Source organism: Balaenoptera physalus (assembly GCF_965194825.1).
Source record: "Balaenoptera physalus genome assembly, chromosome: 12".
Lineage (NCBI taxonomy): Eukaryota > Metazoa > Chordata > Mammalia > Artiodactyla > Balaenopteridae > Balaenoptera > Balaenoptera physalus.
This window is the reverse complement of record NC_138897.1, coordinates 23557039-23678704: the sequence shown is the minus strand read 5'-3', so window position 1 is coordinate 23678704 and position 121666 is coordinate 23557039. Positions and strand designations below refer to the sequence as shown.

Genomic DNA, 121666 nt, shown 5'->3' with positions numbered 1-121666 from the left:
ACAACTCTTTCTCCATTGAAGATGGATTTAATTGTTTGAAACCACCAAAATTAATTTAGAGCTAAGTGGGAATGAATAAAGTAGGTGTTCAGACCAGTAAATGTCATTTTTAATCCCAGTAACATGGGTAATAACTGGCTAGTGAGACCAGTTTTCTTATGTGGCTTACACATTGGAGAGTTCCTAAAGAACAATCCCAAACATTTTGAGAAGTAGTATTGCAATATATGAGCCTAACATAGTTTGCTTTGGGGGAACAAACAAAACTTAAATGCCCATTCTAGAATATTAACTACAAAAAATTATTCATAGCTACATATCAGTGTGCACATTATTTGATATTTCCCTCCACAGTCCTTGATATGTTAGATGTGATATTCTGTAGGGAGATAAAAAGGCTTCATTTTTATGTTCCTGTCTCCTTTTACCTATAGGTAGAGATTGATTCACAATAATTTTGAATATAATTCAGTGTTTTTAAGAATGCTTGAAATAGCATTGCCATTTGGAGTATGGGAAAATGCAGTTGGTTAAATCCACTTAACAGATGAGTAAAGTCAGAGGTATGTTATATCCTCAGTCTGTTTTGTAAAAAAAGCAATCAGGTCACAATTTGTTTTTTTCAATTAAGGATGAAAGGTTTATGTTTTTCATATTACCTTTGTCAAAACAAAATCATCCACAAAAATATTTTCTGTGAAATCTTGATTTTAGTTTAACATTACAAGTAAAATAATTACAGACCTGTTTTTCACCTAATGCTTATTGAAGACAGGAAAATGTAGAATTAAAGTAATTTTACTAAGATATTTGCTTATTAAATATGCCTAATACAGTATACATGGAAATTAAAAATATTTTAAGGAAAAAACAAGGCCAAATGGCATATAGCCTGCTTACTTAAATAAGACAGAAATTATATTTATACTTTAGAAGCTACTTATTATGTGTTATTTACAAACCAGTATTTTAAGAAGTAACAATTTTTTAGATATCAATTAAAATGTTTTCGTATATAAGCTAAGAATACAGGCAGGAACTAACTGTCAGCGTGGTGGGAAGGGAGGTGGCATAATGGCAGCAAATTGGAAAAGATATGGACCTTCTCTGGAAACTTACCTAGCGAAAAGGTAATTAATTTGAAAAATAGCAATGGACAGTCATTTTTATTCTTTTGAAAAAAGAAGACATCCTGTAGATTAGTCTGTCAAATTATTTAGTGGGAAAAGTGAGAATACATATTTTTCTAATCTGAGACCACCACCTGTACTGTGAAATAAATTGGATAACTAATGAGGGTAAGGTTTATTGACTATAATGGGAAAAGTGTTAAAAGATTTTGGTTAAAACTTTCTTAAGGGATGGATTCTTAACCACGAAGTTGCCACCAAGTCACTGTGAAGCTTTAAAATGCAGATGCCTCCGCCCCCTCCTTTAAGGCCCCCTGGACCACCTGGAGCAGGGCTGTGGCAGGTGTAGTTTCAGTAGGTCCCCAGGTGATTCTGATGCACACACTTCCCCTCCCCTCCCAATCACTGTCTTAAAGTGGATGTCCAAATCATGTGGAGAGCTAACTAATTCCTCCTGCTGATGCGGTGGGTCTGGGGTGGGGCCTGAGATTCTGCATTTCTGACAAGCTCCCAGGTGATGTCCGTGCTGCTGGTATAGAGAACACACTGAGTGGCACTGCTCCAGAGTACTGAGTGTGGTGTGCGTTTAAGTTTAGTGCTCAGATAGTATATACTTTCTATGAAAAAGAAAGCTGAAATTCTGTTCTTTCATCTATTTTTTTGTTATGTATAACTTACCTAGGATGTTCATAAGAACAAAAATACAGAACTTTTAAACAGCTTATTCTGAAAATATGTAAATAGAACATTGTTCAATTCTAAATTAGATTTTAAATATACTTGTTAGGGAAAACCTAGCAACTAGTTTTCATTTATAAAAGATTATCAAGTGGATATTTGTTCTCTATTATTATTTGTCTTATGATATGACTTACCCTATCCTTTGTCTTTTCTTTCTCTAAATTATCAGCCTCTGGAGAAATGAGATTCTACATTCTCCTTTGGTAAGGAGTTGCTAATGAATTAAGACCAAAGCATAATAATTATCAAGGGGTATGGAGCATTATTATTTACTCTCAGATAACTGAGAAAGCCCAAAGGGGAGAGTAGAGGAGTGGGAGAAGTCTTGCCTTAGAAAAAATACTTCATCCAAACGCTCCTGTTGCTTTTCCCAAGCCCATTCAGTATCCCTCAAAAATAACCTCTTCAAACTTTGAACAGCTCCAAGGTTGAATTCACCAAAATGGGATCAGCTCTGTTGCGTGCACATACTTGAGAACATTAATACAAAGCTCAGAGCTCTCTACTGGGATTCCATTTAAAGGGACTGTCCTAAAGAATGAAGTAACACCAATATCGTATTTCCTCTCCACAGGTGCAGGTACATTGCTGACTTTATAGAAAATGGCAGAGAGATTCATTATTTACTTGGGCTCTCAACTGATTTATGATTTGTACTTTCATGTACATCTAGATGTTAAAATGAAATAAATCCTCCACAGACAAGCTAAATAAAGTAACATACTTAATATTTAAAATATTCAAGACAATTTTACTACAGAAAACTTACCTCTCATCTGAAGTCAAGATGTTTTAATATAAGTGGACAGAAAGCTCAATGCTTTGTTCCAAATTGTATAAATTAATCTGGGCCTGATTAGGACAGGACTCATTGCATAATTCCCTTAATCCTTGCCAGCAGTTTCTCAAATAAACCAGTGATTAGATTTTAAAACAATAATTATTTTCGTTACTTGGATATGGAAAATAGTGCCTCTCAAAGAGAAAAAGTCAGGGTCTGGAAATGTGTACATAGTTCAGTGACGTAAAACACACAAATTACGTCAAATGGCTGGGATGCTTTGTATATTTCTGTAACAGCTTTTTGCCAGTAAACTGACTCTTTGATATGGCTATTTAATCAATCTTGGTTTTCCCAAATAAAAACTTATTTTCCACTTTGCTCTTTGGGAAATTACCCCTACATTCAGCACACTTTTAAAAGTTTTAAGACGAAGGGGAAATTTATGGGTATATACTCCCCAATTTTCAGTATGTCCTTTTATGTTCTAGGAAAACTGTTCCCCTTTATTTTCCTAATTTTAAGTGTACGTCCTAGCAAATCATTGATTCCTACATAGTCACTGAATTATCACCAACACGTTAGGTATGTTCAGTTAGCAAATGATGATAAACTAAATTTTATGGATAGCACCTACTCTGCCGGGCATTGTTCTAAGCATCTCACATGCATCAGCGTATTTAATCCTCACAGCCACCTTCTGTCACTGTGCCTCTTTTACGGAGAAGGACACAGATGCTCAGATAGGTTAAAAGATTTGCCCAAGTTCTCTGCTGGTGAGGCAGAGCTGTGTGTCACCTCAGCCCTTCTCAGGGAAGAAGGGCCTCTGTGACCGGCGATTTTATCTGGATCTTAAATACCTTATCTTCAAGAATTGTTATTTCAGATGAAAATTGTTCACCTATTATGATATTAGTCTTAGGTCCTTTTTAACGTGTTTTACCAGTTCCTGTGATTTTTACTTTTTCCCATTTATAATTCAAATACAACATAAACCTATTTAATTTGTTAGTCTTAAGCATTTTAAGTACTGGATGTAAACAAAAGATTCGGTTTTGAATTTGATAAATTACACCAAAAATTCCAGCTCACTAACATCTTTAGATTTGCTAATCTTCACAAAACCACCAACTGCTATCACTCTGTGCAAATCAGTTTCAATAGTGCTTATACACTTTGTATCTTGACATCTGCCAATGTCGATATGAATTGGAATTGTAAGATATATTTTTAATTATGTCTATTACATCCATATCTATAACTTCTTCCACTAAAAGGTCATAACAGAAAGTAGTAATATAAAAATGTATGTGTGGAATAAGGAATTTCTGAGATCTATTTTAGCTAAATATTTGACAAAGTAAAATTTCTGCCTAATGTTTTATTATACTTTGCCTAATGACCTTTAACTGAAATTAAAACCATATTTTGCAATTGATATTGTGTTTCCTTTGATAGCATCCCAAGCATTCATTATTGACTTGAAGGAAGCCACACGTAGCAAAAGTCATTGCTTACCCTTTCTCACCTTTGTATTTAAGATAAAGAGATGGAATAAGCTGTCTTCTGGTAATAGCTTATGGGAATACCAGTTTAAGGGGAATGCCTTGTGTAGAGTGTATTTTACCAGATTGACTTACTCCAGATGGTTCCAGGAGTCAGTCTGAAAACTTCCTAATGGTGTGAACTGTTTTCTTCTCATTTGTTATAAATTTCTTCTCATAAATTCTACTGAGATGTGTGTATTTTCTTTTTTTAAATCAAAGTATAGTTGATTTACAATGTTGTGTTAGGTGTACAGCACAATGATTCAGTTTTTATATATACACATATTCTTTTTCAGATTCTTTTCCCATATAGGATATTACAAGATATGGAATATAGTTCCCTATGCTACACAGTAGGTCCATGTTGGTTATCTCTTTTAAATATAGTAGTGTGTATCTGTTCATCCAAAACTTCGAGATGTGTGTATTTTCTTAATAAAATTTTATATGCATCAGAAATGTATGACCTTGTTTTTAAAGGCTGCTGTATATAGGGCACTCCTAAAACTTGGTATTATTTTAAACCTTAAAACACATGCACACTCAGAATACTTGATCCCTTGGGACTATGCTGCTAGACTGAAATTCATTGTGGAGCTAGCCGTGCTCCCCATTTTTTCATTTCCTTCTGTTTGGTTCCCTACTCCCTTTCTCTCCTTATTTTGTTTAATCAGAGGAGTAAAGGAATGAGTTCTCACCTCTTCCCCCTACCACATACAGATTCTAAGACCCTAACGTTGGGATACTAAAGCAGGAAAACTATGTTGATTTTGTGATAAAGGGGGAAATGGTATAATAGCTCATACTTACTGAGTACTTCCTTCAAGCCAGGCACTGTTCTAAGTACCTGATACCCATTTACTCATTTAAACTTCACAATAACCTTATGAGGTGTTAGGTACTGATATTTTCCCCATTTTACAGATGTAAGGTCTGAGGTGCAGAACTCTTAGGGTCACATAGCTACTTAAAATGGCAACGCCACTATGCAGAGCTCTTCCGTCCTGTTTTGACAAAACTCTGATCCTGTTTAAACTAGATTCTCCACGTCCTCTGAGCACAGGCTGAGCAGCACAACACGGCTGTAGAACATTCCAGTCGTGCTCAGTCAAAATCACTAATTTCAAGACACCCTCAATGCTCCTGGCACTTGCCCGTCCAGCGACTCCGATACCTTCCCTGCTGTCAGATTCCCTGACATCCTCCCACATCCTTGCTCTCAAGACAGCTTTGCTTCCTATTTCACAGACAAATAAGACGATCAGAAGAGAATGTCCTCGAGCTCCCCTTCTCCCCATCTCCCCAGGAACCTTGAGAAAGTGAAAAGCAGCAGCTCCTAACTTCCAGGAGCTGGCCTGATACTAGGAACTCACAGCTAGGCCTCGGCCGGTGCTCTCCTGTTGAATGGAAACCATCTTACGTCAGACAAGAACATCGACATCAGACAAGGCCACTCTGACCACAACGGATCAAGACCAAAACAAGGCTACTCCACCATCACGTCTACACACGGACAAACCTGAGCATCGTCCAAACCACAGAAATAACCTCCCTAGCGCCCTCCCCCCCGCCCCCGCATCCTGGCTAATATGCTTGACTACAAGACTTTACCAATTACAGTTCTAGCCTCACTCTAGTCTGCATTCCCTATAGAAAAGGTTTATTGAGATAATCATAGGTGTGTCCCCGCTTCCTGACAGCACCCAATCCAGAGTGAACCCCGGCTTCCGTGGGCCCTCTGCAAAACTACCCAACGAAACCCCGAATCCTGTAATAGGTGCTTCCTAACACACTCATACGGACACCCCAGAGTTCCCCATGTGTGCGCTCTCCCCGGCTGCAGTGAGTGAGAAACCCAACTTGGTCACAGTTACAGCTGTGTTCCTGGTGCTCTTTGGCTGGAGGGCAGTGGCAACCTGCATCTGCACCCACATGCTTAGGAACGGGCCACACTCCTGTCAGCCAGGACCAGCCCCCAACTTGGGCATGAGGTACCATCTCCTCTCACCTGCTTAAGGGCCTTGCTCATCAATTCTCCCCTCTCTGCATCATCCATTTTCCCTCTATTGGATCACTGTCATGCTGACTGGGGCCCGAGGACTCTTGACTCTTCTTCCCCTCCAGCTATTGCCCCAAGTCACTATTCTTTAAATCAAAACCCTTCAGTACTTCCTCTATACTTCCTGACTTCCATCCTTCTCCTTCCACTTCCTCTTGAACCTCTGCAATCAGGCCTTCATAGCCAGCATCCACAGAAACCTACACACTGCCAAATTCAAAGGTCACACATTTATTTTAATTTTACTGTATCCGTAAGCATCATTTGTCACAGTTGATCACTCCCTCCTTTCCATTGTTATTATTTTTTAATATAGATATAATTTCAAACTTATAGAAATGTTGCAAGAACAGTGCAAAGAACTCCCAAGCGCCTTTACCGAGATTCACCAATTGTTTATATTTTGCACTATTAGTTTCGTCATTCTCTCTTTCTCTCTCACTATATAAATATTTATTTGCTGAATGATTTAAGAATAAATTGCAGATATGATGCCCCTTTACTCCTAAGTACTTCTGTGTGCATTTCCTAAGACCAAAGGTATTCTCTCACATAATCACAGAATAGGATTATTTATGTATAGTATCATGTCATCTGCAAACAGTGACAGTTTTACTTCTTCTTTTCCAATTTGTATTCCTTTTATTTCTTTTTCTTCTCTGATTGCCATGGCTAGGACTTCCAAAACTATGTTGAATAATAGTGGTGACAGTGGACATCCTTGTCTTGTTCCTGATCTTAGAGGAAATGCTTTCAGTTTTTCACCATTGAGAATGATGTTTTCTGTGGGTTTATCTCTGTGCTTCCTGGACTTGGGCGGCTATTTCCTTTCCCATGTTAGGGAAGTTTTCGACTATAATCTCTTCAAAGATTTTCTTGGGTCCTTTCTCTCTCTCTTCTCCTTCTGGGACCCCTGTAATGCAAATGTTGTTGCATTTAATATTGTCCCAGAGGTCTCTTAGGCTGTCTTCATTTCTTTTCATTCTTTTTTCTTTATTCTGCTCCGTTCTTCTGCCTCAGTTATTCTGCTATAGATTCCTTCTAGTGTATTTTCCATTTCAGTTATTGTATTGTTAATCTGTGTTTGTTTGTTCTTTAATTCTTCTAGGTCTTTGTTAAACATTTCTTGCATCTTCTCGATCTTTGCCTCCATTCTTTTTCCGAGGTCCTGGATCATCTTCACTATCATTATTCTGAATTCTTTTTCTGGAAGGTTGCCTATCTCCACTTCATTTAGTTGTTTTACTGGGGTTTTATCTTGTTCCTTCATCTGGTACATAGCCCTCTGCCTTTTCATCTTGTCTATCTTTCTGTGAATGTGGTTTTTGTTCCACAGGCTGCAGGATTGTAGTTCTTCTTGCTTCTGCTGTCTGCCCTCTGGTGGATGAGGCTATCTAAGAGGCTTGTGCCAGTTTCCTGATGGGAGGGACTGGTGGTGGGTAGAGCTGGCTGTTGCTCTGGTGGGCAGAGCTCAGTAAAACTTTAATCCGCTTGTCTGCTGATGGGTGGGGCTGGGTTCCCTCCCTGTTGGTCGTTTGGCCTGAGGGGACCCAACACTGGAGCCTACCTGGGCTCTTTGGTGGGGCTAATGATAGACTCTGGGAGGGCTCAAGCCAAGGAGTACTTCCCAGAACTTCTGCTGCCAGTGTCCTTGTCCCCACGGTGAGCCACAGCCACCCCCTGCCTCTGCAGGAGACCCTCCAATACTAGCAGGTAGGTCTGGTTCAGTCTCCCCTGGGGTCACTGCTCCTGGCCCTGGGTCCCGATGCACACACTACTTTGTGTGTGTCCTCCAAGAGTGGAGTCTCTGTTTCCCCCAGTCCTGTTGAAGTCCTGCAATCAATTCCCACTGGGCTTCAAAGTCTGATTCTCTAGGAATCCCTCCTCCCGTTGCCGGACCCCCAGGTTGGGAAGCCTGACGTGGGGCTCAGAACCTTCACTCCAGTGGGTGGACTTCTGTGGTATAAGTGTTCTCCAGTCTGTGAGTCACCCACCCAGCAGTTATGGGATTTGATTTTACTGTGATTGCGCCCCTCCTACCGTCTCATTGTGGCTTCTCCTTTGTCTTTGGATGAGGGGTATCTTTTTTGGTGAGTTCCAGTGTCTTCCTGTCGATGATTGTTCAGCAGTTAGTTGTGATTTTGGTGCTCTCGCAAGAGGGAGTGAGAGCACGTCCTTCTACTCCGCCATCTTGAACCAATCTCCCTGTAGCTAAGTTTTTTAAGAGAGCTTTGAATTTCTTTTATTTTATATTTTGACTTTATGACTAGAACAAACGAGCTGCAAAAAGTTATGAGATGATCAGGAAAATTTGAACAGTGACTGTATATTTGATGATGTGAACAATTATTGTCTTTGTATGATAATGATATTATGGTCGCACTTTTTAAAGTCCTTATCTTTATCTTTATATTTATATACTGAACTGTCCACCATCATTATACAGAGATGAGATGTTTTAAAAAAGAAAAGATCCTTAAATGCTTTTAGAAGTGTTTATGGAAAAAATGATACTGTGCCTGGAAATGAAAATAATCCAGGGCTTTCTGTTGCCTTTGGAGGGGCAGGGGTTCTGGGTGAAACAAATTGGATCAGGTGTTACTAACTGTTGAAGATGAGTGACGATTACACATAATGGTTCATTAAACATTTTCTCAACTTTTGTGTATGTTAAAAATTTCCCGTAATGTAAAGTTTTAAAAATGAACAAAAAGTGCTATCCAGTATTCTCTAAAGCTATAAGAACCTCCGAGGAGTTGTAAGAAACCTTGATTGGGGCATGGGTGGTGGGTGGCAGGAACCTCTGGAGTGGGCAGATCTATGGAGGGTACCGCTGTGGGGAAGCCCTAGCTGAGTTGTGATCGAGACCTAGCTGTAGAATGTGTCTTCCTGAGCACTTCTTAGCTAGGCAAGTGTCAGAATAAATAACGTTCAAGGTCCAGTTTTTAATACTTTGCTAAACCAGTCCCCACACAAACAAATCCACCTTATTTTTCCATTTCCAGAACACTAATCCAAGTCTCGACCATCCTACAAGAACCAGTTCAAGTCTAACTGTTTCTTTTTTGGGGGGGTGGAGGGGCACCCAGCGCAGCTTGTGGGACCCCTCGACAGTGAAAGCGCAGGGTCCTAAGCACTGGACGGCCAGGGTTTTCCCTAACCCTTTCTTAACTGAGTGATCTCCCTATTTCTATCGTCTTATCACTCCTTTTGGCTTCTCTTTTGTTCCCTCATATTGTTAGTGGCTTCCTGATACCTCTTTTCCCAACCTCAGTGTATGCTCCTAAAACCAGGGGCCATGACATACTTAAAAAACTCTCTCAGCATCAAAAATAATACTATCCACAAAGTTGCTGCTCAATTAACACTTGAATAAATAAAAGCTTTGAAGAGGCCCAAAAGTAAATGATCTAATGGTTTACTGAGCAAAGCAGTCGGGGTCGGGGGGAGAATGGGATCTTGATCCCCCTATCCAGGTAGTTCTAAAAACCTCACATCCACAGCACTTCTATTCCTGTTATGAAGCTGTTGGATACTTTGACCACTTTGAGCATGTGAGCAAATGCCAGTGCATCTAGCGCTGCATAGGAGCATGAAATTTTTAAATTATTATTATTTTTTTTGCCTGCGTTGGGTCTTCGTTGCGGTGTGCAGGCTTCTCCTTGCGGTGGCTTCTCTTGTTGCAGAGCACAGGCTCTAGCTGCACGGACTTCAGTAGTTGTGGCACGTGGGCTCAGTAGTTGTGGCTCGTAGGCTCTAGAGTGCAGGCTCAGTAGTTGTGGCACATGGGCTTAGCTGCTCTTCAGCATGTGGGATCCTCCCGGACCAGGTCTCGAACCCATGTCCCCTGCATTGGCAGGGGGAATCTTAACCACTGCGCCACCAGGGAAGTCCCAAGCCTGAAATTTTGAAAATTGGGATTTAAATCAATGAGTGTTTTCCCCGTGGTTTGTGGTCACTACATGCAGTTTAGGCCCCGGCTCTACACTCGCGCGTCCAGCAGGCTATGCTGTGCGTTCACTAAGTGAACACACCTGCGACGCTCGTGCGTGCACAGCACAGGCCGCTTCAGATTTTCAGCAAACATTCCCACAGCACAGGCAGCTTCAGATTTTCAGCAAACATTCCGCTGTATCCCTGGAACAGCAAAGTGAAATGGAGCGGAGACTCAGGATCTATAGTAACGCTGCTATGAACTCTGATTCTAAGGCAGCGCAAGCTTACACTTTCAGATTTAGTGATTAAGATAGAACGATTCATCCCCACGAAAGAACAGACTTTACACAAAGATATGCCAGAGCAAAGCATCTGGTAAAACACTCTTGTTTGAAAACATTACACGGAAAACAAAAAGCTGAACAGTAGACGTTTTTCACCTTGGGGGCTCTGGTCCTCACGGGTTACCGCCACCAGCGAACCCAGCGCGCTGGTGCGGGCGAGTGAAGGAGAGGGAGTCCCACTGCAGAACAGAGCAGGTGCCCAGGGCCGTCTGCCCAACCTCTAGGCACGCTTGAGCTCCGGCGGGAACCACCGAGCGCGGACCTCCGGCGCCTCCTAGAGCGGCCTCACGCGGGCACGGCCGGCGGCGCACTTCCGCCCGCGCGCGTCGTCTCCCCGTGGACGGCTGGGCCTCGCTGCGGGCCTGCGCCTCCCTCGGCTCTTGCCGCGGGTCTCGGGGAGTGGGTGAGTGGGGCAGGGCGCGCCGGAGGGGGGCGGGCCAGGGTCTGCGCCGCCGAGGCCTCCCACGCGCCCGCCGAGCGGGCTGAGGGCGCGCTTCCTGCGGACTCGCGGGCCGGGACCGGAGCAGAGGACCCAGGCCCGGGAGCGCCGGGGAGCGAGGACGCGCCTCGTCCACCCTCACCCCCAGACGGGGGCCTCAGTCGCCCGGCGCTCCTGCCGACGCCCACCCCTCCTTTTGCTACACTGATGCTGACTTGGAGGAGAGGCTGGGCTGGCCAACGGTTGGAGACCTGGCCTCTGGCCCTGGCTCGGCCTTGGCCGCTCACTCTATCTCGCGGGCCACGCTTTATTCATCTCTAAAATGGAGGCTGGCAGTATCTGCCGTGCCTGCACCACTGGGTGATTGCAGGGCTGGCACTGCCTGCCTAGAAACTCGTTCTGAACCCGGCAGCCTTTAGAATCTTCTGGGAAGCCTTCCAAGTGCTGAGGCCCCAGAATCACCAGGTGTTTGTGATATGGAGCCGGGACTGAGAACCACTGGCCCAGAGTGTCAAGTGACAGTACTGCGATCGATCGTGTGCTGTGTTCTCGCCCGGAATGTGCACTTCCTCCAAAGTGGATCATAGTCATGAGAAAGCAAGCGGCTGGGTTTGTTTTTTTTTTTGTCCGAAAAGACAGGGTTCAAAATCTGGTTTGGTCACTTATTTTCTAGTGCTTAGAATGGTGCATGTCACAAAACATGCACCACTGATTAAATAAATTAACTTCTTATTACTTCCGACCTAGTGGAAGAGTTGATTATTTGGCTTGTTTTTCAACTTTTTGTTATGGAAACTTTCAAATATATACCAAAATAGAATCGTGTACTGAATGTACCAACTCATGTACCAACTCACAATCAATCAGTTTCATCTGGTACCTTCACCCCCACTGGATTATTTTAAAGTAAATCTAAATGTACCATTTCATCCATTAAATACTTGTTTGTTTACAGAACACAGTAACTCCTTAAATATAAAACCATTATCAGTCTCGTAAGAATTTCATGTTACCATCTATCCAGTGAACGTTTACATATCCCCTATTGTCTCTTTTTTTCCCTCCCATTATCTGGTTGTCCAAATCAGGAGTCAAACAAGCTACACATGCTACACTTGGTTGACGGCTCATATCTCTTCATCTCCTTCCTCTTTATTATTGTTTTTCCTTGTATTTCACTTGTTGAAGAAGCCAAGTCATTTGTCCTGTAATGTTTCTTACATACTGAAATTTGCTTTTTCCATCCCTGTGGTGTCCTTTAATAAACTGGTATTTAGATGACAGCCTTTTCCAGATGCAGGTTATACTTTTTGGCAAGAAAACCTCCTAAATTACTGTGTACTTCATATTACATCGCATCAGGAGTTGGATTAGGTCTTGTCTCTCTTTGTGGTGTCAAGATTGATCACTGGACCTTTTCCGTACAAATTGTATTGCAGGGTGACTAACTAATTGATCAGGGAATTACAGAAGGATGCCAGCTAATAACTACAGAAGGAATGAGAGAATATCACCTTGGCAACCCCTAATGAAATCATTGATCCTGGAAATGATCGTTAGTGGCCGTTAACGTCAGAAAAAGAGAGACAGCCAGACAGCGTGTGCTCCCTGATGGAAGTACCCAATAATACCACTTGTCAAGTGTTCTTAGACGATGGGTGAGGGATACAGATGAAACAGGATTGACCGTGAGTTGATAATTGTTGAAGCTCGGTGATGGGTATGTGACAGTGCATTATACTAATCCGTGTTTGAAATTTTTCATGACAAAAGTTTTTTTTAAAAAAAGATTGACTAGTTGACTAGTGAGCTCACGTCAGCCTGATCCATCCATTATAGTTCTCCATTAGCCTTTCACTAAGTGGTTCTCAAAACTGACTGCATGTTAGAATCACAGGGGAAGAATTTTTTTTTTTAATTCTAAAACACAGGTCTCTTGCAGAATTTCCTGTTTAATTGTTCTGGGATGGAGCCCAATCATTGATATGTTTTAAAAGCTCTCTAGGTGATTCTAATACTCTCATACTCTCCAGGGTTCTGTACCACTGGCTTAGATCTATTATTTGTTACACATGCAAAGTGATTATATTCTATTATACTTTCTGCATTTAATACCTTAAATTTTCAACTTTCTACATTCTGTGTATTCTTCCGCCTCTTGCAAACTGCAATCCAATAAGAAAGCCTCTGCAAATATTATCAGAGGAAGTCTTGATCTTGGAGGTGAAAATGTGGAGTGACACATGGAAAGGACACTAGCAGTAACCTAAAGGCTTGTGTAGGGGGTGGAGAGATGTACCACCCACCTGCTGTGTGAGGTGACTGTATCCCCAAATGGAAAGGGAGATCAGGTGATATGTAGTTAGAAGAGCATGTTCAGCATTATGACACATTTCTTAAAAATCATCAGTATTAAGTAAATTAAATATAAAATATAAATTAAGTAAATTAAATATAAATTAAAAACAAATAAATGAAATGCTGCTTATTGCAACCAAAAACAATTCAAAGATTTAAAAGAAAAGTTAATAATCTCTACCATCACCACCATCATTTTAATCACCCCTGAGATAACCAATATTAGCAATATGGTGTATATCCTCCCTCACCAGACTGTCTTGTATAATGTAGGGGTTTGGGCATTGTTATAAAAATGAGATTATGCCATAGCCATCTGTAACTTTTCTCATTGTCATCCCTTCAGGACAAGAGTTACAGACCTGACTGAACTGTAGAATAAATAGTTCATGATATGAATATACAATAAAATATTCAGTTGTTTCCCTATTGATATATATATATATATATATATATACATATATATGTGTGTATATATATATATATTCAGATGGTTTCCAAATTTTAGCCACCTTAAAAGTAGCACAATAAACATCATCGTACACAGACCTTTATTTCTGTAAGGTCGATTCCCAAAAATGGGATTGCTGGGTTAAAGTATGTTGCTATTAGCAGCATCATTATTATTGGTAATATATATTGCCAGATTACTCTCCCAAAACATAATAGCAATTCATACTAACACCACTAGTAAAATGCAGGTACCCATTTTCCCTTGTCTTGGTCAGCACTGGATAGCATTAATATTTGCCAGCTGATGTGTGGAAAATAATGTATCTTTTTCTTTAATTTGCATTTCTTCTAACTACTGGGTGACTGAGCACTTTTCATGCTTATTGGCCGTTTGGATTTCTACTGTGAATTTCCTGTGTATATTCCTTGCTTATTTTTCTATTTTATCAGTTTTTTTGTTTTTATTAATGCATTTACTTGGACCAATTTTTAGGGGCATTAACCCTTTATCATACAGTACAGTTTTCTCCAGGTGTTTTTTTTGGTCCTTTGACTTTAAGAATCTTGATATATGAAAGTGTAGTAAAAATGTCGTCTTAAAAATTTTCTGGGTTTCATGTCTTGCCAGTAAGGGCTTTCTCATCCCCAAAGTTATATACATATTCTCGTAATTTTTTGAACATATTTTTTTGGACCTTTCACATTTATATTTCTAAACCATGTGGAATGTATTTTTATATACAATGCAAAATAAGAATCTTGCTTTCTTTTTTCTGCAGAAATAGCCAATTACGTCAGTGTTGTTCATTTAAAAAGCCACCCTTTTTACACTTTTGTTGTATATTGATTTCTGTACGTACCTGGGTTTATTTCTGGACTGTCCCTTCTCTGTCACCTCTATTTTTGTGCCAATATTATTCTGTTTTCTTTATGCCTGATTAGTGTAGTATGTGTTAATATCTAGAAAAGTTAAGTCACTACTCAATGCTTTGTGTACTTTTCTTGCCCATTCTCAGACATGTATTTTTTCTTCCATGTGATCTTTGGGTTGCTTTTGTTCCAAGATAAATCCCACTGGAAATCTGATAGAATTTACATTAAATATATATACATTAATTATGAAAAGATAGACATTTCTGTGATAGTAAATCTTCCTATCAGGGAAGCTAATGTGTATCTCTTTTTGGGTCTTTTAAGGTCTATTCCTTTCCTATTAACTTTCTAGTTATTTTATAAGGCTTCTTTTTCTCTTGTGACTGAGGGTTTTTTCCCTTATTTTAATTTTTATCTGGTTATTGCTAGGACTGAGAAAAGTTTTTGATAGATTTTTTTTCCCTATAGATGATATATTTATCCAGCTTGCTGTCCAATTTTCTTGTTTTAGTAGTTTTTCTTAAACTTATATGTTTGTTTTCTTCCCTGTCATCAGTGTGGATGCTCTATAATTGTTTATATTGATATATAAGTTTGAGTTTGTGCTTATTTTATTTGATGCATATCTCCTATCACAGAAGTATATCAGAGATAGATGTGCCCAAAAGTAGTAAAAGGAAAAAGAGATCTCAGGAGTTGGCAGAAATCTACACACTCAACAGGTTATTGCTGATCACTTATAAGAGCAGAAGCCCAGGTGCTAACCCCTCATGGACTCTATTATCAGGGGAGTGAGACATTCACTCAGCATTACTGTGTGGTATTAGCATTACTGTAGAGTGTTGTAGAGCATTGCTGTGGTTTATGATGGTTCAGAGAAAGGGCTGCTCACCACAGGCACCAGAGATATCACTTAGTGAGCATAATTAAATTCCAGCTCTTGCCCAGAATCTCACTAGAGTTGTTTATTTATTAGAAAGACTTTTTTAAAAAATTAATAAGGAGAAAGTACAGAGTTCTTATATACCCACGCCTCCCCCCAATTTCCACTAATATTAACGTCTTACATTAGTGTGGTAGTGATGAGCCAATATTGATACATTCTTTTTTAAAATATTTATTTATTTGGTTGCACTGGGTCTTAGTTGTGGCAGGCAGGCTCCTTAGTTGCAGCTCGTGGGCTCCTTAGTTGTGGCATGTGAACTCTTAGTTGCAGCATGCATGTGAGATCTGGTTCCCTGATATATTATTGTTAACTAAAGTTTACATTAGGGTTCATTCACTCTGTATTGTATATTCTATGGGTTTTGACCAATGTACAATGACGTGTGTCTGTGTTTACTGCATCATATAGAATAGTTTTGCTAAAAAATTCCATGTGCTAAATCCCATGTCCTAAAAATCCCATGTGCTCCACCTATTCATCCCTCCTCCCTTCCCCCAAACCACTGTCTTTTTTTTTTTTTAAACAACAGAAATTTATTCTTGCACAATTCTAGAGGCTAGACATCTGAAATTAAGGTGTCACCTGGACCTTTGTTATGGATAATAAAGCTACAACATAAGGAATGCTTAAGACAGAAGGTGACATGATAGAGTTGCCCTGGAGCTAGTGTCCTGGTGTCTGAATCCCAGCTCTGCCACTTACTAGCCGTGGGACCCTAGGCAAGTCACTACCTCTCTGTGCCTCAGCTTCCCCATCTCTAAAATGGGGATGATGATATAGTACCCACCTTGTAGAGTCAAACCACTGTGTCCATTCCCATAGTTTTGCCTTTTCCAGAATCTCATATAGTTGGAATTCAATTATAGTTATTAATTGACTGGGTTTGGCTTTTTTAAAATTTATTTTTGTTTGTGTGAGCAGTCATACAAAGTTTGGTAATTTGTGGTTTTAACTGATTAAGAGTTACTAAAATCTTTCTTCAGATTTCTGTGGAAAACTATTAGAGAACAGGAATGCAAACTATTCTTAATAACCAAAACATAGGTAATAGTAAAACTCACAAGAACCTGTTTTTGGTGATTTTGAGCAGTGATGTGTAATAATCCCTAAGGGATCTTCTCGTTCCAGGGTGGAAGATGTCTATGGATGTGACATTTCTGGGGACAGGCGCAGCATACCCATCCCCAACCCGGGGTGCCTCTGCTCTGGTCCTTCGGTGTGAAGGCGAGTGCTGGCTCTTTGACTGTGGGGAGGGAACCCAGACACAGCTTATGAAAAGCCAACTTAAAGCAGGTCAGTGTGCATTCAGCTCTCTCATTAAGGCTGTCTCTTGTTCTGCTTCATTTTCTTGGCTTTCCTTGGGCCTTTTGCTTAGAAACAGCCCTGAGAGTTGCACCCCATTTCAGTGCTGGAGCCCTGGCAATACTTGGAAGGTGCTGGGGTATCTGGCCACACCCACTAAACTATCTTTCTTCCTTCTTTCCTTCCTTCCTTCCTTCCTTCCCTCCCCCCTCCCTCCCTTCCTCCCTTCCTTCCTTATTTATGTATTTACTTTTCATTCTTCCTGTAAATGTTGAGAGCAAGGATTTCTATAGGCTTAGGGCATGGAGGATGGAGTGGGTTACATCGGACATATTAAATAGACACTGCCCAAGCAAAGGAACATACTTATGTCCACCAGGAGCTAGGTGTAAGTATCATGAGAGAATACAAAGGGTGGTAGATGTTCTGGGGAGTGAAATGTTCTTTTCCCCTTGGGGTCATTCTCAGAGAAGGTGACCTGTGAGTTGTTAAAGGAGGAGGAAGGGTTCCCTGGGCTGGGGAGAAGAAGGGCATTCCAGCCATAGGGAACAGGGTGAGCTTGGCACCGGCAGACTGAAGAGTACAGTGTCCGCCAGAGCCTTGGCCCAGAGTCAGGCAGACCAAGGTTCCAGTCCCAGCTGTGTCTCGGCTTATTACCTTAGCAGATCAGCCAGCTTAAGCTTTGCTTTCCTCACCTTTAAAATGGGGTTAAAAACTCGACGTAGAAGGGGTGTTGTGAGAATTGTATATAATAATCCCTTCTCTGTGTGGTTGTCTCCTTCTCATCAGTTAAATCTTAGCTCAAATGCTGTCTTCTCAAAGGCTGAACCTCCGGGGTTAAGTAATTCCTCCTCACCCCAGGCACTCTACTGTTTTGTGCTATTTTTATTGACTTCTTAGCATCCTCAATATCTAAAGTTATGCTATTTAAATAGTTGTTTCTGTGGTCACTGTGTATTTCCCTGTACAATAAGGTGAACTCAGTGATCACTTACATACCTAGTAGATGCCTAGTTATATCTGTTCAGTTAATGCATGAATAAGATGTTCAGCACTTAGTACAGTGCCTCTCACTTGTTAGGTCTTGGTAAATGGTAGTTATTGAAATTCCTACGACTCGTCACAGTACCTAGCATTTGATGACTAAAGGAAGTATAGTTCTATCATCCAAGGATTCCTTGGTCTAGTGGTGAAAACTGACATGCAAACAGTCATGGTGTAATTTGATAAGTAAGAATAATGGAGGTGTTCTCTAACTACTTTTGAAGCACTAAGGAGGGGGACACTAACTGTATCTGTGTGTTCAGGGAAAGCAACCTAGAGATGGTAGCAGTGAGCTAGGATGTAGGAGATGAATAGAAGTTTCTCTGGGGAGAGGAGCAGGGATGGACCTTCAAGGAACAGACAACAAAGTGAGCAAGAGTTTCTAGGAGAGAAATGACATGTTTGGGGAATATTAAGCTATCCAGAACTTTGAGTATTTGGCTGGATAGATGAGAGATAAGAATGCTTAAGGAAGTAAGTAAGGGCAGACCGTGAGGACTCCTGTGATATTCTAAGGTATCTGGACCTTATTATTCTATTGGCAACAAGGAATCATTTAAAAATTTTAAGCCGAGCAATGACATGGTCTGATTTGTGTTTTAGGACAGTTTTCCAACGGCAAATATATTGGGAGAGAGAGATTGGCATCAGGAGACCAGTTCCAAGGCAGTGGCATTCACCTGAGAGAGAGAGAGATGAAGATGTTGAAGCAGGAAGTAGGGATAAGGATGAAGATGTTGAAGCAGGAAGTAGGGATAAGGATGAAGATGTTGAAGCAGGAAGTAGGGATAAGGATGAAGATGAGAGACTCAAAGAGATACTTATAGAGCCAACAGAAGGTGGTGACTGAGTAAATGTCTAGTATGTGAAGAAATGAAGAATTATTACAAGTTACAGGTGATGATGTCCCAGACCAAGATTGGGAGTTAGGAAAAGAGCTGTTGGAAGAAGGGACTAATGCATATCACTTGGGACACGTGGCCTTGAGGTGTACACAGTTCAACCCTAATTATTTACTGTCTTATGTTGAAACCCTGAGGTCAGAGCAGGTATTATGCTTTACTTCCCTTGGATCACACAGGGGTTCCTTTCACGAGAACAAGCCTCCACATGCCAGAGTGGAGGCTGTAATATTTAACATTTCAGAGAGTAGGGGTTAAGGTGGCAGGGTGATTAAAATAGAAACAAGTAACTGTTGTGTTAAGAGGTTTGGGTATAGGGTAAGTCTTCACTTTTTATTTAGTACCTGTATCAGTTATCTAATGCTGCATAGCAGATTATCAATTTAGTGGGTTATTTGCATTTATTATCTCATAGTCTCTGTGGGTCAGGGAGTTCAGGCCTGGCTTAGCTGCATTCTCTGCTTCAGGGTCTCACTAGGCTGCAATCCAGGTCTTGGCCAGGGCTGCGCTCTCATCCACTAGGGGAAGAATCTGTTTTTAATGCTCACTCAGGTTGTCGGCAGAATCCTTGTAGTTGTAGGACTGAGGCTGCCCGCAGCAACTAGAGGCCTCCTGTAGTTCCTCGTCATGGGGGTTTCTGCTTCAGGGTAGCTTGGCTTGATTACTGCCAGCAAGGGAGAGAGACTCCAGAGCAAGTCTGCCAGCAAGATGGAGTCCTGTAAATGACATAATCGTATTGCATCCTTGTGCTGTATTTTACTGGTTAGGAGTAAGTCCCCAGTCCCACGCACACTCAAGGGGAAGGGATTATAGAAGGATATGAACAGCAGGAGGCAGGGGCCATGGTGGTACCCATGTACTACCTTAACTCTATCTGCCACAATACCTTTCTCTAGTGTTTTATATTTTACAGCTATTTTATATATTTTTGTAAACAGTTCACAAAGCTCGAGCTTTTTAAAATAAAAGTTTGGCAAAAAATAGTAATAATAATAAAATAAAATCTAAGGGAACCTTTAGTTTACAAAATTTTTGTTGACTTAAGAAAAAATTTCCTGGCCTCAGAGAGGAGGGTGATATGGTAATCCCAGAACATTAGCTGAGACACTCTAGCGCTTCAAAAGCCCCAGTCTCAACCTGGAATGCGGCACCCTCCATACATCTTGGTTTCTCTCAATAACCTAATATGGACCTATCGCTATTGGAGTCATTGAAGCCCTTTTAGCTTATACTACCTCCTGGGGTAATAATGTTTTATGGGTTTCATAAGGAAGTATTTTCTGTTTCTCTAAATATACTTCTTGCAAGTTTCCTTGGTCCTAATATGCAAGCATCTAATTAAAAAGTGTAGGATTGCCATATCTATTTTTTTTCATAATTTTAAAGAGTGAGCTTAAGCCTTTTTTTCCTCAAAAATGATTACAAAAAGTATTATAAAAGTATAATTTTAAAAATGATTATAATAAGTATACATGCTCATTGTAAAAGTTCAAACAAAGCAGAAAAATATAAATAAGAAAAGCCTAAATCCCCCTCTCTTTGGTGAATTTTCTATACATGTAGACATGGTAATGGTGTAGGTGTATTTGTGTGTGTGTTTGTGTATAATTTTGCATAAATGGAATCAAACTATACTTGGTGTGATCTGCTTTTTTTCAACTGAATATTACGTATGAACGATGTATTGCAGACGTTTTCCTACGGCAGTAAATATCACTGCATTATCCCTTAGAGGACGCTTAGTCCTATATGGATGACATTTTCCCTGGTAACTTTCGTGATCTTAAGTGAAAGGGAACTCATGCATGTTTCTTTTTTCATTTGATAGCTTCCTCTTACCTTTGATAATTGTGGTTGCCATTCCTTCTCCCTCTGAAATCAACTTTCTTGAAAAATGAAATGTTTGTCTTCCCTGAAACTGTGATATCTGTGGGAAGTACCTTTTCTTACTTAATTTATCTCACTTGCTTTGAGTTCACAGATTGTTTTGGTGTTCAGTTTTGGCTGTGTTTTGCAGTAGATAGGGAGAGGCCCAGAAAGTCTGATTTGGCAGTTTTGAGGTCAGCGTGAGACTCAACAACTGTTGTAGTTTTTTTGTCTGTTGAGTCCTCAGGTCACACTTGGGGGTGTGTTGGCAGCCCAGACAGCAGGAAGGGGGAAAGGAAAGGGTTCCAGAAGTCAAAAAACGGCAAAAACGAGGACTAAAAAGAGAAAACAAAAAGGAGCATGTTGAGGAAACTTCTAGCGTGCCTCCTGGCGATTTTCAAGGTTCAAGATCAGCCTCTGCCCAGTCTATTCTCTGCCACAGGGGCCTGGCTTGGTGTAGTAACACTGGGAACACTTGCTTGGAGAACACTGTTACCTAGAGGTCACAGGACGAATCCCATCACAGTAAACTATTCCTGTTCTTTTATGGCATCGATAAACTGTTCCTGTTCTTTTATGGTATCAAATGTTTGAAATGGGTGGGCCATGAGCTAGGACTGGAAGCCACTGTTATACTAAAAATGTGTTAATTGTGATTGTTGCTTTTAAAAGGCCTTGTGGTGCATCTGAGAAAAATGTTGATGTGGCATCCTGCCACATACCAGGAGTAAATTCAGTTTACCAATGGCTAAATCAAGTTACAGCCTAAGTCAGTATGCACTGGAAAAGCTGTTGTATTAGTTCAGATTGAGAGAAAGGGAGGGGCCCACATGCCTTTACAAAGCACCATGGGGGATCTACCCTCTAAACTGCACTCTGCGTCTATTGCCCACTTCCTCCCCCTCGGTTCTTCACCCCACTCCCTTTCCACCTCCCTCCTTCTCCCTCCTTCCTTTCCTCTCCCTCCCTCATCCCCCTTCCTTTTTCTCCCTCTTCAGCCTCACCCAGACAAGCAGGCTCTGGCTTGGTTAGTTAATCTCTGTCCAGTGTGGAGTCCTTAAAAGGCAATTTTGAATTCAGGCACTGGTCCAGTCCGTTGGAGCCAGGGGAACATTTTTATGCTGGAAGTACTGTTCATATTTGCTGTTCTCAGAGGGAGCAGTAGGGGGCAGTGTAACTGCCAGATGTTTTTAACACTTGTGGCCTATCTGGTTACTTATGTGAATCATTTTGGTACACTTTTTCCTTTTTTTTTTTTTTCCAGTAAGAGGATGTGTAGGAAAATACTCTTAAAACTGTAACACTGTGTAATTTGAAGATGTTTTATGAAAAAAAGTTATATCTTATTAAAACCATCTAGTGAAATAATAATACCTGTCTTTCTTACTTCTAGAATCATGTAGAAGAATATAAAGAAATAAGTTTATGGTGATAAGTAGAATTTCTAAATTCATTTTATTGCTTTCTATGTAAGTTGTTATGCATGTTTCAAGTAGCTTTGTATGGGTTTTATTTCTGAAAAATTCCCAAATTTATTTCTCTGCCTCAATCAAAAGGGAGAATTACTAAGATCTTCATCACGCATCTTCATGGAGACCATTTCTTTGGCCTTCCTGGCCTCCTCTGCACAATCAGCCTGCAGAGTGGCTCCATGGTCACCAAACAGCCGATCGAAATCTATGGCCCTGCAGGGCTTCGAGACTTTATCTGGCAAACCATGGAACTTTCTCACACGGAGTTGGTCTTCCCTTATGTGGTCCATGAGCTGGTGCCTACAGCGGATCAGTGTCCTACAGAAGAACTGAAAGAATTTGTACACGTGAATAAAGCAGACAACCCTCCCAAAGACGGACAAGGAAGAACTATCCTGTTAGACTCAGAAGAAAACTCATACCTCCTGGTTGATGATGAACAGTTTGTTGTGAAAGCATTTCGCCTCTTTCATCGAATACCCTCCTTTGGATTTTCAGTTGTGGAGAAGAAACGCCCAGGTAAACTCAATGCACAGAAACTGAAAGATCTTGGTAAGTGTTTTTTTTTCCTTTCTCGTCAGTCTAGTTGTTGTTAACCAAAGCAGTTAGAAGTGTCATAGAAACCTTTTCTTGTCTCCCAGGCCTAAAACTGACATTTTCTCTACTTACTTCCTTTGCCCAAAGTTTGTTTATTAAGGGAAATTCTTGGGGCCAAAATATGCTATACAGAGCAAAAACCAAGTATCTATTTGAATTCTCTCTTCAGCTCCCTAAATGCACATTCTTGATCTGTCTTATCTTCAGCTTTTACTATCTTGGTTGGTGGAGTAGACCTGTTGTCTCAGGTCTAGGCTTTTGTTTTTTCATGTCATCTTTTTGAAATATGTTTTCAATGACATCTTTGGCCAGAGACTTTTTGCCATAGTTCTTAACCTTGCAACTCCAACCAACTGCTCTCTGGGTTTTCCTTTTTTATTGACTTTGCCTGGTCAGTCAACCTTGATTAAGTTAATTTGGTGTTTAGAACACTGCCTTAACCAGTTTTATATACCTGGCTTCATCACGCTCGGAAGCAAGCATTCAAAGATTGGCTTGGGGCCCATCAAAGGCTTCGTACCTCCTCCATGCTAGGCCATCATGTGTGAGAGCTCTTCAGCGCCTCTCCCAAAGCAGTGTCCGGGTACATCACTCCTCCAGCATACCACCTTCCTTGGCATGGCTACAACAGAGCCTGTGAAAACATGGTCATGGTGATGGTTTTTTGTGTGTCTCTTCTTTATTTACACAATGTCTTCTTTCTTTCCCAACTAAAACAAAATGCTAAGTAATGAGGAAAAGTGCCTTAGGCCAAAGGTATTTTTATTGTCTAAAAACCTGTGAAAATACTGTTGTATTGGGAAACTTTAAACATGATCTATGTTGGAATTAGTGAACACATTCTGTTTGTTTGTATGTGTTGCCCAGAGTGATGATCAGGTGTTATTCTCGATTAATATGAGATTTAAGCCCAGTTTGGTAAACATGGAACTGCCCCTATCTACAAAGAAGATTGATTATTTATAACTGCCTGAAACTCTGCTTGATCTTGTGACCCAGACAATCCCCTCTAACAGTTTTTTTTTATTATGTTAGTTTGTTGGTACCTTGTCATTTAAATGGGCTCTTTAGTTTTACCCAAAGATGAGCTTATTAAATACAGCACTCTCAAATAATGTTATTCCCATGCACAGCAGAGAATCAAGGCTGTTATCTTGACTGTAATAAGGTTTTAGTGGGACTTAAGAGCTTAAAACTCATCTGACACGTGTGCTTGGAAATGTTTTAAGTACTCGGGCATTGCTTATATCAATAGCCAACAGTGAACTTTTAAAAATGTATAAATTTTCCAGTTTTCCACAAGTAATAAAATATTTATAACAATTATGAAAAGAATTGGATGCCTTTTCCATTTGCTATTTGCTGTGCTGTTGAAACAGACTCTCTTAACAAGTCATAAATGCCATTCCCATGACGTGATGTTATCTGCCTCTGTCATTAGGTGTTCCGCCGGGTCCTGCCTATGGGAAGCTGAAAAATGGAATTTCTGTTGTTCTGGAAAATGGAGTTACAATTTCTCCCCAAGATGTCTTAAAAAAGCCTATTGTTGGAAGAAAAATCTGCATTTTGGGTGACTGTTCTGGGGTTGTGGATGATGGAGGAGTGAAGCTGTGCTTTGAAGCAGACCTGTTGATCCACGAAGCAACCCTGGATGACACCCAGATGGACAAAGCAAAGGAACACGGCCACAGCACGCCACACATGGCAGCAGCATTTGCAAAGCTGTGCCAAGCAAAGAGGCTCGTTCTGACTCACTTCAGTCAGAGGTACAAACCAGTTGCCTTGGCCAGAGAAGGAGAAACAGATGGGATCGTAGAGCTTAAAAAGCAAGCTGAATCAGTGTTAGATCTCCAAGAAGTGACTCTAGCAGAAGATTTTATGGTGATTGGCATTCCAATCAAGAAATGAAGCCAGCGTTCCTGAATGCATCCTGATGTGTCTGTGAATGTGTTACTGAACCAGCAGTCAAGTTTGTTGTTGTCGTCGTCGTCGTCGTTTTGGTCTAAAATTATTTGGGTCCTAACAGTCCTAACGAGGATGGAGCTGCATTGCTGAACTGACTCAGCATTGAGAAGGGAGCAAGCTTTGTGATAATAAATCACTTTAAAAAGAATAAACCAGAATCCTTCTTCAAGTCCACACTTGACAAAATGATAGACTATTCAGGTGTACATGTTTTGTGGCTGCTGCCTCAGAGGGTAGCCAATACGCCATGCAATCCTGGGCTTAGCTTCTGCCCGGCTTTATTGCTGTTGTTGGCAAAGCAGTAGCAGGGCTTGGCCCTCCTGGCTAAAAATGGTATTTTGGCAGTTTGTGTTGAATCTGTTCATGTTATTAACAGAATAGAGAGAAATGTAATGAGACATTGGATATGAAGGATTGAAGCTGGCACGTTAAGGCTTGAATTCTTTGCTTGAATACTGAATGCAGAGTCAGGCGAGGTGTTTATCCTCCAATTAATATCTTATTGAACTTTCCAGTTTGCTTTAAACCTGTGGTTCTCAGTTGGAGGTGATACTCTCCCTTAGATGGAGTTTTGAAATTGTGGGGATGTCTCTTGTCAAAACTAAGGGGGTTACTACTGGTATTTAGTCAGTAGGGGCCAGGATGCTAGATCCTACAAAGTTTGGTCAGTCCTAAACAGTGAAGAATTATCTCATCCCAAAATGCATATTGCAGGCCTGCTGAGATACACAGCAAGTTAAAACTTATACTCCCACTGTGAATATACTTTATAAAAATTAGTGACATCCTGAGTTGAACTACGAGGTAAGTCAAATTCTACAACAAATCCTAAAAAGCTAGCTAAGTGAATATGTTGGAATTGGAACGTCATATCAAATATTATTTGTCAGAAATGAGCTATGAGCTGGAGCTTATGAATCTGGAGGTTAAAAAATGATACCTGTCCAACTTGCGTTTACGCTTTCCAATAAATCATTCTTTGAGCACAATTTTAGTAAATGTTCTTTCTAGAATAGCTTTTCTTCCTGAGTTGCCTTCCACCTCCCTTCTGTCTTTCATGGGGTATCTCTGAGTCATTTGCCCACAATATTTCTCAAAATGTGTTAATGGAAAGGTAGTCTCAAGTACTGATTCAGTCAAAAGGATTCCCTAATCAAATCAGTTTGGGAAACCCAAACTGTATGCTATGTGTCCCTCTGGCAGAGTTCTAGTGCCCACGAATACATTAAAAACAGCACTGCTTCAGGGATCACCAGCCAGTCTTTGGTGCCAGAAAGACCTGATTTCAGAGTCCCATTCTTTACCTCATGATGGTCCCTGTGTGCTCTGGAGCGGATTACTTACTCTCTGAGCTTTAGCTTGCTCATCTCTAAAAATGGGAAAAATAAGAAGAAGACAGTGAACAATTGTCACTGAAAAATAAGACAGGGAAAAAATTAAATAAGACAGTGTATAAAAGGAGCATAGCACATTGCTTCAAGGCATAAAGTCCTAAAGTACAGAGGCCTGTCAACTCTATTGAACCCCTTTCTGAGTCATATTTCACCATATACTATCTATTAACATCTCAAGAACCTAAGAGTTTATTGTACACTTATTCAGAAATACTGTCATGGTGTATACTATTAAATTCCTTTGGGTCCTGGGGCTTTTCTAGTAAAAACTGACTCCTGGATGGGTCTGGAATCCCTAGAGTAGTGATAATCAAGATGGGTCTAGTTACTCAATATCTCAGTCATTCTGAAGCAGTCTCCAGAATGGTCTGATTCAGCCCCACTCCAGGCTCCTGGCCTGCCAAAATACCAAAGTTGACCAGACTTCAAGTGTATCTTGATTTCTGAACTCAATTCAAACAAGCATTTATTAGATACCAACGGTGTGCCCAAACCTGTACAAGAGGGAATGGCTAGTACTAGTACCTCTAATGCCTGGAGCTCTTGTGGGTAAAGATTGTATCTTAGTCACCTTGGCATTCTTGGAAATACCCACCTGTAGTATGCACTCAGAAATATTTATTCAACGAAATGAGGCCTTGATGTCATGAATGCACAAAATTTATGACCTAAAGTTCAGAACCTGTGCCTAGCCCATTTTATTACTGTATTTGTCCAAAAATTTTAGCTGCCTGATTGGTGGTACCCTATTCACTGTGTTGGGAGTACATAAATGAATATAAGACAAAATTTCAGGCTCACTGTCTAAGTGCTAAAGACTGATAGGTAAACCAAAGTAAACATGCAGTTCCTTCAAGTGTTTCTACAGCCTACCACTCAATTTTGCTGTTCCTGAGCGTTTCTTGAGAGCTGACTTGAGCTCAAGCCTTTAGAATCAGGCTCTATTAATATGTGTGGGCTAAGCCCTCAGAGAACATGGGAATGTGGAACAAATTGATATGTTGGACTAAGTGTAGGGTATCAGTTCATGGTGAGAGTTCTTTCTTGGACTCTCTTCTGGCCTAGAATTTGTTCTTAATGGTAGAACACATTCTAAGAATTTGTGGAGCTAGAATTAAGAGTGAATCTTAAATTGGACTTCCTAGAGCTTGTAATTTGTTCATGGTTATGTGACTCCAGATGGGATTAGAATATGTGGTGTTCCCCAAATTTATTTGATCACTGAATCCTCTTTTGCCAAGGAGCACCTTGGAACACTGAGAAATGCTGTTTCTTAATACTTCTGAAAAGTATTATATTTATTACCTGCACAATTTATTGAAGTAATAAGTTCCATATCTACACCGAGTATAGTATTTTCTTTGTCTTAAACTGACTTTCCAATTGTCAGGAATTCATAGGTTCTTGCTTATTTTAAATAAATATGCACTTTCTGTTTCTCAAAAGGTATTTAGACTCGCCCAAATACACCCCAAATCATCTCTGTTTTCAAATACCCATGCCTCATTAATATACTTTTAATAAAACGTTTAAACATAAAAGCAGCATATGCTCAGTAGTTAATTATTTTTAAAGATTCAAGAAAAGAAGATGGTTACTCATAATTCCAGCATCCAGAGAGCTACCGCTTTGGTCCAGTGATCCTCAAACTGAGATGTGAGTCAGTATAACTCAAGGTAGTACATAGGTGGACAAGGGTGCATAGGTAGCCAGAGATCCTTGGGCTCTGATTCCGAAGACTCCAATTCAGTAGGTCTGGGGTGGAACCCAAGAATCTGCATTTTTAAAAAACCACCCCCAGGTGATTCTGAAGTATATGAGTGGTAGAACACATGAGGAGAAAAAGCTGTCTTTTATTTATGCACTTTGAAAAATTGAGGTGCGTATAAATATTTTATATTTAAACATGCTTATAGATCTATGTATATTACACACATGCATATTTTTACATGTAGGTTGACCTCAACTGTTTTTCTCACTTAACATGAACATTTCCTCACAGTATTAACTGTTCTTTGAAAGCATGAATGTAATGATTTTATATTATTCCATTCTATAGAGGTAATATAATTTATCTGTTTTCCTACTTTTGGGGCATTGAGATTGTTTTCCATTATTATGAATAATACTATCATGAATATTCTTGGGCATAAATCTTTGTATCGCTGAGTATTTCCTTAGGATTGATTTCTCTGAAGGTCAAAACATCTGACTTATTGTTTTGGACTCTGGGTAAGAAATCTCCCACTTGTTTTCTAGCTCAAACCGCAGCAGCATGGGAGAGGCCTGTTTCACTACTCCATTGACAGATGATATTGAATATCATCAATTAATGACTTTTCTAACACTTCTCTTCCAAGACATTTGTCTTATACAGATTATTTTTGCCTTCTGGTGAAAGTAACTTTATTATGTCTTTCAACCACCACATATAATTCAACTGTGATTTCCTTGAATATTCTTATGCCACCTTAAAATCTGACCGTTCTTTCTTAAAGGGGTAAAAATCCTTCCTGCTTCAAATATGTTCATGACATGTAACAGTGAAGGTAACTTCTGCTTCACAAAGATATAAATTTATGGTGAAATGTATTGATTCTGTCCTTACTGACCGATGGATTTTTTAGGTACCGAATGAGTCAGTATTTTTTTTTTTTTTTTATATGGGGAGAATAAAAAGGAAACGCTGGTGATGTTCACTCTTTGGCAGGATAAGAATAGAGTTTAAGGGGGGTGCGGTGGGACATGGGGTAAGAGTGAGAAATTCTTTTCTTGCATAGTACGAAGTAAAAAATAAAGAGCGCTTTAACCATATTATGTTTTTTAAAAAGGGGCAGGTGGCAGTAAATACCGGGGGCACAAGAGCGGAGGATTCATAGCGGCAGGTGCAAGGGACGTGGGGCGGGACAGGCAGAGGACTGCTTTCTCTAAGCCTAAGAGCCCTAGTACTGTTTGGTATTTGGAGCTACTTATGCGTGTATGTGTGTGTCACTTAGTTTAAAAATTACACCAAAGCACGTAAACATAGATAAGACCCTGCGCCAAAGAATTCTGTCAGTTGGTGTCTCCGGATGGGTGGTCCAGGCAGTTGACAGTTCCTTTCAAGACTCTTTAACATTCCGATGCATTCTCCATACCACGGAGAGATTTTTTTTCAAAATGCAGATCTGAGCCTAGCGCGCAGATTTTAACGTTCTTGCCTTGCCCTCCCCTCCAAGCTAATCTTACTGCGCGGCGCCACTCGTTTGTGCAGCCCTGGCCACGTGGGCCTTTAGTCCTTTGTCAGAGGCTCGTGTTGGTGCACAGTCTTGGCATGGACTGCTCGCTGGGCCTGGACCCTGCCCCATCAGCCTGGAGCGCTCTTCCTCCTCTCCCCAGGTTAACCCTTCCTTGCTGGCCCTTCTGCTCCCAGCTCTGCAGTCACGTGCTCCTGGAAGCCTTCCCAGACTTCCCCACTAGGGCGCGTGTGACTCTCAACAGTACCGGCACCCCACATCCCAGTTGCCTGTCACTTCAGATTTTCATTTTGTTCCTGTGAATATTCAGTTGATGTTTCTCTTTCCCACTAGCACTGTAAGCTTCACAAGAGCAGAACTGTGTCTGATTTTGTCACCCTTTGTGCCCTAGCGCCTAGCTCAGCCCCTGGAACAAATTAGGCATTCAATAAGGAATGGTGACTGGTTCAATTTTCCTTGCCATCCTGTTATTCTATAAGATGCAATACCTTGTTCTCCTAGGGATTTTTCCTGATTAATGTTAAAAACAAAAAAGCAAAAATCCCTACCCTTAATCTCTGAACTAAAAATAGGAAGAGAATGGTTGCCTATGACCTTAAAATGAGGCAAATCTTTATAAATACTAATTCTAAAGCTTTAGCTTGGTGTCCTAAGATATGCAGACAGATAACCTAGAGTCAGGGAAAGGGCTGGAAAAAGGAGTTTCTCTGCCTGAGAAAGAGGGATGTTGGCCTTCACTATGCATAGGAAACTCAGAACAAAGGTATAAAGAATGAGGGGAGAAGGCCAAGCCCCATGTGGGAGTCTGGAGCCCCATGCAGGGTAGGGAGATGGTGGAAGAACCTTAAGAACACAGAGGTCTGATGTTCAATTTTATCGTGGCTGCGTTGCTTGAAAGTAAGTCCCTCTATTTCCCGCAAACTTTCTTTGAAGTCTGCTGGACACATAGGATTTGGGGATCTCTCCTCAACACTTCACACCACCAAACTAGAACAAGTTCTGAATTCCATGACTGGGTTGACCTGGGTGGGAAAAGAACAGCAGGAGTGAAAGAATGAGACAATCCCAAACTAATACGGTTCAGAAGGAGCAGAGTCAGAGGTGACCACAAGAACCTAAGTCTCCCAGGAATTTTCAGAAGATTGTAAGGAGGGCACTGACCTTTACATAACCCATGGAATGGGGAGGTAATAGAGGGTTGAGCCAATTTCACATATATCTTAAAGGACAGGGTAACTCTAGCTGACACCTGGACACAGATATTTAGGTGCCCTCGACAGACATATTTTTAAGGATTAAAAAGCTGTCACATCGAGGATAAGGAAGTTGAAGGGGGTGCCTAAGTTTATCCAAAGTAAAGAATATTTCTGCTCCTAAATAAAGCTAGCTGAGAAACACTGTTGCTCTGATGTCAGCATGCTAATCATACTCAGCAGACATAGCAGGTACAAAGATTAAATTCGCCCACAAAAAAGTAAAAGGGGAAAGGCGAAGGATCAAGTTTCCCAGCTATATAAATCCCCCTGTAACTGCCAGAAACTATTAGGCAGACTCAGGTAGAGCTAAGCAACACTGAGTTCAGTGTCATGAAATGTAACCAAGGCTATTTTGTCTAGGTTGTTCTCCTCATTGTTGTGGCTTCCAGATCATAGGCTTGTCTGAATGACACCATATCTCCATCAAACATCCTGGACTGGAGTTGACCTTGTAGACATATCCATGTCTGGGGCATCTGGGGCAGCAATCCAAGTGTTGTTCCTAACTGGCTTACAAAGGGTCTTGCGTGGAACACATCTTCACACAGCTAGTAGCTACTGGACAGGGATCGATTTTCTCCCCACACACCTACACTGAAAGGTAGTATCGCCTACCGCAAGTGGTCTTCAAACTAGGGTATCTGTACCCCTGGAGATATGCCAAAACTCTTCTAAGGGTATACAGGCATGCTTTCATATGAAACATTTCCTAAAATCAATCTTTCTGAGGACTAGCATAGGCAAAGTGTCTTACTGGTTCAATTGTACAATGCTCCAGGATACCAAAGAAGGGGATAATTGAATTATTGGTATTGGGGTGAAAACATGAATGACTGGGTAACAAATTCTTTTCAAGTTGGGTAGTTTCCAATGTGTTGCTTTGAATAAAACTGAAGGAGGATCTAACCAAGTTCAGATCAAGGAGTAGCTAATCTGTCCAATGATAGACTTTAATTGCTTTATTGAGATATAATTCACATACCATACAATTCAATGGGTTTTCATATATTCATGAGGTTGTGCAACTATCACCACTATCAATTTTAGAACCTTTCAATTATCCCCAAAAGAAACTCTCTACCCTTTGGTAGTCACTCTCACTTTCTTCCCAAACCCCATGGCCCTAAGCTACTTTCTACCACTAATCTACTTTTACCTACTAATCTACTTTCTGTCTCAATAGATTTGTCTATTCTGGACATTTCATACAAATTGAATCATATAATATGTGGTCCCTTGTGACTGGCTTTTTTCACTTAGCTTAATGTTCTCAAGATGTATCCATGTTGTAGCTTGTATCACTACTTCATCCTTTTTATGGCCAAATAATATTTTATTGTGTAGACATACCACATTTTATTTATCCATTCATCAGTTGACCCAATGATAGATTATTAAAAGTATTTTTTAAAATATACTTATATCAGGAATGCAAAATGAGACATGGATACAGATCTTTTAATAAGTTAAAAGAAGATGATATAAATAACTTTAATTTTAAAGTAAATTACTAAAACACCTTCCTTAAAAAATACAATTTGCTAGAACTGACACAAGAAAAATATAGGACTATTCACATTTTCTATTTATTAAGGAAACTGAATTTGTGATTAAACCCTTCTTATAAAAAAACAAAACTCCAGGCCCAGATGGTTTCGCTAGTGAATCATTCTAAACAATTAAGGAAGAAATATACCTTTCTTCCACAGACACCTGCAGGAAACAGAAAAAGAGGGAACATTTCCTAACTCATTTTCTAAGGTCAGCATAACCTTCATGGCAAAACTTAAGGACATCAAAAGACAGGAAAATTACAGGCTAATTTCTCTCACAAAAACTCTTAAGAAAATAATTAGCTAATTGAATCCAGTGACATGTAAAAAGAATAAGACATTTGACAAAGGGAGTTTATTTAAGAATGGCAGTTTTGTTTAACATTTGAAAATCAATATTATTCACCACATTAACAAAAACTACTGGGCATATACCCAGAGAAAGCCATAATTCAAAAAGACACATGCACCCCAATGTTCATTGCAGCACTATTTACAATAGCCAGAACGTGGAAGCAACCTAAATCCATCGACAGGAATGGATAAAGAAGATGTGGTGCATATATATAATGGAATATTACTCAGACATAAAAAGGAACGAAATTGGGTCATTTGTAGAGGTGTGGATGGACCTAGAGACTGTCATACAGAGTGAAGTAAGTCAGAAAGAGAAAAACAAATATCGTATATTAATGCAGATATGTGGAATCTAGAAAAGTGGTACAGATGAACCTATTTGCAGGGCAGGAATAGAGACGCAGACGTAGAGAACGGACATGTGGACACGGGGGGTGGGGGGAAGGGGAGGTGGGACGAATTGGGAGATTAGGTTTGACATAAATACACTACCATGTGTAAAATAGATAGCTAGTGGGAACCTGCTGTACAGCACAGGGAGCTCAGCTCAGTGGTCTTGGGTGACCCAGGTGGGTGGGATGGGGTAGGGGAGAGGGAGGTCCAAGAGGAAAGGGATATAGATATACATATGGCTGATTCACTTCATTGTACAGAGAAACTAACACAACATTGTAAAGCAACTATACCCCCAATTTTAAAAAATGGGGGAAAGTGGTAAAATAATCTACATAGGTACAAACTTTTCTTCAGTAAAATTTAATACTCATGTATAATAAGAACTCTTAGCATTATTAAGAACAGGAGGGAATGTCTTAATCTGATAAATATTATCTGCAAAAAATACAGTAAATATTACATACGTTTAGTAATAAAATATTGAAAGCTTTTTCCACGGGATGAAAAACAGACTAGGAGGCTCACTTAATACCACCTCTATACAACATTGTTTTGAAGGTCTCACCCAATGTATTAGGGCAAGAAAAAGGAATGAAAGGTCTAACGATTGGGAAGGAAGAAATAAAACTCTTTGTTAGCATATGATATGATTATGTACATAGGAACTCCAAAAGGATGAGCAGATAACTTGTTAGAATTAGCAAGTGAATTTGCAAGGTTGCTGGATACTCAGTCAGTATAAAGAAAATCAATTTTATCTCTATATTCCAACAATAAACAGATTGAAATTTTTTTTAATGACGCCATTTACAGGAACATCAAAACCATCAAGAAGCTAGGAATAAATCTAATGAAAGGTATGTGAAACCCCTCCATTGAAAACTACAAAACATTGATATTTATTAAAGAAGACTCAAAAACGTAGAATGGTATACCATGTTAGTAAATTTGGAAGATTCAGTATTGGAAAGGTGTCATTTATCCCTAAATTTATCTGTAGCAATCCCAATCAAAAGCTCTGCAGCATTTTATGTGGATATACATATGATGAAATTGATAAGCTATTTCTGAAGTTTATATGGACATGCAAAGGATCAAAAATAGCCAGGAAAGTCTTGAAAGAAGAAAAAAATTGGAAGACTTAACACTAGCGGATATTTTACTTAGTGTAAAATTGCAGTGATTAAGACAATGTGATATTATTTTAAGAAGGACAAATCAACCAGTGGAGTAGGATAATGTCCAGAAAAAAAAAACTCCTCTCATATATGGTCACTTTATTGATACAAATTTGGAATTCCTATGCAATGGGGAAAGGATTGTCTTCTCAATAAATGGAGGGCCAGTCAGATATCTATAATGAAAAATAGTTACCTTGATGCCTGCATTAAACGATGGTACACAAAAATCAGTTCCAAATGGCTTTTATGTAAATGTGAAGATAACATAGAATAGCTCCTTGACCTAGGAAAAGCAAAGATTTCTTGAAGAGAATACAACCACTAACAAATAAAGGAAAAGATTGTTAAATTGTATATTAAAATTAGGGACTTCTATTCACTAAAGATATTATCAAAAGAGTGAAAAGGCAAGCCACAGAGTTGTAGAACATATTTGTTGATACCTATAGCTGGTAAAGGATTTGGATCTAGGATTTAATAGCAGTTATGTGTCGCTGCATAACAAATTACCCCAAAACATTGTTATTTATTATCTCACAGTTTGGTAGGTCAGGAATCAGTACAGTTTAGCAAGGTGCTTCTGATTCTAGATCTGTCATTAGGTTGTAGTCAAGCTGCCAGTTAGAGCTGTGGGTTCATCTAAAGACAACCGAGGGGGTCCACAGCTCCTATATAAGGAAGCTTATGTAGTTGTTGGCAGACCTTGGTCCCTTGCCTCATGGGCCTCTCCATGCAGCTGCCTCATAATATGGCAACTGGTTTCCTACAGGGCAAGCAACCCAAGAGAAAGTGAGCACTCAAGACAGAAGCCACAGTCTTTTCACAACTTAACCTTGAAAGTGACATCCTATTACTTCTTCCATATTCTATTCATTGGAAGTAAATCAGTAAGTCCAGCTCACACTCAAGGGAAAGGCATTACACAAGGGCATAAATACCGGGAGGCAGGGGTCATTGTGGGGGACCATCTGAGAGGCTGCCTACCACAATAATACATTAAAAAAAACTCTTAAAAATCTTGACTTAGACGGGGGTTATATGCGTATATTCCTGGTGTGAAAATAATCGAAGCTATTCAGCTGTGATTTGGGCATTTTTCTGTACGTGGGTTATACATCAATGAAAAGTTGACTTAAGAACATTTTTGAGTTATATGTCAACTATATCCAATAAAGCTGGTAAAAAAAGAACATTTTTGATGAAAAATTCAGGCAGAATTCTAAATATTCTTATCTTCTGGCTATTCAGTCAAGCACTGATCTTAGGTGCTGGTTGTAAATGGATTTTGCAAATATAATTAAAGTCCCAAGTCAGTTGACTGCAAGATATGGAAATTATCTTAGTTGACCTGACCCAATCAGGGGTACTGTTTGAGAGCAGTACTGTTCTAGCCTGTTTCTCAGGCTAGAGGGAGAAGGATAAGTTAGAGAGGTTTGAAGCATAAGGATTGGACAGTTTATTGCAGGCTGCAGGGGGGCACATTCAAGGACCTGAGAGTGGCCTCTAGGAGCTGAGAGTGGTGCCCAGCCAACAGCCAGTGAGAAAACAGGACTTCAGTCCTACAGCTGCAAGGAGCTTAATTCTCCCAACAGCAAGAATGAAACAAGCTTCCCCAGAGCCTCCAGATAAGAGCCCAGCCCCTGTTAACACCTTAATTTTGGGATTGTGAGACCCTAAGCAGAAAACTCAGTCAACAACTACAAACCCCCTCCCTCACAACGCACTTCTCATCTACAAAATTGTGAGATAATAAATATATGGTATTTTAAGCTGCTAATTTTGTTGGTATTTTGTTATGCAACAATAGAAAATGAATACAGTCACTATGTAATTTTCAAACACGGTTCTATTGAGATATAATTTACATACCTCACAATTTACTCATTTCAAGTGTACAATTCAATGACTTTCAGTATATTCACAGAGTTGTACAACCATCACCATCATTAATTTTAGAACATTTTCATCACCCAGAAAAGAAACCCCTTACTCTCTAACTATCACCCCTCAGCTTCCCATCCCCCTAGCCCTAGGCAAGCACCAAATTTACTTTGTGTCTCTGTGGATTTGCCTATTCTGGACATTTCATATAAATGGAATCATACGTGATCTTCTGCGCCTGGTTTCTTTCACTTAGCATAATGTTTCAAGGTTCATCCAAGTTTATGTCCATGTATCGGAACTTCATTCCTTTTTATGGCTGAATAATAAATAGTCTGTTGTGTGGATATACCATATTTTGTTTAGCTATTCATCAGTTGGTGGATCAGGCTTGACTCTTTTTTTCTGTAATTGTGGTTAAAAAAACCCACAAAAAACCCGCATAATATAAATTTACCCTAACAATTTTCAAGTGTATATTACAGTATTGTTAACTATATACACATTGTTGTAAAATGGATCTCAAGTACTTTTTCATCTTGCATGACTGAAACTTTATACCCATTGAACAACAACCCCCTGCTTCCCCATCCCCCCAGCCCCTGGCAATCACCAATCGCTACGTAATTTTTTGTACACAATTTGGACATGGTTCAAAAACTTGAGTAACATTATTATTACAAAGTTATTTTCATCCCCATTTACTCACTTATAAAACAAGATTCTCAGGGCTCACATCTATAAAAATGAAAACTAGAGATAGTATGGGTATTGAACCTGGTCATGCTTTAGTGTTAAGTAATATTTATCAATGGTCTTGGGCTGCACCCCACGGGCCTACGAAGCCTGTGCTTGCCCAGCTTCAAGACCGAAGAAAGAGCCCGGAGTCAGCAACAGAGACATCAATGGTTTAATGGATGGTGGAGCTTACACGTCTGAAGCAAGGTCCTGGAGCGACACCCCATCGTGTGTGGCGGCCCGCAGGCAGGACATGGTGGCAGTCTTCGCCTCTGGGGGAAGGGGAGATTACCAGTTATAGGGGAATTAATGTCAGGTGGACTCATTAGTTACCAGGGAAACCAGTAGAGGGGCACGCCCCTCACTGCCTCTTTGATAAGAACAATCACCAGCTGGGGCCTGGACCTAATACATAGGAAGGTCAGTCATGTGCGTAGGGTTTTGGTAAAGCAGGCACTGATCTAGCAGGGGATGTACAACCATCTTAAGTGGCCTGACCATAAAAATGGACACAGAACTGATTGTAAAAAAGAAAAAAAAAAGACTCATTGATTTCACTTAAGAAATGTATTTCCGGGGCTTCCCTGGTGGCACAGTGGTTAGGAATCTGCCTGCCAATGCAGGGGACACGGTTTCGAGCCCTAGTTCAGGAAGATCCCACATGCTGCAGAGCAGCTAGGCCCGTGCGCCACAACTACTGAGCCTGCGTTCTAGAGCTCGCGCACCTAGAGCTGGTGCTCCAAGACGAGAGAGGCCACCGCAATGAGAGACCCGCACACTTCAATGAAGAGTAGCCCCCGCTCATCGCAACTAAAAAGAAAGCCCACGCACAGCAACGAAGACCCAACAAAGCCAAAAATAAATTTAAAAAAAAAGAAATGTATTTCCAATAAAATTTAACTTTTCATATTAGTAACTTGTAATTAGGTTATTTTGATCAATTATAACTACTTATAATTTTAATAAGTCAATCCATGAGAAATTTTTTGGTCACAAGAAATATAAAAAAATTGTTTTCAATATATTCAGATTTTTGTTACAGAAAAATATGATAGAATGATCAATAAAAGTATGCAAAAAAGCATAAGAATACTATTAATAAAGGTAAGTAGAATGGAAAACAAGCAAAAGGAGAACAGGAATGATGAAATATTTTACCGGGAGGACCACTGGTGTAGTAGATGGGAGCACAGACTCTGAAGTATAACTGCACTGTGGTCTTGAATAAATTATTTCATCTCTCTTTTGCCTTAGTTTCTTCATCTGTGAATCTGGAATGGTAATAGGATTGCCATGAATAAACTGTTATGAAGATTAAATGATTTAACATAGATAAACAATTAAAACCAAAAGTACTATATACAACTTAGACATTATCATTGTCAAACCTCAAATTTGAGCCCGGGGTGTTCCCTCATCATTCACTTCACATTTAACTCCCATGGAGTTTGGAAACTGCCCTCAGAGTACTCCACCAGCCCAGAGGGTGGGTAGGGAGTACCTACAACCCCCCAGTTTAGGAAGGTTGGGGCCAGGACACATTGCTTTGAATCTGTTTAGGCAACTAGCCACATGTGCTACTGAACATCTGAAATGTGACTAGTCCAAACCAAGATGTACTATAAGTGGAAAATATTCCCTGGATTTCAGAAAATATGAGAAAAAGAATATAAAATATTTCAATCATTTTTTACATTGATTATGTGTTGAAATGATATTTTGGACATATTAGGTTAAATAAAATGTATTATTAAAATTAATTTCACCTGTCACTTGACTTTTTTAATGTGCCTACTAAACAATTTTAAATGACATATGTGGTTCTCCTTGTATTTCAACTGGACAGTTCTTCTTTACACAGTCCGCCTCAAGGTCAGCAGTCAGAGTGACCCTTTAGAAAGATAATTAAGGTCATGTCACTACTCTGCTCAAAATTCCCCAATAACATTGCATCTCACTCAAGAGTAAAGGTCAAAATCCCAACCAAGTTCTACCAGGTCCTAAGTGATCAGCCCTATCCACTGCCACCTCCAATCTCCCTGGTCTAGGGTGGGACCCAGATTTTGCCAAACCTGAGGCTTACACCATAGGTGAATAGGAGGGAAAGGAAAGAGGGACATGGGTCCTTGCTAAGGAAAAGAATGCAAACTACAAACATAAAATTAGGTACAGAACTGATGTTAATTTAGAATTAGAAAATAAATCTCAACAATTTAATTCAGATCCCTTTCTTCTGATATCTCTTTAGGCAATTTATCAGACGTGCTTACACAGAAATTCTTCCAGAGTGCAGCCTGGCTCCACCACCCCATCTAGAACTCTCCACAACTCCCAAAATTCCCCTCAGGAAGAGAGGTCCAGGCAAGTGTCATTGGCTTCGTGGTAAATCTCACTCTGCTCCAATCTCATCTCCTATCATCCTCCACTCTTACTGTCACCTCGCTGTTCCTCACACCAAGCGTGTGCCCACCTTAGGGCTTTTCTACTTACTGTTTCCTGAGCTTGAAACTTTCCATCCCCAGCTACATTCAGAGCTCGCCCTCTCATTCCCTTCAGGTCTCTGCTCAAATGTCATTTCATCAGAGCAGCCTGACCTAGATAGACACTCAAAAAAATCTGTTGAATGAATGAATGTATATAAACTGAATGACAGGGAGGCCCTATCATTTTTCAATATGAAATCATTTCTTCAAGGAAATAATTCACTCTGCACCTCCAGCCCATATCCTCATAGTAAATATGAAGTAAAGTCATAGGACATTCTGTTCCTTTCTATCTGTGTCTTTCTAGAAGAGCAGTTTAGCATGGTGGCTAAGAGTGCGATGTTTGAAATCCTAGCTCTGTCAGTAGCATGTGACCTTGGGCAAAGTCACTTAGTTTCTATGAGATTCAGTGTCTTCCTCTGTAAACTGGATAATATAACAGTATCTATCTCACAGGGGTGTTGGGAGGATTAAATGGGTTAATATGAATAAAACACTAAGAATAGTGCCTGGCATATAGTAAGTTCTCAGAAAATGTTGGTAAACAATAGCATATGTAAATTATATAGACTATAAACTCCTCAAAAGCAGGAGCCCTGCATTCTTTGTAGCTCAGCTAACATGTAGAGCCCACTTAAGATTTTCCTACTGGTTTGGCTCAGCGGTATTAATTTATTAGCAGATGCAGGCATTGTCTTGCTCGCTGGTTTCTCCATCTGCTCTAAATTTAGTACTAAATAAAGACAGTTGTCGGGTGGAGGAGATTTTAGAGAGCTCTGGTCCAAATCCACTGGGCTTTTGTTTTGTTCAAAAGCTGTAATCTAGACAGAATTTAGAAATATCTGCTGAAGACTGTTTTTAGGCATGTGTTGCAGAAATTTGTAGCATCTATTTACATTGTTATGTGTATCCATACTTTCAATCTTCAACCATTTGCATATGGTAATATTCTGATATTCCAAATTTGATGCTACTCTGTGTATGAGCCCGCATAATTCCTAACTCATTATAATGTATGGATATTAAATAAATTGATTTATGAGAAGCAATCCATTTTTTCAATCTTAGAAATAGTCACAATTCTACAATCCCAGGTTTAAATAAAGATGTCTAGGAGTAGGGTTCCATTATTAAACTTTACATTTGTTTTAGTGCATAATAATACTTATGTCTGTATACCTTGTTTAATGTTTACAATCACTCAGTGAGGTAGGCAGGTAGGGGAGTATCATGAATCTCATTTTACAGATGAAGAAATTAGAACCAAGAGGTGTTAACTGACTTGCCTAAGTTTACTAAGTGGTAATAAATGGCAGAGCCAAGACTATACTCAGTTTTCTGACTATTAGCCAGTGTCCTTTTCCACTCTCCGGGCAGAGGGAAAAGTTAGGAATTCTTCCACCAAGTTTTACAGCCAGACTGTACGAAGGACCTGACAGTACTTGCCAACGGTGGTCTGTGTGTAAAGCTTCCTTTGGTCAGTCCCAGTTTGTAATGCTATAGGCCCATCCCCTTGACAATGAGGATTTATACCAGGAAAATGTTGCAGATAACCGTGTTTAACTGCATCTGCTAGAACTGAGAAACTTTGGAATTGAAAGATCAAAAACAATCATTGAAGAAATAACTTGAATAATGGCGGGGAATCTTCCAGTCAAGTACTCAACCTCTTTGCTCCTCACTTCAAGCTAAAGATGCCTATGAAACCCCACATAATGTGGCAGCAGAAGATATTTTTGTAGACAGAACTTTGAACAAAAGCGATCATAGTTTTGAAGAGTCTGTTTCCACTGGAAGAGAGCCACCACCCCAGAATTTCTTGTCACTAAATAGTTAGGAGGGAGCAGGATCTGAAGTAGAAAGAGAAGTAGCCTGAACATATAGCTGATGGGCACGGACTCTACTTGGTTTATGATGTAAAGGAGTTAGCATGAGTGGTAGAGACAGAATGACTAAAATCTCCATGCAATTAGCATATATATTCTGATCAGATGAGTGTAAACTGGCATAGACAAGTATGAAACATTTGATGTTGGACATAGAAATGGGTGAAGAGAAAGCCAGACAATGTAAAGGATCTATTCCACATAACACCCCAGTATGATAGTTAGGAGCCTTTATATTTCAAAGGACTGAATACCCATTCAATGAGCTTGAACAATAACAGAATTTATCGATTTCTTGTAAGTCCAAAGAACAGGGATGGTACCAGCATCAGATGCAACTGGATCCAGAGCTCAGAGGAATCAGGGTTTTCCCTCTCTCTCCTTCTAACTTTTAACTCTGCTCTCCTCTGTTTGTTATCCCCTTTCCTACTGCAGATGGGCTTCCTCCGTGTAGTCAGAGATGGTTGCCAGCAATGGCAGTCCAATGATCCATCCTAGCATAGCAATCCCAGTACAAAGAAAAAGCATGGCTTCCATGTATAAATTCACAGAGAAGGATTGTGATTGGCCAATGTGAGCCATATGTCCACCCGTGGACCAGTCTCAAGCACTCAAGTGAGTTCCAGGATTCATCAATACTTGGTCACGTCTCCACACGCGAATCAAAGTAGATGGGGTCTGTTACCAGAAAATTGGTGATGAGGAATTTGGCTGGGCTATCACAATCCACTATAGTAGTAGTTCCAAAATTTGCCTGAAGGTAAAAATCACCTGGACCTTTGTTAGAAAACAGATTCCTGGGTTCCCCACTCAGACCAATGGAATCAGAATTTACAGGGGAGAAGAATGGTAATTTGTACGTTTAACAAATAACCCAGGTGTATTAGTTTACTACTGATGCTGTAACTAATTACCAAAATCCTTAGTGACTTAAAACAACATAAATTTATTATCTTATAGCTCTGGAGATGAGAAGTCCAGAATCAGTTTCAATGGACGAATGTCAGAAGATGGAAAGGACTGGTTTCTTCGGTAGACTCTGAGGGGAAAATTAATTTCTTGCCTTTTTCAGCTCCTAGTGGCTTTCTAAAAACAAGGCTTTTTTTTTTTTTTTTTCCTTTTTATCTTTGGCTGCGTTGGGTCTTTGTTGCTGCACGTGGGCTTTCTCTAGCTGCGGCGAGCGGGGGCTACTCTTTGTTGCAGTGCGCGGGCTTCTCATTGTGGTGGCTTCTCTTGTTGCGGAGCATGGGCTCTAGGCGTGCGGACTTCAGTAGTTGTGGCATGTGGGCTCAGTAGTTGTGGCTCACGGGATCTAGAGCGCAGGCTCAGTAGTTGTGGTACACAGGCTTAGTTACTCTGCGGCATGTGGGATCTTCCCAGACCAGGGGTCAAACCTGTGTGCCCTGCATTGGCAGGCGGATTCTTAACTACTGCGCCACCAGGGAAGTCCCTCCTAGTGGCTTTCTAGTGGTATTCCTTGCCTTGTGGCTCCATTTTCCATCTTCAAAGTGCACCACTTCAACTTCTGCTTGCAACATCACATTGCTTTTCCTTTGACTCCAAATCCTCCTGTGTCTCTTTAGTCAGGACCATTATGATTACATGAGGCCCACCCAGATAATCCAGGATAATCTCTCTACCTCAATATCCTTAATTTAATCGCATCCGAAAAGTCCCTTTTGCCATATAAGGTAATATTCATAGGTTCCAGAGATTAGGACATGGACACAGTTGGGCCATCATTCAGCCTATTGCACCAGGTAATTCTTATTATCAGGTAAGGTTGAGAAACACCACAAGGAATGGTTAGTTAACATAAGAACTGCAACATAAATATTCCAAACTATAAATACTGTAGAAGAATAATTAACTATTTAACTGTATATAATATATAGATGCCCAAATTGGGTGTCCCAACCACCATGTTTTGGCATGTATCAATAATTCATGACATTTTATTGTTGCATAGTAGGTCACTGAATGAATTTACCACAATCTGTTTGTACATTCACCTGTGGATGGACATTTGGGTTATTTCCAGTTTTTGGCTATTTTGAATAAAGATGCTATGAACATTTGTGTACAAGTCTTTGTGAAGACATATATTTTCAACTTGGGGCAGGGGGATAAACATCTAAGAGTGGAATTTCTGGGTCATATGGTAAATGTACATTTAATTTTTTAAGATACTGCCAAACTGCTTTCCAAAGTGACTGTCCCATTTTACACACCTACCAGCATTCCAGGTGCTCCACATCCTTGTTAGCTCTTGGCATGGCAAATCATTTTAACTTTATCTATCTTAGTAGGCATAAAGAGGTGTCTCATTGTGGTTTCAATTTGCATTTCACTGATGACTATTACTATTGAGCCTCTTTTCAATAGTATATTTTTGCCATTTGTATATTTTCTTTTGGCATTTTGTTTTCTTTGTCATATTTCTCTCTCATCACTCTCTCCTGATTTTTTTTTTTTTTAAGATCCTACTAATGCAAATGCCCTCGAAGTAGCAGTGGTGGCTTCATCCGTGGTGGTTTCTGCTAAGTGAGGCGTTGGAAGGAAGTGATGATGGTAGATGAGATTGAGGAGGTGGGGTCTGGTGTGTTTAATGCTGAGGGCAGAGTGGGGAGGAGCAGTGAGAGGTTACAGATCAGGAAAAGCTAGGACAAGAGCAGCTGTAGTTTGGCTAGAAATGAAAGCCTTCCCCATCACCTTAGGGCTTTCCTCCCTCAGTTGTTCCTGTCGAAGTTTTATTATTTGCAACCAAAAGAGTAGTAACTACTATAACCTAACAGGTCACTGTGCTCCCTAGCCATCTGATCCAATATAAATCCTGACAATCCTCAGTAGTAGCTATGAGACTTCTTTGGATTTTTATCTTCTGAGCCTCTGTTTTCTTATCTATAAAAAAAAGAGTCAATGGCCATCATCATAAAGTCTACAAATAATAAATGCTGGAGAAGGTGTGGAGAAAAGGGAACCCTCCTACACTGTTGGTGGGAATGTAGATTGGTGCAGCCACTGTGGAGAACAGTACGAAGGTTCCTTAAAAAACTAAAAATAGAACTACCATGTGATCCTGCAATCCCACTCCTGGGCATATATCCGGAAAACAAGAAAGCTCTAATTCGAAAAGATACATGCACCCCAATGTTCATAGAGGCACTATTTACAAGAGCCAACCTAAGTGTCCATTGACAGATGAATGGATAAAGAAGATGTGGTATATACATACAGTGGAATATTACTAAGCCATAGAAAATAATGAAATAATGCCATTTGCAGCAACACAAATGGACCTAGAGATGATCATACTAAGTGAAGTCAGACAGAGAAAGACAAATATTATATGATATCACTTATATGTGGAATATAAAAATTAGTACAAATGAACATATTTATAAAACAGAAACAGACTCACAGACATAGAAAACAAACTTATGGTTACCAAAGGGGAAGGGGCAGGGATAAATTGGGAGTATGGGATTGACAGATGCACACTACCATATATAAAATAGATAAACAACAGTGATTTACTGTATAGCACAGGGACCTATATTCAGTACCTTGTAATAAACTATAATGGAAAAGAATATAGATATATACATACATAAGCATAACCGAATCACTTTGCTGTACACCTGCAACTAACAAAATATTGTAAATCAACTGTATTTCAATTAAAAAAAATTTTTTTTTAATTTAATAAATTAACTTAAAATGTTAATGGCACCTTCCTCACAGAATTATTGAATAGCTGACATGAGATCACACATGCAAAAATGCTTAGGAAATTTTTAAGTGCCCAAAGGGTGTAAAGTGTTGTTGCTCCTATGATTGTTAACCAGGAAGTGACTGACAAGTGCTGGCAATCAGTCATCTTGTGAAAGGGTATTCCCTTTCTAGATCCCTTTTGCCAACTTCATTCCGTACATCCAGGTGAAAAAGTCTGAGAGCCACTTGGAAATAAGAGTTTGCCAAAAAGGGATGGGGCAAGAGAACTAATCTTTGATTCTTGAATGTAGCTCATTTGATTCTCACAACAACCTTAAGTTTCTTTTGAGGATAAGCTCAGGAGTGGAACTGCTGGGGTTTAGGGCTACCCAGCCTTATCCTCACGCAGTAATGCCCAGGGCTCTCCTGAATGACCACGCCAGGAGCAGTCACTTACACTCCCATCGGGAGTACCTTAAGCGTCCTGTTGCCCTACCCACTGCCAGCAGTTAATGGCATCTGATTTTCTTTTCTCCAGTCTGAGAGGTGTAAAATGGTATTTAGTTTTGATTTACATTTCACTGATTACTAATGAGGTTAAACATCTCTTCGTAGACTTATTAGTCATTCAGGTTTCTCCTTCTGTGAATTGCCTCTTTGTATCCTATGCTCATTTAGTTTTCTGTCAGATTCCCTGTCTTTTCCTTAAAGCTATCTTAAAGGAGTTTTTTTGTATATTATAAATATTTATTTTGTGTTGATTTTGAATATTACAAATAACTTTTCCCAATTGACCACTTGTCTGTTAGTTCCATTTATGATGGCCTCCATAGGACAGAAATATTTAATTTTGATTTCATCAAATCTATGGATTTTTTTTTCCCCTTAAAATTTGTGCATTTGGCCTCTTTTTTAAATTTATTTTGTTTATTTATTTTTGGCCGTGTTGGGTCTTCATTACTGTGCGTGTACTGTGCCCCGGCTCGCCACAACTACTCTTTCGTTGTGGTGCACAGGCTTCTCATTGCAGTAATTTGTGATGTCATTGAGAACTGAGATTTTGACATGGCAGAAAGGAGACATACATGTAAGATGGATGAGGTTACACAGTTCTGAACTTGAATTGAAAGTATGTGGGGCTTCCCCGGTGGCACAGTGGTTAAGAATCCGCCTGCCAATGCAGGGGACACAGGTTCAAGCCCTGGTCTGGGAAGATCCCACATGCCGCGGAGCAACTAAGCCTGTGTGCCACAACTACTGAGCCTGCGCTCTAGAGCCCGTGAGCCACAACTACTGAGCCCCCGTGCCACAACTACTGAAGCCCACTCGCCTAGAGTCTGTGCTCCGCAACAAGAGAAGCCACCGCAATGAGAAGCCGACGCACCACAACGAAGACCCAATGCAGCCAAAAATAAATAAATAAAATAAATAAATTTATTTAAAATATATATATTTTTTTATCTTCACTTTTAAAAAACAAACTATTTGATCTATCAGTTTCTAAGGTAATACACACAGTCCCTGACCTATGATGGTTCAACTTAAGATTTTTCAAATATACGATGATGGGAAAGCTATACAGTTTCAGTAGAAACTGTACTTTGAATTTTGAACTTTAATCTTTTCCTGGGCTATCGACATGCAGTACAATACTCTCTCCTAATGCTGGGCAGTGGCAGTGAGTCATAGTTCCCAGTCAGCCACAAGATCACCAGGCTTGTTCATCACCAGATGAACAACTGATACATTTACAACCATTCTGTACCCATACAACCACTTTGTTTTTCACTTTCAGTATGGTATTCAATAAATTACATGAAATATTCAACACTTTATTATAAAATATGCTTTGTGTTAGATAATTTTACCCAACTGTTGGCTAATGTTAAGTGTTCTGAGCATGCTTAAGGTAGGCTAGGCTAAGCTATGATCAATAGGTTAGGTGTATTAAACGTGTTTTCAACTTTTTATCAGGATATAACCCCATAGTAAGTTAAGGAAGATCTCTATATTAAATGTCCAATTATGGTTGTTGATTCTTCTATCAGTTGTTGCTTTCTATTTTTTTGAAGTGATATTGTTAGGTGCATATAGTTTATAATCTTTATAGCTTCTCAGTCTATACTGCATATGAAGTCCTCTTTGTCCCTTATGATGTTTTCTACTTTAAGGTCTATATTGAGTGATATTAAATGGAGTTCTTTTGGTTCATATTTACCCTGTATCTCTTTTTCCATCTCTTAATATTCAAATAATGATTCACTGGGCACTTTCCTAAGCAGTGTTGTATAATAGCATGGCAAGCGTCAGGATGCCCCTGAGTCCAAGTTCAGCTCCTAAGGTTACAATCCTGCACTGCACCCTGCTCATTTTCTTATTATTTTTCTCTCCCACGACTGTCTTGTTCATTATTATATCCCTATCTTGTAGCACTGTAGCTGACACCTAGTAGGCACTCAGTAAATATTTGTTCAATATGAACGCCCTCAAGAGCATACAGCCTTGTTAGGAAAATGAGATCCCTTCAAGAATAATTTATGGAACACTTACTACATGCTAAATCTTTCCCACGCATATTACCTCTTGATCTTATCTCCAACCTTGCTCCTCTCTCTTACCCTGTCCTATCTGCACTGATCCTACTGTTGTTACATTAACACACTAGGCTCATTTCTGCTTCAGGATCTTTATACCTGCTCTCCCCAGATTTTTGCATAGCTCACTCCTTTACACGTCAGGTCTGCTCAGATGTCACCTCTTCAGACAACCTTCCCTAATCACCCTATTTAAAATACTACTCCACCCTCTCTCCAAATTTAGTCATTCTCTATGATCTTTTTGAAAAACAAAAAAATCACTATTTAATATTATATTATTTGTTTGGCTACATGTTTATTGTCTGTAGAATGTAAGAGCTTTAAAGACAAAGAATTTGTCTCATACACCACTACATCCCCATCTAGAGCAGGGCCTGGCAAACAGTAGACACAAATTTTTGTTGGAGAGAATTTTCAGTTAATTCTCAAGGAAAAAACTTTAAAGAAGTATGATGATACCTATTTTTACAGATGAAGTAACTAAAGCTGAGAAGATTCAGTAACTTGCCTAGGAACACAGTGATGGAGAAGGATTTGAACATAGGTCCCTTTGACTCCAAAGCTCATCCATAATGCCCACCGCTATTTCATTGTCTCCTAATGAAGGAGAATGCAAACACACAAGATGGTAGGAAATCAAGTGCCAGTTGCGGGCTTGTGGTTTTTTGGATGAGATCAGCTGAGATGGAGTCACTGGTAGACAGAGGGTTGGGCCCTACAGATGATTGAGAGTTGGGAAAGTGGGGAAGGGAGGGAGGCAAACCCTAGGCCTGGCCTGTGATTGCCCACTGTGGCTTTTTCCTTTGCTGAAGAATCAGTTCTGATTTGCTCCCTGGGGGAGCAGTTAGGATGGAGGGCAGGCTGTAGGGGAGGAGGGCATGAGCCTGCCTTCCAGGGCCTTTGGGTCAAACCGTCCAACAAAGAACCCTATCCCAGGGGACTTTGTGGACTGCGGTTAGGATAGGATTTAGGACCTGCGTTCTAACTAACCGGCGTAGCCTCAGGCAAGTTCAGACCAGAAAGCTCCCCTGCAAAGCCATTTATCTCTGTGCTGGGGAGGGCAGATGGGGCATCCAGACTGGAGGGGGCTCCTGAGCCAGGGCATCTTTTTTAGAGAGGATAGGTGTTATTGTTGAACCAGGTAGGAGCTGACCTGATAACCAGCATCCCTGAAAAGGAGAGAGAGGAAACAGCTCTGACCACCAGTGGCCTCCAGGGCCTTCTCATTTCCTTGGCGATTAAAGATGTGTACATGGATATGCAGGTACCCAGCAATGGAGGAGAGTCTTGCTCGAACTCAGAAAGGGCTGTGGCCCCCTCGCAACTTAGGAGCAGACCCTGGATCCTGCAGTGCTTCTCCACCAGGTTCACCTTGCAGGCCAGGCTCCGGCAAGCTCTGGGTAGCCATAGGCAGGGAGGGAGCGGAGGGCAGGAAGTGTAGGGACAGTTAAAAGGTAGCAGCTGAGCTGCATGAGCTGCTTGTATATTTTCGAGAAAACCATAATTCAAAAAGAGTCATGTACCACAATGTTCATTGCAGCTCTACTTACAATAGCCAGGACATGGAAGCAACCTAAGTGTCCATCGACAGATGAATGGATAAAGAAGATGTGGCACATATATACAATGGAATATTACTCAGCCATAAAAGGAAACAAAATTGAGTTATTTGTAATGAGGTAGATGGACCTAGAGACTGTCATACAGAGTGAACTAAGTCAGAAAGAGAAAAACAAATACCGTATGCTAACACATATATATGGAATCTAAAAAAAAAAAGTTCTGAAGAACCTAGGGGCAGGACAGGAAAAAAGATACAGACGTAGAGAATGGACTTGAGGACACGGGGAGGGGGAAGGGTAAGCTGGGACGAAGTGAAAGAGTGGCATGGACATATGTACACTACCAAACGTAAAATAGATAGCTAGTGGGAAGCAGCTGCACAGCACAGGGAGATCAGCTCGGTGCTTTGTGACCACCTAGAGGGGTGGGATAGGGAGGGTGGGAGGAAGCCGCAAGAGCGCGGGGATACGGGGATATATGTATATGTATAGCTGATTCACTTTGTGATACAGCAGAAACTAACACACCATTGTAAAGCAATTATACTCCAATAAAGATGTTAAAAAGGGCTTCCCTGGTGGCGCAGTGGTTGAGAATCTGCCTGCCAATGCAGGGGACACGGGTTCGAGCCCTGGTCTGGGAGGATCCCACATGCCGCGGAGCAACTAGGCCCGTGAGCCACAATTGCTGAGCCTGCACGCCTGGAGCCTGTGCTCCGCAACAAGAGAGGCCGCGACAGTGAGAGGCCCGCGCACCGCGATGAAGAGTGGCCCCTGCTTGCCACAACTAGAGAAAGCCCTCGCACAGAAACGAAGACCCAACACAGCCAAAAATAAATAAATAAATAAATAAAAATTAAAAAAAAAAAAAGGCAGCAGCTGGGTGCAGCTTATCAGAAGTGCCAGGGAAGTGAAAGTCAGCCAGGCAAAGGAAAGGGGAAGAAGCAAAAGCAGAGAGGCAGCAGCTGCCACTGGGAAAAAGGGAAAGAAAACGCTCAGAGCAGTGGCAAGTGTTCTGGGAGCCTCAGAGAGGTGAGGGCTCTGCCGGCCTCCTCCTCTTGGAAGAGGGGGACTGAAAGGCTGAGTCTTGGAACCAGGTATCCTCACCCTTCACACGGCTCCTTCCTGAGGGTTAGATGTGGGGTATGTGCTGCTGAGATGCTCACAGCATCCTTCTTCTCCTTCAAGTACCTCCCCTCTAAAAGGGGGCACTTGATTATCCTCAAATCTCTAGGAAAATCGTAACTGTAATTTTGGTTCAAGGTAGAGCTAATGATTTTCCTCAAGGTTGTCTCCCAGGAAAAATGCTTCAAAAATAAAAGACGTTGGTGATGTTAAGGTATGATAGTTTCCCCCTTAGAGCTGAAAGCTACAAACCCTTTGTACAAATATTCATTATAAAATTCTTACATCCCTAAAATGATACCATAGCACAGATGCCCACTCTTTTTTTTGTTTGTTTTTGCTTTTGATGATATCATCATTTATAGCACTCCCTGCCTGCAATGTTCCCTCTTGTGCCTGTGACCTGAGGACATGGGGAGGAGGAAGGGTAAGCTGGGACGAAGTGAGAGAGTGGCATGGACATGTATACACTACCAAATGTAAAATAGATAGCTAGTGGGAAGCAGCTGCACAGCACAGGGAGATCAGCTCGGTGCTTTGTGAGACTGTTAGATGCCAATTTCACTTGTTGGACTAAAAACTGTCTAGATTTAAGGCTGATTTGGAGTCTCCTAGGGAAGGGGAAAGACTGGATAAATTATAACCCTTTCAGTTAATGTTCATCACCATTCAATTCCTTACTCTAAAGTATGGCATCCAGTAGGCTCACTCTGCATGTACATTGAATGAAAGGATGTTTGAAAAAAGAAAGCTGACCTTATGATTGAAAACCATTTGAAGTGCATAGAATCACAACTGTGGACTGTCTCCTAAATGTTCCTTACCATTATTGCCCTCCCCAATAAAATTTGCATTTTAGACCCTATAGTTCTGGGCCCTAGAGTCTAGGGCCTTGCCTCCAGAACTCTGATCTAGGGAGCAGCAGTACCAACCTCATCTGGGAACTTGTTAGAAATGCAGACACTCCAGCCCCACCTGGGATCCACTGAATCAGAATCTGCATTTTTTTTTTAAATTTTTTTTTTTATTTTTATCTATTTATTTATTTATTTATGGCTGTGTTGGGTCTTCATTTCTGTGCGAGGGCTTTCTCTAGTTGTGGCAAGTGGGGGCCACTCTTCATCACGGTGCGCGGGCCTCTCATTATCGCGGCCTCTCTTGTTGCGGAGCACAGGCTCCAGACGCGCAGGCTCAGTAGTTGTGGCTCACGGGCCCAGTTGCTCCGCGGCATGTGGGATCTTCCCAGACCAGGGCTCGAACCCGTGTCCCCTGCATTGGCAGGCAGATTCTCAACCACTGCGCCACCAGGGAAGCCCCAGAATCTGCATTTTTAACAAGATCCCCAAGAGATTTGTGTGCATGTTAAAAGTTGGAGAAACACTGCTCTGTGGCACCTGGGCCACCTCCTTCCTGAGGCACCTGGTCAGGAGGCCCTCCGAGGCCCTGGCTTCAGCTTATAACTATAAGGGTCACCGGGCAGCTCCACACGGTACAGTGTGCGGCGGGCTGGAGGCTACAGAGGGTTCAAGTTCCAGCTCTGCTGCTACAGGAACTTTATCACATGGGCAAGTGACTTAAAAAATTCAACTTACAGAAAACTTGCAAGAATAGTACAAAGAACTTCTGTATACCTTTATCCCTAATCACCAATTATAATATTAACATTTTGCCACATATGCTTTAATATTTTCTCTCTCTACCGATATAAATATTATTAATATTTCTGAACTCTTGGAGGGTTAGTTGCATACATTGGTATGCCTTTCCCCTTAATACTTCAGTGTGTACTTCCTAAGAACAAGGACATTCTCTTACATCATCACAACACCAGGGCCAGATCTAGGGGGAGGCAAGCAAGGCCTGGGAGTGAGTGATCCCAAGGGGGGGCTTCCTTAAATTTTGCACCCTAGGAGCCTTGCTTGCCACACCTAGTCCTGGCCCCACACACTACAGTCATCAGAATCAGGAAATCTAATATTGATTCTGTTGTCCATATTACAATTTTGTCAATTGTCCCAATAATGTCCTCGATAGCAATTTTTTCCCCATACCCAATTCAGAATCACGTGTAGAGTTTAGTTGTCATGTCTATTGAGTCTCCTTCAATCTAGAACCGTTCTTTAGTCTGTCATGACATTGACATTTGTGAAAAATAAAGATCAGTTCTCTTATAGAATGTCCCTCAACATGGGGACAATATTGAGATATAATTGATATATAACATCATTTAAGTTTCAGGTGTACAAAGTGATGATTTGATACATGTATATATCACAAAATGATTACCATTATAAGGTTAATAAATCTATCACCTCACGTAATTACATTGTTTTTTCTTTTGTGGTGAGAGCATGTAAGATCTACTCTCTTAGCGACTTTTAAGTATACAATACAGTATTGTTAACAATAGTCAGCATATAATATTAGGTCCCCAGAACTTATTCATCTTATAACTAGGAACTGGTACCTTTTGGCCAACATCTCCCTACTTCCCCTGCCCCCCAGCCCCTGTCAACCACCACTTTATTCTCTGTTTCTATGAGTTTTAATATTTTAAAGTGTACAATTCAGTGTCTTTTAGTACAGTCACAATTTTGTACAACCCTAGCACCATCTAATGCCAGAACATTTCCATCACCCTAAAAAGAAACACTATATCTCCCAAGTCCCCTCTCTCCTATCCCCAGACAACCAATAATCTACTTCCTGTTTCTATGGATTTGCATATACATACAATATAACACTACTGAACAGTAAAAAGGAACTAACTACTGATACACACAATAACATTTTGGATCTCAAAAACAACTGAGTGAAAGAATCCAGATACAAAAATCTGCACACTCTAAGATTTCATTTATATGAAATTCTAGAAAAACCAAAACCTTAGCAACAGGAGGCATGTCAGTGGTTACCTGGGGTCTGGAGTACAGAGGTGGGGATTAACTGCAGAGGGACAGAAGGGAACATTTTGGAGTGATGAAAGTGTTCTAAAACTGGATTGTGGTGGAGGTTATACGATGTATACATTTACCCAAATTCATCTCTCTACCTAAAAAAGTTTGTAAATGTAAAATTATACCTCAATAAAACTGTAAAAAAAAAAACCCCAAACATACCTGTCTTCCAGTGTTCAACTCATCAGCATGTTTTCCTTCATAGGCTGGCCCCAAATCTATCTTCCCAGCCTCATCTCCCACCTCTCCCCTCCGTGCGTTCACTCAACAAATATCCTAACATTCCATGCAAGGCCCAGTGTTAGGCACTCTGGAGAGAGTGAGAGAAGAGAACCTCTGTCCTCAGGGAACTCACAGCTTATTCTGGAAGCAGAAAGAAAGGGTGCTCAACCTTGAAAAACATCAGGGCTCCTAGAGGGTCACTGAGTCTTATAGGAGAGGAAGAAGAAGATACGTTCCAGTCGCTTTGAATTTCAAGTTGCAAACAAGTTTCAATTTAATTTTTTCAATAGGGAACACATTCACATGGTTCAAAAATAAAAGAAAGTGTACAGTGAAAACTTTCCTCCCACCCATCCCCCATCTGCCCAGTTCCCACTCCACTCCATGCAACCACAGCTGTCATAAATACACATTACTTTTCCTCCTTTTTAACAGAAAAGATAGTATAATATACACATTGTCCTGGGCCTTGCTTTGTCATTTGGCAGTAAACCTTGGAGATCTTTCCATACAGGTACAGCAAAAAATTTTACTCTGACAGTTATATAGTGTTCCTTCGTATGGATGTGCCATAATTTATTTAACCAGCCTCCTTTTGGTAAGCATTTGAGTTATTCCCAACAGCCTGTTACGGCAAACAATGCCACAATAAGTAACCTCTTATAAGTAGTGTACTATGTTTTGTTTTGTATATGGCCAAATATATCTGTGGCTACATATTGAAATTTTTTTAATCATTCACAAACACACCAACCGCTTCCACATCTCTAGGCTGTTTTCTCTGCCTTGAAAGTCCCCGCTCAATCCCTTTCTACTGGCAAACTCCTACTTTACCGCAAGATCTAGCTCAAATGTCACTGTCTTGTGAAGACTTCTGAACTCCCTCAGGCAAGATGGGGTTGCCCTCTTTTCTCTCACATATTCCATCCCCACATCACCAGAATTGTCTACTAACACTTCACTCTTCCCCCACTTGACTGGGAGGTACTCAAGGGCATGTGCTATAGTAGATTTATCTCAGAATCCCTTAGAACTCAGTACCTGGTAGATGTTGAATAAAACGTTCATCGCATGAATGGTTAGGACTGACGAAGAGGGCTCGTATTGCTCCTGTCCCACACTTTCAGCTGCCTCCTAGCCTCTGTTAATACTTAGAGGACTGCCACCAGACAAAGGTGGGCCGTGATTTCCCTTCCCCTCCCACCTAATTCCTTCCTTCCTGCCTTCACCCCTTTCCCCCCTCGGGAATCTGTCCACAGCTGCCCTTGTGGCCCTTGCTGAATCTAGCTATTACGGTGGTTTAGGAAGGAAGGAAGGGAGGGAGGGGGGAAGGAAGGAAGGGGAAAAAGAGAAAGAAAAGACAGCAAAAGAAAAGAAAGAGAGAAAAGAAAGAAAGGGCAAGGAAGAAAGAAAGCAAGCAAGCAAGAAAGAAAGGAACTGGAGCCTTGGCTCCACCCATCTTCTCTCTTCCTCATCAAGTCTGGCTTTGGCCGCCTCTAAAGCTAAAACAACAAATCACCTGATAGTCAAATGCACATCAGTCACCCTCAAGTGTAACTTCCTACGCTTTAAGCCAGAGGAGATGACAGAGTTTACTATAGTGCTTTTAGGAATGTGGGAAACACAGTGGTTAATCAATGTTAAGTGATCTTCAAAGGCAACTTGGATAATTGGAAAACAAAACCAAAACACTGGGTTAACCCCAAAATGTTCATGTACTAACTCTTGCCTGGAGCTGTTAATTGCTATGTCATTTCCACAAGAATACTGTATATTATTCTATTCCTTCCTAGGTGGGCAGTACAGGAGGTGAGAGCTCTCTGTCTCCACCTCTGGGATGAAAAGGTTAAAACTCTGTATTCTCACCCTGGGGAAGCTCCAGTTCATAGGAGGTGGAGCCATCAAAGAAAATAAAAGGGAAAGAAAGCTTTCAAGCCTTTGCCTGCCCAGGACAGAGATGGATTTGGGAATTGAGACGTTTCACCCAGGGAGGTCTCAGGAAAGCTGGTAGCTTAGATCCTTTGGGGGCTGTGGTCTTCAAAATTTCTTTCTTACTTCCTAAAAGAAATTTGACAAACTATGTTTCTTCTTGTATTTTTAAAGGTCATATGTAAAATGTTTCATCTTAAGTTTAAATAATGGCAAAGTTTGTTATTTTTGGCATATTATAGGTACTGGCATTTAAAAATAAGATTGTTACATCATTCTTTAAGTGTATCCCAGGGAATCTAAATATCACGATGCATCTATCATCCATTTAAAAAATACATAAACAAGCATTTCTTTAAAAGAAGTTTAACATCATTCTTTATCTCTTTATCTTATATTTCCATTCCACTTGCCCCGGAACATTTTAATGGAATATTTTAGGCTGGAAAGTCTTTTATTGATCAGCCTATTTTATTTCCCTATAAAAATTTAAAAAAAAACTTTGAGTCTCTAAGTTTAAAACATTTATCTCGATTGTATTACCAATATAATTTTGTTATTCTTTTGGTTCAATTTTGAATATCTAATTTATCTAAATTACATACTATGAATTTTGATCAACCATTAAAGTGTAGAATATTTTTGCCAGAATAAAATAGGGTTCAGAGTGAACTCTATTTCTCATTTCCACTTGTATGGATAGAAGCATGAAACACCTTGTTCATTCATTCAACAAATATTCATTGAAGATCTCCTATATGTCAATAGGAACTCTAGGCACTTGGGATAACTTAGTAAACACTACAGATAAATCCCTGCTCTTGTGGAGCTTTCATTCTAGGGGGAGATGATAGACAATAAGCACTAAGCATAACACAAGTAAATAAGACAGTATGTTAGAAGAAAAGAGCTATGGGAAAAGATAGAGCAGGGTAAGGGTGATCTGGGGTGCAGAATGAGGGTTCAGAATAGGTTGTGATTTCAAAAATGTCAGGGTGGGCCTCACTGAGAAGATGACATTTGACTAAAGTAAGTGAGGGAATTAGCAACGCAGATATCTGGGGAAACGTGTGCTAGGCAGAGGAAACAGCTAATGCAAAGGTCCTACCTTGGGAACCTGGCTGGTGTCTTCTAAGGTCAGCTAGGAGGTCAGTAAGTCTACAGCAGAGTCATCCAGGAGAAGAGTAACAGGAGATGCGATTAGAGAGGTAATGATCAGAAGTGTGGTGATGGTGTAGGTCTCATAGAACCCTGTAGACTATTTTAAGGATATAGACTTTTACTCTGAGTGAAATGAGGAGCCATTGCAGGGATTTAAGCAGAGGAATGATATGATCTGACTTATATTTTAGGAGGATCACTCTGGCCGTTATGTTGAGAATAGACTCTAAGGGGCAAGCATGAAAGCAGGGAGAGCTTTTAGAAGACTAACCCAAGCATGAGATGATGGTGGAACAGACCAGGGGCAGCAGTGGAGGCGGTGAGGGATATTCTGACTCTGGACTAGACATGGGATGAATAAGAAAGAGGGAAGTCCAGCATGACTCCAGGGCTTTTGATCTGAGCAACTTGAAGGATGGACTTGTCATCAACTGAGACAGGGAGGTCGTTGAGCTGAACAGATTTGAGGGAGGAGATGTGCAGTAGGCTGCTGGGTATCATAATCTGGAATTTAAATGAGAGGTCTGAGCTGAAGATATAAATTTGGGAGTTGTCATCATATATGATGATCTCATGTATCTTAGATGGTACTGAAAGTCAGGAGGCTTGATTAGATCACCAATGAAATGTGAGTAGAGATAGAAAAGGGAAGAAATCCAAGGAATGAGCCCTGAGCCATTACAAGGTCTGGGAGAAGAGATGGAATCAACAAAGAAGAAAGAAGTAAGGGAATGAGGGATCTGATGAAGTGATGAGGAGGAAAACCAAGAGGGTGTAGTTAAAAAAAAAAAGGTGAATCAAGTGGTTAGCTGTATCAGTTGTTATAAAGAGGTCAATTTAAGATGATAATTGAGAATAGGTCATTGGACTTAGGCAATGTGAAGTTCATTGTTGACCTTGACAAGAACAGTTTTGACAAAGTGATAAGGATGAAAGCATGAATGGAGTGGATTTAAGAGAGGGTGGGAGACCCTCTCAGCTGAAGACCTAAAATATCCCACATACGTAATCTCATGTGTGTTGTTATGATTCTATTACCTATGTATGTAGTCTTAACATATACATCATATTTGGCATGTTTTTCAACTTTATATTAATTGTATCATATGGTATGTATTCTGTTGCTCTAGAATGGGAGAAGAACTAGAGACAGCACAGAAAACTCTTTTAGGAGTTTTGTTGCAAAGGAAGCAGAGAAATGGGGCAGTTACTGCCAGTGGAAGTGGGTCAAAGAGAAGATTTTGTAGGACTGGAGAAATAACAGCTGCTTATAAAAGTTTATGAGAATCACCCAGTAGAGAGGGAAACATTGATAAGATAGAGGGAGGATAATTGGTGGAGTGACGGTGACACCCTTGATTAAGCAAGATGATATTGGGGTCTATTGCCTTAGCAGAGGGACTGGCTTTAGCTAGCAGCATGGAAAATTCACCTACGTAATGGAAGGGAAGGTGGAGAAGAGGTTACAGATGCTGGTATGTGGGTATGGGTAGATGAGATGGCGAGATTCTGTGTAAGTTTTCGTCTCATTGCTTCAACTTTCTCACCGGAATAGGAAACAAGGTTATGAATCAAAAACGAGGATGAGAGGGAAGGAGGTACAGGTTGGAGGACAGAGAGGTATGACATCCAGAAGAATGGAGGAGGGAAGTAGAATTCCTGGGCAGCACTAAGGACCCACTTGAAGTTCCAGGTGATGAAATTAAAGTGAAACTAGTCAGTGTGATTGTGTTTTTCTTTAGCCACATTCAGATGCATGGGGGCTGATGTGAAGCAGATGGAGAGCTGGCTTGAATCAGGATTGTGGTTTTGCCCAGTAAGCACGGCAAAGGGGGAAGAGGAGAGGGGGTTGAGAGTATGTGCCAGGGAGTGATTGTAATGACTGGCCAGGAGTGTAAGCTGGGTAAGGATGGGAGAGAGGATAAGTGGATTGCAGAGTTGTTGGATTCGAGTACTACAGGGAAATATGGAAATAGGAGGGGGTGTTCAGAGTGTGAGGTGTTTGAAATTGTGAAGAAGTTATTGAGTTTGATGAGGCTCCCGTGATTATGCCAAGGGAATAAGTGGCTGAGTTAGGGTAGGACAAGATCCTTGGAGGAGACGTCAAGGAACTGAGAGGGCAGGGAATGGGGATGATCATCGGTTATATATTATAACTGCTTAGGATTAAGACTGACACGGTATTGGAGTGACTGACAAGAGCAAATGATGAAAAAATGAAGGGGAATGAGAGCAATGATGAGGGATACTGAATGACAAGATTTAAAGCTGCAGGTTAATGGGGAGGAGAGAGAGGGATGGTCTGGAAGCATTGTGGAGGAGCAAGCAGGAGGCCTACCTCACCTCCAGGCCCAGTCTATGAGGCTCATGGTTGAAAATACAGGACCTACTACTTGAGAGGGGGAGGGGAAGCAGTGTCCCAGGGGAAAGGCAGGTTTCCTTTAAACAAGGAGGCAACGGAAACTGAAGAAATTCTGAGGAGGTTGAGCTTATAGGAATTGTCCTTTGAATAAATAAATAGAGACTCTAATGTGGCCCCATATGATCCCGCCTCCAGGTGTTCATGTCCTGTATGCTCTCCTTCCCCTGAGAGGCAGTGCGACTTGTGATTTGCTTCTGGCCAACAGAGTACGGCAAAGGTGACAAGATGCATGTGTATAGATAATTGCTAGAGATAGCAATGGAAGAAGTTCAGATATAGCAATGTAACTCAATTCTTTTAACTCCTTCTGAGGTATACTGCCAAGAATCACATGTTGATCTATTATCAAATCACATAGTTAGGTTTTCCTTCAATTTTGTTGACAGCAAATAACTGAAAACCACCTAACTTGCAAGATAACTTATAACCATTCGCTTTGAGTCATTCACTTTCTCAGCACAGACACCAATTTCTGACTTGTTCCTCTGAATTGTCCTGGAGGTTTTTTACATCTTGGATCGATGCGCCTTAGTAATGGGTGAGAGTTTTTACTTTGGTTGGATGGCGGGAGTAGAACAGTTTTGAAAGGGGATGCTGTGTCTTCAGGTGCTTTCTCAAGCTGAGCAATTTTTTTTTTTTTTTTTCTAAATCTTTGCCCGCATGCGGCATGCGGGATCTTAGTTCCCCCACCAGGGATTGAACCCGTGCCCCCTGCATTGGGAGCATGGAGTGTTAACCACTGGACGGCCAGGAAAGTCCCAAGCTGAGAAATTTTAGACTATAGTACACATTGCAGAGAGGCATCTGGAAATGAATTCCCTTAAAACTAGTGTTGGGACGTCTTCATAAACCCCAGGGAACACCAGTTTGAAGACGACAGTTTTAGAGGCTGTCGTGCAAAAGAGGAAAGAGCCCAAGCTGTGAAAGAGAGGACAGCATGGGATTAGGGAACTGGGTGTAAAACATAGGTGGGGGAATAGACAGTTTCTCGGCGACAAGACTTAAGACATGACTTTAGAGCCTTCCGATAGTAATAAGTCTTGGTGGGACCCCAACAGAAATATTTCCTGGTTGGTGAAAAAATATATATGTAATTAGTATGTGTTTTCTGAAACGTTAAGAATATCAAATAAATGCATTCATCCTGTAAATTTTTCAAATAAAAGAAGTATAAAGTCAAGAGCAGAGTTTACACCTTTCCCTACCCAGCAGGTAACCTAGTTAACAGGTGTCTTGTAGGACCTTGAAAGTCCCTTACAACTCCGAAGTCTGACTAAATCTCTTCCAACAGAAACCACTGACTTTTCGTAACACCTGTCCAGGCTCTCAAATCTATGGTTCTATGATTGGCCTGCGCACCTTTTCAACCTAACAAGGCATCTCGAGAGTTTAAACACCTTTGTCTCTAGTGACCCAGGGCTGCAGTCATCCTAGCCTCTTTCCAAAGTACTAAACTGCTACAACTACCTTCTCCCCAGTGCAAGCTGTTAAAGTCTAATTTTTGTGCCCACGCTGGTCCTCATAAACGAGGCCCGCTTGATCGCTATTTATAAACTTACTGGACGCCCACTACACGCCGAGTTCTCCCGCGCTGCTTGGGTACTTTTTGGCAAAGGGACGCCCACTTGTCTGATGACCACTCCCTCCAAGCAGCCTTTCCCCCGACCTTTGCGGGAAGCGCCCTCGGCCAGGGCGATCCCAGGCTGGGACTCTGGGCTCTCCGCCGACTGTGCTGCCCCGCGGGCGCCTGCGCAGAACGACCCTAGTCACTCCGGCTGGAGGCGGGGGCAGCCGAGAGAAAGGAAAGCTGCGGGGGAAAAGAGCCAAACCCTGAAATTACCCGGATGTGGTGTCTGCGCGCGCATGCTCAGTGTCCTCTCGACAAGTTGGCAGCAACAACACGGCCCTGGTCGTCGTCGCCGCTGCGGTAACGGAGCGGCTCGGGTGGCGGAGCCCGCGTTCGCGGCCGCCCGCTCTCCTCTGGAGGCCCTTCCTGCCCTCCCCTCGGCTCCACGGCCGCCCAGGGGGCGGGAGCGGGTGAGGGGAGCCGGGCGCCCCGCGAGAGGGGCCCCCTGCCGCGGGGCGGCCCGGGAGCTCGAGGCGGCCCGGCCCGCGCGGGCAGCGGCGCGGCGCCGAGGAGGGGCGGCCTGGCCCGGACGCCTCGGCGCGGGGGCCGAGGAGCGCTCCGGGCCGCCGGGGGAACGACGGGCCCGGCGCCCCCGCGGACGAGCCGCCGCGGGAGAGCGGACGCCCCTCGCCGTCGCCCGAGCCCAGGTAACGCGCCATGTCCCCTCCCCTTCTCCCGACCGGGCCCGCGCACCCCGCCCGCGGCTTCCCCGCCCCGGGGCGGGCTCCCGGCGGTGGCGGCGGCGTGGAGCGCGCGGGAGGCCGGCGGGCCGGCCGGGAGAACCAGCGCGGCCGCCTGACGGGCCGGCGGCCCCGGCGCGGGTCGGACCGAGCCCTGGTGCCTCGCGTCCGTCGGTCTCCGGGGTCGGTCCTCCGGCCCCGAACTCCCTTCGCAGTTTGTCGCGGAATCAAGTTGAACTCGGACTGGGACTCCTGCAGCGGCCACCGCTGCTCTTTGTTGTTCTGAGTAGTTTCAGTGTCCCTCCTGGCCAAGCGAGTCGGGTCGGAGTGTACTGCCTTAGGTCTAAATGAAAGTTGTAAATGGTTTGTCTTAATTTCTTTTCTCAAGCAAATTTTTGTTTGCTCTTTGTCCCTTATTTTCTCTTCCTGGTTGAGTCATTCCAGTTATGTTTCTGGCTTTGGTTTGTTTACTTACTTTTTGAGTATTGTGGGTGATGGCGGTATGCAGGAAACATTCTTAGCAGCTAACTGACACCCGCCCCCCGCACTCCTAATGAAAAATAAAAGACATAGTTTATCTTATTGCTAGGACTACAAGTACTGAGCGTGAAATTGGTGTGGGGTGTGTAGGGCGGTGGCTCCATCACATGCCCCAAACTGCTGTTACGATTTCTTAAGCTAGATTTTAAAAGATTTTCAAAGAAATTGGTGTGTTTTGTTAACTTCAACGGTTTTTTTTGGGGGGGGGGGAATAGAGAGGTTTAAAAAAAAAACCTATTGAAAATTGATAGTTATTCCCCCCCCGAAAACCTTAGTAAAATTAAAAATATATATATTTGCCTATTTTCAAATGGTTTATTTTGAATTTAGTTTCTTAACGCCTTTAGTTTTTGGACTGTAGTTTAAGGTGAAACTGCCAGTTATTTAGGAATAATAAATATAAGATAATGGGGAATCATTTTAATTAGTCTGAATTGACTTTCTAAAAGCATGTTGTCTTGGCTGATTTTTAACAACATTTGAGTTTTGCAAGAATTAGCATCCTTTTAGTCCTAGTAGCAGTTTGATTATTCGGGTGTTAAAGTAATTAGATTTAGAACGTTGCACTTGAATAGTTTTTATTGTGGTTTTCATAAATTGTCTTTGCTAAGTTGTCCTTAGACTATATTTCAGCTGAAATATAGCCTGGGGAGTTCTAATGTGCAATTTTTCTTTTTCTGCTAAGGATTTATTTTCTCTTTTGGAAAGTTCTGATATGGTTAGTACGTGACATTTCAAGTTGTAAACGATTGATACAATTAACATCTTAAAATATGATTTTTTAGTTACAATGTTTCTCCCATAGTGTTATGATTTTGAGTTTGTTACAGTACAAGTGTAATACAGGTAGGCCAAGCGTTTAAAATTTGGAGTATCTTTAGTCTAAGGGTGGTGATGAATTATGTAGGTATAAGTTGTTGGAATTAAAACTAAGAGTAGTTCTAGAGAAAATTTATATAACATTTTGTGAGTCTATTAATAGAAGTGACTTTTTCTTTGCTTTCCAGGTTTTTGGGTGAGGTTGCTTTAAGGAGGTATTGCATCTTAATTTTTTTATTTTTGAAGTGGGAGTGCCTAAGTAGAAACTTCTGTGTTTAGCTGAGTTTCTTCGTTGTATATCTTGAGCGTAGAAAAAACTGCAAACCCGTTTCAGATTTAATGAAAACTTGTGCTGAGAAAGTCACTTTGAAATTTTTCGGAGTAAGTTTTGTATGCATCATTGACTTTTTCCGAAGTCTTTGCTGCTCGAAGCAATTCTACTTGTGCTAGGAGGCAGCAAATCTTATTTCTAAAAACCTATACTACACTTTCTTAAGCTACATTTTAGTTGAGCTGTTTCACCATTTGTGTGTGAATTCATTTTTCTGCATTCCCCTTCAGATTTTTCCCCCCAAATTAAAGAGCAAGTATTAAACTAATTTATGCTGTCCAGTCACACTCCAGCTCTCTGGCTTGGAAGCTGTTTTTTCTGATTGAGCTGGTGTTATAGTAACATCAGTAGACAGTATTCTAATTGAGCTGTGAATTGCTGAGGCCTCTACTAGGGCAGTTAACCCTACAGGATCTGCCTCACTCATTACATTTAAAATGCATATTTAGTCTTATCTAAAATTTTGTCTATTTTGGTGAGAACATACATTATTTTTCTTACGTTTATTAAGCTTTACTTATTTCAGTCCTGTTGTGTCGCCTTCTAGCTTATGCCTGACTTTTTTTTCAATTTTTTATTCAGTGATTTTAGAGTGAATCGTTCTTTAAACATGTTAGCCATTTCCCTGCTCGTTGTACATGTTTGGATTTCCTTTTTTTTCCCCTAGAAGATAGTGTAGTTAGGCAGAAATTTTTGTTTTGTTTCAGTGATGATTAAAGGTGAGGTGACAATCATGTATAAAATTAACTTGACTGAAATGAGTTTGATTGATATCATTATTTTCTACACTAAAGTTAAAGGAGTTAGCTCAGCATAACACAGAATTTAATACCACTGTTAAATTATCAAATTTTGGCTTTTTTGTTCCACAGTTGATGAAGATTCAATTGTTTTAAAAAGGAATTCAAACAGTTGACAAAAATGTCTAGATATTATTCATTTGAGCAAATTTTAGTATGGTACTATTAGCATCATAATATGCCAAAACATATGCTTAATAATGAGTTAGATTTAGAATTTTTGGATTTTTTTTCTCATCCTAATATGTGTGATTTTGGTGATAGGAAATGTGGCTAAATTCCAGTTTCTCAGGAACAAGATATTTTAGGTTGTGTCACCTTGACACTATTACGTGGTGTACTTGGCATCCAGGAAAATTTGTTTTAACCATGACAGTGGATAAAAACTAGGGTAGTACTTACTTATGTAAAACTAAGATGATAGGTCATCAGAATCTTATAATTTAAGTCTTGATTATTTACTACCGCAGATTATAGGTCAGGTAGCTACTAGAGATTGTAAAGAGTGCCTGTTTTTACATCTTAATTTAAAGTTGGTGATAATTGTAAAGACCTTTAAGCTTAAAGACTGTACTTCATTATTTACATTTTAAATGAGAATTGTTTGCCGTTTGGAAAACTTGTAACTGTGTGGGGTTCGTCTTTTTATTGCTTTTTCACTCCCAAGGTTTAGGGCAGTGGTTCTCAACCTTGGCTACATTTTGAAATCTCTTGGGGAGCTTTACAAAATACCGATGGCTGGAACCCACCTCCAGAAATTGTGACTCAAATGGCTTGGGGTGCAGCCAGATCAGAGTTCCGAAATGGTTGAGCTGTTAGGGTCCTCTAGCTTCTTCTTGTTTTTTTTTTTCTTTTTTTAATTGTTTCATTTGTGTCAGCTTTACATTCTTTAATACAGTGATATACACATGCGTGATATAATTATCTCACTTTCGACTTAACGGGTTCCTTGAAGGTATTGCCACATTTGTTTTGCTTCCAAATCTGTCCCTCTGTCTGTCTCTCTCCTCTTTGAATCTCTTTCTTCATTTTTCAATTAATTTGAATTGTCTGGTGGCAAGTTATAGGAAGCTGTATCTCCCCTGATGAGAAGTTGGTTTATCATTGCTGTCCTAAATAGGAAGTTGATATTTTGACATATTCTAAAATGCTTACTTGGGCTCCTTTTAAAGACTAATGACTTTGTTTAGATGCCAAACTTTGCATCTAAATTCCCAGTGGGAATTTGATCTTCCTAGAGGTTAATCTGCTTGGAAACCATCACATTTTCTAGGCATCAATTAACTGGTCACTTTGCTGGTTCCTGAGAAGCAAGTTGCATTGATTTAGGTTTTACTATCAGAGGTTAACTTACACACTGTGAGACAGTTGCTCGACAAGCCCAACTAGTTCGCAGTTCTTTAGAGATCATCTCGGGGGGCATGTTCAGTTCTCCATTTATCAATATATTACTTGAAGTAGTTCATAAGTGCTGGTCTACAAGTAGGTGCATCTGCGTCTCTGGAAGAGCTATTTAAAAAAAATAGAACAAAATATTCTTTGTCTCATCCCAAAACACACAGATTCAGGGTGAGAATGGAGTGGAGGAGGCATGGGAATCTGTATTGTTAAAAAAAAGACCTCTTGATTTTAAAGCCTTTGGATATTTTAGTGTGCTTATCTTTATTGCTTCATTTGTTTTGATACAGTACAAGCTTTACTTTGCAATCATTGGTGCACTGGAGTAATTTACTTAAAATTCATTGGGGTTCATCAAACCCCAATCTGCATGTTTAGAATGCAGATCTTATTTATGATGTCAAAAAAAGGACTTCTACTGAATATTTTGTTTTTGGTATGTAGTAAGGTATGATTTTTGTATCTTAGTGTAGATGAATGTATGTAATTCAGGTCTTTTTCAAGTCAAAATGTATTTCTAAACGTAAGACTGGATTAAGGTTATTTATCAGCGGTTTTCACTAGTGAATTCTGGAGCATTTGATATCAGTATGTGGCCAGTCATTGAATCATCTGGTGAAAGGATTACTGTACATAAGCACACTAGGTGCATCTGTGTCATAGAGGTCTCCTACCAAAACTAGTTGAAGGAAGAATTTTATGTGTATAGATGTTGAAATTAAGCAGCTGGCTAATAGTAAGAAAAATGGCATAACTTCTGTGTAATTAATCTTTTAAATTAGTTTCATAAATTCTTGACATTGCAATTTGTTTCACTGTCTTTTTGGTAATTCGTAAAGTGAAGCATGTGGACTAGCATAGACTACGTCAGTGCTTTGTAAAACTGACAACACCTCAGACTCCCAGGGTGCTTTTTAAAGGTAGGGCCCCACTCAATATATACTTAGTAGGCCTGGGCCTACTGCAGGGGGAAGTCTGATACAGCCCCTTTTGAAAGAATAAGCTAGATGACTTGATAGTCCCCTTCATTTAGAAGGTTTTATGAAATGTATTTTTCAGTTATCAGTTATTAAAATTCATCCTACTTCACGAATCTTTTAAAACGGTATTTTCCAAAGTGTGGTCCACAGACTCTTGGGGGTCCCCATGACCCTTATCTTCTAGGGGTTCATGAAATCAAAATTATTCCCATAATAAAATTGAGACATTATGTGCCCTTTTACTGTGTTGACATTTGCACTGATGGTAGGGAAGCAGTGGTGGGTAAACTGCTGGCACCTTAGCTTGAGTCAAGGCAGTGGCACCAAACACACTTTAAGCATTTGAAAAAATGCCAGTTTCACTTAATATCCTTGGTGAAGCAGTAAAAAGTTTTAATTTTTAAAATATCTACCCTGGAGTGCGTGTCTTTTCAGTATTCGGTGTGATTAAATGGAAGTGTGCATAAAGTTCTTCTGCACATCAGCGTACAAGGTTCACCTCTAGGAAAAGCACGTGTGTGATTGAGCTGCACGCTAAACTATCTGCTTTTTTATTTTTACTTAAAAGAATGACTGATAGGTAAACTGTAGTTACTTAGACTTGGATATTTGGCAGGCATTTCCTTGAAAATAAGTGAAGTGAGCCTGCCACTCAAGGAAAATAACTATTTGCTGCCAATGATAAAAATACGATCTTTCAAGTAAAAATTAGATTTTTGGAAAACTTGTATCTACCACCATGGGCTTGCCAGCTTCCCAGTACTTAAAGATTTTTCTGATGAGATTGGTGATGAGATTTAGGAATGTGATTTTTAAAAATACATTGTGTAAGGAAATGTATCAACATTAGGAAGGTCCGTATAAATCATCGAACCAGTGTTTTTCCAGATGACCAATGTATGACGTTACAAATCATGCATGGGTAGGAGATCCATTCAAAGCACAATATGGACCAATGGATTTTTATATAGCAGAGCCAAGAAGTTCACTGATACAGTTTCAGATTCCACATTGCAACTAACCTTTAGGAATTGCCATTTGTTGCATTTTGGTGTTGAATAAAAGATGAATATCCATCATTATCTAAAAGGGCCATTAAAATATTCTTCTCTTTTCTAATTATCTGTGTGAGGCATATTTTCTTCATAAGCGTTAACCAAAACAACATATCACAATAGATTGAATGCAGAAGCAGATACGCAAATCCAGCTGGCTTCTCTTAAGCTGGACATTAAAGAAATTTGCAAAAATGGAAAACAATGTCACTCTGAATACTGACTTTTAAAAAATTTTTATTTATTTTATTTTTGGCTGCGTTGGGTCTTTGCTGCTGCGCCTGGGCTTTCTCTAGTTGCGGCGAGTGGGGGCTACTCTTCGTTGCGGTGCGCGGGCTTCTCATTGCGGTGGCTTCTCTTGTTGCGGAGCACGGGCTCTAGGCACGCGGGCTTCAGTAGTTGTGGCACGTGGGCTCAGTAGTTGTGGCTCACGGGCTCTAGAGCACAGGCTCAGTAGTTGTGGTGCACGGGCTTAGTTGCTCCACGGCATATGGGATCTTCCCAGACCAGGGCTCGAACCCGTGACCCCCGCATTGGCAGGTGGATTCTTAACCACTGCGCCACCAGGGAAGCCTCTGAATACTGACTTTTTTGTTTGTTTTAGAAAATAGTTATTTTTCATAAAAGTTATTAATATGTAATGGGTTTATTATTTTTAAATTAATTTGAGTAAATAAACATTTGTTTTAATTTGTGATATGGTAAATATTAATAGATGTAACTCATATAAACAAAGGCTATTTGGAATTCTCAATAATTAAGAATGTAGGTAAGTGGACTGGAGACCAGAGAGTTTGGCAACTGCTATTTTAAAGTAACTCGTTATCTGTATCATTGACAAGATTACGGGTTGGTTCCATTATTTATATATGTGGTTTGTATTATATTGCTGCTGTTTCTGAGAATATTAACTCAGTTTTAAAAAAATCGAAGTATATAGTTGGTTTACAATGTGTTAGTTTCAGGTGTGCAGCACAGTGATTCAGATACGTATATATGGATGTAGATATATAGATAATATATATATATTCTTTTTCAGATTTTTTTTTCCCTTATAGGTTATTACAGGATATTGAGTATAGTTCCCTGTGCTATACCGTAGGTCCTTGATTAACTCAATTTTTGTTCAGTTATGTACTGGGAAATATGTAGCAGTCAAGTTAAGTAAAAAGGGAATTCATTGGCTTCGTCTGGAATCAGAGCTGGCCTCAGAGTGCTGGATACAGGGTCACAAGAAGTCAGTATCATCAGGATTCTATCTCTTGGCTTTGCTTTCCTTTCTGTTAGTTTAAGTCTCAGGTAGGTTCCAGACTAACTATTCTCAGCTTCAAGTTCAAGCCCAGCAAAGAGCTATTTGTTTTCCCCGGCTCTGTAGTTCCAACAAAAGTCCTGGAGCTGTTATTAGCCTGACTTGGGTCCTCTCCCATCTTTGAAACAGCTAATGTACCTAAGAGGTAGCTCTGGTTAGGATTGGGATTGTCCCATCTGTACAGATGGGGAGATTCTCCTTGGGAAATCAGAGTACTGTTATAGAAGGGGAATTATATGCTGGCAGACAAAAAACAGATGTCAACTAGAGGACTTTCTGATTCTTCTTTTAACAACCTTTAATTTATTCATTCAGAAAAATGTTAATTTTTAAATAAGATTATTTAAGGTGAAATTGGTGTACCAGTATGACATTTAAATCTAATCCCAATGGGTAAACAAGAAGCACATCTCTAAATTTGTCCCTGTAGTTCATCTTAAAAGTTACCACAAAAAAAAAGTTCTTTTTGTTTCTTTGATTGTGTTATTCCCATCTCATATCTGTATAATCATTAATACCTGCACATAGAATTCTTTATGCTCTTGGAGGTTCTCCTCCAATTGCACTTATTTTGACAAAGCTCAATCTAGGCTGTAACTTGTACTGCAGGCAGTTGAACTAATCCTGTGCACCGACCCCTGCCCCCTGCCCCCTGCCCCAGCTTGTAAGCCTATGATTAGAATTTCTTTCTAGTGATACTTCACCAGGCCAGGCTTTTTTTTTTTTTTTTTTTTCTTGTTAAACTTAAGCACTTTCTCAAATATTCCCATATTTCATCCTTGACCAAAGTATCTATAACTTCTAGAAAATATACATGTTTGTTTCACATAGTGTAGTCAGTAATCCAAAAGTAAACACATCCGAGAAATAAAAAAATGTCAACATTCATTAACTACAGTTTATGAATTTCCGTGAGAGCCTCTCAGGTCAGTACTCAGCCTTTTTAATTTTAGAGAGTATTTTAATTAATTTGGCTTTGTAGTCCATGGAGTTGCTTTTACACCTATGGTCAACTTCAGGTGACAGCTTATGTTTAACAGCAAGGCTAGAGACAAAACACAAAATAGGTAGATATAAGAACAAACCTCTGTCCCTTTTGCTGACTTCCTGCCTCCCGTTACCCCATCGCTGTGGGATGGCTTGTTCTATTACAGTGATTTTATCTAATACCTGCGTGTTGGAGATTTTCAAGTAGCCTTAACTTCTCTGATGAGCTCTTCAAACTCAGCATATTTAAAGCTGAATTTGTTACTTAACCTCTTTTAAATCTTTTCTTCTTTCTTTATATTCAGTTAACCTATCTAGGAAATAGGCCATCTTTTGACTCTCTCCTTTTTACTCCTTATACTTAGTTGACTAAAAAATCTAGTCTGTTCTACCTAGAAACGCCTTACTGGTTCCCCTTTTGTTTCCATTGCTCGTGCCCCTAATCTAGGCCCTGTCACTCTTCTGATCACTGTCTCCTGACTGGTTTTCTGTTCTGCTTTGCAAAGCTCTTCTCCATGCTCTCACTATAGTTTTCTTTCTAATACAGATCTAATGCTGTTATTCCTCCCCCTCTCTACCATAAACCTGCTCTAGACAAAACATCTGCACTCTTGTCCCTCTGCTTTTTCCTATGATTTTCCTTCAGCCTGGCAAATTCTTATTCACATGTGGTAGTTGCAAGTACTCTCCCGTCCATATTCTGATGGCTCTCTTCTGGCACATGGTTAATATTTACTTCTCTGTTTCCCTCCCCCACCTTGAAATTAGGCATGGTCCTGGGTTCTCAGCTTGGGCACTAGTGACATTTGGGGCCAAATCATCCTTTGTTGGAGGGGCTGTCCTGTGTGTTGTTGAATGTTTAGCAGCAGCCCTGGCCTCCGCCCACTAGATGCCAGTGTACTGCTCTGCCTTCCACCTCCCCCTTCCAGTTGTGGCAGTCAGCATTGTCTCTAGACATTGCCAAATGTCCCTGGAGGGACAGAGTTGCCCTGGTTGAGAACCACTGGCATGGCCATATGACTTGGTCCATCCAGTGTGAGCAGAAGTGATAGTCAACCTTTAAAAGCCAGTGCGTGAGTTACCTATCTTTTCCCCTGCCATTTAAGGACATATGTAGAAATGGAGACTTTGTTAGCCTAATCCATGAGAGATGACAGTGAGCAGTGATGGACACTGCTGTTATGGGCATGTATCTGTGATTGACATATAGTTTATGCAGAAAAGAAACCTTTGTTTTAAGCTACTGATATTTGGGAGTTGGTTGTCACTGTGACATAGACTAGCTTAGCCTGACTGAGACATCATGCTAAGACTTAGCTTACCTGTGGATTTTCCATGCATTCCTATTTCCAGATCACTTTAATTCCTACCTCTTTTAGGCATCTGTTACTTAGTGTAATGATATGTTGGATCGTCTGGATCAGTGGTTCTCAGTGGAGTGAGTACTGCCTCTTTAAGAGATGTTGTGGAAGTTACTGGGAGGAGCTTTGGTGCATGGGGGCTAGGGATGCCATCCTGCACGTGAGAGACTGTGAAGAATTTTTTGCATCCCACAACACTTTCAAATGCCCAGAATATTCATGTAGGAGGAAAACGTATAATTAGCCTAGAACCTAACTCCATCTTAATATATATTCAGTTTTTGGGAATTAAGTTTCTCATAATTCATTTCTTTTTTTGTTTTTTTTTTAATTAATTTTTATTGGAGTATAGGTGATTTACAATGTTGAATTAGTTTCTGCTGTACAGCAAAGTGAATCAGTTATACATAGACACACATCCACTCTTTTTTAGATTCTTTTCACATATAGGTCATTACAGAGTACTGAATAGAGTTCCCTGTGCTATACAGTAGGTTCTTATTTATCTATTTTACATATGTATAGTAGTGTGTACATGTCAATCCCATTAATTCAGTTTAATTGAAGTTGTTTTGTTTGGAACTTTATCGACAGTTAACTATTTTGGAAAATCCACGTCACCAACTGCAATGCCATTGTGCCAAAACAACACACCTGTCTTGGAGGGTCAGAATTTGTAGTTGTCATGTTTATGGTGATTTACTATATAAGTTTAGGCATCTGATCTCTTTATTATACTTTCTGATTTTGTTGATATGCCTGAGCATTTTTATTGAAGTACACACTTCATTATATATTAATCTTTTCCCCCTTTATATTATAATTAGGGCATTGTTAAATTTTTAAAAAATGTAAGTAGGTTAGAACTTTGTTTCAGGAGAGCTAATGGGGTGATATAAATTATTTGTTACAAAAATGGGGTGTTCTCAAAAGCAGGGGTCCCCAACCCCCTGGGCCGCACAGCAGGAGGTAAGTGGCAGGTGAGGGAGGGTAGCTTCATCTGCCGCTCTCCATCGCTTGCATTACAGCCTGAACCATTCCCTTCCCTCCCCCGTGCATGGAAACATTGTCTTCCATGAAACCGGTTCCTGGTGCCAAAAAGATTGGGGACGGCTGCTGGGTAGCATTGAGAACCACTTTCTGATTATGTGCTACTTGTTTTTTTATCTGTAGTGCTTTGCTCCTAACGGATACAGTGTTTGCTGAATTGGCCAATTTATGGTCCCCAGATTGCTTTTATATCCTGTTGCATTTGATTACCATAGCCAGTCTATAAACTTGGCAAGGCAGATGTTGTTTCCATTTTATAGATAAGAGAATTGAAAGAGATGTTAACTTGCCCAATCATGCTGCTAGAGCTTTGATTAGAATACATAATTTTGTTTATACCAGTTCAGTGCCCTTGTCTACTATCATTCCATACCACTCTTTAAAAAATTATAATCTAGAGCTGTTTAATGTAGAACAACACCTATATACCCCTGCTGGTATTATTTTTTATACAAGGAACTTTTAAATTATGTTTCAGGCACTTGTGGTCATAGGAATATTTCCACTAGTATTCAAAGAAATATGCAATTAAAACAGTTTCTGAGAAACTGTTAGGGCCAAAAATAGCTTAAATTTTAGAGATGATAACATCCAACAGGGATATTGTGATGAAATAGTTACAAACACTTTAATTACATTATAAATTGGAACAAATCTTTTGGAATATAATATCAGAAGATGATTTCAACAACATAAGTATTTGCATTCTTCAAAATTTGTTGCAAGGAAATGACACCAAATGAAAAAGCTGTAGTCAACTTGCAAGCATTTGCCTGGTATATGAAAGGAATGTGCACTGTACTAGGAATTTTTAAGATGAGACGGTGTTGCTGTTTTCTTCTAAACTTACAGCAACAGGGTGTGAAACAAATACATAATCAAATAACTATAATATAATGTGTTGTAATTGGGGTGTGTGTTTAATTTGATGGAGGCATCAGGTAATATACTAGGGCACACAGTAAACACACCAGGGAAGTAATTCTCCTTCAGTATTGTGGGGAGAGGAGACAGTGTGTTAGGGGAAACTCTTGGAGAAATTGAGACATTTAAGCTGCACTTTGAAGGGTGGCTAGGGCTTTACCAAGTAGATAAAATGGGACTGGATATTTTAGGCAAAAGAAATAGCCTGAGTATGAATCTGAAATCACATGCAGAAATGCATTCATTGAACAATAAGAGACGGTTATATGTCCTAGGAATTGGGCATATAATGATGACTAAGATGAGTACACTCCCTGTCCCTGAGAGCTTTTGAAGTCTAGAGATTATAATTGTGAGGTTGGCATTCTGAGATTTCAAACTGGTGATTCTCTTGGGCCAGATGTGAGTTGAAGGTGGGTTTGGTTTGGCATACACAGTGGTTGCTCTTTCTCCTTTATTCCTTCCCTTTCCCTGCAGGTGTGTTGCCAATACTTATTTTTGACATATAAATAGGCATTGAAGATGTGGCAGCTCAAATGCCACTTCTGCTGGAAGTGAGTAGCAGCTATTCACTTTATTTATTTATTTGGCTGTGCCGGGTCTTAGTTGTGGCATTCGGGATCTTTTTTAGTTGTGGCATGTGGGATCTAGTTCCCCTGACCAGGGATCGAACCCAGGCCCCCTGCATTGAGCGCATGGAGTCTTAACCACTGGACCACCAGGGAAATCCCACAGCTACTCACTTTAGATGGACACGCACTTGTCCTCCTCAGTACTTTTCTTTACACCTGGCACGTTTTATTCGTTTATATAATTTGCCTGGCTCCTGTATGCCTTTGTGTTGTGAGTCCTGGATGGGTGGTTTACTACTGTTCCTGCCCTTCTAAATTTTCTTTGACAAATTTTAATAGGAGAAAATGCAGAAAAATACATAATGTGTTTTAGGAAAATCTCTTTTTAAAACAAAATAAACATTTTAGTATTCAGACAGTAGCTACTTTTTACTATACATTAATATAGATTTTTCACTTTGTATGCTCTCCTTTTAATCCATGTTCAGAGAGAATTTAAGTAACTTAGTTTGGCCCACTACTTAGTGTGAGAGCTGGGATTCTAATCCAGATCTCTAACTCCAAAACCTACCAGGCAGGTAATCTTTGGTTATCTGGAAAGTGTACCCTCTGCATGTGGGCAAGTGGTTAAGTATTCAAAGGTATAAGAAAAACTACTTTTTCTCTGCCTAGGTCAGGCATTTATGTAAAATAGATAACAATAGAGGGGAACACGTGTTAAATAGCAAGTGATATAAATTTAAAGGAAGCCCAAAACTACAGCAGTGTCTGGTAGAATAGAAATTAAAATGACTAATGTAAAGAATCATGTAACTTTGTGAGAGAATGTAGGGGGTAGTCAAAGAAAGAGGTAGGTCAAAGATGATTTACCAGGCTTTCCAACGCTGGGTAATCGAGTGGAGTTTAAGCTGTACATGTAAAGGTCGTCAGAAGAGGAACAGGTTTTGGTAGGGACTGATGAGTTAGTTTTATTAATTTGGTCGTGGAGGGTAGGCTTTTAAAATTCAGGTAAATAGCCGAAGAAAATAAAAGCAAAATAAGCATGGAATGCAACACCATCAACAAACAACCTGGCATAAGTACAGCCTCCACTCCTGCTTTATCTCGTTTATCCTTAGGCTGATGGCCTTTTCTTATTCCATGTGAGATTTTGAGGTTAGATAAGTTAGTTTGTGTTATGAGTGTTGAATGGATTTTTAATTAATATTCATTTTCTATATTTTAATTTTTTTGAAAATAATTTACCCTGTTGCTTTTATGGGTAAAATCGTTTGAGGAATTCAGTGGTCTCTCTTTTTTAAAAATAACAACTTTATTGATATATAATTCACATACTATAAAATTCACTCTTTTAAAGTGTATGATTTGATGGTTTTCACTATAGTGACAGAGTTGTACAACCATCAATTTTAGAACATTTTCATCACTCCCACAAGACACTCCCTGCCCAATAGCAGTCACTCATCCCCCCGCCCAGCCTTTGGCAGCCACTAATCTACTTTCTGTTTTGGTCATTTGCCTGTTCTGAATATTTTATATAAATGGAATTATACAACACATGGCCTTTTGTGAGTGGCTTCTTTCACCTAACATGTTTTCCAGGTTCATCCATGTTGAAGCATATATCAGTACTTCATTCCTTTTTATGACTGGATAATATTGCATTGTATAGACATACTCATTTATACATTCGTCAGTTGAGGGGCATTTGGGTTATATTTACTTTTTGGCTGTTATAAATGATACTGCGGTGAACATTTATGTACATATTTTGTGTGGACATAGGTTTCTGGTAATTTTGGATGGAATTACTAAGGGTAGGATTGCTGGGTTATATGGTAATTCTGTGTTTAACATTTCGAGGAATTGTCAGACTTCTTTCCAAGGTGGCTGTACCGTTTTGCAATCCCACCAGCAACATACGAGGGTTCCATTTTCTCCACTTTCTTGCCAATACTTTTTTTTTTTAATATTTATTTATTTATTTATTGGGTCTTAGTTGCGGCACGTGGGATCTTTCGTTGCAGTGAGTGGGCTTTTTGTTGTGGCGTGCGGGCTTCTCTAGCTGTGGTGCGGGCTCCAGAGCGTGTGGTCTCTGTAGTTGTGGCACTTGAGCTCTCTAGTTGTGGTGTGCAGGCTTAGTTGCCCAGTAGCATGTGGGATCTTAGTTCCCCGACCAGGGATCGAACTGGTGTCCCCTGCATTGCAAGACAGATTCTTAACCACTGGACCACCAGGGAAGTCCCTCGCCAATGCTTTTTGTCTATTCTTTTGATTTATCCAAAATGTGGATGTGAAGTGGTATCTCTTTGTAGTTTCGATTTGCAATTCAGTAATGACTAATGATACTGAGTACCTTTCATGTGCTTATTGGCCATTCTTCTTTGGAGAAATGAGTATTAGAATCCTTTGCCCATTTAAAAATTATTCATTTTTTTATTGTTGTCAGTGGCCTCTTATAACAAAGTTGTGTGTTGTTAACTGATAAACAGCATTTGGTACCAGGTGATGGTGAATTTTTCATGTGTAGTGATAGACTTCTAGGTTTAGCTAGTTGTTGATCAAGAATATTTTAAAGTGCTGGTCTTCATAAGTAATCTTTTTAAGAAGTTGTGTTAAGATTTTACTTTAGGGTGTAGTACAGTCGACAAGACTTGATTGAACATACCTCTATAATAATGAGAAGGCCTAACTTTAACATTTTGGGAATGTCAAAAACAGCAACAGTTTAATTAAGTCATTTAAAATGCTAAGCACCACATTTTAATTATGTCCATTCAGTCTTTGACTTAACTGGAGCAATTCCATCTTTTCCCAAGAAATTGAATCTAGTTTGTGAAATGTGTTCTAATATCTGTGTCTCATTTTTTTTTTTAGGTTATCCTGAATACCACATGTCTAATAATTTTCATTGCAACATTAGCTGTTGTTTTTCACTGCCTCCAAAAGATCAAAATTGCTCCGGAAATTGGAAACATATTTGATTTAAAAGAAATAACTAACAAATGGACAATATGTCTATTACGAATACACCAACAAGTAATGATGCCTGTCTGAGCATTGTACATAGTTTGATGTGCCATAGACAAGGTGGAGAGAGTGAAACATTTGCAAAAAGAGCAATTGAAAGTTTGGTAAAGAAACTGAAGGAGAAAAAAGATGAATTGGATTCTTTAATAACAGCTATAACTACAAATGGAGCTCACCCTAGCAAATGTGTTACTATACAGAGAACATTGGATGGAAGGCTTCAGGTTAGTCTTGTTCTAGAGGCTTTTCTGTATCTTCTGTAGTGGCAGATTTTTACAAATTCTTGTTTCCTCTTAAGTTACTATGGGAAATCTAATGCTTGCTCTGTCTCTTTAGATATCATAGTACATCCTGTACCAGTACATATTATGGGAACACATGGAAGAATGTATCTTCCATACAACAGAGATATAGCTTAAAACTTTTTAAATGTTTTGACTGAAAAAAAATGTTCTGTGTAGAAAATTTGGAAAATAAAAATAAAAATCAGAAGAAAAGCCACATCTTTAGTAACTAGGTATTCATCCTTGTATCCTTTTTTTTTTTGGTATTATATGCACATTTAAAAAACTGAGTTATACTCAGTTCTTTTATAATTTAGAAATCTGATATTGTATGTTCGGTACTTTACATATGAAAAACAATCCAGAAGAATTCAAGCATATTTTTAATACTTGCGGAGTTAAAAACTTACATTTACAAATTTTCTTTACCTTTTATTTTCACTGATCAGATTTTTCATATAGAACTACATAATACATCTCCTGTATTTAATATTTTTAAAGAAACATATAGAGAGCTTATATTGTTAGATTTAAAATGTTTCTTTCTAGATTTTAGGCATGGTTTCTTCTTCAAACTCGTACTTTTTTTTGCATTTTTAAAACCTGAGCATAAGCCTTGAAATCATACCTATGTTTATTGCTTTGTGACCATGACCAAGTAAGTTATTTTGAGCTTTAGTTTTTCTCATTTAAGAAATGTGGATTATAATACTGACTTTGTAGGACTGTAAGGATTAAATGAGAACATATAAAGTGTCTTGTATATCATGTGCTGTATAACTGATGCTCAATAAATGGTCATTTATTTTTCTTAGGTGGCTGGTCGGAAAGGATTTCCTCATGTGATCTATGCCCGTCTCTGGAGGTGGCCTGATCTTCACAAAAACGAATTAAAACATGTTAAATATTGTCAGTATGCATTTGACTTAAAATGTGATAGTGTCTGTGTGAATCCATATCACTATGAACGAGTTGTATCACCTGGAATTGGTAAGTAGACTTTGCTTTTATGCTTAGAAGCACAAAGGGAAAAGATCTCAATAGTGTTTTAATTTTTCTAAGTTAAATTACAAATTTGGAGATAGCCCAGGACTTCAGCTAAGGTTAAAGAATCAGACATTTTTAATGAAATACAAATATTTAAATTTGAATTCAGAACAAACTTGTATTTTGACTGCCAAAACTAAGTATGCATAGTTGGTATTTTGCCCATTTAGAACATTGTTTTTGAAAAATAAGATGGAAAGCATTTATGCATTGTTAGATAGCATTTATACTACTATTCTTGAATTGAAATGGTTCATGGAAGTTTTGAATCCCTGGCTTAAATTTACATTCTGTTATTTTAAATATAATGGAAATTATTTTCATGTTAATGATTAATGTTTTATTTTCTTTTCCTCTTTAAAAATTTAAGATCTCTCAGGATTAACACTGCAGAGTAATGGTAGGTAATTCGTTTCTTGTAACTTTCTCTTTTCTTTTATCCCATCCTCTTTATTCTTTATTGACCTAGAACTAGTTTGTGTGGGTGCTGGTAACATTGACAAGAAAAAAACTTACTGCTTTGGAAATGTAGATTTGCGGGGGGCATGCATCAGCATTTAAAACTGGATTTAAATAGGCTGTTGGCTCTTTGGCTTTGAACTGCTGTTTATGACCGAAAGTAGTCTAAAAAATGTGATAGGGGAACATAAAACATACAAAAGAAGAATAGTTTTTGAATTGGTAAAAACTGGCTATTTTGGAAGAAAATCTCACAGAGCCAGTTTATTTTTTTATTTTTATTTTTTTGAAAATCCTCAAAGTATTTATTTTAATTTAAATGGGTATAAATAACCTCTGTTTGATAATTTCGAATCATGTGTAATATAGTTTAAAAACACCAAAATTCTCATTTTTCTTCATTTCAGCCTAACTTATTTTTATGAATGGTAATTTTATGAAGGACTTAAAATTGTGTACTATATTAATTTTTTTCAGTCTTGTTACATTTTGAGTAAATAAAACAAGGCTACTTTAAAGTATCTGCCAATCACAGATGTTCTAATCCTATTTTTAAAAGGAGAGAGTGTTTTGAGGTGCGGAAATGTAACATATGGGAGGTGTTTTTTGTGTCTAATATTTGAGGACAGAGGTCTGTTAAAACTTTAGCTCTGTTTCTTGGAACATGTTAATGAACTGAAATTTCTGTAAGAACTAATTAATTTGCAGAGAAATTCTGATAAAAGAGTCACTGTCATCTTAGTAGGTGTGCCATTGTTTTGAAGGCAAATTAGTGGCTCAGCACCTCTTTCGTTGCAGAATCTTAAGAGGTGGGTCAGAAATATCATCTGACCTTAAAATTTAGGAAGAGCATGGAAGTCTACTTGTTTTTATTCTCCACTTCTCTTCCATGTCAGTAATAATAAAGGAAGACTCTAGTGCCTTTTAATACTTGTTAAGGGTTAGTTGGTTTCTGAGAACAGTGGGCTGATAAGGGAAGCTGTTGTGGTGGTCTGAGAAGGGTAGCTTTAAGATTGATTGGGTAAAGCCCAGTCTCTTCACCGCACAGACGTTGATATCATATCACCTCTTTTTGAAAGTAAACACTCTTCAGATCTTCACCATTCTCCATCTATGTTTTTGGAGAATGAAAGCTTTTAGCTCAGTGGGTGTTAGGGGTTGGGCAGCTGTAGTGATAACTATATCAGAATCTTCCTCGGGGGGTGTGGTTGTGAGGAGATCTGATTCTGAAGACTCATTACACTGCTTCCTGTCCTAAAATACTGCTGTTATGAGTACCTCTTATTGATGGGCTTGTGTGGGTTGATAGCCCCTTTAGTTGCTCTAGCCCTATATTCAGCCTTATGGATCCCCCTAGTGGTGGCTTTGTAAAGGCTGGCTTCAGTGGCTTCTTTCCTCAGAAAACAACAGGTGTTTCTCACAGGGCCTTTTAGATTTGGACAAAGAAATAATATAAGGCCAGGTAGTTAAAAGTTAAGCAAATGGGATAATTCCTTCACTTTTGAGTTGGGATCTTGGTGGTAATCATTTCCAGCCTGTCTCATCTCTCTCATGAAACTTTCCATGACCACATTGACTTGTGTGTTGATTTAAACAAATATTTAATGAGCATGTATTGCCTGGTACTGTGTTAGGTTCCAGGGACGATAAGATAAATAAAGTATGTTTTTTCCACTTGAGGGAGCTCATAGTCTAGTGGAGGAAAGAAAAGGTAAATAGGACAGTGACAGTACCATCAGACAAGCTGTGACCTGCTTGCTGGTGGTAATAAAGAGCAGAGACCTAGGATGAGCTCAGTGTCTTCAGCTTTTCTGTCTGCTATGTGTTCTTTACTCCTCACAGAACATTTTACAATCTCTATATACACGTATGACCGCTCTAAGGGTATGGTTAAATCATAATAGCTAACACTTTCTAAGTATTTATTTTGTGTCAAAATAATTTACAAATATTGTGTCATCATTCTTATAATACTCCTACATGGTAGGTGGCATTATTTACATTTTATCAGATGTAGAGACTGGTGCCTGGAGAGATCAAGGGACTTCCCCAAGATTAGACAGCTAGGAGGGGCTGGAGTAATTTGTGCTCACTACTAGATATTTAAACAATAGAAAAATATCATAGAAGACTGTAAGCTCTGTGAGGGCAGTGATCTTTCTTTTGTTTACTGTTGTATCCCAAGTGCTAGAACAGTACCTGGAACATAGGTGCTCAATAAATATTTTTTCAGTGAATTAATTTGTTGAATGCTAGTCCATAAAGAGAAATACTTAATAGTTTGGTGTCTGTTTCCTGGACTTTAAAAATATATACTATATGTTTTTTTTAATCTTATTTTTTTGAATAGGCAATACATGGTCCATAAATCAAAATACTATAAAAAGGTATACAGTGAAAAGAAGTGCTCCCACCCCTGTCCCCATTCCCCCCTACCTCAGGTAATCACTTTTATTAGTTTCTGGTGTTTCCTTCCAGGGTTTCTTTGTGCAAAAATACATGTATTATTTCCCTTCTTTCTTACACAAAAAGCATATTGTGCACTGTACTGGACCTTGCTTTTTTACTTATATGATTTTTTAAACATGAGTATGATCATAGTGTACAGTAGTGTTTTATAACCTACTTTTTTTCTCTTGGCAAAAGTATATTGCAGACATCTATCCTTGTTGATACCCAGTTTTACCTAAGAAACTTATGTTTTAAGTTATTTGATTAAAGAGACCTGTAGACTGGTAGAAGTCCCAGACTTACACTTGGGAAGGTTTAACCAACGTATTAGGCAAGAAAAAGTTATGAGGCATAACTGTTTAAAAGCAGAATTCAGTTGTTATTTTCAAATCTTTCTTTTTTGGTCGGGGGGGAGTGGTGCTGCATCATGTGGCTTGTGGGATCTTAGTTCCTGACCGGGGATTGATTGAACCCGGGCCACAGCAGTGAAAGCACCGAGTCCTAAGCACTGGACCACCAGGGAATGCCCAGAATTCAGTTGTTATGATTGCCCATTAAGCCAAAGCGTCAACTGAAAAGCAGAAATAATGAGTATCAAGTTGACCAGCTATATCCTCAAATCAGTAACTTTCTCCTTATGTACTAGCAATACCAGTATCTTGGTAAAAAGATCCCAATCACTATAAACAGCAAAGAACCCTAAAATTTCCAAGAATTTAATAGAGATGTCAGGATCTATATGCAGAAAATCATAGGACTTTGTTGAAGAGTATAAGTTTTTAAAAATTGAATAAATACAGTCATACCCACTTTATGTCCCAAATGATTTTTTCTTTGCATTTTTATAATTTGGCCAACATTAGTGGTGAGTGGTTAGATCCACTTTTTTTACTGACATATAATGATATGTTGAGCTCCTTTTGGTTATCTGTTTCCATAGAATTTTCTAAAGAGAAACTCTTCGTAGTGAAATTTATGAGTCTTAAAAATATCAATGTCTTCATTACTTTTGATGCATGAAAAAGCCCTTTAAGAGATTGTATGTGGAAATCTGAACAATAGATTATTCTTACCTCTTTGAAATATTCTCAGTTTAATAAAAAAGTAGCTGTGTAACTAGTTACTATTTATGTGTAATGGATTTTTTCAAAGATTAACATAGAGAAAGATAAGGAGCATTATATGCTGATTCTCAATGAAAAGAGAATGTCTTTTTGTGGACTGTTAACTGCTCTAAGAAAAGAACCTAGTGTTAGAGTTCAACGGATTATAAAATTCTAGGGTAGTGTTAGTTTAGATGCAGTAAAGCGTTGTTTGCTAAAGATAAAAAGCAAACCCCAAAACTATAGCCTAAAAAGAAGTGGGGAGGTTCTGGGCAGAGAACCATTGATTATTATAAATGCAGTTTCAATTTTCCTTTTTTTCCTCACAACAAAGCCAACTAACTATTCCCTGGTTTGTTCAAGAAAAGGTGTTATATCAGCTAGAGCCTGGCTTTGCTTATTAAGGTGTAACCACGTGGGTGAAAGATGTTGTTTATCGAGTTTTTTCACACTACATATTTATCAAACATCATTATTTGGATTGGGTTTCTAGAAGGAAATTTCAGTTTGACTTACCAGTTGGGATTTTTCTGCTCATTCTAATCCTTTAGGGGACATTCAGTATACTTCACTTTCAAAGAATATGTTACTTAACAGTAATTCTAGATCTGGAATTGGATAGCTGTCAGATCCCACTCATATTTTTACACCGTGAAATTAGCAAAAAGATTTAAAAAAGTAATTATTTGATCTCAATTTGGTCGTCTTAACTAGGTAAATATTTTCCCCAGCCACTTGATTTTTTGTCTACTTTATGTTGTGTATTTAAGGTGATTATTACTTTTAGATTATTAATCAAGAAACTAAAAATACCTCTTTAGGACCATTGCTGGAGGTTGTTGGAATATAGTCTACCTCAGATTTCAAGGAGTCAGTCAGATTGATCTGATGCCACTACCTCTAAATAAATAGCTTTTGCTGATAGAATAGTATGCTTTAAAAATAGTACGAGAAAATTCTGAGTTAGACTGATATACACTATAGTTGATTTTAGGTGTTGTTATATTAGTTATAAGACTTTTTTTTCTGGGAATAGAGGCTTATAAGATTTTAAAATATGTTTGCTTTTCTGTATAGCTCCACCTAGTATGTTGGTGAAGGATGAATATGTTCATGACTTTGAGGGACAACCATCATTATCCACTGAAGGGCATTCAATTCAAACCATCCAGCATCCACCAAGTAATCGTGCATCGACGGAGACCTACAGCGCCCCAGCTCTCTTAGCCCCATCTGAGTCTAACGCTACCAGCACCACCAACTTTCCCAACATTCCTGTGGCTTCCACAAGTGAGTTGTAGAGTCACATGTAGTCAGCAAGATAAATTTTCCTAACCATTAAATATTTATAGGTAGCCACTTGGAGGAAACCTCCAAGTAAGTGAAAATTAAAATTACTATGGTATCTTTCATAGGTAAACAAGCATTAAATAGGTGTTTGAGTTGTCCTGGAAAAAAATGGTGTTTGTAATTTATTTAAATGTTCTTATGTTGATGTATAGTCACTTGGAATTTAAGTAATGATTTAAATTAATGGTGTAATTTGTACCTTATTACATGCAGAAGTAAGAAGTCTCTTAAGTTTTCAGATTTATTTTAGAGAAATATTTAAGTTACCAGCAAGTAGTTTTGAACCAAGAGGTTTATAAAAATCTGTGTTAATGGAATTGCAAGCTTTCCTCTAATCAGTATTTTTATTTTGCTTTACTGGCAGAATATTACTTTATAATAGTCATCTCAGTCTCCAATTGTGCAGACTTAGAGAAAGGAATCTTGACAAATTTGTTTGTAACATATAACCCTCAAGATAGATGTTAAGTATTTTAGTCAACTTTGAAATAAAGCTAAATTCTGTGTATCTAACTTTATTTTTTTTCTAACAAGTCTATTTTCAAAAGATTCTTCCCATTAAAGAGGTACTCACCTTCTCTGCCATGTCATGGAGGCAGAGTGCTATTAGGTTCAGCTTTTCTTGGGGCCTGGTTAAGGAAATAATGACCTTATTTTCATAGCCACCAAAGGTTGGACAGTTTTCAACTTGGCAAGTTGAGTGGCCTTTTTTTTGTTTTTAAATTAATCACAGAACAGGGTCTTGGCATTTGTATTGTGTTATTTGTACCTGCTTGCTAAGGAGATTGTATCTAAGCCCACATCAGCAGTGAATTGTTGATAGATCTGGACTGATACTTTGTTAGTTGATATCAAAGGAAGCATTATTCTGTTTACTTTAATATCAGATCAGATTCAACATAGAAAGTTGATCTTTGAAATAAATGGAGGACTGATTTCTACAACTGAGTTTCAAATAAAGTATACCAAATTTCCCCCTCTTTAATTCATTTTACCTCTTCAAACAGTATCTTTTGGATTTGCTACATGAGATGACAGTCTCACTATAGACAGCATATTCCAAGTGGGCCATATAGGTTAAACACATACTTTAGAACATGAACCTTTAACCACTTGGTGCTTCTGTTATCTGTCTACTCTTTATTCACCAATTTGGGAATATAGTTGACAAACAGTGGGTAGGGAAGGAGAATAAAAGAAGGTACTTACAGCCACTTGAGCATAGATTAGTGCCGCTTAACCTCTGTTGATACTACCTGGAGGTTGAATTTGCATGCCTTTGTTGATGCTTGCTAAAGTGACTTCATTTTAACTGTTACGTTCCCTGGGGCCGAGTCCTATTCAAGATCAAATAAAGTGATATGAATGAAATGTGGATAATTTTGTCTTGGTGTTTTTTGGATATATTTTCACAATGAGTTATGATTACCGTAAGTTTTAGAATTTGTTGCAGAATGTTTCCTTAGATCTCAAAAAGTGTATTGATAAAATTAGAAGAAAGAAAAGAAATTGGACTAAAATAGGGGAATTGGAAGACTACATGAGCTGATTTAGTTGTTTAATTTCATTTTATGTACTTGGAATTGTGTAATGGAAATACTCAGTACAGATAACTGCAGTGGGCTTTATGCTAAGCCCACTTTATGTTCATTTGGTACCTGAATATCTTCAGGGTTTCTTTCTAAATATCTGTAGTAAATTAAAATAATTTAATTTCTTCTGCATAGTGACAATTTTTGTAAGATAGCTAAGAGTATGTAACATGTACAGTTGTTAAAAAGCAAGAGTAAAAATGTAAGTAACCTTTAAAGATAACCTGCAGAAATTTGAGGGGGATGAATAGGATGGTAGCTGAAAACATCATCTTAAAAAAAAATAATTTAGGGAGTATTGAAGTAGTCTCTTTAGCTTTTAATTTTATAATCTTAGCCTTAAGGAAATGTGAGTTGTAGAGAGGAGAAAAATGTTCCTTTTTCTTGATACTTTGAGCTGTTCATTGCATATTCGAGCAATGGTGTCATTTACTCTCTTCTATCTGATTATACTCCCATATAGATGAGAAAAGATTGAGGTAATGCCACTAACAAATAACAATTATGGAATTTCATTGCTTTCCAAGTGAGATCACAGTTGACTTAATTAATACTTGCTTGAAGAAATTAAGCTTTTTCTGTACAAAAAATAAAGCCTTAAAAATGTAAGCAATTTCTTAGAATGGTTTTGAATAGAATAGTTCTCCTGGTATATTACATACAGAGAGAGCAACTAATTTCTTGTGAATCCAGGAGTATGATAGTGTTCTTAGAGGCAATTCTTGATTTTTAAAAGCACATGAAAAAATTTCAAAATAGACTGATTTTTTGTTTTGTTTTGTTTTAACTAGCAGATGCTGTGTTGATTGGACAGTGGAGCTTACCTTTTTTTTTTTTTTTAACTTTCCCACCTTACCCATCACATTCCATTTAAAATATTTGCCTGCTCTCCTTTTCTTTGATCACCCTCTAGCATTCTGCCATTACCAGTACCAGTGCTGATAATAATGAACTTTCCAGTTTTCAACATTTTCTTGAGCCTGGACTTTTGGAGTCCTAGTCAGAAAGGTCCAGAGCTAGATGGAGTGGCTGGGAGTGAGCTGATGTGCTTCTGAAGAAGTTATTATGATAGGCTAGACCTATAGTGCGGTTTTGCTGGCATTTGAAGAATATTTGTGAAGAAATGGGCCAATAAAATTAGCTAGATATTACTTAAAGATAGAATAATTTTGAACTTCTTCAAGTTAAGGTTTGCCTTTGTAGATGACTGTAGGGTTTTTTATTGTATAGGCCATGGGTGAATTCCACTTTTTGCTCATCTTTATAATTGTGACTATCAGATATAATTGATCCTTCATTTACTGTATAAAACCATAGGATTACCTCTATAAATGTACCATATTAATGTCTTCTTGTTCCTCTAGGTCAGCCTGCCGGTATACTGGCAGGCAGCCATAGTGAAGGATTGTTGCAGATAGCTTCAGGGCCTCAGCCAGGACAGCAGCAGAATGGATTTACTGGTCAGCCAGCTACTTACCATCATAGTATGTATATGCTTTTTAAAATCTTCTAAATAGTTGAGAAACAATAGGCAGAGTTTATAAAAGCAAATTAATCCATGTGGGCCTTAATTTTTAGACAGCACTACCACCTGGACTGGAAGTAGAACTGCACCATACACACCTAATTTGCCTCACCACCAAAACGGCCACCTTCAGCACCACCCGCCTCTGCCGCCCCATCCCGGACATTACTGTAAGCTCTTGTGTCTGTTGTAAGGGCCTTTTCTTTTTGAGAGCTTTGTTTGCTTTCTATTTTTTAAAAAATGTTTTTACATCTTTTATTCATCTTACAATTTAGTTTCATTAAATGATTAGTGCTTTTCAGTATTTTTTGTAAACAGTTTTATTTTTCATAGTTATGTTATCATACCTTTGTTTTAGAGGATTGATATTTGCAAAATACTTTTATTTCTTTGTTGCTGATATTTCATTAACACCACATTGATTGCCATTCATTTGCTTGTTTGTTTTGTGTACGTTCTTAGATCTCACGTGTATCTGTATATCCACCCTAAGTGGATTGAAACTCCTTGAGTGTCAAGATCTCAAGGTTTCTCTCACCACAGAGTTCAGCATACCATAGACACTCAGATGTTGAATCTGTCATTCCTCTACTCTGTGCAGGCTTGATTGGGAGGGATACCCTACTGATAACCATAGCTTGTAGTTTCAGGCAGAATAGGAACATTATTCATTTGGCCTAGTAAAATAAAGAGTATAAATCTTTCATATATATTAAATCCCTTTTCCTCCATTATAAGTTTAATAATACCAAAGAAAACTTGGAAAATACACAGAGGAGTAAATAAGAAAATAAAAATTATCCAGAATCCTACTACCCAGAGATATCTAATATTTTGTCACATTTTTCCTTCCAGTCATATAGTCGGGTATATATATAAATTTGGGGGGAGGAGGACATCAGACTGTGACTATGTTGTTGTACCCTGCTTTTTTACAGTTATGTTACTATTTTTCCATGTCTTAAGAGAATGTAATTTTTAATGGCTGCCTGGGCCAGCATAGTTGTTAAGGGTGCTGAGTTTGGACCCTTAACTGGCTGTGTGACCACTGGCAAGTTATTTAACCTCCCTAAACTTTAAGGGTAGTAATAGTAGTATCTATCTCAAGGGATGTTGTAAGAAGTAAATGTAATAATTCATGTGAGGTGTTTAGCACATGTCTTAACACATAATAATCTCTCAGTTATGTTAGCTACTGTGCCATTTTGTAAATATTCTTAATTTAATAAACCATAAACACTTGTTTTAAAATGGACCTAACAATTTGAATTCTTATTATATATTACATTATGAATTGTACTGTATTACATGGATAATTTATAATTACATTAAATTTTGCATGTACAACTATAGTAAATTGTTTAACAGTTGGCATACAGCACTAAAATGTTGGCTATTAAATAGCTACAAAAGTAATTCAAGAGTAGTTGCTTATTATAATTATAAGGTAAACTAAGCTTTTAAGTTCTTAGACATTACATAAGCTTGATCTAAACAGTTCCTAAGGTATGATAGTTATATTTAAGGTTTATTAAAAGTTTCAGCATTGGAAAACTTTTAATAAATGAAAATGGGATTTTTATTGTCTTTTCTTTAGGGCCGCCAGTTCACAATGAGCTTGCATTCCAGCCTCCCATTTCTAACCATCCTGGTAAGTGTATTTCAAAATGAATTCCCTACATTTAGCTTTTCTTTATGGCAATTGAAACACATATACACAGAGAGGTTTTAATATAACTGCAGAGTAACTTAACTTTTCAGATAAGTACAATACTCATTATGGCATTAGTTAATCAACAGTTTATGAGTAACCAATATAAGCACACATAAACTGTACATATTTGATTCTTTTTAACTGTCTCTGAAAGAAAAGACAAGAACTGCATTTTCGGCTAAAATATAAAGTACCAAAATGCCGGTTTTAAGATGCATGTAATACATAAATATGCAATAGAAGAAACTAGGTTTCAAAATAGAACAGCTGTAAAACTGTAGCTTAAAAAGCCAGGAAGAATCTGAAGTAGATGCTGAACAGAAAAATAATTCACTGTATCTGTCTTAGAAGATAGATTCAGGAATCTCTGGTTAACTGGAATTCAGAAACTATTTGCACTAAATTATGTTCAAAAGAGTAGATCAAATAGCTAAGTAAACTATAGAAGTAATAAAACAAAGTTTGGAGATAAAAGAAAATATTGAAGGCTTCTTAACATAAACAGTGGATTTTGATTTGCTTTTCTTCCCTCCATCCTATCATATCTGTTTTTCTTAGCTTAGAAAGATGCAGCTATATAATTTCAGTTCATCACCTTAATTTTCCCCCTAGTTTTACAAAAATTTTATTATGGAGAATTTCAACATATACCAAATACCAATACAGAAAATCCTCCTCATTGTACTCATTCCTCAGTTTCAGCTATTATCAACTAATGGCCAATCTTGTTTCATTTATACCCTCACCTACTTTTCATATCCTTACCTATTATTTTGATGGAAATACTATATAATCATTTGATACATAAATATTTCAGTATATATTTCCATTGAAGATTTTTTTTAAATATAACTACAGTAACCATAATGGTCAATTTAAAGAGTAACTTATAGTTCCTCAAATAGATACATAATTTTCTTAAACATTGTTCTGCTATTTATTATTTATGTTGGTTCTAACTTTTCTTCTAGCTCTTAAAGAAAAAAAAACATTGAGGGTAAGATCTTTATGCTTATAATTCTTCTCATATTTCAGTTTCGGGGATTTGAAGAATTTCTGGATCAAAAGGCCACATTGCTTTAGTGATCACATCAGAGTATGAGAACCAGTTTTATCATGCTCACCAGTGGAAGATGTGATACTTTAATTAACTTTTACTGATTTGGGAGGCAAATATTTGTTTTGATAAGGAGAAAAATGCTGGTGGGACAGAAATATTTTTTAACGATACATATTTACTAGTTACATGTTTGCATTTTTTAACATACATATTTTTAAATCATACATATTACTAGTTAAATTATCCACTTAAGTGGATTTTCTGTATGTTATTTGCATATTTTTGTTTTAAACATTTTTTGTGGGTCAAGGGGTCTTGCCTTTCTATAAACATTTTTATTAAGAAATGTAATAAACAGAAGGTACATAAAACCAGTATACATACAGTCTGATGAATAACATTAAAGCCAACACGTGTGTAACCAACACCCAGACTGAAAATTAAAACATTGCAGCACCCCCAGAAATATTCCCTCCCCATGCATTTTGTCTCAGTGAAAAACTTTTCATCTCCTCCTGCAGAGATAACCACTATCCTGCTTTTTATGGATTTTATTTTTTTGCTCTTTGAAAACGATGAATGCATCCCTAAACAATCCAGTAGTTTGGTTTTACTGCTTTTTGAAATTATATAGATGAAATCATTGTATCAGTATCTTAATTCGTGTTAATAAATATATTGTGTTAAAAGAGGGAAATCTAGAGTCTTAAGAATGAGAATTTTGCTGGCTTCAAGGCAGCATCATTGAGAATCAGTAGGGGACCCCTGGCAAATCGGGGGATGTGGTTCTCAATGTTCATATGGCTTGGCAGAAGGTGGTCCACAGGAGTAGGGATAATCAGGGCTCTGAAGAAAGATCTACCGTGGATGAATGGTGGAGTGGGGTTGGGAATGGTGGCATTTAGCTAGTTATTTGGACTCCGTTTTGGATTCAGCAATTGCTTTGGCCTCTTGATGGATTTACTTCATTCTCACGGTAGAACTCATGTTGAGGCCTAACAGCTCTTGGTGGTTACGGAATAGCATTCAGTAGTTTTGAGGATATGCATCTGTAGGACCCTGCACTGGCATTAAAGCCTCTGTTTTTGAGTAGAACGGGAAGTGACTTAATGGCGAGGATGATACTGAAAGGTCTTTGTCCACGTGGTTGTGGGAGGGGTCAGCTCTGCGCCTGTACCATTAAATGGAATCAGCTTGTTGGAACCCAGCTGGCTGTGAACTCTCTGACTGAATACGGATGGGCCCCAGAAGAGTTCTACCTCACAGCTGTTCTTCATTTCTCCTCTTGCACTGGTAAGAGAATATGCCGACTGGTCTCCCTAATGGGACAGCTTCCAGTCATAGTGCCATCCTCCGTACCATTTAATCTCTACTGCTACTCAGTATTTCTTTTAAAATTTGAATCTAGTTATGTTATTTCTCTGTTGAAGAACTTGCACTGACTTCCCTACTTATTGCTTAGCCTATAGGATAAAGTCCAAATTCCTTAGCTGGGCAGTAAAGAATCTCTGATCCGGGACCCTGCATACTTCTCTAGCTTCATCTCTTCATACTTTAACCATCCTGAACTGCTTACCCAAGCTTGCTTCACTATATCATCCCTCTGTACTTTTTTTGTGCATGGTGTTCTCTGCCAGCTATGTTGTATACTCTGTATTAGTTGTCTGTTGTCTGCTCTGGCTCATAGTCTCTTGAGCTTGCAGTCAAGTTGTTGGCTCAGGCTGCCACCATCTGAAAGCTTTTCTGGGGTTGGAGAATTCACTTTCAGGGTGGCTTACCACATACCTGGCAAGTTAGTGGTATTGTGGGCAGGAAGCTCCAGTTTCTTTCTGCATGGACCTCTCTGTAGAGTTTCTTGAGTGTCTTCACATGGCAGCTTGCTTCCTTCAAAGTTGAGTGATCAAGAAAAAGCAAGACAGAACCTTGGGGTCTTTTAAGACTTAACCTCTTAAATCACATCTTCATTTTTGTAAGATCCTGTTTTGTGGAGAGGGGACTATACAAGGATGTGAATATCAGGAGGTGAGAATCATTGGGGCCATCTTGATGCCCATACCTCACACCCCTACCCTCTTAAGTGTGGTGACCTCTTTTAAAGTCCAGCTCAAGTACACCACTGTTGTGAAGAAGCATTCCCTAATCCCTCGTGTCCCCTGCTATCTAGTACTTTGTAAACCCTAGTTAGTAGTTTACAAGATCTGCTATCCTTGTTTCATGAACAAATAGAAAAGGAAACCAAAGTAAAAATATTTTGTATTAGGTGTATGGTTAATGCAACCCTTTAAGATTTGATTAAGACCTGCTAAAATATTCTACCACTGACTTAGGACTGTATAGTTGGGAAATATGCATATCTCTGAATATGTAAAATATTTTTAATAATTAAAAATCATCAATAATATATAGTATATCTATTTTGAGAAAGTGTTTTTGAATATAATTGCATGTATGTCTTAGGAAATATAAGTAATATAAATTGTTGAAAGTGAAAAAAAATTAGTATTGGTCTTTACCTTGGTATAAAAGATTTCAGACAGGACATATACTTGGTGATTTCTGGGCTTCGATAACTAAGTTGAAAAATATTTTTGGAAAAAGTTAATCATTTCATTTTTAATCATTTCTTTTTATGGACTAACACTCTTTTGCTTTTTTGTAAAGCTGAGATATATTCATTAAATTAAATATTGATTGCAAATTAAAGCGAAGAGTTTCCTCAGCGTCTTTGAGGTCGTTTTGGTCACTGATAAATGAATACAGAATTCACAGATTTTCAAATTCAGGTTGTGTTCTAGTACTTTGGAACTAACTACCATTTAAGAGAGTACCTTTATTTGTTCATGAAAGATTCTCATAGGACATCTCATTCAGATATAAATAATAAAAGGAATACTTCATAATGAGTCATTTAGATGCTTCAACGAAATTTCTAACTTTTTCTTGAATGACTCTTGTTTCAGAAATTAAAGATAATGCCTTGGAGACTTACATTTTCTATTATAATTGAATAACAATTTTTTGATAAAGCTGTGCTTTGTAATACGTTTTCTCATTACAAAAAATATTTAGCTGAGTTTTTATATTAAAAGAAATTCATGTTCTTAACTCGTCTGTCAAAACCTTTCCTCTGGTCAGTGATGAGCAAGCAGCCCATAGACTTCATGGGACCAGTTCAACCTCACTAATTTAAGGAACAAGAAACTAAAAATAGCAACGTCAGCAAGCACATAACAATCCCACTCCCTTTCAAATGAGTTGGGACGTTAAGAAAGCTCTCTTGGAAATGAGTAAATTCTGTCTTGCTGTTGATACTAGTTTTGAGAGGCTGCAGACTTGTCACTTATGTGGCATTTGGTCCTTGGAGCAAAAGAGCACAGAGAGATCCAGAAAGGCTTAATGAGTGTTTCCTATTACCTTCTCCTGTTTTAAAAATAAGAGTGTTCCCTCCTGGTTGTATAGCAAATTTAGAGTGGACTAGAAAAGGTTTTCACGGGGTATTTTGTATCCCAACACCACTAACTTCTCTGGATTACCTATTACGTTACCTCTAGCCCTGTCTCTCCTCACAGATAGTAACCCCCTTGCTCCTGCTTTCCTGGGCCTTAATAATCCTTTTAATTAGATGGTCATTTTTCATCCCTGGTACATAGTGCAACTCTGATGTCACTTTCTTTTTTATATTCAGAGCTTGCCAAATGCAGCTTTATGTAACCATCATTGTTGTATGGTGTCTGAAATATTAGGCAAACAAAAACCCCTTTGGTGACTGGGAAATAATAACATAATGTTTAAGTGTAGTTGCAGATGTTGCAATTTATGATGATAAAAGTTATTTTTTGTATTTAAACATGGGGATTATACAGCTCCCCTTTTCCCCCTCAGTTGACTCTCTTGGAAAAAAGATTGCTTGCCATGGAACTTTACTTGTAAATAGTGTTCTTCAGTATGAACTAGGAAATGCATGTACTTGGATCTCATTTTTTTAACCAGCGTTGAAAACATTCGTGACTTCAGGATATTGTTTGTAACCAAATTTACTGTTTGGGCTGATTGTTTAAAGACCTTTTTAAAGTGCTGTTACTGTTTATTGCTGCCAAAACATTGGGTAATTGTTATCTTGTCTTAAACAGCCTCTTTAGTTTTTGCTTCAGCCAGTATACCTGCCTGTTGTGTTGGCTGAACCTTCTTGTCCATAGCATAATGTGATGCCTTTAATAAAGAACTTTACTGTAAGGAACAGCTGCATAAATATTTCAGAACTAGCTTTTTAAGAAGGCACTTCAGTATATCGCTAGTTTTCATGTTCTCATGATAATAAAAATATTTAAAGGAGTGTTTGTGATTAGTTGGTTGTTCTGTATGGCAAAACATTTGAATTATTAAGTTTTTGAATCACCCAGTTTTCATGTGGTCTCTTTTATTAATACTTCATTGGAAAGTACTTTTTTCCTTGACAACATTCTGAAAAGCAATTGGATACATAGACTTTACAGGATTTTTGTTTTTAATATATTTTAAGCATTAATCATACTTCATTTTAACATCTTTTGGGAGGTTTGAAAAAATGTATTTTTTTTTGTCATTCTGAGTATCTTTTCATATTGTTGAAAGTTCTAGGTCAGCCAAAGTTCATAAATGGCACAGTGAGATGCAGATAAATAATTGGTTTATCATAGAAAACTTTCAATCTCTAATAAATGGCACTGGCCTTTTTTCCCCCCTTATGTCAGACCCCTTTCTGCTCTAGGGCTTTTGCATTTGCTTTCCTCTTGAGATGTTCATTCAGTCTCCACATAGATACATGGTCTTTCAGGTCTGACTTTTTCAGATAGGATGTGCCCCTACTGTCTAGTCTGAAGTACCTTTCCAGTCATCTTCTGTCCCATACCCTGTTTTATTTTCTTCACAGTGTTTATCATTACCTGAGTTATCTTGTTCATTTATTTGCTTACTTGTCTGCCTCTGCACCTCCATGAAAATAGGACAGTAGCTGCCTTGTTTACTGCTGTGTGTGCCTACAGTGATTCTTATGTACCCCATAAATACCTGTTATTTAAAAAAGGAAAATCAAATAATCTGCATGTATGTGGGCTCTATGTAATAACTGTATTCAAACAAAAATTAGAAATACTTGATCAGCTATATTTGCAAACCAAACCTAGTAGTGGCTCTCTTTTCCTCAGTTATTTAAAATCATTTATTCTAGTTCAAATGAATACATTAAACACATTTTCAGAGTTAAAATTGTAGTAGTTTGAGTTATGTGTAGTGAGGTGGATGGACCTAGAGACTGTCATACAGAGTGAACTAAGTCAGAAAGAGAAAAACAAATACCGTATGCTAACACATATATATGGAATCTAAAAAAAAAAATGGTTCTGAAGAACCTAGGGGCAGGACAGGAATAAAGACACAGACATAGAGAATGGACTTGAGGACACGGGGAGGGGGAAGGGTAAGCTGGGACGAAGTGAGAGAGTGGCATGGACATATGTACACTACCAAATGTAAAATAGATAGCTAGTGGGAAGCAGCCGCATAGCACAGGGAGATCAGCTTGGTGCTTTCTGACCACCTAGAGGGGTGGGATAGGGAGGGTAGGAGGGAGACACAAGAGGGAGGAGATATGGGGATGTATGTATATGTATAGCTGATTCACTTTGCTATACAGCAGAAACTAGCACACCATTGTAAAGCAATTATACTCCAATAAAGGTTTAAAAACCAATTGTAGACAGCAGAAGCAAGAAGCAAGAAGAACTACAATCCTGCAGCCTGTGGAACTAAAACCACATTCACAGAAAGACAGCCCTCTGCCTTTTCATCTCGTCTATGTACCAGATGAAGGAACAAGATAAAACCCTAGAAAAACAACTAAATGAAGTGGAGATAGGCAACCTTCCAGAAAAAGAATTCAGAATAATGATAGTGAAGATGATCCAGGACCTCGGAAAAAGAATGGAGGCAAAGATCGAGAAGATGTAAGAAATGTTTAACAAAGACCTAGAAGAATTAAAGACCAGACAAACAGAGATGAACAATACAATAACTGAAGTGAAAAATACACTAGAAGGAGTCAATAGCAGAATAACTGAAGCAGAAGAACGGATAAGTGACCTGGAAGACAGAATGGTGGAATTTACGGCTACAGAACAGAATTTTAAAAAAAGAATGAAAAGAAATGAAGGCAGCCTAAGAGACCTCTGGGACAACATTAAATGCAGCAACATTCTCACTATAGGGGTCCCAGAAGGAGAAGAGAGAGAGAAAGGACCCGAGAAAATATTTGAAGAGATATAGTTGAAAACTTCCCTAACATGGGAAAGGAAATAGCCACCCAAGTCAAGGAAGTGCAGAGAGTCCCATACAGGATAAGCCCAAGGAGAAACACACTGAGACACATAGTAATCAAATTGGCAAAAATTAAAGAGAAAGAAAAATTATTGAAAGCAGCAAGGGAAACATGACAACATACAAGGGAACTCCCATAACGTTAACAGCTGATTTCTCAGCAGAAACTCTACAAGCCGGAAGGGAGTGGCATGACATATTTAAAGTGATGAAAGGGAAGAACCTACAACCAGGATTACTCTACCCAGCAAGGATCTCATTCAGATTTGATGGAGAAATCAAAAGCTTTACAGACAAGCAAAAGCGAAGAGAATTCAGCACCACCAAACCAGCTCTACAACAAATGCTAAAGGAAATTCTCTAAGTGGGAAACACAAGAGAAGAAAAGGACCTACAAAAACAAACCCAAAACAATTAAGAAAATGGTATTAGGAACATACATATCGATAATTACCTTAAACGTGAAAGGATTAAATGCTCCAACCAAAAGACACAGGCTCGCTGAATGGATACAAAAACAAGAACCATCTATATGCTGTCTACAAGAGACCCACTTCAGACCTAGGGACACATACAGACTGAAAGTGAGGGGATGGAAAAAGATATTCCATGCAAATGGCAATCAAAAGAAAGCTGGAGTAGCAATACTCATATCAGATAAAATGGACTTTAAAGTAAAGAAGGTTACAAGAGACAAGGAAGGACACTACAGAATGATCAAGGGGTCAGTCCAAGAAGAAGATATAACAATTATATATGCACCCAACATAGGAGCACCTCAGTACATAAGGCAACTGCTGACAGCTCTAAAAGAGGAAATCGACAGTAACACAATAATAGTGGGGGACTTTAACACCTCACTTACACCAATGGACAGATCATCCAAACAGAAAATTAATAAGGAAACACAAGCTTTAAATGACACAGTAGAGCAGATAGATTTAATTGATATTTTTAGGACATTCCATCCCAAAACAGCAGATTACACTTTCTTCTCAAGTGCGCACGGAACACTCTCCAGGGTAGATCACATCTTGGGTCACAAATCAAGCCTCAGTAAATTTAAGAATATTGAGATCATATCAAGCATCTTTTCTGACCACAACGCTATGAGATTAGAAATCAGTTACAGGGAAAAAAACGTAAGAAACACAGACACATGGAAGCTAAACAATATGTTATTAAATAACCAAGAGATCACTGAAGAAATCAAAGAGGAAATCAAAAAATACCTAGAGACAAATGACAATGAAAACACGACGGTCCAAAACCTATGGGATGCAGCAAAAGCAGTTCTGAGAGGGAAGTTTATAGCAATACAATCCTACCTCAAGAAACAACAAACATCTCAAATAAACAATCTAACCTTACACCTAAAGGAACTAGAGAAAGAAGAACAAACAAAACCCAAAGTTAGTAGAAGGAAAGAAATCATAAAGATCAGAGCAGAAATAAATGAAAGAGAAACAAAGAAAACAATAGCAAAAATCAATAAAGCTAAAAGCTGGTTCTTTGAGAAGATAAACAAAATTGATAAACCTTTAGCCAGACTCATCAAGAAGAGGGAGAGGACTCAAATCAATAAAATTAGAAATGAAAAAGGAGAAGTTACAACAGACACCACAGAAATACAAAGCATCCTAAGAGACTACTGCAAGCAACTCCATGCTAATAAAATGGACAACCTGGAAGAAATGGACAAATTCTTAGAAAGGTATAACCTTCCAAGACTGAACCAGAAAGAAATAGAAAATATGAACAGACCAATCACAAGTAATGAAATTGAAACTGTGATTAAAAATCTCCCAACAAACAAGTCCAGGACCAGATGGCTTCACAGGTTAATTCTATCAAACGTTTAGAGAAGAGCTAACACCTATCCTTCTCAAACTCTTCCAAAAAATTGCAGAGGAAGGAACACTCCCAAACTCATTCTGTGAGGCCACCATCACCCTGATACCAAAACCAGACAAAGATACTACAAAAAAAGAAAATTACAGACCGATACCACTGATGAATATAGATGCAAAAATCCTCAACAAAATACTAGCAAACAGAATCCAACAACACATTAAAAGGATCATACACCATGATCAAGTGGGATTTATCCCAGGGACGCAAGGAATCTTCAATATATGCAAATCAATCAGTGTGATACACCATATTAACAAATTGAAGAATAAAAACCATATGATCATCTCAATAGATGCAGAAAAAGCTTTTGACAAAATTCAACACCTATTTATGATAAAAACTCCCCAGAAAGTGGGCATAGAGGGAACCTACCTCAACAAAATAAAGGCCATATACGACAAACCCACAGCAAACATTCTCAGTGGTGAAAAAGTGAATGCATTTCCTCTAAGATCAGGAAGAAGACAGGGATGTCCACTCTCATCACTATTATTCAACATAGTTTTGGAAGTCCTGGCCGCCACAATCAGACAAGAAAGAGAAGTAAAAGGAATACAGCTTGGAAAAGAAGAAGTAAAACTATCACTGTTTGCAGATGACATGATACTATACGTAGAGAATCCCAAAGATGCTATCAGAAAACTACTAGAGCTAATCAATGGATTTGGTAAAGTTGCAGGATACAAAATTAATGCACAGAAATCTCTTGCATTCCTATACACTAATGATGAAAAATCTGAAAGAGAAATTAAGGAAACACTCCCATTTACCATTGCAACAAAAAAAATAAAATACCTAGGAATAAACCTACCTAGGGAGACGAAAGACCTGTATGCAGAAAAGTATAAGACACTGATGAAAGAAATTAAAGATGATACCAACAGATGGACAGATATACCATGTTCTTGGATTGGAAGAATCAATATTGTGAAGATGACTCTACTACCCAAAGCAATCTAGAGATTCAATGCAATCCCTATCAAATTACCGATGGCATTTTTTGCAGAACTAGAACAAAAAATCTTAAAATTTGTATGGAATCACAAAAGACCCCGAATAGCCAAAGGAGTCTTGAGGGAAAAAAACGGAGCTGGAGGAATCAGACTTCCTGACTTCAGGCTATACTACAAAGCTTCAGTAATCAAGACAATATGGTACTGGCACAAAAACCGAAACAGAGATCAATGGAACAAGATAGAAAGCCCAGAGGCAAACCCACGCACCTATGGTCAACTAATCCATGACAAAGGAGGCAAGGATATACAATGGAGAAAAGATAGTCTCTTCAATAAGTGGTGCTGCGAAAACTGGACAGCTACATGTAAAAGAATGAAATTAGAACACTCCCTAACACCATACACAAAAATAAACTCAAAATGGATTAGAGACCTAAATGTAAGACCAGACACTATAAAACTCTTAGAGGAAAACATAGGAAGAACACTCTTTGACGTACGTTACAGCAAGATCTTTTTTGATCCACCTCCTAGAGTAATGGAAATAACAGAAATAAACAAATGGGACCTAATGTAACTTAAAACATTTGCACAGCAAAGGAAACTACAAAGAAGACAAAAAGACAACCCTCAGAATGGGAGAAAATATTTGCAAAGGAATCAACGGACAAAGGATTAATCTCCAAAATATATAAACAGCTCATGCAGCTCAATATTAAAGAAACAAACAACCCAATCCAAAAATGGGCAGAAGACCTAAATAGACATTTCTCCCAAAAAGACATACAGATGGCCAAGAAGCACATGAAAAGCTGCTCAACATCACTAATTATTAGAGAAATGCAAATCAAAACTACAATGAGGTATCACCTCACACCAGTTAGAATGGGCATCATCAGAAAATCTACAAACAGCAAATGCTGGAGTGGGTGTGGAGAAAAGGGAACCCTCTTGCACTGTTGGTGGGAATGTAAATTGATACAGCCACTATGGAGGACAGTATGAAGGTTCTTTAAAAAACTAAAAATAGAATTACCATATGACCCAGCAATCCCACTACCGGGCATATACCCAGAGAAAACCATAATTCAAAAAGACACATGCACCCTAATGTTCATTGCAGCAGTATTTACAATAGCCAGGACATGGAAGTAACCTAAATGCCCATCGACAGACGAATGGATAAAGAAGATGTGGTACATATATACAATGGAATATTACTCAGCCATAAAAAGGAACGCATTGGGTCATTTGTAGAAACGTGGATGGATCTAGAGACTCTCATACAGAGTGAAGTAAGTGAGACAGAGAAAAACAAATATCATATATTAACGCATATATGTGGAACCTAGAAAAATGGTGCAGATGAACCAGTTAGCAGGGCAGAAATTGAGACACAGATGTAGAGAACAAACATATGGACACCAAGGGGGGAAAGCGGCAGTGGGGTGGGGATGGTGGTGTGATGAACTGGGAGATTGGGATTGACATGTATACACTGATGTGTATAAAATGGATGACTAATAAGAACCTGCTGTGTAAAAAAATGATTTAAAAAAATTGTAGTAGTTAACATGAATGGACTTCACTAAAAATACAGATGGGACATATGACCTTTCATCCAAGAGACAATTGAAAATTTCTGCTCATAGAAACTGTCTAGTTGGAGTGTAATTAACCTTGACTCTAGTCTGTGATGTCTGACTTGGTTATGCCCTCTCTCTCATTTAGGGATCTATAATATATACCATAGATTGATGTTATTCAAGAACACTTCTCTGAAATACGTATTAGAATCAGTGTGCTTTAAAAAAAAAATAAAAGTTCATCCTACATAGAAAATACTATGTGCAGTTAGATGAAACATCATGGTAAAAAAATTGATGATTCTAATTATTTCCCGTCTTTAAATTCCCTGTTGATTGGGTACTTTCAGGTAAGAACCAAATTCCAGATTTTAAAAATGACTTTTTTTAAGTGTCAAGAATGTTAGATACTAAGCTGAAAAGTAGAAGACACGGCAGTGCCTGCTTCATAATGCATTATAAATTCATTTGGGTACTCTCCCCTTCCTTCACCCTTTAAGAAAATCTTTGTCATACGGAGTGAAAGTGAAAGCCTTAAATCTTTCTCACATGATTGGCTCTTCTCTCCCATTTATCTCCTATAGCTCCCGAGTATTGGTGTTCCATTGCTTACTTTGAAATGGATGTTCAAGTAGGAGAGACGTTTAAGGTTCCTTCAAGCTGTCCTGTTGTTACTGTTGATGGTTATGTAGACCCTTCTGGAGGAGATCGCTTTTGCTTGGGTCAACTCTCCAATGTCCACAGGACAGAAGCCATTGAGAGAGCAAGGTATTGATTGTATAGTTAGATAATTTTAAAAATTAAACATAGTACATTGTCTTTTATTCAAAGATATCTTTCAATGTAAATTATGTTTTCGAATATAGATAAAAGAATAAAGATCGTCTTGAAAATTCAGAATTTGTAAGCATTTCATTTTAATTGTAGATGTTTGTTATTTAAAAGATGATAAAATACAGTCTTTTTTAAAAAGTTAGTGAGGTTTCTGTGTTTTGAATAGTAACTAGACCTTTTGGAACCCGGTTTGAAAACTAGTTTTTATCTCCTCTGATTGTATGGTATTTCTCCAAATTTATTGAGAGGAAATAACATAAAATGAAGACATGTTTCCACAAGTGTTATTTATAATGGAAGACTGATAATAAAAGGGAAATGGTTAAGTAAATTTTAATAAACTTTCATTTTTATGCAGTCATTAAAATATAAAAAGTTTACGTAATCAAATGTAAATACTTAAGATGAAATATTAGAGGAAAACATACACAATTTTAGGTACTGTGTGATCTCAACTCTTTAAGGAAATGTGTGTGTGCATAAGCACATAATCTTGGCTCTATCACTAGCTGTGTGATTTTGGCAAATTATCTACTCTCTAAGCCAGTGCTGTCTAATAGAATTTTCTGTGATGAAGGAAATGGTTTATATCTGTGCAGTCCAGTATAGTAACTTCCAGCCACATGTAGCTGTTGAGCAGTTAAAATTTGGCTCATGTAATTAACTGAATTTTTAAATTAATTTTAATTGAATTGTGACGGTTAAGTGAGAATTTATATTGAATGTTCCTGACACATAATAAGCATTATGTGAATGTTCATCATTATTACACATGAATAGGATACTAAAAAAAGAAAGAAACATACAGAAATGTTAACAGTGGCTATCTTTTGGTTATGGTGTTATATAATGTCCTTTATTCTTTAAGATTTTTCAGTATTGGGTATGCTGTATAATCTGAACTAAAATTTATTTTTAAATACTTATCAAAATGAAATGTGATTCACTTTTTCTTCCTAAGGTTGCACATAGGCAAAGGTGTGCAGTTGGAATGTAAAGGTGAAGGTGATGTTTGGGTCAGGTGCCTTAGTGACCACGCAGTCTTTGTACAGAGCTACTACTTAGACAGAGAAGCTGGGCGTGCACCTGGAGACGCTGTTCATAAGATCTACCCAAGTGCATATATAAAGGTTAGTTGCAGTTTTACCCAAATATTTTAGACTTGGGAAGCTCTGTTTGTTGTTTCAAGAATTGAGATGGAGGTGGGAGGAGTGTAAAAATGTCTTTTTATGTATTAAATAATCAGAAATCATGTTTGTATATAAAACACATTTCCTGGGGACTTTTATTGACATGATTGGTTATCTAGTTTTGTGGATGCATTCATGCCCTATTGTTTTATTAGCAAATTTGTTAAATGTTTTAGAGTAATACACAGGCTCTTGAAAATACTGAGTGAAACCTCCAAATTTCCTTTGATATAAAATATGTAAAACTCAGACTCTGAAATTGCATCTTAGCCAACCTTTAGGATTTTATGGAAGGGAATTCTAAAAGTATAGCTTTTCAGATTAAGAACTGAGAAATGAAAAATTCTTCAGTACCACTTTTTTTAAGGTTATTTTGTGCATTAAATAGTTTTATTTACTATATTATTTTGCAAATTAAGCCTGAGGTATTTTTCATTAATTATTACATATTCAACCTATTCTAATTTTAATTTATAACATACACTGTTTTTGAAAGCGGAAGATGGTAATTAGATACCCTAAATATATTTCTAATTTCAGATTTTTCACCATCATCCTCAGCATCTTTAAGATTAGCTATTGTAAGTTAGTGGAATTAACTCTACCTTATCACTTAGTCCTAGGAAATTGCTTAGCACACAAATAGAATTATCTTTATTTGTGTTTTCTAATTTTTCCACAAGGAATTTTGCTTATTTGTGCTTTGTTATTATTTTTAAGTGGTGCTGTGTTTCCTCGTATGCTTTGTAATCTATTTAATATTTGTTGGCAAGTTTGTCTCAAGAGATTTTTTTTTTTTTTTCCTCCCTGTCATTGCTTCTCCCTGTAGGGCAGTTTTGCCTTAGTCTGGCACCCTGGGATCCACATCTCAGGACCAATTCTTATATTTAGAAGGTAGAGGAATTTTTGTCCCTTGAGGAAATTGAGTTCCAATCCCCAGGTATGCTCAGGGCCTAATTCCTGTTGCATAGATTTCTCTGATGCTTACCTATGCCATGGACAAGAATTTTATTCCTAGTTGCATTTCTGAATTAACTGTCAAACTGTTTTACCAGCACTTGATTTATGGGCAGGTGCCCAGTTGTAGCCCTCAGAGAGCCTGTTTTCTCTTTCCGTATCACTCTGAGAAGTCAAATTCCTGTCCTCCACACCTGTTTGGTGCTGGTACCCCAAGTACCTTCTGTCTTTCGTCCTTGCTCTCCACTGTGGATTTTGTTTATCCATCATAAGTTAATGGACATGAGTTGTTTCTACTTTTTGGCTGTTATGAATAATGCTGCTATGAATAGTCATGTACAAGTTTTTAGGTAGATGTATTTTTTCATTTTCTTGGATATATGCCTAGGAGTGGAGTTGCTGTATCATAAGATAACTCTATGTCTGACTTTCTGAGGGACTGCCAGACTGTGTTCCAGAATGGCAGTGCTGTTTTACATTCCCACCAGCAATGTATATGGAGGGTTTCTGTTTCTCTGTATTCTCACCAACATTTGTTATTATCTGCCTTTTTTATTTTAGCCATCCTAGTGGATATGAAGTGGTTTTGTGGTTTTGATTTGCATTTCCTTAATGGCTAATAATGTTGAACTTCTTTTTGTGTGTTTATTGGCCATTTGTGTATCTTCTTTGGAGAAATGTCTGTTCAGATCTTTTCCCATTTTTTAATTGGGTCTTTTAGTCTTTTTATTATTCTTGTAAGCGTTCTTTGTATATTCTGGGTATCAGTCCTTTATCAGATACATGATTTGCAAATATTTTCTTCCGTTCTTTGGCTCATCTTTCACTTTTTTCATGCTAATGATTTGCAGCACAAAAGTTTTAAAATTTGGTATAGTCCATCTATTCTTCGGTTGCTTGTGCTTTTGGTGTCATATCTAAGAAACCATTGCCTAAGGCAAGGTCATGAAGATTTATGCCTATGTTTTCTTCTAAGCGTTTTATACTTTTAGCTCTTACATTTAGGTCTATGATCCATTTTGAGTGAATTTTTGTGTATGGTGTAGGGAAAGGATCCCACTTCGTTCTTTTGTATGAGAACCAGTTGTTCCAGCAACCATTTGTTCAAAAGACTGTTCTTTCCCTTACTGAATTATCTTGACACCCTGTTGAAAACTCAATTGACCTTAAATGATAAAGGTTTTTTTTCTGGGCCATCAATTCTGTTTCGTTGCTGTATATATCTATCCTTGTGACAGTACTACCCTTTCTTGATTGCTGTAGCTTTGTAGGAAGTTTTGAAATTGGGGAGTGTGAGCTCTCCAACTTTGTTATTTTTCAGGATTATTTTGACTATTGCCAGCCCCTTGGATTTCCACATGAATTTTATGATTGGCTTGGAAGATATCTATTTTTAATAGTTTTTCTAGCCTTTGTATATGTTTGGAGCAGAGAGGGAAGGTGATTATGCATAACTATGCATTCATCTTGACTGCAAGTCTCTGGATTACTTGTGCAATTAGAAGTGAATGGACAGAGGACTACAGTGTTGAATATATACTTTGTGCCAGACAGTAGTTATGAACTTAACGGATATGAGGTAGTATTTAAAACATTTAAGCTTAAAAAATGTGGAATCTTGTATAATTAATTTCTAAGATTGTCAAATAATGTAGTATCTCTATTTTGGTACAAATGGTCCTTGAAAAGCCACCTAGGTATGAGACATGTCATCACTTGATAAACCGCTGTCATGGAGAGATTTTTATAGCAATCTCAGACTTTTGCCTTGAACAATAAATAACTATCTTGTGATACATTTTAGTGGAGTAAAAAACATCCCATTTTTGTTGTATTAACTAAGATTTAAAAATAGTTATTTCTGTTTACTAAGTATATTGTTCTTCAGAAGAGTCTTCTTATTAGCCAGAAAGAGATGCAAGTTTATCCTAAATCTAACCATTGGCCTTTTCTTCATTTACTAATTTTTTGGGCCGCAGTAACTAAAGTTTAGGTTGTCAGGTAGATTTTCACCAGAAATCGTGTTACTGGGGTGAATTGCGTACAGATACATGAACCCTTGGAAGGAGTGCCCTTACACTGGGGAGTCCACATGGGGCAATCCATCCCTACCCCCAATACACATACATACACACAAACACATTTTTTTCTTTTTAGTTAAAATGAGGAAAACAGAGGTTTGAAGAACCATTCTTTCATTTTATAAACCAAGAAGCTAGGACTAAATTGTATTTTTTTTCTCCGAAGATGTTGATTTTTTTTTTCCTGCTTCTCTTATGACATAGCAGTCACCTTATATTTATGAAAATCTGATGTAACAAAATGGCATTTTACAAGCTTTAAATGGAGCAAATGTTTGAATTCTCTTTAAGTGGCATTGCTCTTTTGCTTTCAAAAGTAAGGTCTGTTTTGTTTGTGTTGCTTAAGCAGTAGACACTCAGGTTTTTAAAGAGCTTTATTGGGATACTGAGATAATTCACATACCATGTAATTCACCCATTAAAAGAGTACAATTCAGTGATTTTTAGTATATTCACAGAGTTGTGCAACCATCACCACAATCAATTTTAGAACATTTTCTTCACCCCAGAAAGAAACCTTGTACCCTTTAGCTGTTACCTCCCAACACCCCATTTCCCCCAGCTCTAGACAACCACTAATCTACTTTTTCTCTGTATAGATTTGCCTACTCTGAACAATTTTTATAAATGGAATCATATAATGTGGGCTTTTGTGACTTCTTTCACTAAGCGTAATGTTTTCAAGCTTCATCCATGTAGCATATATCTGTACTTCATTCCTTTTAGGGCTGAATAATATTTCATATACCACATTTTGTTTATCCATACATCAGTTGATGGACATAGAGTTTCTACTTTTTGGCTATATTATGAATAATACCGCTATGAACATTCATGTACAGATTTTTGTGCGAACATATGTCTTCATTTCTCTTGCATATACCAAGGAGTGGAATTGCTGGATCATAATGTAACTCTATGTGTAACTTTTTAAGGGACTGCCAAACCGTTTTCCAAAGTGGCTGTAGCATTTTATATTTACAGCAGCAGTGTATGAAGTTTCTGATTTCTCTACAGTCTCACAAATACTTGTTGTTATCTGTCTTTTTGATTTTAGCCATCCTAGAGGGTGTGAAGTGGTATCTCGTTGTGGTGGTTTTTGATATGCATTTCTCTTATGATGATGAGTCAGGTTTGTTTTTGAACACGTATATGTTAGGGACAGGGGGCAGGCTGTGTTTCTAAACCACAGCTGGACTAGGTTGAAGGTTATTATGATCCCACTTAAATTTATTCCCAGTTACTATATATCATGATTCTTACCTCCAGGTCAGATTACTTAGCAAGTCCTTAAAGCAGTCTTATATTCAGATGCCCAGTATACCACGAACACAATCATCTGTTTCTCTTTCTCGATTACTATTTTTTGGTGTTGATTTAAACAGAGTACTGTAATTGAGCCTTATAAAGAAGAATGCCAAAATTTGACTCCTGGTTGAATGAGAATATCCTGAAGATGTTGACAGTGATCTTTATAAGACACTCACCTTTGTTAAATAATAGGTTTGTAATAAACTTATATGAGAGTAACCACAGGAAATGTGTTTAAATAATGAAATCAGAGGTAAATTGTTGATTAGCCCAGGGGTCGTGATCAGAAATATGTTTTGGATCTGAGCCAAAAAGAATATTTAAAACCTTTGGTTACTTCAAATTGTTTTTATCAACAACTCAGTCAGATTTTGAAAGGAAGATGGTTGCATTTCAATGAAAGCCTTAATTTTACTATCCAGTATAACAGATGAAACCTATTATGGTATAGACAGATAGAGTATACAGTGAGGAGGCAGCCTGAGTTTTAGTTAGCAGTATAGCCAATAATTATGTCTTTCGGTGTGGGTGCTGTAATTACATAAATAACCCATGTGGAAAGAAGGTTTGCTGAGGTGCTTAATGAATCATTTTTACTACATCTGCAGATAAAAGTTTTAAACTGTCATCTTTGTGGTTAATATGTGCTCCTAGTGTTAGCATAGATTTAGATTAAGACAATCGTAATTATGATTGTTTATAACATATTGTAAAGAACCTATGTGTGAATATCTCTTGGTTATTTTTAATAACTCATGGTGGAGGTGGGGATATGTTGAGAACATATTTGAACCCTGGGAATTTAAGCTGTATTCCCTCCTCCCAGGCCATACTAGGTTAATGATGGTTAAAAAAAAATTTTTTTAAGTGGTTGTAAAGACCTAAATGTAAAAAATAAAACTCTTAGAGGATAACATAGGAGATGACCTTGGGTATGGCAATGACTTTTTAGATACAACATCAAAGGCAGGATCCATGAAAGAAACAGTTGATAGGCTGGACTTCATTAAAATTAAAAATGTCTGCTCTACGAAGGACAGTGTCAAGAGAAAGAGATGATTAGCCACAGACTGGGAGAATATATTTGCAAAAGACACATCTGATAAAGGACTGTTATCGAAAATATAGAAAACACTTAAAACTCAACAGTAAGAAAACAGCCTGATTAAAAAGTGGGCAAAAGACCTGAATAGATGCTTCAGTGAAGAGGATACATTGATAGCAAGTAAGCATATGAATAGATGTTCAAGTTCATATGTCATTAGGGAATTGTGAATTAAAACAACAGTGAGATACCACTACATACTAGTAGAATGGCTAAAATCCAAAACACTGACAAAACCAAATGCTGGCCAGGATGTGGAGCAACAGGAACTCTCATTCATTACTGGTGGAAATGCAAAATGGTACAGCTGCTTTGGAAGACAGTTTGGTAGTTTCTTACATAGCTACATGTATTCTAACCATATGATCCATCAGTCACACTCCTTAATATCTACCCAAATGATTTGAAAACATATGTCCACACGAAAACCTACACACGGATGTTTATAGCAGCTTTATTCACAGCTGCCAAAAACTTAGAAGCAACCAACATGTCCTTCAGTAGGTGAATGGATAAATAAACTGTGGTACATCCACAGAGTGGAATGTTATTCAGCACTAAAAAGAAATGAGCTATTAAGTCATGAAAAGACATGGAGGAACCTAAAATGCATATTACTAAGTGAAAGAAGCCAATCTGAAAAGGCTACATACATGTTGTATGACTCCAACTCTGTGACATTCAGGAAAAGGTAAAACTATGGAGACGGTAAGAAGATGAGTGGTTTCCAGGGATAGAGAGGAGGGAAAAACTCATAGGCAGTGCGCAGAGTATTTTTAGGGCAGTGAAAATACTCTGTATGGCACTACAACGTTGGCTACGTGTTGTTATACATTTGTCTAAACCCATAGAATTATAAAACCAAGATTGAACCCTAATGTAGCCTATGATTTGGGGTGATGACGGTGTGTCAGGGTAGGTTCATCGATGTAGCAGGGGCACCACTGTGGTGCGGGGCATTGACGGTGGGGGAGGCTGTGCTTGAGTAGGAGGCAGAGCTCGCTTTACTTTTTACTCAGTTCTATCGTGAGCCTAAAACTGCTCTAAAAACTAAGGTTTGTTAGTTTCTTTCTTTAAAAAAAAGAAAGTGCTTGTAGAGCTATTTGGCGTTTCAAATATTTGAGTCCCACTTTGTACTGTGCTGAGTGATGCCTTCTAAGAGGTCAGAGAGCCCAGTGGAAAATTTCAGAATCTAATGGACTCTTGGGAATCTTGAAAAAACAGTGGTTTTTGTTCTGGGCATTGCGGGATTTCTGATTTCCAGACCTGACTTTGTCATGCTTTCTGTTCTGAAGCCTTTTAGGACTGATAGTTTGGTCAGGTAATAAATACATCTATATGTGACAAATTTCTGTCTCTTCAGAGAATGGGATAGTCTAAGTTTTTCCGTCATTGATGCTGGAAGATTGGCATTGAGTAGAGAAATAAGTAAATAGGAATGTGGTTTGCTATTTGGAGAGGGTTCTCTTGTTTATTGTTGTTGTATGCTCTTATGTTTCATGTAAATACCATGGCTAAAGACAGTCAGAATTTTTTCAGGCATCTGAAAACTAATGGTTTGGGCTCCAAACCTGTTGTTTATCTGATAAAGTACTATGTTATGCATTCTTTGATTTCTTTTATTGTCAAGGATAATTATGCTTGCTTATATTTGGGTTTTGTGCATACTAGAAGGATGTTTTTTTTAATGTAATTTACTCCTGACAAAGGAATATAGTCACATGGTTCAGAAATTAAAATGATATAAAAAGAGTGCATTGAACAGTCTTGCTTCTACTCTGTCCTTGTCTTCCTTTCCTACAACTTCTAAGATGATCACTCTGCTTGTGTAATCTTCCAGTGCTTTAAAAAATGCCAGCCCTTGGCATGGCTGATAAAGAACATTGAAATTACTTATGAACTCCTTAACTTATCCTGAAAGGTCAATGGCTACGTGAGAGGCCAAAAATAAAATAAAATATAATAAGTAACATTTATTGACAGCTTACTGTATACTATGCTAAGTTTATAACAACCTTATAAAAAGGCATGTACACTTAGCATTCCCATTTTATAGATAAGAAAATTGAGGCCTCGGAGAGGTTAAGAAATTTAACACATGTAGGTAGCAGGTATCAGTGATAGGATTCAAAGCTAAGCATTTTTTTTTTTAATCACGAGCAAACAGAAAGTAATGAGAAACTAGTTAATGAAATCCCATGTATCTATCACTGAGATTCAGTAGTTGTTAAGATTTTACATTTACTTGATCTATTCTTTTTCCTCTGTTTCTAAAGTATTTTAAAACAAGTCCTAAATATCATGTTATTTTGCTCCTATGGATTAAAGTATGCATCTCTGAGAAATGTAGTTGTTTTCTTATATAGTGACGGTGCCTTTTATTCACTCCTCCAAATAGAATGATAAAGAAAAGAAGTTGGCCATATTGACCTAGGCCATCGATTCATCCTAAAGAAAACTCTCAGCAATTTGGTTATGAAAGGGAGGGATGATTTCTTAACTGTTCATTTTACACAGTGGTGTGGTTTTTCACAAGGACAATAATGGCTGCCCCACACTGAACTCTAGATAAAGGATACAGAGAGCTGTGGCAGCCAAAGCTGTCCTCATAGTGAAATGTGCCTCTTGGTGAGCTTCAAGCCACCTTTCCTAAGAACTACATATACATAAAAAATTAAAATTTTGAATTCTTTAATTCTGAGAGCTAAATCAAGCTATGAGTTTTAAATAAATTGTGCATTGGTTTTTGATGTATGAATATTTTCTGCTGGACTCATGGCATGAGACTTATACTTTTTTTTAAGGTCTTTGATTTGCGTCAGTGTCATCGTCAGATGCAACAACAGGCAGCTACTGCACAAGCTGCAGCAGCTGCCCAGGCAGCAGCCGTGGCAGGAAACATCCCTGGCCCCGGATCAGTAGGTGGAATAGCCCCAGCTATCAGTAAGTATACTTTTGAATTTTTTTTTTTTTTAAGTGTTATAGTTGGCGTTTTATCTCGATTGACTCAGTTGATTAGTTACTTTAAACAATAATAGAAATTAAAGTTCTTTTTACTGGGATAACATTTTTGAATTTGTAAACAAAAAAAAAAAAGAGAGAACTGTTCTTCTGTAATAGTTGCCCTTTGTCTAGGACCCTGTGTTCATTCTTTTTGTATCAAAAAAGGGACTATGGGATAAAAGAGAAAGGGGGTTATTATATTATATTGATCAGTCTCCCCTTTTTTTTGCTGATGCTTTTAATTCTTGCCTCACCAGCCAGGGTGGGTTGAGATCACCGACATGCTTTGCTTTATTCTAGAAGGAAAGCATATTTCAGTTTCAGAGTTAGGCACCTCTCCAGTTTTTTCTTAAGTATGCTAAGCATGGAGAGAAAACTAAGTGAGGGTGGTATTTTGGTAACTTGTAGACTTTTTTTTAATTTTAGGGTAAAATTGAACTGTGTGCCAGGTTTCACACTGATGGGGAATTTTTTACTGCAGAGTTAAACTCCTGACTATAGACTTTTATGATGGAAACACGTGGCACCCATCTTCCACGTCTGAAGGCATAACTAGTGATTCATTCAACCCCTGTTCTTAACCTCTTCAGTGTGGTAAGCAAATCACACTGGCTAAGAAAACTGCAGTGGCCCTGCAGGTTTCTCTACAGTACATACAAATTCCTCCCATTAGTTTCATTGTAATATTGATGAATGCAGATTGACTATATGACTGTATGTTCTGACTGGAAAATTAGATGCAGAGTCTACGTTGTGACTTATGTTCAGGAGTTTACAATTTAGAGGTAGATAAGGCATACTCATTTAGAAAATTTTATTTTTTAAAAGATTTGGGCATCTAAACCATTAATTTGCTAGTTTTGATGTTACAAACATACTTTTACTAAAGAATCCAGAACTATTATTAAATTTTTCATTCTCATCTACTGCCCCCTGTTGAGTAATTACATATTATCTCTGTTACATTGTGAAACTGAGAGACAGACATCATCTGGGTCATCCAAGAAGTCTTAGTGGAACCAGGACTGTTAACTGTCTCATTATTAGTCATGTCTTACTCTGAACTAGACTGTTTAGACAGACAGTAAGGTTCTTAGAACCAACCTGTAGGCATGCACTACCTCTTAAAAACAAGTTGTTTTTTATTCCTTCACCTCTGCTTCTAAAGAGAAAAACAGGTGGGGTGTTGGTGGATTGTGGTAATTCATAATTGATGGTAGCTGGAAAGACCCATGTGGAATGTAGATGGTCTTAACCAAAAGTTTTCAGTCCCTGTTGATAAAGTATAGATCTACACTTACTTTTTGGCACCTTGACAGAGAAGTTATATGCTGGGGAGAATGAAGTAAAGAAAGCTGGTCACCTTATTAATGTAAGATTTAGGGAGGATGGGAAGAGATCAGCTGTCCCTCTGACGTCATCCAAATCTTTTCTGTTAGGTTTGTCAGCTGCTGCTGGAATCGGTGTTGATGACCTTCGTCGTTTATGCATACTCAGGATGAGTTTTGTGAAAGGCTGGGGGCCTGATTACCCAAGACAGAGCATCAAGGAAACACCTTGCTGGATTGAGATTCACTTACACCGGGCCCTCCAGCTCCTAGATGAAGTACTTCACACCATGCCTATTGCTGACCCACAGCCTTTAGACTGAGGTCTTTTAACTTAATGTTGGGGCCCTTAACATTATCAGGATGTTGGACTATAAAATGCAATCCTGTTTATAATCTGAAGATATATTTCACTTTTGTTCTGCTTTATCTTTTCATAAGGGGTTGAAAAATGTGTTTGCTGCCTTGCTCCTAGCAGACAGAAACTGGATTAAAACAATTTTTTTTTCCTATTTAGAACTTTTCAGGCATGGCTCAGAGCTTGAAGATCAGGAAAAACACATTCTTATTAAATCTTCACCAGTTATGTATGAAGGAATCATTCCAATGCTGGAAAATTTAGCCCTTTAAAATGTTTTAGAGCCTTTTATATGCAGAACATTAATATGTGTGTTATTCTACAGAATAAATTCAATATTGCTGATTTTAAAGGCAGAGAAGTTCTCAAAGTTAATTCACCTATATGTTATCTTGTGCGTGAGTTGTTATCGTTGAGCACACTTTACTCCAAAATATTGTGCCGTGTGGGTGAGTTAATTTTACCAAGAGCAGCTTTACTCTGTGTTTAAAAAAGAAGATAGTAATGTATTATAACCTTTTATGCAAAATGTTTTTTTCAAGTTAAACTAGTGAAGATGATTTCAATTCAGATTGTCTTGCGACTTCAGTTTTTCTTTTGCCAAGGCAAAACACTAATCTCTGTATATTGAGAATTCCTTAAAATTACCAAAGGAATATCATTTAAAATTACATTTGTTATCTTTGTTGGATAACTATTTATCACGAAATCTACTTTAGCCCTGTTAAACAGTAGATGTATTCTATATTTCTAGGCACAGGGTTGGTTACTAAGAAGCCTAGAGGAGGAATTTCTTTCCTTCATTAACATAGGGAAAGTTTTTGTATTTTTAAAAACACTAAAAGCAGTGTCACTCCATCTAATATCTTACCGTTCTGCAAAGGTGGCAGTGCTTAAACTAAATAATGACTATTTTGGAAACTGCTAAATTCTGTGTTAAATACTGTGCAGAATAATGGAAACATTACCGTTCATAATAGGTAGTTTGGATATTTTTGTACTTGATTTGATGTGTGACTTTTTTTTCGTATACTGTTTAAATCATGTATGTTATGACATTGTTTAAAATTCAGTTTTTGTATCTTGGGGCAAGACTGCAAACTTTTTTATACCTTTTGGTTATTCTAAGCCCTTTGCCATCAATGATCATATCAATTGGCAGTGACTTTGTATAGAGAATTTAAGTAGAAAAGTTGCAAATGTATTGACTGTACCACAGATACAATATGTATGCTTTTTACTTAGCTAGTAGCATAAATAAAACTGAATCTCAACATGCAAAGTTGAATTCTAGGTTTGATTTTTAAGTTTTTTTTCTTTTGCACTTTTGAGTCCAACCTTAGTGGCGAGACACCTACTAAATGACAGGCAACAGCCAGTACTATTGGGCAGCTTTGGTTTTTTTCTCCCACTCTACCAGGACTTCCCTATGGACATTACGTATCAAGTGTAGGGTTGGTTATTTTTTTTAACTTTTATTTTACTGTAGCAAAACTAGGCCTGATTGTCTATAAGATAAATAGGTTGTCTACAGGATAAATAGTGTGAAATAAATCAAGGATTATCTTTCAGATGTTTTTGCTTTCTTCATGGAGGGCCTTTCTAAGTGTAATAAGATTATTTCAGGTGTGTTACAAGTTTGAGACATGAGAAACACTTAATGCATGATAGTCATCCTTATATCAACTTAAATCAACAAATCTTCTACTTCTTTGCTTAGCTCTTCTTATTAAGACCATCCTAGAAACCACTGAGTTTGCTTATTGCTGTGATTTAAACATATCTTGATCCAAGCTACTTGTATTTTGTTTTTTAAAATAACATTTCTACCAACTCATTTATACTCTGGAGTACTTACAGATACTTCTGTTAAAGACCTAATCTTAATCTGTAAAGTTTGGTGATTTTACGTTTTATTGGCAGATTTTTTAAAAGGTATCTTCATTCTCTAGAAATTTTTGACTTAGGTCTATTTTATTGTGAATGAAGAATAGGAGCAAGAGGAGAGAGTTTTAGAATAACAGATTTTAAAAATTGAGGTTATTTGATTAGAACCATAAGCATGCTATGATATAATCCATTGCCTCCTATTCTACTTTAAAGAAGGTTTACATGTGTAATCATCTAGGGAAAGTATTGTGGAAGATACTTGCTAAGTAGTCTGTCTTTCAGGGCAAGCCACCCACTTTGGTTTCTTTTTGCAAAGAGCCATAAAAATACGACAAGTACATAGAAGTACTTCTAGTTATTAATTGCTTTATACTTGTGCCTAGGTTCAGTCACATGCTTTTGAGAAAACATCTAGTATATTATAATCAGTTATTTCTGAGGGCTTAGTTGTTGAACAGTATTTACGTTTCTTAGTGGTAGTCATCTTTGATGAGTAAGACTAAAAGAATCGCAGTGTTTAAGATTTTATGGCTATTTTAAGAGTAGAATAGTGTCCACAGTTCTTGGAATCTGATTGCTCTGAGTATATCGTTCTGGGTGGGTTTTCTCTAGCTAGTTCATATCTCAGAGACTCTCAGAATATTGAATTTCAGTGGAAGCTGAGAGAGAGATGAACCAGGTTTGTACCTTTACATAATCAATCCAGTATGAGGCCCATTCCACTTTTGTCTAGTGCCTTTCAGTGCATTATCAAAGGGAAATCCTTAAATCCAAAATGGTGTTGCCTTTATTTTCCAGGGAGTAGATTCTTTTGTGGGATATAGTCTATCATTTTTTATAGTATACTACCCCTGGTATACAAAGATAATGATGATAAATCACTGCCATATAACCTTGCTTTTCTAGAAGCATGGCTCGTTTGTATTGACCTAACAGGCAAATAGGTTGCCTGTCCCATTCCTCCTGTAAGCATTGTAGGTTTACAGGTTGAGTGACCTGGCTTAGGGATAACCATACTCAGAATACCCTAATAAACTGAACACATATGAGCTGTGTTGTATTTCAAAGTTAAAAATCCACTTTCGTGTGGAAGGGTGTAGTGTAGAGAGGAGGGGGTATTTGTAATAGAACATTGAAGGCAAAATAAAATGTCCTGTCTTCCAGATGATAAATATCTTATTTTAAAAGTTTATTGCAGTTGCCTTTTTGACCATGCCCATCTGAAGAAGGGAAATTTTACATGTTCCATGGTGCTCCTTAGGTATATGTGGAGGTTAAAGAATATATGGTGAAGTATTTCGATTCCTGGTTTGGTGGTAACTAGTTAGTAGTTACTAGCTATTATGCAAAATCAGATTAGTTCAGAACCTCTTTGAGAGCCTTTTGGAAGAAGAAGTTTTATTCTCAGTAAGGCAGAATCCTTTTTGTTGATAATTTCTATAGGTTGCTCCCTCCATCATTGAGTCATTTTACTGGCATTTAATAATAGCAGATTGGGAAATGGGAAAATGGTGAATTTTAGGTTACTGGGGTAAATGAGTGTATGAAAGCAATTACCTGTAAAGTCAGTTAACAACTCTTTTGTGGATGGGGTTTGGCTAAGACTAGCAGATAGAAGAAATGCTTTTTTTTTTTTTTTCCTTCCTAAAGGCAGAACCCATTGTTGCGGATAGCTATCTGTAAATAATCAGCTAAGTCCTCCTTTGCAAGAGTATTGAAGATGGGATATGAGAATCTTGTGTGCAACCTTTCTATTTTTTCCTCACAACTAGATAATTTCTTTTCTCCGAAGATATATCAGGAAGGATGTAAAAAGTTAGTGGCCTTATTCATAGCACCCTCAGGCCCAGCCTTGTCTGTAAGCACTTGTCCCAGTGTTGCTAGGTTGTTTATCTTATTTATCTGGTATCACTGTGGAATGGAATTTTCTGCATAATCCAAACTTGCCTTATTTAAGCAGTAAAACTTTTTTTACTTTGGCCATTTTTTTGGGTGGAGTTATATGTATATTAGAGAACATACTAGATACAGTGTTTCTTTTGTGCCTCCTGTCTTGTAGACTTCAGAGGCTGCTAAGACATGCGGGACTGTTGTACCTGCACTAAATGGTCGCAGACTCCTATGGTTTGGAATGTTTGGTTTTGTTATACTCCCCCCGCCCCTTTAATGATGGCAACCACTTCCTGTGTGTTACTAATATACCTCCCCTTAGTTCCTTCTTCCCTTTCTGATTCATTTTCCCGACTGGGCAAGGAAGCCAGATAACCATACTTATTAGAACTTTCTTTAAAACACCAGGGCAAACTGGGACAGGAGCCGAGGAAGTGTCCTGTAAAGTATTGAAAAGAACTTCGGTGCTTTGGCGTTTGATATCAGTTTGACTGCTTAGTGTGCTTCCTGATTCGTGCTGAGTTTCAGGTAGTTGAGATAGAGAGAAATGAGTCATATTCATAATTTTCCCCTTTGAAAGGTTTTGTTGCTTCCACTTGAATGCTGCTCAAACGAAAACGGGGGTTACAAGTGTTGGTTACTAAGTTAGCATCAATAGCCAGAGGCAATACCATTGCCTAGAGGACACCAGCAAAAAAAGCAAAAGAACAAAAACCTTGGAAAATGAGGGGGTCATTTTTGTTTTGTTTTGGTGTCCCCTTTTTGAGTCCTATCTTCTGGCCTTCCTCCTCTACAGATATTTTTGACCTTTAGGTGCCTTTATGAGAATTGAGGGTCTGATATCCTGCCCCAAGGAGTAGCTAAAGTGATTGCTGATGTTTTCAGGGATTTTAACATCAGACTTGAATGAGTGAATGAACCTTTTTTTCTTTTCCTTTCATCATCATCTTTTTTTTTTTTTTTTTAAATAGGAAGAACTAAGGAGAAAACTCCAGTGAAGACAATCATTTCTCTCTATTGGTGTGGATAATTTTCAGTTTATTTCAGATGCTTTCTCAATAGGTCTCAGAACTAGTGTTCTTGTTCAACCTGAAACTAGTAGTGGCTCTGGGCTGGGGCCAGACAGTTGCACTCTCTAGTTTGTGCTCTGCCACTAATTTGATGTATGACCTTGGGCAAGTCATTTACCTTCTTTGGGCCTCAGTTGCCTCATCTGTAAAATGAGGGAGTTGGACTAGATGAGTTCTTCCAGCTCTGAAGTTTAAGTGACCTTGTCTACCTTGCAGCAGTTTTTGATTTCTTCCTTACCTTTGGTCTGCTGTCTGAGGGGGCTTTTTACTTATTTCCACATTATTCAAATGAGACTAGGCTTGATATTTTATTACTGTTCTGTGGACAAGAAGTTACATAATATGTCCTTAAAACTTAAATTCAACCAAAGGCCTAGCACCGCCTTGGGGGCTGCAATAAATACTTAAAAAAAAAAAAAATGGAGAAAAGCCTTCATTTTATTTTCCCATCATCTCTATTCAAGGTGTATTAAGGCTTTTTTTGGAGTCATGATATTCTACCTTTTGGGTTGGTATGTGTGTGACACCATCCTCTTAAGTACTGTGTGCTGGTAATTTTTTTTTTTAAACTAAAATGGATTGAAAACTTATTGTAAATGCCTAGTGGTTATTAGAGGTCATTGCTTTGGGTCTTTGGTTTCTTAACTCTTCTGTTCTCAAAACAGGGAAATTCCCTTGAACTGTGTCAATTAAAATGGTTTATATGACTCAAGAAATCAATACCAGTGGATGATTTTTCACTTTATTTTTGGCTCTTTTTAGGTCCATTTTGATTAGAAGACTTTTGGCTGGAGCATTCCTATCAGAGTTCTCTTCCAGCCTATCCTTGGATGAGTATAATTAATGGACTTGTCTTTTTCAAGGACCTTGAGAACCTTCCTTGGGGGTGGGGTCAAGGGTAGGGGATTGGGGAGTCCTGGTAGAGGCCAGCTCTGTGGTAGCTGGAAAGGAAGGAATGAAACCAGCTGCTGTTGCTGTGGCTGCTTGTCATTGATAGAAGGACTCATGGGCTTGGATTGGTTGAAAAGCCAAACATGGAGTCAGCAAACTACTTCCAAGTATGGGTTCTGGCCAATGCCTTGGACATGTGATTTAAGGGAAAAGTGTGAAAGCTCCTGGATGATGGAAACCTGGTGAGCTGCAGAACCATTTGGAGGAGGTGACTGGGGGTTGGGAACAGATTTGGTGATAGTATTTCCCAACTCTGTCTCCTCCTCTGAAGTCAGAGGAATGCAGCTATGCCAAAACTCAGAGAAGAGCCACATTTAGCTTCTGCTTTTGGGAAAACTGGTCAGTTAAGGCTCTGGTAGTTCCTTTGTGGCTTTCTGTATACTTTTGCCTGGTTGAAGTCTGTGGCTAAAAAATAGTTGAACCTTTCCTGAGAACTCTGTAACAAAGTATGTTTTTGATTAAAAGAGAAAGCCAATTAAATCATTATGTGCTCATTCTTTTTCTTAAAGCCTGTGGATGTTTTAGATCTAGAAAGAATTTCTAATCACGTAGTGAGTTCCCAGACTTGAGGACATTTTCCTTCATTGCTTTGTGACCATTGAAACGGGAACTACAGCATTTCAAATATGACCATGGGAGAACAGTCCCCATTCTTCCTCATTTCTAAAAGGAGAGAGTGGAATGATGGTGGTTGAAGAGGTAGGTACTAGGGAATTATGAGAACGAAGATGCTTAAAGGAGAGACAGAAATTGGAAATTGGAGACCAACCCTATCATTGCCCATCTAAGGATAAAGAAAGCTATTCCCCCCTAGCTGCCTCCTTTATGAAATGAAGGGTCAGTGTGGGGCAGGGGGTGGTCAGGTAAGGTGATTCTTTGGCAATGGCTTGTAAAAAAAAAAAAAACGCACGACCAAACCAGTATTTTCTTTCTGGTCTTGCTGATGTGAGTTCCAGAGACATTTATCAGGCCGAGAGACTCGTTCTCGCCTGACCTAAAATTTACAGTATTTTAAGCTGAACTTGAAGAGGGTTGTCGATTGGCATTCTGTTGAGGGGAAAAAAACAAAACACAAAAAACATTCCTTTGTGAAACTCTTCAGGTGTAAGGGCAGTTTTATGTATTCTTCATCTCTCTCTGCCCTCTGCTTTTGACCCTTGATTCTTTGTGCTTTATTCTGTCTCCTGCCTTATCACAGCTCCCACAAATGACAACCTGAAAAGTCCCAACTCCTCTTCAAACCCTTCTCACCCTGTCTTCTCACTGTGATAAATTGTAGTGCCCTTTACCCTCAGCCCTTTCTGTTCTAAAAGAACAATTCTTTTAGTTCTGGCCCTACTTTGGGGATGGCATCCACTTCTTTATTTTGATGTAGTCCTTTTGGGCCAGACAGATGGACAGGATGGGTTCAGGGAATTTGTCACCAGCAGACCTACCCTAAAAGAATGGTTAAAGGAGTTTCTCTAAACAGAAGGGAAATGATAAAAGAAGAAAGGTAATATCAAGAAGAAATTAAACATATGGTAAGCAAAACAATACATATATATGGTAAGCAAAAATATGTGTTAATACATAAATCTCATCTTGAGTTTTCTAAATTATGTTTGCTAGTTGAAGCAAAAATTGCAACACTGCCTAAGGTGATTCTAAATGTATACAGAGTAAATATTTAAAACTATGAAAAAGCTAACCAAAGAGATAAACTCAGAAATACTATAGATAAATCAAAATGGAATTCTAAAACATTTTCAGGTAACTCACAATTAGGCAGGGGGGAGAAAAAAACAAGCAAAAAAACAGAACAAAAAGAAAATGTTTTTAAAAATAGACTTATTATCTAACATATTAATGATTACATTAAATGTAAATGGTTTAAATATACTAATTAAAAGACAGATATTGGTAGACTGTATTAAGAAACATGACCCAACTATATACTGTCTACAAGAAACTTCAAATATAACAATAGGCAATCTGAAAGAAAAAAGTTTATAGGAAAATATATATTAGGTAAACAATCAAAGAAAAGCAGGATTGGCTATGTTAATATCACATAAAGTAGATTTAAGAGCAAAGAAAAATGCCAGAGATAGAGAGGGACAGTATGTAATGATAAAGAGTTAATTCATCCAGACAGAGTTAATCCTAAGTGTGTATACACCAAGCAACAGAGCAAAATATGGGAAGCAAAAAATGATAGAATTGAATGGAGAAATATATCCACAACCATAGTTGGGGACTTCAACACAGCTTTTTAAACAGTTGATAGAATAGTTAAACATAAAATCATTAATAATATAGAAGAACTCAACACCCCCATCAACCAATATGATCTAACTGACACTTATAGAACAAGTCACCCAACAACAGCAAAATACTATGCTTTTCAAGTGCAAACAGAACATATACCAAGATAGACTCAAAACTTAACAAATTTAAAAGAATTGAAATCATATAAAATGTTCTCCAACCACAGTGGAATCAACTAGAAATCAGTAATAGATAACAGGAAAATCTCCAAGCACTTAGAAACTAAACAGTATATTTCTAAACCATGGGTTAAAGAGGAAGTCTCAAGGGAAATATTTTTAAAATACACTGAACTGAATGAGATGAAAGCATCAACATCTGTGGGATTCAGTTAAAGCAGTGCTGAAAGGGAAATTTATAGCACTAAATGCAAACAGAGAAAAAAAAATCTCAAATCAATACTTTAAAGCTTCCACTTCAAACACTTAGAAAAACCTAAAGCAAGCAGAAGGAAGGAAATAAAGTTGGAGCAGAAATCAGTACAATTGAAACAAAACCAGCAGAAAATCAATGAAACAAAGAACAGGTTCTTTGGAAAGATCAGTAATATCAACAAACCTCTACCAAGACTGACAGAAAAAGACAAGACACAAATTACCAATATGGGGAATAAAATGGGATATCAATACAGCCACTATAGACATCAAAAGGATAAGAAGGGAATACTACAGATAACTTTACACACATAAGTTTGACAACTTAGATGAAATTGACCAATTTGTTGAAAAACACAAATTACCAGCACTCACCCAACATGAAATCAATTATTTGAATAGCCTTATAGCTATTAAGGAGATGGAAATAATTTTAAAATCCCTGAAAAGAAATCTCCAGTCCCCAGATGGTTTCACTGAAGATTCTACCAAGGAAGAATTAATACCAATTACACAATATTATCCAGAAAATAGAAGAGAATGCTTCCCCATTCATTTTATGAAGCTAGTATTACCCTGATAAAAAAATCAGACGAAGACAATACAAAAAAAGAAAAAACAACAGACCAATATCCCTCATGAATATATATGCAAAAATCCTTAACAAAATATTAGCAAATAGAATTCAGCAACATAGAAAAAATTATACACCATGACCAAATGGAGTTTCTTTTAGGAATGCCAACCTGGCTCAGTATTTGAAAATCAATCTAACTACCACATTATCAGGCTAAAGAAGAAAAATATCTCATCATCCTACACACATTCATGATAAAAACTCAGAAAATAGGAACAGAGGGGAAATTCCTCGATTTAATAAAGCACATCAACAAAAAAACCTACAGCTAACGTAATACTGAATGGTGAGAAACTAGATGCTTTCCACCTAGGATCGGGAACAAATCAAGGATGTCTACTTTCACAACTCTTATTCAGCACAGTGCTGAAAGTTTTAGCCAGTGTAATAAAGCAAGAAAAGGAAATAAAAGGCATACAGATTGAAAAGGAAGAAGTAAAACAATCCCTATTTGTAGATGACATGATTGTCTACGTAGAAATTCCCAAGGAATGTATTTAAAAACTCCTAGAACTAATAAGTGAGTCTACTGAGGTCACTGAATACTAGATTTACGTACAAAAGTCAACTGTAGTTTTATCATAAGCAATGACCATGTGGATGCTGAAATTAAAATACAATACTGTTTACAATCACTTGAAAAAGAAACAGGTGTAATCTAACAAAACATGTATAGATAGGACTTGTATGCTGAAAACTGCAAATGCTGATGAAATA

The 121666-nt window shown here is 38.5% G+C and overlaps 3 protein-coding genes and 1 long non-coding RNA gene across 9 annotated transcripts; 2 read left to right on the top strand and 2 right to left on the bottom strand.

Moving 5' to 3' along the window:
• Nucleotides 1–9660: 9660 nt before the first annotated feature.
• On the bottom strand, nt 9661–10794 carry LOC309639441. Its single transcript, XR_014251644.1, has 2 exons — nt 10635–10794; nt 9661–10157 (listed from the first exon to the last, which is right to left on the bottom strand). It is a non-coding gene; the product is annotated as an uncharacterized lncRNA (long non-coding RNA).
• Nucleotides 10795–10814: 20 nt separating this feature from the next.
• On the top strand, nt 10815–25744 carry ELAC1 (elaC ribonuclease Z 1). Of its 3 annotated transcripts, XM_082416647.1 has the most exons (5): nt 10829–10941; nt 12417–12665; nt 16736–16900; nt 22278–22745; nt 24232–25744. In XM_082416647.1, the coding sequence occupies exons 3-5, from the start codon at nt 16744–16746 to the stop codon at nt 24696–24698; spliced, it is 1092 nt and encodes a 363-aa protein (XP_082272773.1). In that variant the 5' UTR covers nt 10829–10941; nt 12417–12665; nt 16736–16743; the 3' UTR covers nt 24699–25744. The 3 variants fall into 3 exon arrangements, with proteins under 3 accessions (XP_082272774.1, XP_082272773.1, XP_082272775.1); XM_082416648.1 differs by lacking the exon at nt 12417–12665 and having other exon boundaries at nt 10815–10941; XM_082416649.1 differs by lacking the exons at nt 10829–10941; nt 12417–12665 and having other exon boundaries at nt 16736–16904; nt 22282–22745.
• A 10212-nt stretch (nt 25745–35956) lies between these two features.
• Nucleotides 35957–62455, bottom strand: LOC309640324 (uncharacterized protein; the record flags this gene model as incomplete). Its single annotated transcript, XM_082418782.1, has 5 exons — nt 35957–37019; nt 37906–38018; nt 60646–61319; nt 61588–61662; nt 62442–62455. 5 exons carry the CDS (start codon nt 62453–62455, stop codon nt 36912–36914), a joined length of 984 nt encoding a protein of 327 aa, XP_082274908.1. The 3' UTR covers nt 35957–36911.
• On the top strand, nt 60709–118108 carry SMAD4 (SMAD family member 4). Of its 4 annotated transcripts, XR_014251630.1 has the most exons (13): nt 60710–61079; nt 76116–76492; nt 77368–77542; nt 77970–77999; nt 82690–82902; nt 85919–86038; nt 86133–86249; nt 87677–87730; nt 100245–100428; nt 101456–101624; nt 109943–110081; nt 110623–110735; nt 111581–111695. XR_014251630.1 is itself a non-coding variant. In XM_082416610.1 (12 exons), exons 2-12 carry the CDS (start codon nt 76244–76246, stop codon nt 111790–111792), a joined length of 1662 nt encoding a protein of 553 aa, XP_082272736.1. In that variant the 5' UTR covers nt 60711–61079; nt 76116–76243; the 3' UTR covers nt 111793–118108. The 4 variants fall into 4 exon arrangements, 3 of the variants coding, with proteins under 3 accessions (XP_082272738.1, XP_082272736.1, XP_082272737.1); XM_082416610.1 differs by lacking the exon at nt 110623–110735 and having other exon boundaries at nt 60711–61079; nt 111581–118108; XM_082416611.1 differs by lacking the exons at nt 60710–61079; nt 110623–110735 and adding an exon at nt 61457–61475 and having other exon boundaries at nt 111581–118108.
• Nucleotides 118109–121666: the final 3558 nt, after the last annotated feature.

Coding starts and splice junctions, on each gene's coding strand:
- ELAC1 (XM_082416648.1), top strand. CDS start 16,744: ATGTCTATGGATGTGACATTTCTGGGGACAGGCGCAGCATACCCATCC. Junction 16,901..22,277: donor GAAAAGCCAACTTAAAGCAG/GTCAGTGTGCAT, acceptor CTCAATCAAAAG/GGAGAATTACTAAGATCTTC. Junction 22,746..24,231: donor ACAGAAACTGAAAGATCTTG/GTAAGTGTTTTT, acceptor CTCTGTCATTAG/GTGTTCCGCCGGGTCCTGCC.
- SMAD4 (XM_082416610.1), top strand. CDS start 76,244: ATGGACAATATGTCTATTACGAATACACCAACAAGTAATGATGCCTGT. Junction 86,039..86,132: donor GCCAGCTACTTACCATCATA/GTATGTATATGC, acceptor CTTAATTTTTAG/ACAGCACTACCACCTGGACT. Junction 87,731..100,244: donor TCCCATTTCTAACCATCCTG/GTAAGTGTATTT, acceptor TATCTCCTATAG/CTCCCGAGTATTGGTGTTCC.